This window comes from Chanodichthys erythropterus, chromosome 6, assembly GCF_024489055.1.
Source record: "Chanodichthys erythropterus isolate Z2021 chromosome 6, ASM2448905v1, whole genome shotgun sequence".
Lineage (NCBI taxonomy): Eukaryota > Metazoa > Chordata > Actinopteri > Cypriniformes > Xenocyprididae > Chanodichthys > Chanodichthys erythropterus.
This window is the reverse complement of record NC_090226.1, coordinates 3,476,570-3,620,748: the sequence shown is the minus strand read 5'-3', so window position 1 is coordinate 3,620,748 and position 144,179 is coordinate 3,476,570. Positions and strand designations below refer to the sequence as shown.

Below are 144,179 nucleotides of genomic sequence, written 5' to 3'. Positions count from 1 at the left end.
ATTGTGTTTTCACCTTTACTCATGCACCCCCACACTTCCCGACACTGTCCTCACATTTCAATTCAGACACTAACCTTTGACCACCAACCCTCTTTCTGAGTTATTCTGGTGCTTGTGGTTTGACTTGTGCAAAGACAAATTTAACAACATTGACAACACTTACTGTATCGCTAAAACAAACAAGGACGCCTTCTTTACCTGTCCACACTTTACAGGAAAAAGTGAAAATTTATGAATCAGCAGTTTATGAGGTTGTCAGACATCAATGCAAACCTTGTTTATCTCTGTAGTTTCGGTGTGAAAATCTTGAGGTCCTGTGGTTTACATTCAGTTTGTAATTCAGTTGCAGTGCAATCAGTATCTTCAGTACAACACACTGTGTTCATTATAAAAGCATGCAACAAGATACTATCAAAATTCATTCATACCTTGCACACATTGCATTGGAAAAATGGCATGCTGTTAATGGTTAGATTATCGGTTTGCTTCCCTGCCTCAAGTTGATGTCAGGATTTCCTGTCACAGAGCACAGCGCAAAGTGCAAACAAGCGATTTCCCACAAACTGAATGCTATCTGTTGTTTGCTTACTCATAATCAACGTTTTGTGCTTTTAACACATTGCTGTGGTTTCACAACAGGGATAGATTAGAATGGAGAACACAGCTTATAAAATGACTCACCTCGAGCACCTATTGGGTTTCTGAAAACTATATGCTTTGCTGGATCTGTGAACTTTTAGAAGATAAACTCTTTCTATTTCATTTCCAATATCACATTGCAAATTATCATTCTGTGAGGAAAATGATGCACTAAACCGAGGGATGTAAAAACATACAATGAAAAAATGATGCAAAACGTATTGAAAGTGACATACATTTCCTTACAGCTATAGATTTAAACAGGTTTTATCATGCATTTTATTTAAAAAATAATATTTTATTATGCATTTTCATATTGTAAGACTTAAAGTCTGGGTCTGTGATGAGGGTGAAATAAATGAAATGGAAAACAAATGGATTTTTTTTCATTAATGTTTTATTATATATATATATATATATATATATATATATATATATATATATATATATATATATATATATATATATATATATATATATATATATATATATATATATATATATATAATATAATATAATATATATATATATATAATATAATATAATATATATATATATATATATATATATATATATATATATATAATATATATATATATAAATATATATAATATATATATATATATATATATATATATATATATATAATAAAACATTAATGAAAAAAATTTCATTTTTAAGCTACAGGAATCATAATTAATATATTAATATTAAAATAATTCATATAGATGACCAATAAAAATCCATCAGTCATAAGTGTTCACACCAAAATATTCCCCAACTGGATTTCAGTGGTGTTACTGTGTCCAAAAAAACACCTGTACATTCCTATACATCATCTGTTCTAATTCTGAATAAATCAAGTACTTACTCAATGAACTAGAAATGAAAACCCAGGCTTCCTGAACCAGTCCCACAACAAACAGACTGTGGCTTACAGAAAACTTTGTTCCACGCTCAGAAGCAGCAAGCAGCTCACTCCACATTGCAATATCGACGTGGGAGTACAGCAACCATCAAAACAGTGGTGGAGGGCATGATCAATATTTAATCAGCTCCTAAAGAGATACTTCTCTGTGATTCCTTAAGTCTGTTAACAGCTGCATTGATCCACCACTGGAGGCTGTCCTCCGGCCTCATATTAAACATACTTTAATCTTAAACTGCTTTTCGTGCTGGTGGTCTACCAACAGCATGTATATAATGGATGTTCTGGAAAGCAGAACCACAGTCTTTACTACACTGTGCTTCCACAGCTGTCGGTCTGAGGAAATATATGAATCAAAGCAATGCACTTAATAAAATTTGACATGTGGTAGATTGCTGTGCAAAACTCTCTGACATAATACCAAGGCATTACTAGGTCATTCAAATTATTTTTTAGCCTATAATTGTCCACCAGGTGAGTTAGAGGTTTCGTCCATGTCCGTAGCACAAACGATGCCGGATGAGTTAGTTAGACAACTTATGTTTGTGTAAACGATAGTAATAGCTTGCCTAATAGAAAAAAATGATAAAGACAAACAATTATTAATAGTATTGTGTTTTATACGTATATATACATTTTTTTTTTTTTTTACAGTGACAAAAATTCATTTACAGGTTTAAAACATATAAAAATAACTATATACATATCTATCATCTTTGGTAAAATACTTGGCTTTGCAAAATATACAGTATGCTGACTCCATTATAATCTAACAAATGATTTGGACAACCTGTGTTGTAACAGAAGGCTCTTCTTCTCATTCATCTCATGTAATCCCTAAAACACATTCACGGAGTCTATATATTGTAATGGGGAAAAAAACAATAAGACATTAAAACACCTTGTAGATTTGCAAGGGAGGTAGAGAAAATAACCACTGGGTGGCACTAGCTTCATATATCTAAACAAATCTGTTTACTATTCATCAAAGACATGAAAATGAAAATCCTGTCATTTACTCACCCTCAAGTAGTTGAGTTTGAACACAAAAGAAGACGTTCTGAAGAATGTGGGTATTCAAACAGTTGTTGGTCCCCATTGACTTCCATAGTAAAAAAAAAAAAATACTATGGAAGTCAATGGGGACCAGAAACTGTGTGGTTACCAACATTCTTCGGAACATACCCTTTTAATTTCCACAGAACAAAGAAACTCATAAAACAACTTTCATTTTTGGGTGAATTATCCCTTTAAAGGATTAAAATTTCATCTAAATTAACAGGAAATTCTTCAACCTACCGTGGCACTTTTGCCTACGTCACGCGTGACCTTTCAACGTAATGTCGTTCTACACCCGTAAGACCTTCGTTCATCTTCGGAACACAAATTAAGATATTGTTGATGAAATCCGATGGCTCAGTGAGGCCATTCAAACTCTCAAGATCCAAAAGGTACTAAAACATATTTGAATCAGTTCATGTGAGTACAGTGGCTCTATCTGATTATTATAAAGCGACAAGAATACTTTTTGTGTGGCAAAAAAAACTAAATAACGACTTTTCAACAATATAGTGATGGGTCGATTTCAAAACACTGCTTCATGAAGCTTCTGAGCTTTATGAATCTTTTGTTTTGATTCAGTGATTCAGATCTCCTGATTTGGTGCTCTGAATCACTGATCCAATTCAAAAAGCTCTGAAGCAGTGTCTGAAATCGGCCCATATAGATATTGTTGAAAAGTCTTTTTTTTGTTTTTTTGGCACACAAAAAGTATTCTTGTCACTTTATAATATTAATATTGAACCACTGTACTCACATGAACTGTTTTAAATATGTTTTAAGTACCTTTATGGACCTTGAGAGTTTGAATGGCTGGCCTCACTGAGCCATCGGATTTCATCAACAATATATTAATTTGTCTTCGGAAGATGAACAAAGGTCTTACAGGTGTGGAACGACATGAGGGTGAGTAATTAATGACATTATTTTAATTTTTGGGTGAACTAACCCTTTAAGTATCATCAGGGAGGAGCATTTTATGGGTCAAATGTCAAAGACAACTACTAAATATGTAATCGTAAAGCTTTATAACAAAGAAATGTCACTGATGTAAAGAATTTGCACCGGAGGTCAAACAATATGAGCATCAGATGGTGAAAAACATGTCGGTAACCCCTAATTAGCTCTTAAAGGGACAGTTCACCCAAAAAATGAAAATTCTGTCATCATTTACTCACGTTCAACTTGTTTCAAACCTGAAAGAGTTTCTTTTTTTGGTAATCAAACGATTGATAGACCCCATTGACTTGAATTTCTATGTAAGTCAATGGCTACCGTCAATGGTCTAGTTACCAACATTCTTCAAAATATCTTCTTTTGTGTTCAACAGAAGAAAAAAACTTGAACAGGTTTGGAACAACACGAGGGTGAGTAAATTTTCATTTTTGGGTGAACCGTCAGCCTTACATTTGAAAATGCAATAAATGTCTTTTAAATCCCTGTGTAACATTTAATTGCATTCGTGCATTTGGCAAAAACATTTACCTAAACTTAGGCTATACATTTTATCAGTTCGTCTGATCAGAAGGCACACGGGCTGCTCTCCTGCACTGACCGCAGAGCTTCTTTGCCGTCCTCCTGTTGGCAGGATATACAGACCTCCTCTTGAGAAAGCGGCACCGGAGCTTCAACGTGGGGTGTCAGTGCAGATGGGTTCAGGGGGATGGAACAGGAAGCTGTCGTCGGATTCACCTGGCAGTTGAAGGTGGCCGTGATGCTGAGATTGACTAACGGGCTGGAGACGGATGGCTGCTCCGGTAGGGATTCCTCCTGGCTGGCGCGTTCCAGCCAATCACCGCTGCTGTGACTCTGGCTGGAGTCTGGCTGACTCTGGCTGTCCGATGAAGTCATGGAGGGCTCCTTCTGGCACTTGTCAGCATGTAATAGACACTGATGATCAAGTGGGCCGTTCTCTGAGGAATCCTGCACTATCTGAAGAGAACAAGAGATGGGAAAGTTGAAATGAGGATGTGTGGAATACTGTATCCCTCAAAGCAATGGGTTCGGTTTGAAATTCCATTACCATATTTTTCCACATTATTTGATTGGATTGATGAAAATAATACGTTAAATGACACTGAATTAAATATGCAATGTGGAAATAAGGTCATGTGACATTAGTTTATTGTAGTACTGTTTGAAGAATTTGTTGTATATTGCACACTGTTGTAGAGAAGGTAAACCAAATACACCAATTTTGAAATAGAATAGGACAATTACTACTCTTTCTATGTATGCTATATAAAATTATGCTATTTCTTTATTTGGAAGAAAACGTCTCGGTTACGTATGTAACCCTCGTTCCCTGAAGGAGGGAACGGAGACGTACGTCAGTAGTGACCGACGAATCGGGATATCGCTTAGAGAGCCCTATCATCTTCGTGTAAACTAAAACAAGCCAATGGAATTGGCGTGCGATATTTGCATAATGCGCACCGCCCCCGTCAGGTGTATATAAATAGGAAGCAGATGCAATCGCACTCTGTTTTTCGCTGAGGAGACAACTGGTGTCCGCGCTACAGCGAGGGTACAGAAACTGTGGCGACGGGACGTACGTCTCCGTTCCCTCCTTCAGGGAACGAGGGTTACATACGTAACCGAGACGTTCCCTTTCAGTCGGTCACGTTCGACGTACGTCAGTAGTGACCGACGAATTGGGATCCCAACTAAAGCGCCACAGTTACGAAACCCCTTCCAGTGCCCAGCGCAAGCTCAGCCGCCCATAGCACCGGCTGGCGGTGAAGGGGGCGAGGTTACACCGAGAGAGTCTACTGCTGTCTAACCACTACCCACTAAGTAAACTACACACTGGGGAAGCGAACCCGTAAGGGACGCTGCGGAGACCACTACCTACCCAATGGGGGAGGAGTTTACGTGGGAATACACACATGGACTGGCCCGGGGGGGCAGTACGCATATGGAGTCCCTGGGATGGCTCCACCTGGTTAGGGGGAGACTCATCTGACAGGTGACAGCAGAGCTGGCTCTGCTAAGGGAAAGACACGGACTCGGCCCGTAGGGAGTTTTAAACCGTGGAAAATACACATATGGGACCGCTCACGTAGAGGGGTCACGACATATGGGCCCCAGCCAACAGACAGCGTCAGCGACGGATGTAGGCCTGGCATCAGACACTCCGCAATGTCCGAGCCGAAGGGGGAGGCGGAGGAACTCGACAGTGTTCGCCAAGCGGGGAACACGACTGGAGTGAAAGTATGCACGTATCCGGCCAGTGGCGGGAATGGCATTGCAAGCCGACACTTAGAGCGGGTACAACACGTCTACCGACTAGTGGATGCGAGTACACGCGAGGATACCGGCTCTACACGTAGGCTATAAAACCTAGCGAACGTGTTAGGTGTCGCCCAGCCCGCAGCTCTACAGATATCTGTCAGCGAGGCGCCATGAGCCAGCGCCCAGGAAGAGGCCACCCCTCTGGTGGAGTGGGCTCTCAACCCGAGCGGGCAAGGCACGCCCTGGGATTCGTACGCCAAGGCGATGGCATCCACTATCCAGTGGGCCATCCTCTGCTTGGAGACAGCCTTTCCCTTCTGCTGGCCTCCGTAACAGATGAACAGCTGATCTGAGGTCCTGAAGCTTCGCGTTCTATCCACGTAAACGCGCAGAGCGCGGACGGGACAGAGCAAAGCTAGGACTGGGTCTGCCTCCTCCGAGGGCAGCGCTTGCAGGTTCACTACCTGATCTCTGAAGGGAGTGGTAGGAACCTTGGGCACATATCCAGGCCGGGGTCTCAGGATGACGTGAGAAGCACCGGGCCCGAATTCTAGGCACGTTTCGTCGACCGAAAATGCATGCAGATCCCCTACCCTCTTCAGGGAAGCCAATGCAACCAGAAGAACCGTCTTAAGAGACATTAGTTTCAGGTCGACTGATTGCAAAGGTTCGAAGGGATGACCCCGGAGAGCTGTGAGAACCAGGGTCAAATCCCAAGAGGGTACGGAGGAAGGGCGAGGAGGCTTCAGTCTCCTGGCCCCCCTCAGGAATCTGACGATCAGATCGTGTTTCCCCAGGGACTTACCCTCAACTGCATGGTGATGTGCGGCAATAGCGGCAACATACACCTTGAGGGTGGAGGGAGACAGCCTTCGCTCCAACCCATCTTGCAGAAAGGAAAGCACGGATCCGACCGAACATGATCGGGGGTCCTCTCGGCGAGAGGCGCACCATTCGACGAACAGGTTCCACTTCAACGCGTAGAGATTCCTAGTGGAAGGAGCTCTAGCGGAAGTGATGGTGTCTACGACCGCTTGCGGGAGATCACTCAGAACCTCCGCATCCCGTCCAGGGACCACACGTGGAGGTTCCACAGATCGGGACGCGGGTGCCACAGGGTGCCTTGTCTCTGAGTCAGGGGGTCCTTCCTCAGAGGAATCGGCCAGGGAGGTGCTGTCGCAAGGAGAATGAGGTCTGAGAATCAGGTCCGAGTGGGCCAGTACGGAGCCACTAACAGAACCTGCTCCCCGTCCTCCCTGACCTTGTACATGAGTTGTGCGAGAAGGCTCACTGGGGGAAACGCATGTTTGCGCAGACCCGGGGGCCAGCTGTGTGCCAGGGCATCCGTGCCGAGCATGCCGCCGGTCAGGGAATAAAACCACTGGCGGAGGGCAGTTTCCGGGGAGGCAAACAGGACTACCTGGGCCTCGCCGAAACGCTGCCAAATCAGCTGGACCGCCTGGGGGTGGAGCCGCCACTCGCCCGCAAGTAGATGCTGCCGTGACAGCTCGTCGGCTGCACGGTTGAGCACACCTGAGACACGAGTGGCCCGAAGGGACCTCAGATCCTTCTGACTCCACAACAAGAGATGGCGGGCGAGTTGCAACATGCGACGGAAGCGTAGACCACCTTGACGGTAGGTGTACGCAACGGCCGCGGTGCTTAGTGAGCGGACTAGAACGTGCTTGCCTGACAACAGCTCCTTGAAGCGGGCCAGCGCAAGACGAACCGCTAGCAACTCGAGGCAATTGGTATGCCAATGCAGCTGAGGCCCCGTCCAAAGACCTGTCACTGCATGCCCGTTGTACGTGGCCCCCCATCCCGTGGCAGAGACATCCGTGGAGACCATAGCGTGCCTGGACACTCGTTCAAGGGGTACTCCGGCCCACAGGAACGAAGGGTCCAACCACCGGACAAGGGTGCGACGGCAGCTCGGTGTCACGGGGACACGGAGCGTGCCGCACTGCCACGCCCATCTCGGGACCCGGCCGCGGAGCCAGTGTTGAAGCGGTCTCATATGAAGCAATCCGAGCGGCGTTACCGCGGCTGCAGATGCCATATGCCCCAGGAGCCTCTGAAAATCTTTCAGTGGAGCCGCTGTCCTGCACTTGAGCGAGCTCAGGCAGTTCAACACCGACTGGACGCGCACCTCGGTGAGACGCGCAGTCCGTGCGACCGAGTCTAGCTCGAGACCGAAACAAGAGATCCTCTACCCGGGGGCGAGTTTGCTCTTGTCCCAGTTGACCTGAAGACCCCACCGGCTGGGAGCTACAACCATGTCGGGTAGGACTTTGTGCTGACATGCCCGACCCTCGAACGCAGACCGACCTAGGAAGGGTCTGTGTCGAGGCAGAATCGAGACATGAAAGTACGCGTCCTTCAGGTCTATTGCTGCAAACCAATCCTGGGGACGGTCCAGGATTGGCCGTAGCCCACCGCCCTTTTTCGGTACAATGAAGTAGGGGCTGTAGAACCCTGACTTCATATCGACTGGAGGGACCGGCTTGATTGTATCCTTCGCCAGGAGGACAGCAACCTCCACCCGGAGAACAGGTGCACTGTCCAACGACACCTGAGTGAAGTGGACAGCCCTGAAGACCGGGGGACGCCGGGCGAACTGAATCGCATAGCCGAGACTGATAGTACGAATGAGCCCACTGGACAGGCTGGGGAGCGCTATCCACGCTTCCAGACACTGAGCCAGCGGGACCAAAGGCACCACAGACGCACCGGGGGTGCGCCGCCAGCACACCAAAGGTAACGGCTGGACAGTCCGTAGAGGGCCCAGCGGAAACCAACGGTGGCACGATGGGTTGCGGTGCTGATGAGGCGGCAGGGGCCCGAGGAGCGTTTCCGCTCGGCGGGGAAGCCCTGACCGTAATCCTCCGGTCACCCTTCCTATACAGCGCCCTACCGTCATTCCGGTTCCCGGGGCCGGAAAAAACGGTCGTACGCGGCATAGGAGAGGGGACCCCCGCTTCCTGAGACTTCAGGAAGGAGAGTCTCGACCTCAGCATCGCGATAGTCATGTTCCCGCAATGGGAACATGAACCATCCACAAAAAGCTGCTTCAGCGTGCAGAATGCCCAAACACGAGATGCAACGATTGTGCCCATCAGCAGGGACCAGGGAACGACCGCACCCATTAACGCACAGACGAAATGACATACTGTCAGGGTTCGTCTGTAAAGCTCTTTTAGAAGGGGAAGTCAACTCACTCGTGCTGAAGCACCCAGGGAGCGACGCGATGTGTCAGGTACACCACTCCCTGACACACCGAGGAACCGGCCCAAATCGCTACACACGCACACACTCTTTGTGTTGCTGTGAAAACAGCAGTTTTCGAGCTTATAGCTCAGCTCCTCGGAGACTCGCGACCTCGCTGAACGTGCCCTTTCACCAGCACTGAAAGCTCGCTGTAAATCCTCTTCTGAGGCAATGTTTTAGAATAAAACAAACGAAGAAAGGAGTCTTCTAAAACAGGACACCAGTGAATGGCTCCGAAGCGAAAGACAGAGTGCGATTGCATCTGCTTCCTATTTATATACACCTGACGGGGGCGGTGCGCATTATGCAAATATCGCACGCCAATTCCATTGGCTTGTTTTAGTTTACACGAAGATGATAGGGCTCTCTAAGCGATATCCCGATTCGTCGGTCACTACTAACGTACGTCGAACGTGACCGACTGAAAGGGAACAAGATATATACTCTTATTATATATATATCTCTATTTGGCCGAAATAGTAACACCGTGTCCTAACCGTACGTGACGCGATGCCGACATTAATCAGAGTTTTTTGTCCTAACCAGCCGCGACGGTTCACGCGACAATTCTATTTTAGAAACGGTTTCTATTTTTCTACATCATCACAGCTGGAACAACAACAATGATAATCTCAGGTAATGTTTATGTGCTTTGTTTAACGTTGGTGCTGTTGAATGCTCAAATCTGATTGGTTGATCCGGGAAACGCATGGCTAAAGTAGTTCCAGGCAGGTTTTGACCGCATTGCAGTTCCTTATCACTTCGCCAAATAATTTCAGTTATTTCAAAAGGTCCTTACAGCCTACAACAGCAAAAGAAACAAAACCCACAACGACACCAACCAAGCAAATAAATATAGTAAACGGATGAAAACAACAAATTATTGTCATGGTTTTTGCCACAAAATACATTTTATTGAAAGAGTGCGCATACTCTCCCGTTCTCTCTCTCTTTCAAATGTACACACACTCACACAGAAATTATTTGTCAGCGCTGCTCTGACTAATTAATCAGTAAAATAGTTTAGCAACTTAAAACCTAAATGACATTTTAACTGTGCGGTTCTTGAAATAGATAAAATTATAGTTTCGCTATTAGAGATACTGCTGCCGTGTGAGATGCACAGATTCGGGTAGTTCACATATGCTTATTCTCTCTCAACTGCGTTAATAACTGTATCTTCTGTATTGTTCTGCTATCAAGCCTCAAACCTTCATTACTAAATCTGAAATGTTTTGGTATTAGCAATGAAGGCCTGGGATGAGATACAACATCTGAACAGTGTCTCGAGGTGTGGTAACCGTAGTAAAAGCAGAATAATTGACTCCGGGCCATTGAATTCTTAGAAAATAATTTCGCATCGTAGCCGCATTACCTCCTCGGGTGTGCATTATTTTCTAAGAATTCAATGGCCCGGAGTCAATTATCTTACATAAAAGTGTGTAATGTGAGTTTGAACATCATTATGTGTGTCTTTTATCGCTATACTGAAAGCAACAATGCACAATTCACCTCAGATCTTCAAAATAAACAAAAGTAAACAACAATGTTCAAACTGTCAACTCATTATTGTGAACAGACACGTGTATTCTATAACAAAGATTGTTTAACCCTCTGGCCCCTCTTCGTTTAGGAGTCACACTTGCCTTCTTTATGGTAAAAAGTGACCGAAGCCTTTAAAAGTAACTTTTTTGTTTTTCAGGAAAACCAATGTAATATATTTTTGTTCAATAATATTTTTTTTGATTATTATATAAACTTTTGAGGGTATTTTATGATACTATGCAATATTTATACAGTTTTTATTAGCTATTTTTCCCCATTGAAAATAATACACTTTTTTTCTAATACATTTTAAAATTATTTTTCAATTAAAGCAGTATTTCATGTTAAAATACAGACATACAAGGCATTTAAAATTCATTTTATTGAAGGTAGATTAGTGCCATTTGGTCTATTTTGCACTCTTTACATTTTAGAGTGTCACCCCTTCATTGCTGTGCACTTTTTTCTGCAGTGTGTCTGATTTGTAGTTTGTACCAACAAAAGAATCTCTGAGTTGTCGTATATTTTCGTATTTCCCATTCATTTTCTATGTCTGTCATTTTTGACTACAAAGGAGTCCATTTTTTTACGACCCTTTAACATGTCGGAATCATGTCCTTGATTTTTTTGCGTGTTCATATTGCTAATGCAACAAAAGTCACCAAGTGTCATCTCATTCTGATGAAGCTACGATTTTTAATTTTTCAAACATGACTGAAGAGGGTTAAGTAACTCAGTATGTATTTTAGTAATTCTAAAATGGTGTAATATTCATGAAATTGAATATGTACTACATTTTGTAGTGAGTGCCGGGAGCTTGCAGAGAGAGCCCGCCCACGCGCTCTTCTGATTGGCTGTGATTTTTGTTTTACTTTATCACGTCTCATAGTTGAGTCACGTCTGGTGTGGACAGACAAATTGTTTGCCGCCGGAATCTTATCGCATCGTGTCTGGTTAGAACACGGTGTAATATTCTAGTATGCTATTCTTTTATATAGAGGAAAACAAGATATTTAGACTTACTATATCTTTATATGGCAGAAATAGTATTAGTATACGATAGTATTACGCTAGTATGCTATTCCGAATCTAGGCTTGTTGATTGGAGACCTTAAACTTTAATTTAAATTAACATTGTGCTAGTAGTTTACCTTTTTTACTAGTGGTTTACCTTGTTTGATAGTAAAGCTACACCAATATAATTGCTTTAAACATACTTTTTTAGTAAACACTATATAGTATGCACTTAAAAAAAAACATACCTTCTTGCCCCCTGCGACTGGAACCTTTTTTATACCTGCTGGAGAAAGACGTCACCAAAAGCATAAAAAGGTGATCTTGATAATATTTTTTTTTTTTAAAGAGCCAAATCTGAATCTTAAAAGCTGATAACATTTAACTGATCTAGCAAAATGACTTTTTTGATCTTTGATCTCTTCATAATTTAAATGAAAATAACCACAATACCTTTTCTCTTTTGTAACTTGCAAGCAATCACCATCAATGTCAGCATCAGCGTCAGCAAAACCAGAACACCACAAACTATGACTGCAGAGTACAGACAGAGAGATAAAGTCACAGACAAAACAAGAAGAAACAAAGAAATGTTAAAGGTGACCGAGAGTGTGGAAGGAAACGCATGACTAGGGGAATAAAAATGAAAACAATGTCAAAAGCAATGCATCAAATTGCGTGACTTCCCACTGACAGACACAACAACATGAAGTTAACTTAAAAAAAGTACCAGGTTTTACAATTATCTTTGGATGTGCCTTCATGTAGTGCCACATAAATTTCATGGCACATAACAGGTTCTGGAAGTAATAATTCTATTAATTTTCTCAATATTGGAATTGATTTTAACCTTACACATCTTAAAAACAGCCTTACCGCAGTTGTTAATCAATGATATATGCTTCTGTTAAAGCAATCAGCTCACATTATTCCAACTTATTTTTTAAATAATCTTGTTCAACAGTGCAATTCCTGGTGAAAACGACATTACCCATGATTCCACAGAGAAATCTCCACCAATCTGGGGATTGTGACAAGCGAATCATGTCAAAAGAACTCTGCGCTTTCAAACAATGCATATACATATTTGCATTTTTATATATACAAAATCAATACTTTTGTATTCATCCATCATTCATATCACTCGCAATGCTTCATGGGATTGTAGTTCTTTCCCTCATACTTCCATATAAAGTCTTGTACCTTTGTCCTTTTTGTCTGATTTTCAAATATTTTTTTGCTTCAAATCAAAGTTTGTAATATTTTGATTCATTTGATTCACATAGCTATTTGGTTTAAATCATGGCTTGGTTTATGGCATTCAAGGAAGCTGAAAAACTGGGTGGGACTGTTCTGGAATACTTGTTTCTGATTGGTTGATCAAAGCATTCTGCAGTCACACATTTTGCATAACGATCGCGTAACTGATCTTTGTACTAGGCGACTGATTTCCTGCATAGTATTCTGATACAGTGGTAACAACACTGTACTTTTATAAGGATTATAAACTACATTTTAATGAAATGGCCATATTTACCAGTGAAGTACATTACAGTCGGGGTATCTGTGTCAGAGCTGTTTGTGGTTTTGATTGCTGTCATGCTGCTCGATGGAAGCAGAGATGGTGTGGTGGTCGCGTTCATGGGCTGCACCGTTTGACCCCAGAAACTACTCGGTTTAGTTAAGTGAGGATGAGGATGCTCTGTTGTTTTTGTTAAAGGGGGTGGTGTCACATCACACAGTGTGTCAGCTGTAGAACTGCCTTGTCTTAAAACTGAACCACCTTCACATCTAACAGGGAGAGAGAAAAAAAGAGCATGTATGCATTTGTGTGGAATTTGCAAGTAGTGAGTATTTCTTTCCATTCACATCTTACTGTGTGTGTGGTTGGCAGGACTCAGCATTAATGTGGTTTGAAAACGTTCCAGACGGACACTTTTCACACTTGACATCATAATTAGGTGTTCCTGCATTCACAAACACAAACACAATGATGACGCCACATATAACTGGCCCAATGAAACAAATATTCACATATTGCATTTTTATGTAAGCAATAAGGTACAAAAGGCTGTGCTGAAAAAGCTTCGCGCCGTGCCTAACAACGCCCTTCAGCAGACCTCAGATGACCAACAGCTTTGAAGAAACTCCTGCGAGGACTTCAGATGACGCAACATCATGAGTTCATTGCTTCTACCTTCAATTAAACTGTTAACAGTGATTGTAAATTAATTGCCTAAATTATTACATTATTAGCTAACTGCATTCTCTAAATTATAATGTTGACATGCATTCTCTGTAAAGCTGCTTTTAAACGATATGTATCGTGAAAAGCACTATACAAATAAATGCGAATTTAATTGAATTCAGCCTTGACTTATTCACGATACAGCACTAGCCTTCAGTACATTATTGCTTTTATAAAACGGTTACCACATAATACAAATATTAAAGCCAAAAATATGTATCAATACAACTTTCATTAAGTAAACTTCCAATTAATTGCCTTCCTTCCGCCGGAAAAATGTGTCCCTGACCGAGAACATCTACAGAACTTACATTATTACGCCATTAGATGGCGGCAAGGACTGTCTTAATGAGTGTGTCAGTCAGTAGCACAGACTTTTACATTGAAAGGACTGAATTGTTGTGAACACGGAACAAGACGCAACTGACAAATGCTTTGACTAGTGCTGTCAGTCATGGGAAAGCCCCGAAAAATGTTAAAAGGACAAGATAAAACATCAGACATTTAAACAGATTTGTAAATATGAACATAGGACTGACCTGAAGGAAAATACTAAATCTGAATGCAGGTAATAAACTCGCTCAATCGATCTCTTTCTCACAACGCTCTTCTACATAATACAGTAAGATTCAATGAACAATATCAGTTGAGAAAATACAGTTTACGTTGCTAAGAGTGGTTGTGTAGTGAAACACATAACCGTTGGGTGAAGCGGTCATAGCCGTGTTTTGACTGTATTTTTATCATAACTTTTTTGTATTGTGTATAACTGTATTTTTACAGTTTTCCCAGAAGAGACTGCAAGTTTTAGAAGTGAATGTGTGCTAAAAAATGTATTTCGTCAACAGACATGTTGCTAAATTCTGGCTTCACAGGCTCTTATTAGCGTTTATGTAGTAGCTAGATTATGTTTGCCTCTTACCTTTTCTGGCTGTGTATTCACCAGGTTTGCAAGATTTATATTTTCTACATTCCTCACATTCAGAAAGGAAACCAGTCTTCGAACAGAACATTCCAGGCTTGCAAACGCAAACAGATTTGGTATCAGCGGAGCACTTCGTGCCATAAGCCAGTCCTTTCTCTAACAAGAAGAAGTGTACAGCAAAAATTCAATGTGAAGAAAAGTGAAATAAATATTAATTATACAAGTAAATTCTGTAATACTTATCAATAAGGTTCCATTTGTTAACATTAGTTCAATCATGACAACTTGCTGAATAGTTTTAGCATTATCGTTATTGAATATGGCGATGTTAATGTATTTGGTCTTGGTGGACTAGATCTGCTACGTTGCTGTAGAACAAGAATGGACTTGCTACTTCTTATAGACACACAGATGCGCTACTGTGAGCAAGATACGCTGCTGCTGCATAAATAGACATACAGAAATCCTAAAGCAGATCTAGGCAGGTGGAGCTGGGGAGGTGGAGGGGTTCAGAGGAACTTATCTTATAGCAAACACTGAACCAGACTATTTAAATGTTGAGCAAGCAATCTCATTGGCTGCAGGATCAGAAGAGGCCAATCAGCTTGTGCCATGCGGTAATCATGTGATTGTTAACAGATTGAGCCCTCTAGAGTTTCATGACTGAACTAGATATTTAACCATATTAGTAAAAATTAACTAACAAAGAGCATTTATTAATCTTAGTTAATGGAGTATTTATTCATTATTTATTGTCGTCACTATGAACGCTGGATACTGTGTTTACAATTCATACTTGCAGCCGGAGGGCGCTCTGTGCACTTTTAGTCCACAAATGCCAATGCTAAAGAAGAATAGGCAAATCCAGGAAATAACAGAGGCCAGAGATCGCTAACTATGGCTATTCAAAACACTTTTCAAGACAATAAATACACGATTGAGACGATGAATGCATGTATTGACTGAATTTGCGTCTGAATAGCGCTGGCTCCGTGGGCGTGGCCGCATTAGCGGATAATGAGCTGAATCACGGATTTCTGACATGGCTCTCTTTTCATACAGATTTCATAAACACAGAATGTTTGTTTTCGATTTGACTTACATTATTTAAAACCTGACATTTCAACTTTTTTTCAGACATAAGTATAATTTTTTTGTCATTAGTATTCACTCAGTTACAGTTCATTTTCTGAGAACTATCAGATTGGAGTTCGTTCAGAGGGAGACGAGAGATCACGCATCATGTTAGTTTTCTTTATTTTACAAAAAGCACAACATTTTGTTGTTACTCTGAGTGAACACAAATAAAAGAAGATATTCCACAGATTAAAATGGTGTATAACTCTTAATTGTATGTGCAACATTAACAGAGTATTTTGAGTCTCTTTCACACTGGTAAGAAAAAAAATGCTGGCGATACCCTCAAACCTCAGAGTGTTAAAGGATTATTCACTTTCAAAGGAAAATTTCCCCAAGCTTTACTCACCCTCAAGCCATCCTAGGTGTTTATGACTTTCTTTTTTCTGATGAAAACAATCAGAGAAATATTTATAAATATCCTGACGCATCCAAGCTTTATAATGGCAGTATGAGCTGAAGAAAGTTTTTCCATCCACATCCATCCATCTTAAACATATTCCACGTGGCTCCAGAGGGTTAATAAAGGCCTTCTGAAGTGAAGCGATGCATTTGTGGAAAAAAAAATCTCTATGTAACAAGTAATGAAGTAATATATGTAGCCAGACTGCCTTCTGTATTCAAATTACGGAAAAAACAGAACTAGTTTTGCGTCACTTCCATAAGTTGAATAGGGAAGGCGTAGGACGTACAGCGGTCTGGCAGAACCTACATATTTTACTTCATAACTTTTTAAATATGACATCATATATGACACAAACGCATCGCTTCACTTCAGAAGGCCTTTATTAACCCTCCAGAGCTGCATTGAATATGTTTAAGATGGATGGATGTGGATGGAAACACTTTCTTCAGCTCATACTCATTGATCCCGTTCACTGCCATTATAAAGCTCGGATGCGTCAGGATATTTATTAATATTTCCCCGATTGTGTTCATCAGAAAGAAGAAAAACACCTAGGATGGCTTGAGGGTGAGTAAAGCTTGGGCTAATTTTCATGTGAAAGTGAACTAATCCTTTAATTTCAATATTTATGAACACATTATTCAAATCAAAAGTTGTATCTGTTAATATTATTTAATGGACCTGAGCTAACATGAACTAACAATGAACAGACTCATTTTATTAAGACGTAAACTAAAGTTAACAAGATGAACAAATACTGTAACAAACGTATTGCTCATTGTTACTGTAAATCCATAAGACTGTGATTTTGTGGCAATTTTGTCAGCATTTAGTTTGTGTACATTTTATATTTTAATTTGTAATTTTCTAAAATTTAAAAGGAATAGTTCATCCAAAAATGCAAATTCTCTAAAGTCTTACGGTAGCTTTCTGTGAAGAATAGTTCACTGATAACCTTCACCTCTGTATGCTCATATTCAGATTACATAGATTATAGTAGAAACATAGTCATATGGACTACTTTATGGTGCTTTTTTGTCATTTTTGTTGCTTGACAGCCTCTGGTCACAATTCACTTCCATTGTACAGAAAAGTCAAGTGTGCTTAATATCTCTTTTTGTAGTTTATTAAAGAAAGAAAATCTTCAAGGGTTTGGAAGGGCAAGCGGGTGAGTAAATGATGGCAGAATTATTTTTATGATGAACTATCCCTCTAAGATATATTCCAATTAATACTAAAACAAGCCTTTTTGATTGTGGAGTGTTTTTATTAAAATAGTCGACTCACCATCTTTACACTGTGGACAGGAGAAACAATTTTTAAAATGGTTATAATTTTCTGAGTACTGTCCTTGTCGACAGGCCTCACAGACGGTGTCTGAATTCCTAGTGCACTGCACATGCTGACGCGTCCCTAGAATAAATTATAAATATATCAGAACTATTGTGGTAAAAACACAGAAACATTTGTAATCTTGTTTTACAACCAACCTGGTTTGCATTTACTGCAGCATATTTGCAGATCTTTGAAGTAATATTCAGAGGTCAAGTCGTTACATGTTCCATCTGAGCTATATGGAAGTGGTGCCTATGAAAGCAAAGGGACAAAGCCAAAAATATCAGACAGTGACATTTTCTTTGGACTATCAGGAAGTGATACTTGGACATGTCATGTGACTTGTTTCTTCATAGCCACAATATACATATTTGAGTCTTTTCCCATGGACACTAATGCTGCTGTAGGACAGATGTTGTTTTCTCACAACATTAACTGACATGATGAAAAACAGAGTAACTTCAAATGGACGGATGTTGAAAATGCTGATGTGATAGTTTCAAATCTGCACTCGTCAGCTACAAAAACTCAGAGACTCAGTCTAGTGACAGACTGAATTAACTAACTCATATTGACAAATCCATTGATGAATGGAAAAACAGTTTTATTTCAGCAAAAAAAATTATTTAATAAGTGTTCATTTAATTACTGAAATTTTCAGGAATCACTATCGAACACTGAAAAGCTCACATGGTCAACCACTTATTTGGCAAACACAAATGTACTTTCTAGAGTTTTGACAGATGTGGTTTTTCACTGCGGTTGCAGATTTGTAAATATAGATACGATCAATACGATTCAATTTATTGAAAGGAAATGGGATATGTATAAATCCACAAACACAACTCTCCTTTAACCTACGCAGTGAAGAGGTGAACCACACGCACAGTGGAAACTGACATGAGCCGATATGAATAGCCAAAATTGGCCAATGGCAATAGAGAGTGGCAAAGATAATATTCTGACCAATAGATAGGATATAGATATCTTGAGAGCTTTGCATGCATACAGAATCTCCAGCGGTTTGCTGTCTGAGTGCATGTATGAAGGTGTCCATATATGAACGTACACATGATAAACACTGACAGAGAGGATGGAGGTGGAGCAGAAGAGGACAAAAGCAGAAGTGAAATCAGAGGGATATGACTAGCTAAATAATAATATACAAATTAGTGAGGGAGAAACAATAATGACCGGGAAACACAGATCGGGAAACCTGACAAACTGTTTAGAGGAAAAGCAAGGGACTTTTGCAAATCATCGGGAACTTTTTGACTGCTTTAATAGTCAAGCTTGAATTCGTTTGTGTGTTTCCAAAACATGCCACACATAAAATATATCAAGAGCAGATTTATATTTAATGATGTGTAGAATCTTGCTACATTGATATCCACAAGAATTTTACAGAGCATATTAATGAGGTCACATCTATGGAAGCTTGTTTCCACTGAATAAAAAAGTATATATATATATATATATATATATATATATATATATATATATATATATATATATATATATATTTTTTTTTTTTTTTTATATATATATATATAAAAAAAAAAAAAAGTAATTCTGATATCTCCTCTCATTTTGGCTTTTCTTACGAGTTTAAATCACAGAATTGTGTGATATAAACTTGCAATTGTGAGTTATACAGTTAGAATTGCAAGATATAAACTCGCAATTTCTTGATATAATGTCAGAATTGTAAAATAAACTTGCAATTGAGTAATTATAGTCAAAATTGCGAGATATAAACTCACAATTGTGAGTTTTAAAGTCAGAATTGCGAAATATAAAGTCAGAATTGCAAGATATAAAGTTGCAATTGCGAGTTATAAAGTCAGAATTGTGAAATATAAACTCGTAATTGCATGATATAAAGTCAGAATTGCGAGATATAAAGTTGCAATTGCGAGTTATAGTCAGAATTGAGATATAAACTCGTAATTGTGAGTTATGAAGTCAGATTTGTGAGATATAAACTAGTAATTGCCTGATATAAAGTCAGAATTGCAAGATATAAAGTCAGAATTGTGAGTTATAAAGTCGGAATTGCGAGATATAAAGTTGCAATTGCGAGTTATAGTCAGAATTGAGATATAAACTCGTAATTGCATGTTATAAAGTCAGAATTGCAAAATAAACTTGCAATTGAGTTATAAAGTCAGAATTGTGAGATATAAACTTGTAATTGCGAATTATAAAGTCAGAATTGCAAAATAAACGCGCAATTGAGTTATAAAGTCAGAATTGCGAGATATAAACTCGTAATTGCAAGTTATAAAGTCAGAATTGTGAGATATAAACTCGTAATTGCATGATATAAACTCAGAATTGCAAGATATAAAGTTAGAATTGTGAGTTATAAAGTCGAAATTGCGAGATATAAAGTTGCAATTGCTAGTTATAGTCAGAATTGAGATATAAACTCGTAACTGTGAGTTATGAAGTCAGAATTGTGAGATATAAACTCGTAATTGCATGATATAAAGTCAGAATTGTGAGATATAAAGTTGCAATTGCGAGTTATAAAGTCAGAATTGTGAGATATAAAGTTGCAATTGTGAGTTTTAAAGTCAGAATTGCGAGATATAAACTCGTAATTGCAAGTTATAAAGTCAGAATTGCAAGATATAAAGTTGCAATTGTGAGTTATAAAGTCAGAATTGTGAGATATAAACTCGTAATTGCATGTTATAATGTCAGAATTGCAAAATAAACTTGCAATTGAGTTATGAAGTCAGAATTGTGAGATATAAACTTGTAATTGCGAATTATAAAGTCAGAATTGCAAAATAAACGCGCAATTGAGTTATAAAGTCAGAATTGCGAGATATAAACTCGTAATTGCAAGTTATGAAGTCAGAATTGTGAGATATAAACTCGTAATTGCATGATATAAAGTCAGAATTCCAAGATATAAAGTCAGAATTCCAAGATATAAAGTCAGAATTGTGAGTTATAAAGTCAGAATTGTGAGATATAAAGTTGCAATTGCGAGTTATAGTCAGAATTGAGATATAAACTCGTAATTGTGAGTTATGAAGTCAGAATTGTGAGATATAAACTCGTAATTGCATGATATAAAGTCAGAATTGTGAGATATAAAGTTGCAATTGTGAGTTTTAAAGTCAGAATTGCGAGATATAAAGTTGCAATTGCGAGTTATAGTCAGAATTGAGATATAAACTCGTAATTGTGAGTTATGAAGTCAGAATTGTGAGATATAAACTCGTAATTGCCTGATATAAAGTCAGAATTGTGAGATATAAAGTTGCAATTGTGAGTTTTAAAGTCAGAATTGCGAGATATAAACTCGTAATTGCAAGTTATAAAGTCAGAATTGCAAGATATAAAGTTGCAATTGTGAGTTTTAAAGTCAGAATTGCGAGATATAAACTCGTAATTGCAAGTTATAAAGTCAGAATTGTGAGATATAAACTCGTAATTGCATGATATAAAGTCAGAATTGCAAGATATAAAGTCAGAATTGTGAGTTATAAAGTCAGAATTGCGAGATATAAAGTTGCAATTGCGAGTTATAAAGTCATATTTGTGAGATATAAACTCGCAATTCTGATAAAAAAAAAAAGAAATTTCCTCAGAATTGGACTTTATAACTTATACGTTTACATCTCATATTTTTACATCCCGTTTATATCTCAGTCTTACTAGGCATACTAGAAACTTCCAGGCAAGTTGGAGCTAACCTCTGCAGGCCAGTGGCCCTCCAATCAAATTTAACATAAAATCATTACAAAACACATTTTACATTCAAAGATCCAGGTATTTCCCAGCATGAACACTAAATCTGATGGTTATCTAAAAAAGGAAGTTGCAAAAGGATTGAGCTTTCTGCCAGACCAAAATGCACAGAATGATCTAAGAGTTGTTGCAATCGATTCACGCTCAATTCATGTGGTGCATTCACAAATGACTCATTTATAACTGAAAAAAGACAGAGAGAACAAAAACCTGGCTCAAGAAACTATCAAAGATGAAACGACGACCATAAACGTCAACTTCCAAATAAAATAAAAATCAAGCTTTTCAGCAGGAAACCCACATTCTGAGATAATCCTGCAGATTAGACGTTACGAAAAATGACTGCATCATCTCTAAAACCACTGACGTCCTCTCAGACAAATGACAAGCACTCAAGATGTTGAGAGGAAATTGCTGAGGTGTGTTACTGGGAAACGACCCACATTTACAGGCCAGCAGACTTCCTCCATGCAACAGTGAGCTTCACTGAAGAACAGACCCGGAGCGATTATCTTTATGATATCTGTATCCTTGTAAGTCAGCTAAACGAGTAAAAGCCGGTCTCTTAGCTGATTACAGTGACAAAACATTTACACATTGCATGCAAAATGCACACACATATTTCTAGTTAAAAATCTTTACTCTTGTAATCTTTAATCTTTAATCGTGTAATCTTTAATAAAAATTAATCATTATATCTGTTTACTATTTAAGCATGCTGTTTAATCCGGGCTTCCTGCACATTTTCCCATGACCTACAGATCCTGCAAGTGGAATTACAACAAGTACAGCAAGTGGAACCCGCAATGCAACTTTTTAAAAAGGTTAACTTGTTGAGACTATACAAAACAAGGCTGGTTAACAACACTTCATTAGCATTGACAGTCCTTTGTTACATGGTAAAGTACGCGGATGTGTTCTAGTTAAGATGTGATATACGTGAACTCCCCACCCTCTCAATCTAGACCACAAGAGCTACTTGACATTACACTGGATGACTGTATTGTACAATCTAATGACCTGCCAATCTAGACACTTTCAGTAGTGCTTATCGTCCTGTAATGCCCAAACAGCACACTTGGTTTTGAGATACTTATAATAGATAAAACTGCTGTCTAAGCCAGCACACTTTTATTTTGCCTAGGACACCATATATGCAGCTCATTAGGATTTTCTCATGTATAATGTCTAGATGGGTAGCTGTAGGCCAATGATGGCCAAAATGTTTTAAGATACCTATTATGCTCAAGGATGTAGTTCGGGCATGCAGTTCACTAGTTTGCACAGTTTTTTTTGGCAAAGACTTTTGTTATGTTTTATTATGCTCAAAAATGCCATCTAGGTTGGCAGGTCAACTAAGGAATTTCCCATGTCCATCATTCCCAAAAATACCATTTAGGTTAGCAGCTCGCTGAGTTTTGCATATGCCCACGATGACCAAAAATTTAGACTATAGAATTGTGCTTATACCCAAGATGTCTAACATTTTGTCTAAATAGGCAGCACACTATTTTTTAAGATACCTATGATGCTAAAAATGCAGTTTGGCAAGGCAGTTCACTAGCTTTGCCGATGTCGCATATATTATGTTTTACGATGCCCAAATATGCTATCTGGTAGGCAGTTAGGTTTTTTCCCAAAAATACCATCTAGGTTAACAGCTTGCTGACTTTTGCATATGCCCACGATGACCAAAAATTCAGTCTATAGAGTTGTGCTTATACCCAAGACGCCTAAAATTTTGTCTAAATAAGCAGCACACTATGTTTTAAGATACCTATGATGCTAAAAAAAAATGCAGTTTGGCTAGGCAGTTCACTACGATGTAAAAATTATAAATATATATAATATATAATAAATATATAACTATATATATTATTAAATAAACTTAATGTGGTTCAGAGAACATAATATTTTGGGTTTCTGTTGCTTAAATCAACAGCCTTCATTGTATTAACTCTAATTTTTAATTTCAGTGAACTCAATTTTCTCAAAAGGCAAACAGGAACTTATTTTTTAAAGTTAAACCAACAATTCATTTTTACAGTGTAAATGTTGTGCGCGTAGGCACACTTGTTGTGAGATACTTATGATGTCCAGGACAGGTCATTTTGTTTTGCAAAACACACCCAAAAATGCTGTCTATCTAGGTAGTACATTATGCTTTATGATGCCCAAATATGCTATCTAGGTAGGCAGGTCACTAGTTTTTCTTTCTCATGTCCATCTTTCACAAAATACCATCTAGGTAAGCAGCTTGCTGGGCTTTAGTGATGACCAAAAATACATTCTAAGTAGAGTGGTGCCCTAAGATTCCCAAAAATATGGCTTAAATAGGCAGCACACCAGGTTTAGGATGCCTATGAAGCCCAAATTAAAAATCAAGGCATGTAGCTCATCAGGTCACTATGACACCCACATTGTTGTCTACGTAGGCAGCACACTACGTCCAAACATGCAGCCTAGGTAGACATCTATGTTGCCTATGCACGTGATGCCCAAAACAGTAGGCAGCTCACTATTTGAAACATAACCAAGCACGCAACCTCGGCTGGAAATTCCAACAGCAAAAGACCAAAGCATAACTGAAAATAAATATATTTTTCATTTACGAATCACATTTAGAATCCGAGAATAACATTTGTTTTTTCGTTTAGTGTTTTTCAGAAGTATATTTTCACGTCTATCAAATACACTTGTGAAAGTCTTAAGTATAAGAATGAATCATTACATTGTGTTTGTCAGCAACGCATATAAACTTGCTCGTTACCTTCCCCTCCGCCACACGCCACACCGCCGTCATCAATATTAACCGTGAGATGAGAATCAACATGATCCTTCGGCGACCCGCGACACTGACTGCGAACTGACCATCACTCGAGCTCTCGGCGTCCCGGAAATGTTGCACGACGCAATCCCCCTGCAAACCAGGAAGCGACGGCGTGTGTATGACACACAAACACAGACCTCTGAAGTCCCCACATGCACATGAGCTCACATGAGCAAAAACTTCATTATGCCTAAAAATAAGGAGTTAGAAAAAATAAAACCAATGACAAAAATACTACTTGAATGGTCACTAAGCAAATTTGTGAGATTTTTTTTCAGCTGAATCACACAAATGTTATATATTAGATAGATAGAATTGAAGTAGGCTAATAGACTTTATTTGCTTTTATTAGTTTGCATCATTAACAAAACCTCAATGTACACTGCCAAAGACAAATATCAATGAAGAAAAAGAAACCAAAATAAATAAAGCTGAGACTGAAAACAAGACAAACACACATGCTAAAGTGAATGGAGGATGTGAGATGTATGAAGGCACTCTATCACAATATAGAAATGTCCTTTTTAAGATGTGCTGTGAAGGTTGCAGGGTAAACGCAGCCTGCCCTGAACTCCTACAGAAGTCAAATCAGACGCCTTCTTTCCAGAGGTGAGGTTGGGTATTTTTAGACATGCATATTAAACACCCACATGCTAGAACAAAAGCCTGTGTTTAAACATACAGATGAAGTCTGTGACTTCTTGACCACTCACTTAAACGATAAAACAATTCAAGTGCATCACCTGCATTTTAGTTTTATTGCCTGTCTTAGAGGATACATGTTATGAAAACCTCATAGTCATAACACCTTCGTGGGTGTTTTCTCACCCTTTAGTCTGTACCTCCTGTGCAAACATTTTTCATACAGTGTTTCTAAGAGGAAAACACATTGTCTGATATCAAATGTTTTTGCTTCAGCAGCAGTTCTGATGTGCATTTCTTGTAAAATTGACAAACGTAAATTAAGCGTAAATCATCTTGATGTGCAAAAAAACAAAACTCATTACTCGACGCTCTCCATCAAGAACATTTGTGCATTCGGTATTCGACTCGACAGTTCATTCAAGGTAGCCTAACCTATACATTATGTCAGCATGCGTGTTCCTCAGGAAGTGAAACCATAACCATGGCATTAAATATCATGCCTCGATCGACCAGGGATCTTACATCTGGCCACTTGTGATTTTCAGCCTTGTGATTCAACCTGGAACCTTTTTGAAGGCAATTCTGAAGTTGATGCAAGAAACCACATGTTCAAGTTCTCACTTTCCAGTTGCTGGCACAGGAAAACTCAAGCTCAGTTCCTCCTTGGCCTCTTCCTGTGCACTCATTCTTATTCTGACCTCCTGTGAGGGTGGATTTGACTCTTGCTGTGGTGAGCCGATGAGGGGACGGGCTTCTTCGCAAACTCCTGCCTCTTCCTTTTTATCGCCCGAGTTGGAGCCTAAAATCACTGTTCCGGGAGAGTAGATGTAGATGGACCCTAAAATAGACAAATGATGATAAAGTCAACACACTTGTTCTTAAAATCCAAACAGGCCTTATTTATGCCCTCTTAATGCAAAAATGTATGCAGCAAACTTATACTGGCTTCTAAGGTACCTTTTTTAGCCCAAATCTATGGTAGCATCATATATATATTTTGTCCAAAGCAAAGAATCTTGCTGTGTGCAACTTTTAAGTCTTAAAGGGGTCATGGACTTGGTTGTTTATTGTTTTATAATGTTTCCTGGGGTGCACTTATAATGTTAGCTTGCTTTTTACATTAAAAATGGTCATAATTTAGAAATAAAAGGCATTTTTCCTACCCTGATTTTAGCCCTCAGATTTGAACACTCTGTTTTAAGGGGTGTGTCTGCTGTGAGACTTCAGTGTAAACGCCCACTGCCGTGATTGGCTGACATCTTTGCATATGAAATAGCTTAGTATTACTCTCTCGAAAACTTTTAGCACATTTACTATTACAGCTCTCAAGGTTTACTAATTGAAAAAAGTGTTGATTATAGCATTATATTTAGATTGTGGCATGAAAGGTTGCAGTGATGAACATTGTAGCTGATCACATTCTGCACACTAACGAATGCTTTCATCATAACTAACAGTGCAAACGCAATGTAAATAAGAGATTCGTTGAATAATTGGGAGTTTTGGCGCAAGTCCAGAACTCAGTCACCGATAAACTTGCGCTGTTTGATTGACAGCTCCAGCGCTTATAAAGGGAGCGTTCTTTGAACGTTTTCTATATATAATTTAATCACTGTTAAATAACAGATTATTTTCATTCTACTAAGAGAAACAAGGTGAAGTTGACAGTTTAGTCACTGGTAGTCCTGTATCGTTCTTCTCTCCTCCTCATCTCACTAACACGCCAGTGGGGGGGGGGGCTAACATTGCAACTATGAAGTAGGCGTTGATTTCTTCTGCAGAGGTGGGGTTTTCCCCCGTCTATGACATGGCACACTCCAGGACGAGTCTTTCACTAGGTCTGGTGTCATTAAAAGCTTTTATTGGACTAACAAGGTTCGGAAATTTATTTTATTCTTATAGTACGATGACCTCAAAACTCAAGGAAAAGTGGATTTCTAAATTCATGACTCCTTTAAAAAGGTCTTATTCTTTTTTCTAAGTTCATCTTGAGTGTGTAATGTTGCTGTTTGAGCATGAAAAAGGTCTGCAAAGTTACAAAGCACAAAGTCCCTCCAGCGGGCATTATTCTCTATATCAGTGTCACTGTTTCTGAACTCCATGAAATGCATCCAGTGTAGTCTTGAGGTTTTTTTCTGGGAACAAACACGTCACAATATTCCTCATTTAAATAATTCTCACACAAGGCTTTTGCAAAATAAAGGGGCAGGGCCTGGTTGAGTTAGTTATTAACACAGCACACTGCTCCAGCTGACCAATCAGAGCACTTTTCGGAAGGAGGGGCTCCAGAGAGACAGGAACTAAACAAGGGTGTGTTTCCCAAAAGCATTCTTATCCAACTACAGTCACAAGTTACTGACTAGGAAGGGAAGTGCTGTGACAATGTCAAATGTGTTTTTTGAATATTCAAGCTGTAGACCCTAAAAGCAAAATCAAGATTTTGTAAAAGGGCATAATTTGGCCTCTTTAAAATACTGTCTAGGTGGTAGACAGCAGTGCCGATCCTACACTTCTGGGGGCCCTAAGCAAAACTTTGTGAAGGTGCCCCTGTCAGTGCATTCTTAAAACCCCCAAAATGTCCTTAATCTTTATTATTGCATAAACCAATAATTACAATGGTTTGTGCAAGGTGCACTGCTGGTTTTATAGTTAATGGAATTAAAACATTAAGGAAACAAACTGCAAGTTATGAAAAATGCATATAAATATGTAAAGGGAATATGTTCTTCTTTAGGAGGCATTTGTGGACTAAAGGTGTATGAATTATGAATCGAAAACACAGTATCCTTCGCTCATAGTGATGACAATAAATACCGAATAAATATTACTCCTCTGTATAGAAAATTGACATATATGACATGAGAATCCATCAATATTTCTCCAAATGTGCATGCTTTTAAGCTAAAAGCCTATATGAAATGCCATAGAGGTAACATGAATGTTCAGATGCTTTACATCACAGAAATGCATTATATTTTAAAGTATAAAATATAATAGCATTATACACCATGATGAGCTTGAGACATAATCACAGGGTTTTTTTTCACAGCCTACCTGACTGAAAGAGCTCATTATTATGCAAGTCATTTCAGGTCATTAATATGCGAATCTTTTGCCTTCTCAGGTGTGAATCACAGCATTATTCATGATGATTCACGCCTCCACGCATACTGTGTTTCTTGACAAAAAGTGTCTTACAAAAACTAAATCAATATATTGTTTTATTTGAACGAGTAGGCAGGGTAATTTTTACATAATTTTGAAGCAAAAACTCTAGTCTACAATCTCAATTACCCAGAAGTCTTGTGAACACAGATTTAATATAATTTTTTGGTCTTATTTCAGTGACTTAAGTTTTTTGTTTTTTCAATAACCACTCATAAATGTTATTCCTTCAAAAACACAAACATGTACATACATGTTCCTCACATATTATGGTAACCTAGTTTGTGCTGAATACAGTGTAATGACACTTTTGTCTTTAGTATGTTCATGAACAACTGAAAAAAGCACAAATGTCAGGGCATATCAAAACTTCTCCAGGGCCCAAAAATCCTCAGACCCCAGAGGGTTAAAACACGTTAAATTGGCAAGTAAAATTAAAATCAAATTTTCGATGACAGCAAAATAAATTGTATTGTTTTGCTATATGTTTTATCTTTTATATTTTACTTTTATACACTCCTCTGCCTGTGAAGCACTTTGGGCAGCAAAATAGTTTTTAAATGTGTTATATAAATTAATAAAAGTTGAAGTTGAAATTTTGGGTCGAATACGGACAAACCCAATCATTGGGTTACATATTTTAATTAAATACCCAGCGGTTGTGTTTGTCCATTTTGACCCAAATCAACAACCCAGCATTTTTTAGAGTGAAGAAGGCTTAGGTAAACATACGGAAATATATCAATAATTCTCTATATGAGCTAATTTTATACTAATGGATATTGTTTTAGTCACACAACAGCGTGTAATACTGAACACGAATGTTTATTTCTTATGAAACACACATAAGAAGGTTTTGATTATTCACCAACCGAAAGTTACAGTATTGCTTTACGACTTGCTTGAATTTATTGCTTTGTCAAGAAGACTAAATAAGAAATTAATTTTTTGAAAAATACACACTTTCTTCATTCTTGGCACTTTTTATCTGTTCCAGAAGTTTCATTTTGCGGCCATAGCCATGTCAAGACGGCCGATCTCCCGCACTCGCGCACTGCATGTCCGAGTTATTGAATAAATATAAATCATTATTCAAATATTTCCACATGACTCCGCCAATGTTTAGTAGACAGCACACATATATTTGCATGTTATAAATTGTCATCATGTTTATACTGATGAGCAAGGGGGGCCCCCTGGTGGTTTGGGGGCCCTACGCAAATTGCGTAGCTTTTGTATAGAGAGAATCAGCTCTGGTAGACAGAGAGGAACCCTACCATTTTGTATCAACTTCAACAGGAAAAGAGAAAAGCTAACTTGCATTGCTTGTTTACCAAGGTCTCTTGGATTTTACCCTCCCCATTTTTCCTGGTTCAGTATCTTACATCCATTTTTGGACGTTTTTGTTATTATAGACTATTGAGTCTTGAAAAATTAATGTTAGAAGGAAATCCAAAACAAACAAAAAAGTGCCTATGTTGTAAAAGAAAAAAAACCCCACATACAGTAACAGGAAGTGAAAATCAGAATTTAGACAATAGTGGATGTCAAGATAAAGTGCAAGGAAATGTGTGTTTGCTCTAAAGGTTAAGTGACAGAACACAAGTTAATCACACGTTACCATCACAAAAGCAGAAACATTCAAGTTCCAACCTGCTTAAGTGAGCTGGTTCTAACAAAAAAGAAATATTCTATGGAAAGTATTGCAGCTGTTTCTTCCTTGTGAGTAGTTTCCCAAAAATGAATGTCATCATTTACTCAGCAGGGTGCGAACTACAGGCTCCCGTTAATAAAACATGTGCTCCCCTGAAAATATGATTTGTGAATTTTTTTTTTTTTTTTTGGGGGGGGGGGGGTCTCAAAAAATATTGACAATGTGTTATTTTGACGTGCAGTTTCAATTTTGTGTAATGTGATCATCGTGGATTATTATGTGTAAAATTGCAAAAATATCATTCATTCATGCATGACGGTGATTTAAACCTAATTCACTTCAATAAAGATAACTATTCATGCTATTCTTGTAATGAGCATCAAGGTGTGGGGGCGCTGTGGTGCAAATTCCACTCATGTTTACACTGCGTTCCAAATTATTATGCAAGTGACATATCAGTAAGATTTCAGTACAATAAACATTTTAACATTTTAGTTTTTCTAAGAAAATGTATGTTTGTTTATTTATCCATGTCTTTTTAGATAACTGGTATCAATTTCAGACAAAATTATTTGCCAGGTCAATGGAAACCCTACTTAGAGGTTGTTCCACATTATTAAGCAAGTCACAGTTCTAATGCAATATGAGGAGGAAGAAAGATCTTTCTGAAGATGAAAAGCATGAAATGGTGCAATGTTGTGCAAAAGGCATGAAAACAACTAATATTGTGTGAAACTGAATGGAGATTATCGAATTATCATAAGATTTGTGAGTGATTTAGAGCACAGCAGAACTCGGTCAGATAAAGGCTTATTAAGGAACGTTCCTGTCAAAAAAATTAATTGCATTAAAAGGGCAGCTATAAGCACGCTTATAATAAACAGAACAATACCGCTAATATATTTATCTTTATAGTTATTGTTCTTGGTGTGAACAGTCCTTTATACTGTCAACCTCTGAAAAAGACGGCAAGAAGTGAAGTCCTATTCCACTGCGCTCCTTTTCCATTGTTTTTCTATAAATGGCAGCTCACAGAAAGCTTCCAGTTATTGTGCTTCTTCCTAAGCTCTGACAGCATTTTTATTCCTTTAAATCTTTGACAATGATCCAGTTCAAATGCAAATTCAAATATGAAGTTCAACATAATGTTTGTGACTCTAATGCTAAAGAAGGCTTCCAGGACTCACCTACAGTATTGTTGACGTTCTCACCCCTCCCGTTGTGCTCGACTGTGACCTGACGCACAACCCCAGATTGGGGCGTCATCTCCATATTCTGATTTTTGACCTCTCTGACATTATTGCCGAGCGGTATCTTAGTCTCCATGTCTGTTGAGATGCCGGATTGGGAATTGGACAAAATTTGGTGTTCACCTGCGATCGAGTGCAGCTGCTCTTCCTACAGTGACCATAAAACAGAATTAAAGGGGAAGTTTCACTTTAAAAAGAGGACCTTTTATGCTTTTTTTTTTCTTCAACTTTCTGTCTGCAAAGTTCTAAAGCACAAAGTCCCTCCAGCGGGAGTTATTCTCTGTATCAGTGTGCACTGTTTCTGAACTCCCTGAAACGCCTCTTTAAAAAATGCTGGGTTAAAAACAACTGAAGTTGAGTTGAAAATGGACAAACCAAGCGATTAGGTTGTTTTAACCCAGCAGTTGGGTTAAAGGATTAGTTCACTTTCAATTTAAAATTTCATGATAATTTACTCACCCTCATGTCATCCAAGATGTTCATGTCTTTATTTCTTCAGTCGAAAAGAAATTGAAATTGATGAAAACATTCCAGGATTATTCTCCTTATAGTGGACTTCAATGGAGCCCAAAGAGTTGAAGGTCAAAATTACAGTTTCAGTGCAGCTTCAAAGGCTTTAATCAATACCAGACGAGAAATAAGGGTCTTATCTAGTGAAACGATCAGTCATTTTCTACAAAAAAATTTTTTTTTTATACATTTTAACCATAAATGCTCATCTTGAAACAGCTCTCTTCTTCTTCTTCTCTATTATAATTCCAGCAGTGTAGATGCTGCTAAGTGTATTACTGCCCTCCACAGGTCAAAGTTTGAACTAAATTGTCATATACAATATGCTAGTTCAAGTATACAACAATTAGTTCAAACTTTGACCTGTGGAGGGCAGTAATACATTTAGCAGCGTCTACACTGCTGGAATTCTAATAGGCCCCGTACACACTGTAAGTTTCAGGGGTGACAACCGCATTTAAAAACGGGAGTGAATTCCCTGAATTATCATTACATGTGTGTACGGAACACGACTCACTCTTGAAAATGCGATGATTGACAGCTTGGAAACCATAACGACGTTCTATGGTCTCTAGTGTTTGATATCCGTTAGTGTGCCCAAAGTAATATTACAGTGACAAAACACTCGTTATTTTCAGCAGTTTAACTAAATACACAAACACATTCAACGGAGGCGTCGTGTTTTGTTTATGCTTGTACAGCCTGTTTCACACAGAGCGCGCTCTATCTGTGTTGCCATGATCACTCATTATAGGCTTGTTGTTTAAGCTCGTCTCATAAAGCAGTTTATGGAGTTATTAAAGTGAGCAGACATGAACCGCGATATTTTGGTCTTATTTTCAGCATGAAGCATTTGGATTTATTTAGGTTTATCATGGGCTTATTCTTGTTCGCTGATTTTTCTAGCAAGATCTGGCAACTTGAATGAGATATATGTGAATTGACAGCACATACAGAAGAGAGACACATCTCCAATGAAGGTTAAAAAACGTCATTAACAACTAGTTGTTCAGTTCGTTTCTGTACACACTGCATTGAATTACTGTAAATGGGGATGTCACTATCTGTGTATATATATATATATATATATATAGAAAATGGCCGATTGTTTCTCTAGATAAGACTTTTATTTCTCATCTGGGATCGTGTAGAACGCTTTGAAGCTGCAGTGAAACTGTAATTTTGACCTTCAACCGTTTGGAGGCCATTGAAGTCCACTATAAGGAGAAAAATACAGGAATGTTTTCATCAAAAACCTTAACTTGTTTTCGACTGAAGAAAGAAAGACATGAACATCTTGGATGACATGAGGGTGAGTAAATTATCATGAAATTTTAATTTGAAAGTGAACTAATTCTTTAAATATTTACCCAACATTCTGGGTAGTTTTATTTAACTCAACTATTGTTTAAAAATGACTGTATGTCTGGTTTGAAATGAACACAAAATAGGTCGGGAATTAAAAATCAGACACATAATTACTAGAGGCAACAATGATAATCAAAAGGTGAACATTTATTAATAAGCAATTTAATTAATGTTTATTGTTTAATTATTATTCATTTAACTTATTAATAAATGTTCATGTACTAAACATGTTAATAAATATTTTGGGTTAATTTTAAGCAAGCAATAGAGTAATTTTTAAACAATAGTTGAGTTAAATAAAACTGGGTTTGTCCATTTTCAACCCAACTTGGGTTGTTTTTAACCCAGCATTTTTTAGCGTGAAGACTTGAGTTTTCTTCCAGGAATGAACACATCACAATATTCCTCATGTAAATAATTCCCACCCAATGCGTACGCAAAATAAAGGGGCGGGGCCTGGTTGAGTTAAAGTGTGATGAAACTGGCGGTTATGGTAAGGGGCGGGGCATTTTCCAAACATGCTTTAAGCACTTAACCAATCACAACACACTGGTCCAGCCAACCAATCAGAGTACATTGTGCTTTTCAGAAGGAGGGGCTTCACAGAGACAGGAACTAAACAGAGCGTTACTGACAGACTGGGCAGAGAGGAGCTGCAACAATGGAGAATATGAGGAAAATAATGAACATTTCAAGCATGAAAACCTGTTCTAGTAGAGCCCAAAAACAAAATCAAGACTTTAAAAAAGAGCATAATAGGTCCTCTTTAACACTTTGGCTATATGAACAAAATCAAGTTAATTTCATTTATTGTGATATGCGATCTCAAAAAGTACTTACATGTTCTCCTTTTATTAAACCTAAAATGAAAACAAGAAATAAGTTAATATGCTGCATGTCAGAGCAGCTCATGTAGGAAATGTATGTTTTGTGCTAATGGGCGTTCTGTGGTTTCTCAGGCTGAACAGATGTGTTAATTGCATGTCATTCTGAAACGCTGTGAATGTTTATGTTGAGTGCGACCTTATGGGAATTAAAGCACGTGAGACACAATGCAATTCATTTTACTGTAAGAAGTGACTTGGGTGGATTCCAGGCCGCTTATAGCCAGTACCTGCACTTTAGACGTGACAAAAGAATGCTGTGGTTCAAAAGGAGTTTCTTGGGTTTAGATTTCATTTTTTGAAAACTCCACAAAAAAAACACAGTATCATTGCAGGGTTGTGTTATTTGTATTGATTTGTAGCCTATTGCATGCTGAAGTATTCAAAAGATCCAATGCATTATAGTCTTCATATCATACCGAAGCATTTTGAAAGGGTTTTCAGAGCCTTGCCTTTCATCAGCATACAAAACCCAGCCATGAACAAAAGCATCAGAAGTAAGATTAGTAGCAGCAGCCAATGGAACTGGCTTTTCTCTTTGTCCTGGTCTATGGGTTGAGCTGTGCCCTCTGGTGATGACAAAGAGAAACACAATGTCATTACTGTATATTCAACAGTATTATTGATTTGACTGCACTGACATTGGATGAGAACTGAAATGAGCTGGACGATAACATCACTGTTTTTCTGCAGAACTGCTTTATAGATTAAATAAACTAATTTAATAACTAACGATCTTTCTAACAGAACTGGATTAATCAGTGCTGAACTGATTCAGCTGCCATTTTCTTTTAAAGCTGCTGTAGAGCCAAAATGAGCCAAAAATACTACCATATTATAAAAATACTTTAATTTGGATTTGAAAAATGTGCATAATTTTCATGAAACTAATGCTACAAAAAAAAAAAAAAAGTAATGGTCCTAAAGTAGGCTTGATTTTCTTTGATGATTCATTTCAAATTTTAGGTAATATATTTTTTATTTTTCATTAAATAAATCTGGTTATTTCTGCCCATAAAAAAAGAAAAAATAATAAACAAAAAAGTTAATTTTGACTTTTTATTTCACAATTCCACAGGCTATTTTTTTTTTCTTCACTTTAAGAATCAAATATTTGCTACATTACATTCCAAAAAGACATATCCAAACACATCCCAACAGTACCTCTTAGGATGGAAGCTGCATTGCTATAGATGGTATTAATGGTACTGGAGGGGGTTGATGACGCTGCCATCTTTGTTGTGGAATACACATTCTCTCCATTCTGTGTCGTTGAGCTCTCTTTGACCAAGCTCCCTATGTTTTTCACATTAAGATTCAAATATTAGATTCCAAAAAGACATGATTGTATATCCAAACAACATATATGGACAGTACCTGTCATCAGGGTGGAAGTTGTATTGGTATAGGTGGTATTAATGGGACTGGAGGGAATGGATGATGATTCCATCTTTGTTGTGGAATACACATTCTCTCCATCTTGTTTCGCTGTGTCCTCTTTGACCAAGCCACCCCTGGTTACTATTTTTTTTTATTAAAGATATATTTATAATAATAAAAGATATAACAATATTTTAAACATTAGATTTCAAAAAAAGACATAATTTCATATCCAAACAACTCATCCCAAAAGTACCTCTCCTCAGGGTGGAAGCTGTATTGGTAGAGATGTTACTGGAGGGGGTTGATGACGCTGCCATCTTTGTTGTGGAATACACATTCTCTCCATCCTGTGTCGTTGAGCTCTCTTCGACCAAGCTCCCTATGTTTTTCACATTAAGATTCAAATATTTTATACATTAGATTTCAAAAAGACATGATTGTATATCCAAACAACATATATCAACAGTACCTGTCATCAGGGTGGAAGCTGTATTGGTGATATTAATGATGCTGGAGGGGGTGTACAATAATTCCATCTTTGCTGTTGCATATCCACACTCACTGTCATGTGTCTTATTGCCCACATTCAGTGTCCTCATTCCCAACCGAGCACAACTGCGGAAAAGGCCACAGAGAGAATGCATGAGACAAGAACAGCTCAGCCTTGTGTGTTTGTAAGGCAGCACTGGTTCAGAGTTTGCTCTAATCCTTCTAGTAAATAATATCAAAGTCCCTTTAAGACAAGTCACTTCACTCGGCGGCCATCTTTGAAACGCCTCTCTGGCATGCAAGTGCATCTCCTATCTCTTTGAATGGGGAGACATCAAATTCTCCAAAGCTGTTCGCCAAGCTTTAGATTAAATGTCATATTTGAAATCACCAAATGAAATCTGACAAAAATGCTCTCATAAATGTTGTTTCCAAACGCTCGAAACATGACAAAAAAACGGCTGGATCAAGCTAATATCAAGTGCGCATCTCTATAGGAAGACTGTTTCTATAGGAACCAGAGCTTCTGATGGCCTCTTCAGTGACACTTTCTCCCATTTATAATAATGCGAGTGCACCGTCTTTCTATGTATAAAGTCGTTGAAAATATGCAAATAAGTCACTCTTATGTATGCTTTTGTTAACCTCAACCTTCCCAGATAGAATGTTCAGAATTCTAAAAGTAACCATCAGAGCTGTTCTCACTGTAATTTGCATACTGAATTAGTCTCATCTTCCTCGCACATATTTAACCATTTATATCTGTCTGTACACTTCACAGGGACTGTGTGTTTATTCTCCGAATGTGAATAGCAAAGGGGCTCTGATGCAGTATTTACAGTTATGATGAACCATTTACTGTAGTACTAACAAACCGAATGTTAAAGTTGCACTGTAAACAGAAGTGACAAGCAGAAACCTCAAAGATATAAAATGTGTGAGAGCGAGATTGAGAAAGTGAGTGAGAAAAAAAAATAGATAGGAGAGAGAGTGAAACTAGGTGACACTGCCTTGACATTTTTTCTAATATGTAAAGCTGCTTTGAAACAATTACCAATTGTAAAAGCGCTATATAAATAAATTTGACTTGACTTGACATTACTCTTCATCTTACTTTCAAATTAATTTCTGCTGTGTTCATTCTTTTCAAATTTTCCCTGCTGAATTGTTACAGTACACAAAAGACTAACTGTTTATTGGCAATTTAAAATTAAATCACACATTTGCCTATTAAAAAATCCCCTAAAACACTTGTTGCCACAGTGCTAGTTTCATGAAGGTCAAAAAAGAGCCCATCAGCAAGATATTCTGGCCCCAATAATGCATATCTGTGGAAGTTGCATGCATTACTTCTAACATATTCAAAGGTATTATGGAAAAACTAATGCAGACCATAGATGAATGTTCTAATATGTATGAACATTACTCACTCTTTATGAGGCGTGCAGTAGGGGCTTAGAGAAGGTTTGCTGGAGAATTTGCCCGTCGCACAGGCAACACATGGATATTTGCAGTATGTTTCATAATTGTATCTTTCCTCACAGTAAAATCCAGGTTTGCAGAAGCACACCCGATTGCTTTCCTGAGTGCATGGAGTTACTTCCATCTGATTTTTATCCTCTGTTTCCACCCAAATAAGCAAAGACACAGAGCATCAATGACAATAATTCTCAAAACCATACATTTTACAGTTTTTTTATTAGTATGAAAAACCTTCCATTTGAAGTGTGCTTTTCACAGTACGCTTGACCCAGGTTAGGGACAATTCACACAGTGCTTTTGGATTCCACTGTACTGCTTCTATCATTTTTCCATGTAAAGATGAGTCATAGACGGACACCTTTGGTCGCTGACACACAGCCTTCTAAAAACATGGTGCTCAGTTTAAAATAAGTTCAACTTTTAACACGTCTCAAGACCTTGCATTTGTTTCCATTCCACTGGTCCGCATCTTGCGTTTCTGCATTCCATAATGCAACTTGCGTCATAGAAAGACGTGTTTGAGAGCTGCGCTCACGTCTTCTGCAGCGTTTTTCACACTTGACACGGCGTTCTTAAAGCAAAATTAAAGTTTTTTAGCTTTTAGTATGAATATGTTAGCCTTAAGGTTATGAATAAGCTGGTGTGTTCCAAAACAATGACTAAATTCGCATTTAGGAGATATAAGCATTCAAAACTTACAGTCTCTCACTTCCGCTAAAATAGATCACGGATTTTCATGACATCACAGCAGACTTCTCATTAGATCTTCTGTCCAATCAAATGCTCTCTAGAATCTGAAGTCCCGCCCCCTCCTACACTATAAACAGACTGTGGCTGAAATCAGTCATTTAAAATTTACTAGTTTCTATATATGGTGAATGGCACATAGTGCACTATATAGAGGATAGGGAACGATTCAGACAGTAAATATGCTTTCCGTTGACGCGAACAAAGTCCGTTTTCATGTTAGTGTCACGTGAACTGCAACAGCACGAGCACAGTCTGCTCCGGTTCAGAGACTCGCGAAAACACACAAAACATTCAGGCACATTTGAATTCTACAAGCAATGCTATATTTTAAAGCAATATGGAGAAGAAACGGTTAGAGATTATGAGGAAAATTGGGTTTTACGAGCTCAATCGGCACTTGAAAAGGGGGAGGAGCTTCTAGATATATCCCGCCCTGTCTTTCCAAGGCACTTCAGAGGGCCTTTAAAACGCAGTGCTCAAATATGAAATGCCAGGCAGTTTTAAAATGCAAAAACATGTCTTTAACATTGGAGGTTTTTTACATTGAAAAACGTGAATGGAGTGGAAGCAGTGGAATGGATAAGAACGCAAAGTCTCGAGATGCGTTTTTGAACTTACATTAAATTAATTTCACGTTTTTAGAACACTTGTCACGTGCAAGACGATGCAAAAATTTTACCACGAGGTAAAGTCAACATTAAATTGACTGTTTACCTTCTTATATCACATGCCCAGTCAGTTTTTACATCTGTAAAAGGCAACACTTTCCTGAGTGAAATGGGATATTCACTTTATCCAGTGACAAAATGGGGTGTCATTTGATTTTATCCAGTGTGAATGAATTGGATGACGAAATGTGGGCATTCCAGATTATTACCCTGCCAGAAACTTCTTTAACGTCCTTAGCAACATCATCGGAAATATAATGTTTCAGAGGAAGTTAAAACATATTGTTGAAAGACAATCTATCCATTATTACGGTACATAGAAAAAAGAACTGTAAAGAAATGTAATAATTCACACTGGTGAGTCACACACAGTAAGATCAGGTTTATGTATGAAGAAAGTAAATAAAGGATTACATTAATCTATGGCCCTTTATTAATCATCTCAAATGCTGGGAAATGTAATGCAATCACTAACCAGAACACATTTTGGTGCAGCGTTGACATGTTTGGATTCCTTGTCTGGTTTCCCGGTAGCAATTACTTTCACACTTACAATCCTGTACGTTATAACCTACATGAGAAACAGAACACAAACAACACCGACATCAAAAGTAATCTTTATGTGATACTCTGCTGGATGTGCAAGAGTAAAAGCACATTATGCAGCATGATTACAAGAGTTTTGAAGTGACTGGTGGTTTCTATAAGCACACACTCATACACAAACACACAGACATTCTGAAACCTGAGGGAAAGGCATTCAGTTAAAGGCTGAGTAAACTCCCTATAGTGAGTTTGCTCAAGTCAATGCTTTATTTTGACAGATGGTGCAAGCTTTTGGTCAAATTTAAAAAACACGGGAGATGATCTGCTCATGTTTGTAAATGCAAGTTAGGGACAGATTGACTGTTTTAAACAACCCATCTGTCACTTCAACCTATGTTGACTGGCAGCATGACACTAGACTTTTCAATTTCACAAGGAAACACGAGAGTTGCAAAAACCTTATGACTGTTCCAAAAGGTTTCTGTGTGGTTTCTAAGGTGTTCAGAATAGTTTCTTGGTGTTTTTTACTGCCCAAGTTGAAAGAGCCCATCTCCAAGAGTTGGTTATATAATATTCTAGTCTTTAGATAGCTATATAGGAGTCTGACTGCTATAAAGTAAGAGCACACTTCTCCTCAAGCTGCACGATTTAAAGGGTCAGTTCAGCCAAAAATGTCATCATTTATTCACGTTATTAATAAGGGTGAATTGAGATGAGTTGCCATTGAGACGACTGGGAAAAAGTGTCCCAATCAACCAGAATTCACCCTACTATGGGAGTCAATGAGGTCCATCAACTGTTTGGTTTCCGGCATCATTCAAAATATCTTCTTTTGAGTTGAGCAGAAGAAAGAAACTCATACATTTTTGGAAGAACTTGAGGGTGAGTAAATGATGACAGAATTTTCATTTTTGGGTGAACTACCCTTATCATTTCTCGCATTTGTCTAGGGATGCTCGACTCAAAATACACCACTAATTGTAGCGCAAGGCCTGTGTAATACAAAATTGCATGAGACTAAGTGGAAAGGTTGAGCAAGTAACCACTGTTTTTACTATGAAAGGACATTAGGTCATGCTGCTTACGCTATAAGGTCATTTAATGTCTAGAGTATAGTTTTATTTAGACCATTTCACATTCAAGTTAATGCTTACAAAGTGGTGTGGTCATAATGGTGAGGTGAAACAGCCCAGAAAGTTCAACCACAGAGTTTGCATAAGATCTAGCTGTTTAAATGTCATTGACATCAATCAGCCTTTAAAGGAAGTGTACTTTTGTTTCCCACTATCATTATCATGGCTTTTTTTTTCTTCCAGATATTTCAAGATAATAGCCTAAAGATATATCATGAGTAATGGACTGAGATCAGTCATTGGGTCATAATGGTCATACCCAAAGTACTATAGGCGGATCTAATTCAACTCAGGAAGTGGTTAACTTACCATTGGCGCATTTTTTAGGACAGCTGGCTTGTATAAATGGAAAAAGCTGAAAAAGAAGAACAACAGTGGAAATACAAATGTGTACATGGATCCTAATAATACATATTGTTACTTATGTCAGATGTCCCAAATCTCTTTGGCCTTTCTTTGTTTTTCTGTATTCTGTCGATCATTAAACCGGACGTAGTAAACTAGGTTTGTTTACTCTAAGGTTTAAACTTGAGTGAAAATACACAGCTGCAGCCAAGGTGACGACAGCAAGCAAGCCTCTATGATCGCATCTGCCAAAAAACGTTTGGGTATGCACGTGCACCTCAGATATAGCGAACGATATCTATAGAGCAATCAAGTTCCTTTTAATTGAACCCGAACCTGCCAAGTGTGAACACACCCTGAATCTAAGTGCCTTTAGGAAAAGAAGTAAAGGTTAAAAAAAACCACCTCCAATACATTTGCTGTAACCAAGAGATTTGTTTTGACCAGTTTTAGGATTGCATAATCATTTCAAAAACAGGTAGGTAAGTTTGACCCCAAATGAACTCCAAAGTAGTAACATGAGCTTGTGACATTAAATAGAGGATATAGCGAAAAGTTCATAAACTTTGCATTATTCAATTTACTAGGAAGGGTGTGCAGCTTTAAGGAGTCATTTGATGATGAACTGTGTTTGTTTTGAAGGTCTGCCAACTTGTTGACAGCCTTTATTGTGACATATGCTTTTAACTAGAGTATCTTAAAGTAAAAAGCCATCCAATGAAAACAAATGAGCTGGCAAGAGGAGCCTGAAATTGACATATGGTTTAATCAATTTGAAAACAAACAGAACGTGTTGCCCTATCGCAGAGGTGCCTGTCGACTAACTTCTAGGAAAAATGCCACTGAAGGTCAATCGATCTGACTGCCAAATTCACATAAACATGCAATCATTTTTTGTCAAACTGCCTGGGAACAAACAGATAAGGGACAGGTCACAAAATGGAAATTTCTCAACCCGAGAAACACCCACAGAAAAATTCTTATCAGGTTTGCTCTTCTGACCTGGTCACTAAAACCACACGAAATGTACAGGGAAACAACTTATGAAAAGCAAGTCAAGAAACGCGGTTTCATTCCCGTTGTGAATGTGGGCTGGTTCTGCATTGGGGATCCCTGTGTAATATCAAACCAGCTAAACTGAATGTCCATTCTAACCTGGGTTCATCACACTGATCTGTTTTGAAAGATCCTTTTATAGATCGGTTATTTTATCTTGGTCATATTGTGGTAGAGCTATCACAACTCAAAGCTCTCTTTTGTATCTGAGGGAAGAAATGAGTAGGTACAGATAAAGATTACCAGTAATTGACATGCTTTGCTGTCCTCTTACTAAAATGACTGGAAATTCTTTTGTGACTAAATTGTGAAGTGCATTTGGTTAAAGCCTTTCAGAGGGTCAGTGTGCTGAACTGAGAAGCAGTGTTTTGCATTCAATGCCTCTTGGTTTAAACTCTTTTACTTAGTGTGAATATTTAATACCAGTCACCAGATTTCACATGCAAAACGTTTGAAAAATCTCATTAAAGATTTTTTTTAAACAATAAAACAATAAAGGTTATTTCTAACACTCATGCCTCTTAGCAAGAACCATTTAGAACGTATATGGTTGTTTGGAATTCTAAAAAGTTGTTTGATGTTAAATTATATTTGTTTTCTTAAGAACTAGAGAATGTTAAACTCTGTGGAACTTGAATAACAACTTCTGTGGCATCAAATTTTACTGGCGCTAATTGGAACCTTTATTTTGAAGCTAAATTCTACAGCGACAATAATAATAAGAATAATAATAAAAGTCCCTTTGTAAAACACCCGTGATAAACTAATATTATTGAAAACAGAAAGGAAGAAAATAGAAAGAAAAGCCAAACTCACCAGATAAAAGAGCAGAATAAAAGTGTTGCTTCTTGAGGTAGATGGTGTCATGATGAACAGATGCTGATTCTGAGAGCTGCAGTAAATGTGTGTCATTCAGTTTGATGCCTTTATATATGAGAGCAATGGGGGCGTCAACTGATGCACTAGGCTACAATTAACTTTCTACGTGTAAAAAACAAAACGTCCATATCAATAAGTCATTAATAACACATTGATATCATTTTACAAGCTTTTTTATTTTGTGTATATCTTACCTTTACATTTTAAAAGATTAACTCAAAAACGTGTTCAAGTTCAGTGCATGCAGTCCAATTCTGCATATCAGCAACATTTAGAAAATTATGTAAATAAATATTGTAATGTGCAATTAAAGGCATAGTTCACATTAAAAATGAAAATTATCATTCGCTCACCCTCAAGTTGTTCCAAACCTGTTCGAGTTTCTTTCTTCTGCTGAACACAAAAGAGGATATTTTGAAGAATAAACAGATGATGGACTCCATTGACTTCCACAGTATGAAGAAAAAGAAAATACAATGGAAGTCAGCAGGGTCCATCAACTGTTTAATGACTTTGTTTGCCCATATAATCCCTAGGGCAAGGTACCTGAGATGAAGGTGGAGTTTGGGGAGGTGGAGGGATGCTGGAACAGCCGAGACTGACGAGAGGTAAGCAGCTGCTTGTATACTCTGGCTGTTGATTGGAAGATTAGATGGGTTTTCCTCCCTAAATTACATTTAGGAACTTCACTTATTCTTCAAAATATCTTCTTTTGTGTTCAGCAGAAGAAAGACATTCATAAAGATTTGAAATTACTTGATGAATTTTTGGGTGAACTATCCCTTTTTAGCTTTGCCAAATGTGCAGTTTATTTAGTGAATTAATGTAACACAGTAATGTGCATTTAAATATGTGCATAACTGACCATAACACACTTGTGAGTATTTACAAACTGGATGTGTATAGCATTTGCATTAAAGTTTTACTGTTCAGTGAAAATTAAAAGACTCGCGAGATGATGCTTTGAGAACAGAAATGACTGTTACACTTTATGTTCCATTTCATTTATTTATATGAAAAAAAAAAAAAAAAAACATCACCACCATGAAATAGAAGTGATTCATACAAATGATTTATGTTTGTTCATTATTACACATACAAAAAAAAACAAGCACTCATTTGAGAAAATCCATTGGACGGTGACACGTTTATGTTGCTTCATTTTGAATGCAACTTCTTCAGTGACATCAGTAAAGCGTGTAAGAAAGGCTGTGGGGTTCTGGCCTCTTTGGGTCTAAATGCTGAAAGGCATACCGTGGCAAACGAGACACGTTTTGAAGCTGGTCAGAATGCCGTTGTCTTGATGCATTGGGCAGGGATGAATCCTAAAAATATGATTAAAAGTCATTCAAAGTTGTTAAAAATGTTGAGCTGACTCAAATCATCCAAGATAAACAGTCACGAAGCCATGTTATTCTTAATCTACAAATAACTCGCTTCCAGGCTAAGATTTTCCTACACTAGCACGTGTATGCAAACGTGATATTAGAAGACTGCATGGAAACAAACATTACTGATTTGACACACAAAATTTCCAATGCATTTGCAAAACAAACATGACTACGTGTTTCACCGCAAAATTTTGAGTCCTCGGCCATTCAAATGAAGACAGTCAGATTTCTAAATAAGATCAGATATTTTTTTTCTTTCAGAGTTTCCCAAGAAAACTACATTTTGTTTCCTATCCGTTGACTGACTGTAAACTTGATATAGATTATCTGATTTACATGATGCCTGAAACATGATAGCAGAAAAAGCCATTAAAGCAGGTACATTATGAAACAGAGAGTAAGATAGTAAGATAAAATATATATTATCAACAACACTACTGTTTTCATATAAAGCGATACTGAAATGTCATTAATTATCAAAGTGACAACTATAAATATGCAGTAGTCGCAATGGTTGCTTAACAGTTAAACACCTGGACTGTGCTCTTCTATAATGTCTCACCAGTTTATTGTCAAACCAGGATGAGAATGAGCCTCTCGTGGCCGCTGGTTTTGTCACGGAGCCCCGCAGATCCAGACTGCTCATCTGAGAGCCAGAGTTCAGTGTGGGATTGGACCACCCCGACAAACAGTGCTGTAAAATACATATGTGCATGTTTTTAGCTTTTGAGAATAAAATGGTTAGCAGATGTTCACAATCATCATAATGATGTATAGTCATTATAATACAAAATAATCATATATATATATAGATAGATATATAAATATATGCGAAATTGGTTGCATATGCTCCTGAAGTTTGATCTGTGCGACCTCAAAATATATTTGGGAGCATTTGTGCGAGTGCAAATTATTGTTGAGGTGCGACGTTTTCATTTCTAAACAAAATGTTGGCCAATTACTGCACAGTATGTGCCTGCTGTCAGCTGATACAGTGACTGGTCCACCGTTCTATCACATAACCAATTAAACTTCATCTTTACGTTCTTAACTTAAAAGCAGATTTTAGGTTGGTTAATATTAGCCATCAATCACTCCCTTTCACTGCGCTCCGTTGTCAAGTGAAGGGAAGCTAACTAGCACGCAAAATGTAAAGAACTAAAGAGAGAGGATGAAAAGAACCAGCACTTGACTAGTCCTGGTTAATTACTTCACTAAAACACTCCCACATGGTACTTTACTTTCCTTTCTTTTGTTTTGTTTTTTATTCTCCTTTTTGAAATATATCTTGGATCTGTTTTGCCTCCATTGCTGCTTAAAGGATTAGTTCAGTTCAGAATTCAAATTTCCTGATAATTTACTCACCCCCATGTCATCCAAGATGTTTGTGTTTCTTAATTCAGTTCAAAAGAAATTAATGATGAAAACATTCCAGGATTTTTCTCCTTGTAGTGGACTTCAATTGGCCCCAGACGATTGAAGGTCAAAATGTCAGTTTCAGTGAAGCTTCAAAGGGCTTTAAACGATACCAGATCAGTCATTGTCTAAAAATTTTTTTTTTAAGTGTATATGCATTATAAACAAATGAGTGCTTCCGCCAGACCGCCTTCCATATTCTTCAAAAAGCTTATGCTGTATGTCCTACATCTTCCCTGTTAAACTTACGGATTGCTTAGTTACAACTGAACAAAGACAGACATAAACATCTTGGATGACACAGGGATGAGTAAATTATCAGGAAATTTGAATTCTGAAGTGAACTAATCCTTTAAACATGTGGACCCCGCAACTGTATAGTTTAAGGACATTGAGCAATTTATTGTAGGTTTTTTCCTTTGTGTTTTAAAAATAATAAATAATGTTCACTAGGAGACGCTCAAGGCATGTGACCCTTGATTGGTTTTCCCTTAAAGGATTAGCTCATTTTCAAATGAAAATTAGCCCAAGCTTTCCTCACCCTCAAGCCATCCTTTCTTCTTTCTGATGAACACAATCTGAGAAATATTAATATCCTGACGCATCTGAGCTTTATAATTGCCGTGAACGGGACCAACGAGTAGAGCTGAAGAAAGTGCTTCCATCCACATCCATCCATCATAAATATGTGCTCCACACAGCTCCAGAGGGTTAATAAAGGCCTTCTGAAGCAAAGCGATGTTTTTTTGTAAAAAAAATAAATAAATCCATATTTAACAAGTTAGGATGTAAAATATCTAGCTCAGGCCAGACCGCCTTCCGTATTCAAGTTATGAAGAAAGTGTAAACTGGCTTCGCATCAGTTACACTTTTTCCATAAGTTGTTGTGTAGGAAGGATTAGGAAGTAGCCGCTATTATAAAGCGTCAGAATATTTATTAGTATTTCTCCAATTATGTTCATCAGAAGGAAGAAAGTCACATACACCTAGGATGTCTTGAGGGTGAGTAAAGCTTGGGTTAATTTTCATTTGAAAGTGAACTAATCCTTTAAGAGATATACATTGTTGTTAAAACCGAAATTAAAAATATTCATTGTGTTTTATCACAAAATGACAGTTCTGTGTCTTTATTAAAATCATATTTTATATATACACATATACATATATATATATATATATATATATATATATACACATATAAAATATGCTGATTTCCCATAATGAAACTCACTGAGGGCAAACTCAGACTGTCAGAGGAATCAAAACTGCATCGACGATGGGCTTTGTATCGGTGTGCTGGCAGCAGAGTTGAGCGAGGAATACTGACCCTGAAACAAATGCAGAGAGATGGTCAGACACAGTCACTCATTCACAGGGTAATATGAATCAAGTCTTGGAAACGGCAGTAATGTCTGAGCTGTAATGTCTACAGATCCACTGAACTGTTTTATATTCAACTGACACATTCAATTCTGTCGAACATGGTTTTTTTGAGTGTCTTTGTCTGGAATTCGGATCCAATAATTTAATCCAAAAATAAATAAATAAATAATAAACATTTTAGTTTGTTTGTTTCTTTCTTTATGATTTAACGCCATGCCATTTCAAGTTTAATCATTAAAATAAACATTTTGTTTGAAATGGTATAAACAACATTACTTACAAACAAGGAAATGCCATATGCATTTTTCTCTTTCATCATCTTCAAACATCTTAATTTGTCATTGACCCTTTAAAGCAATTCAACTAAACCACTATTGACTATTCTAAACTATTTTAGATTTTTACCATTCAAAAGTTTGGGGGTAGAAGGATTTTTTAATGTTTTTGAAAAAAGTCTCTTCTGCTCACCAAGGCTGCATTTATTTGATACAATAAAAACAGTAATATTGTGAAATATTATTACAATTTTAAATAACTGATTTCTATTTGAATAACTTTTAAAATATAATTTATTTCTGTGATGCAAAGCTGAATTTTCATCATCATTACTCCAATCTTCAGTGTCACATGATCCATTCTGATATGCTGATTTGCTGCTCGAAAAACATTTCTGATTATCATCAGTGTTAAAGACAGTCATATTTCTGTGGAAACCAACATTTTTTCTGGATTCTTTGATGTATAGAACGTTTATTTGATAAACACATTTATTTGATATTGAAATCTTTTGTAACATTATAAATGTCTTTACTGTCACTTTTGATCAGATTAATGCATCCTTGCTGAATAACAATATCAATTTTTAACTGCAGCGTATTAATAAGTGGGCACACACAAAACCGTTTATGCATTTTTGCTGTATTCACCTGATTAAAGCAGGCTGTGTTTCAGTATGAGGGTGTTCAGATTTAGGCATCTTACACACTGGACAGGCGGCCCGTGCGTCCAGCAGAACCGCAAACAGTCGACTGTTTATTCTGTAGCAGAACGTGCCTGTGGACCGAAGGCCAAATGGAGACTTCAGTTTTCTGGTACCTTCACAGCATGACAAAGCAATGTTATGCAAACACAAATCAGCAGATCTCTTACACTGATGTGTGTCTGCAGGTGGCTGCGGCTCTTCGCCATCAAGTGTGGAAGATGCAAGATCAGCAACAGATGGAAGTCTGTGAAGAAAAAAAACAGCATTTGCATGATCAAAACATCTTTTGACATGGGGGCCTTGTGATGCATCTCAAAATTAAGCACAAGATTTCTTGATAGAAGAGTCATGATAGAATTATGCAAGAAAAAAGCCACGTTCAACGGGGTTTTAGACATCTAAAGGAATGGTGAAGGTAACCAGCATATTGATGCATACAGATGACACAATCTGAAGTTTTACAGAGAGAGACCGACCCATATAACAAATTGTGGACGCACTCGTCTCGGTTGACCTGACGGAAGCTGCGGAGCTCGCTGAAGAACTGCTCCGAACGATCAGCAAGAGAGCTCTCAGCGTCCAGCAGGCCTACAAACAAATCAAAACGTTCCCTTCACTGGTTTCCAAACAGCACCTGCACTGAAAACTGTTTTGAAACTTGAAACTAAATATTTATACATTATCCAAATAACTTACCTGCTATCCAATCATAGCCCAGTAAAGGCTGTATGTGTCTCTCTGATACAGTATCCTCCAGCCCAGCAGTCGTTGCGCTCTCAGTCTCTCTCTGCAGTCCCAAGAAAGGGAGAAAAATCAGAAAACCATATACTTCTGCTACTCTTGAAATGAAAACACACTGGCTGAACTGTAACAGGTGGGGATTTCTTTCTTCGTAGGTGCTTTTCACATTTTCACTTCTTTGGAAATCAATATAAACCACCAGATCTCCATTAGATTAACTATTTTTTTTCCCTCTCTGCTGTAGCCTGGTTACGTGGCGCCATCTGGCTTCATCAGCTGACCAGCCCAGCAGTCTTAAAGGATTAGTTCACTTTTAAATTAAAATTCCCTGATAATTTACTCACCCTCATGTCATCCAAGATGTTTGTGTCTCTTTCTTCAGTTGAAAAGAAGTTAAGGTTTTTGATGAAAACATTCCAGGATTTTTCTCCTTATAGTGGACTTCAATGGCCTCCAAATGGTCAAAATTACAGTTTCAGTGCAGCTTCAAAGCATTCTACGTGATCCCAGATGAGGAATAAGAGTCTTATCTAGAAAAACAGTCACTCATTTTCTAAAAAAAAATTACAATTTTATACATTTTAACCACAAATGCTCATCTTGAACTAGCTCTCTTCTTCTTAGAATTCCAGCAGTGTAGACACCGCTAAGTGTATTACTGCCCTCCACAGGTCAAAGTTTGAACTAATTGTTATATACTTGCACTAGCATATTTTATATGACAATTAGTTCAAACTTTGACCTGTGGAGGGCAGTAATACACTTAGCAGTGTTTACACTGCTGGAATTCTAATAGAGAAGAAGAAGAAGAAGAGAGCTACCCTGCGTCCTAGTGTCCATACCATCCATCCTAAATAGTATGTGAGATTAAAATAAGTGTGTCCCAAAGCATAGTATGTTGAAAAGAGTATGCCAAAAGTCCCCGGATGGTCTACTATTTCTGGTAGATTTTCAAAGTGTGGATCCGTGCACACTATAGAGGATAATATTGCCCACAACCCATTGCGCGTTGGACGAGGATTCAGTTCAGTTCTACAAACACGAGTAAAAAGTGTTAAAAAAACTACAAAACATGGCGGATATGCACGATCAACGCTGAGAGGTTTGAGTGACTAATAATCAGTTCAACCTGATAGAAAATATTTATTTAATGTTATATGTGTTATTTTTCATCTGCAAATACCAATGTGGACTTTTATAAAGATCCGATTGGCCATTAACTTTTAAATGCAGCATTATGCATTAATATGAGGAGAGTTGATGAAAGACCTGCGACTGCAGATCAACGTGCTGCATTTCTCTCCGACACGGTAGGAAATTAGCTAAATTAAATGTGGAGGATGTAAGATGATTGACAGGCCAGTTTACGGTGACAGGATGCGACAGAGAGAAAAGACGTATGACGTGATAGTATGTCCCAAAAGCTTGTCTGCTCTTTTGCTACACACTCAAAAGTTAATACTTTTTGTTCACAAAAAGAGTACATACTTTTAGGGAGTAGTACAAGTAGGCGAATTGGGAAGCAGCACTAGTTCAAGATGAACATTTATGGTTAAAACGTATAAAATTAAAAAAAGATTTTTTAGAAAATGAGCGATGGTTTCTCTAGATAAGACCCTTATTTCTCATATGGGATCGTGTAAAGCTTTGAAGCTGCACTGAAACTGTAATTTTGACCTTCAACCGTTTGGGCTCCATTGAAGTCCACTATATGGAGAAAAATACAGGAATGTTTTCATCAAAAACCTTAAAGGTGCCCTAGAACTTTTTTTAAAAAGATGTAATATAAGTCTAAGGTGTCCCCTGAATGTGTCTGTGAAGTTCCAGCTCAAAATACCCCATAGATTTTTTTTAATTAATTTTTTTAATTGCCTATTTTGGGGCATCACTATAAATGAGCCGATTCAGGGCTACTGGCCCTTTAATTCTCGTGCTCCACACCCCCGGAGCTCGCACTTGCCTTTAACAGTGCATAAACAACGTTCACACAGCTAATATAACCCTCAAATGGATCTTTACAAAGTGTTCGTCATGCACGCGGCATGCATGCGTCGGATTATGTGAGTATTGTATACTGTTATATTGTTTACATTGATTCCGTGGCTAACAGCTAATGCTACACTGATGGAGAGATTTATAAAGAATGAAGTTGTGTTTATGAATTATACAGACTGCAAGTGTTTAAAAAAGAAAGTAGCGACGGCTCTTGTCTCCGTGAATACAGTAAGAAACAATGGTAACTTTAACCATATTTAACAATACATTAGCAACATGCTAACGAAACATTTAGAAAGACAGTTTACAAATATCACTAAAAATATCATGATATCATGGATCATGTCAGTTATTATTGCTCCATCTGCCATTTTTCGCTATTGTTCTTGCTTGCTTACCTAGTCTGATGATTCAGCTGTGCAGATCCAGACGTTAATACCGGCTGCCTTTGTGTAATGCCTTTTCATAATGTTGGGAACATGGGCTGGCATATGCAAATATTGGGGGCGTACACCCCGACTGTTACGTAACAGTCGGTGTTATGTTGAGATTCGCCTGTTCTTCGGAGGTCTTTTAAACAAATGAGATTTACATAAGAAGGAGGAAACAATGGAGTTTGAGACTCACTGTATGTCCTTTCCATGTACTGAACTCTTGTTATTTGACTATGCCAAGATAAATTAAATTTTTCATTCGAGGGCACATTTAAAATTTCTTTTTGACTGAAGAAAGAAAGACATGAACATCTTGGATGACATGAGGGTGAGTAAATTATCAGGAAATTTTAATTTTAAAGTGAACTAATCCTTTAAAATGTGAATGTCTCAATGTTGAAGTAGGCTACACACACCTGGTCACTATCCGCTGTGAGAGGAGCAGATTTGGGTAGCATCAGCCTCACAGATCTGCTCCGTCCCTTCCAGCGACTGTTGTCCGAGTCTTGCAGGAGTGTGCTGTATTTGGTCACTTCTGAACTTGGCTTGTGTTTGGGTTTATGTTGGTCTGGTGTGGGGTCTTCACAATGTTCAGAAACTTGTTCATCTAAAGATACAAAGACAGCTAATTTTAACAAACACACATATTAATATGTGACAGGAATGAAAAGACATACTGAAAGACAGATAAGAAGATAAACACTAGACATAAACAAGTAACATATTTAAATTTATTATTTACTGCTTCCATACACACTTTAAACTGAGCCCATATTAAGTTGTAAACAACACCTCGTCGTGTATTGAACATATCTTAAAAGACATCATGCTTCAAAGGGATACGAAGTTTATTATTCTGACCGGATATTGTGATGGTTTTCAGTGCTGTTGGCGAAGAAGGTAACGGCTCTGCTCCGTTTCTCTCCGTTAAAAAGACACTCCCGGCGGTAAACGCTTCGTATTCAGAGCGGTGACTTTTATCTTTCTCCTCCGGCCACGAGAGAGTCAGTTGATGCAGTTTTTCGCTTTGTTTCTTGAGGTTCTTCAGTAAATCTTTGTTCTGCTTTCGCAAAGCGTCAATCTGCTCGAGCGCGGCCATTCCGTCGCCATAGCAACGGGTTAAAAACCCCAGCGCGTGAATCAGGCGTGGAACAAATTAAATACACAACATCGGGCACGTTTACATCGTCTAAATATTAGTTTATTTAAGCATGTTGTGTAAAATATGATTAAAATAAAATAAAAGAATAAGAGATTCTAAACGTCCCCCACAAGTGTAAAACGGTCAAACTCAAACAGTACACGGAGAACAGTGATTGGCTCCGGACATTTCCCACAATGCAACTGTGTGACCACTGGGCTTATTTAAAGAGACAAGCACATCTATCTATCTATCTATCTATCTATCTATCTATCTATCTATCTATCTATCTATCTATCTATCTATCTATCTATCTATCTATCTATCTATCTATCTATCTATCTATCTAGTCTGTCTATTGCTCTGTCTATCTATCTATCTAGTCTGTCTGTCTATCTATCTATCTATCTAGTCTGTATATCTATCTATCTATCTATCTATCTAGTTTGTCTGTCTATCTATCTATCTAGTCTGTCTATTGCTCTATCTATCTATCTATCTATCTATCTATCTATCTATCTATCTATCTATCTATCTATCTATCTATCTATCTATCTATCTATCTATCTATCTAGTCTGTCTATCTATCTATCTATCTAATCTATCTAGTCTGTCAATTGCTCTATCTATCTATCTATCTATCTATCTATCTATCTATCTATCTATCTATCTATCTATCTATCTATCTATCTATCTATCTATCTATCTATCTATCTATCTATCTATCTATCTATCTATCCAGTTTGTCTATTGCTCTATCTATCTATCTATCTATCTATCTATCTATCTATCTATCTATCTATCTATCTATCTATCTATCTATCTATCTATCTAGTCTGTCAATTGCTCTATCTATCTATCTATCTAGTCTGTCTATCTATCTATCTATCTATCTATCTATCTATCTATCTATCTATCTATCTATCTATCTATCTATCTATCTATCTATCTATCTATCTATCTATCTATCTATCTATCTATCTATCTATCTATCCAGTTTGTCTATTGCTCTATCTATCTATCTAGTCTGTCTGTCTGTCTGTCTGTCTATCTATCTTGTTTGTCTCTCTATCTTGTCTCTTTATCTTGTCTTTCTATCTATCTATCTAAAATTTTTATTAGATTTTTATATGTTTTTCTCATCTGTTTGAAAAATGCTGGTCATTTTATTTTTGCAAGTGCCACAAAGAAAGAAGAAGTATATACATTCAATGATTTTATTATTTTTATTAAGTTTCTATTATCTTTTTTTAAATGCATTTTGGGGGTAAAAGGTCAGCATCAGTATGATTTTATAAAACTTTTTTATTGAGATTCATTTAAATAAATCCTCTTTTTTTACACCACAGTCAAGAGAAAATTTGAGCCTACATTTGACCTACTATACTCATTTTTGTATAGCACCCCAGTTCGCGTAAAATCTTTCATATATTACTTCATATTTATTTGTACATTAGTTTAATCACCTTATATTTTGATTCTTAAGTGCTCAGCTTCAGTCTCAGTGCTGTCCAGACATAATGGCAGTAATCAAAGCACAGCATGTGACTGTGAGTGAGGACAGTAATGATATGGACATGGCCCTGCAGCGCAGTGCAGACTAGTGTAGGCGCATTAGCTCTCCATATTCAGGGCACGTATCTAATGTGTTCAGAGCTGTCCAGGCAAGTGCAATGTCATTAGACTGACCACTGCACTGTTGTGTTGCATCCCATTAACGTTAAACGGTGCTGGTCATGGAGTCAGGTCACCTCTAACCATCCCTATAATTTCTCGCTTCACAGTTTGTGCTGTGGACAATTAATGCATGCTGCTTGAATACTTCATAGCTCATTAATGAGGGATCATTTATCACGCTACAGGAAGAAAAACAAACATGTGGACAAGATGTAAATAGTGGAATAGATCAAAATAGGTTGCAGTAACAAACAGAGCATTTTGGGCCTAAGAAAACATATCAGTTTAACTAATCAAATACACAACCTAATGTGAAATAAAGTCTGTTATTTGCATGTGTATTTGAGATATTCCAACAGAGGGCAGCATTTGGCAAATTAGACAAGTAAGTAAACATCATGGTGAATGCCTGGATTTCTGTAGGCCTATATTGTGTATAAATGACAGGCTGAAATCTTAACTGTTAACGGCATGCTCAAATGTTTAATATGAATTTAAATGCATAACATTTAAACAGAATAAGAATATTTAGCATGAAAATGTGAACTTGTAAGTGAAAAAGTCGAGTCAAATGGATAAGATCAGCAGAGGCGGTTGCTTTCTAGAACAGGTATCCTGATATTGAACAGGCTGTGAATGCACTGATAAAAGAGCACTTTTGGGTCGATTGTTTCTGCAATGTGCCAGATAGAGGGTGGATGTTATTAAGATAAGACGGATTAGTCGGGTAGATGGAAAAGTCTTGAGCCAAGTGCTGTTGAATATAACAAGAACACACTGGATGACAAGCTCAGGGCAACAAGGTCTAACGGTTCACTTTATGAACTGCTGTTTTGGCATTATCAAAATAATTTCAATGCAGTATAACACAACAGTAAAGTGGCTGTAATGATGCTAAAGAAAAATCCACAACATGCATTTTCTGGAGAGGGGTCAACCTCTACACAAGGGAATTCATGCACTTCCTCGCATTGCCTTGGAAACATGGGCAGTAATAACAGGTTAGCGGGCGCCTAAAGTACAGCATAATTATTTTGTTGTGCATGTGATTAAAAGTGCTACTGCAAGGCACTTTTGGGAAGTGCGGCTTAGTGGTTAAAGATCCTGGCTAATAACCCGAATGTTGTGGGTTTAGACCCTGAAACCTTGAGCAAAGCACTTTGTTGTACTAGGAGATTTGGAATCACTTTGGATCAGAAAGAGTCTGTTAAATGGCAAAACCCTTCTGAGAGAAATTTTCTGTGGTATATTACTACACTGGGTTCCTGTATAGAACCTTATGGTTCTTGACTCAGTTTTAAAGAACGCTTTATGCCACAAAAGTCCTATATAAGGAGAAATGTCAAAAATGATTGCGTAATACTTTCATGTTTAATGGGTTATTTCATTTTTTTCTAGTGATAAAGTATGCTGTTTAATTAAAAAATGTAATCACAATTAAAACAAAATTAATTAAATACAAAGTTCTGTCATGAAACTCTAGATGGCACAGGCTGATATGTCCTTAACTCAGTCTGCTTGCAATCATATCATTCTCAATAGGGCACAGCTGATTGGTTCCAGCTGTTACAGTAGCTAATGAACTCGCTGCTCAAACTTTAAAGACTTGGTCAGCATTTGCTGTTGCAGTGCAACATGCTTTCAGAAACCCTCCACCTTCCCCAGCTCCACCTGTACAGATCTCATACAGGTGATTCATGTACGCTATATTGTTGAGCAGCAGAATGTCTTACTTGCTCACAGCAGTGTGTTGTGTATGTATTGTCAGTAGCAAGTCCTGTACTTGCTCTGCAGCAGCTGCAATAACCAGCAGCAGCAATAAGGAACAGCATCAGCAATAACAGCAGCAGCAGCAATAAGCAACAGCAGCAGCAATAACATCAGCAGCAGCAATAACAGCAGCAGCAGCAAAAGCAGCAATAAGCAACAGCAGCAGCAATAACAGCAGCAATAAGCAACAGCAGCAGCAATAACAGCAGCAGCAATAAGCAGCAGCAGCAACAATAACATCAGCAGCAATAAGCAACAGCAGAAGCAATAACAGCAGCAGCAGCAATAACAGCAGCAGCAGCAGCAATAACATCAGCAGCAGCAATAACAGCAGCAGCAACAATAAGCAGCAGCAGCAATAAGCAACAGCAGCAGCAATAAGCAGCAGCAGCAACAATAACATCAGCAGCAATAAGCAACAGCAGCAGCAATAACAGCAGCAGCAGCAATAACAGCAACAATAAGGAACAGCGGCAGCAATAACATCAACAGCAGCAATAAACAACAGCAGCAATAAGCAACAGCAGCAGCAATAACATCAGCAGCAGCAATAACAGCAGCAGCAATAACAGCAGCAGCAATAACAGCAGCAATAAGCAACAGCAGCAGCAGGTGATTCATGTACGCTATATTGTTGAGCAGCAGAATGTCTTACTTGCTCACAGCAGTGTGTCGTGTATGTATTGTCAGTAGCAAGTCCTGTACTTGCTCTGCAGCAGCAGCAATAACCAACAGCAGCAGCAATAAGGAACAGCATCAGCAATAACAGCAGCAGCAGCAATAACAGCAGCAGCAGCAATAACATCAGCAGCAGCAATAACAACAGCAGCAGCAATAACAGCAGCAGCAATAGCAGCAGCAGCAATAACATCAGCAGCAGCAATAACATCAGCAGCAGCAATAACAGCAGCAATAACAGCAGCAGCAATAACATCAGCAGCAGCAATAAGCAACAGCAGCAATAACAGCAGCAGCAGCAATAACAGCAGCAGCAATAACATCAGCAGCAGCAATAACAGCAGCAGCAGCAATAACAGCAGCAGCAGCAGCAGCAATAACAGCAGCAGCAGCAGCAATAACATCATCAGCAGCAATAAGGAACAGCAGCAATAACAGCAGCAGCAGCAATAACAGCAGCAGCAATAACAGCAGCAGCAGCAATAACAGCAGCAGCAGCAGCAATAACATCAGCAGCAGCAATAACAGCAGCAGCAGCAATAACATCAGCAGCAGCAATAACAGCAGCAGCAATAACATCAGCAGTAGCAATAACATCAGCAGCAGCAATAACAGCAGCAGCAGCAGCAATAACATCAGCAGTAGCAATAATATCAGCAGCAGCAATAACAGCAGCAGCAGCAATAACCAACAGCAGCAGCAATAAGGAACAGCATAAGCAATAACAGCAGCAATAACAGCAGCAGCAGCAATAAGCAGCAGCAGCATCAATGAGCAGCAGCAGCAATAAGCAACAGCAGCAGCAATAACAGCAGCAGCAGCAATAACAGCAGCAGTAGCAGCAGCAATAACAGCAGCAATAACAGCAGCAGCAATAACAGCAGCAGCAGCAGCAGCAGCAATGAGCAGCAGCAGCAGCAATAACAGCAGCAGCAGCAATAACAGCAGCAGCAGCAATAACAGCAGCAATAACAGCAGCAATAACAGCAGCAGCAATAACATCAGCAGCAGCAATAAGCAACAGCAGCAATAACAGCAGCAGCAGCAATAACAGCAGCAGCAATAACATCAGCAGCAGCAATAACAGCAGCAGCAGCAATAACAGCAGCAGCAGCAGCAGCAATAACATCAGCAGCAGCAATAACAGCAGCAGCAGCAGCAATAACATCATCAGCAGCAATAAGGAACAGCAGCAATAACAGCAGCAGCAATAACAGCAGCAGCAGCAATAACAGCAGCAGCAGCAGCAATAACATCAGCAGCAGCAATAACATCAGCAGCAGCAATAACAGCAGCAGCAATAACATCAGCAGTAGCAATAACATCAGCAGCAGCAATAACAGCAGCAGCAATAACATCAGCAGCAGCAATAACAGCAGCAGCAGCAATAACATCAGCAGCAGCAATAACAGCAGCAGCAGCAATAACATCAGCAGCAGCAATAACAGCAGCAGCAATAACATCAGCAGTAGCAATAACATCAGCAGCAGCAATAACAGCAGCAGCAGCAGCAATAACATCAGCAGTAGCAATAATATCAGCAGCAGCAATAACAGCAGCAGCAGCAATAACCAACAGCAGCAGCAATAAGGAACAGCATAAGCAATAACAGCAGCAATAACAGCAGCAGCAGCAATAAGCAGCAGCAGCATCAATGAGCAGCAGCAGCAATAAGCAACAGCAGCAGCACAGTAACAGCAGCAGCAGCAATAACAGCAGCAGTAGCAGCAGCAATAACAGCAGCAGCAATAACAGCAGCAGCAGCAGCAGCAGCAGCAGCAATGAGCAGCAGCAGCAGCAATAACAGCAGCAGCAGCAATAACAGCAGCAGCAGCAATAACAGCAGCAGCAGCAGCAGCAATAACAGCAGCAATAACAGCAGCAGCAATAACAGCAGCAATAAGCAGCAGCAATGAGCAGCAGCAGCAATAACAGCAGCAATAACAGCAGCTGCAGCAATGAGCAGCAGCAGGAGCAATAAGCAACAGCAGCAGCAATAACAGCAGCAGCAGCAGCAATAACAGCAGCAGTAGCAACAGCAATAAGCAGCAGCAGCAGCAGCAATAACAGCAGCAATAACAGCAGCAGCAGCAATAAGCAGCAGCAGCAGCAATGAGCAGCAGCAATAACAGCAGCAGCAGCAATAACAGCAGCAGTAGCAGAAGCAATAACATCAGCAGCAGCAATAACAGCAGCAGCAGCAATAACAGCAGCAGCAGCAGCAATTACATCAGCAGCAGCAATAAGCAACAGCAGCAGCAATAACATCAGCAGCAGCAATAACAGCAGCAGCAGCAATAACAGCAGCAGCAGCAATAAGCAGCAGCAGCAATAACAGCAGCAGTAGCAGAAGCAATAACATCAGCAGCAGCAATAACAGCAGCAGCAGCAATAACAGCAGCAGCAGCAGCAATTACATCAGCAGCAGCAATAACAGCAGCAGCAGCAATAACATCAGCAGCAGCAATAACAGCAGCAGCAGCAATAACAGCAGCAGCAGCAATAACATCAGCAGCAGCAATAACAGCAGCAGCAGCAATAACAGCAGCGGCAATAACAGCAGCAGCAATAACATCAGCAGCAGCAATAAGGAAAAGCAGCAGCAACAATAACCAACAACAGCAGGAATAAGGAACAGCAGAAGCAATAACAACAGCAACAATTACCAACACTTGTTGTATGTAAATAAGAGGATTTGATGATGGCAGACAAAAAAGTTAATTAATTCTGATGAAACATTACAAAGTCAAACTTTTTTCATTGAAATAATGTACACCAATAAAAACATCTACAATCTGATCAAGAATATGAATTAATAAAGTAAGAAAGGTCCATTTTATTTGATTTTTGTTCTTCACAGTATTTTGAACACTTAGCTTACAGAGCTTAACCAATAGGATTAGATTTAAGACCAAGGCTAGTTTAATTCTCGGTTATTCATGAGCTAATTGGCCGAACAAAAAGTTACATTCTGATTACGGGTATACTGTGACTGATGGGCTCTTGCCGTCTCCTTGTTTTGCACCTTCTGTTCCTTGTCTGATGAATTAAATTCAAGCAGTAAATCTCCTGAAGGGAACATAGCAGTCAGTCAGGAATGGAATGAGAGTGTGATGGAGGGCAGGTCACCGCACCATGACCAAGGCACATGAATCTGCCAAGAGCTGCTTGCACAAAAGATGGACATCTTCAGCATTCGTGTCGCTCAACACCAGCGTGTAATTCCTTATCTTAACTCAAGTCATCATAGTAAATCGTATTGAAAAATCAAGCATGTTTTTTGTCTAAATCCAGTTTAGTTTATGGTGTCTTTCTATTTTATTGTGAAGTTGTTTTCCAATGTCTATTTATGAATACATGCATTAGTTTTCATTTTTTACATTTAATACATAATTGAATGCAGTTACTAAAACAGGCAAAAAGTGATACAAATATGTATACATCTAAAATTAACACTCGCCAAGTGCCAAATGCAAGTAAAAATCACAAGTTGGCTGGTAACATTTTTATGAATTCTTCTAACAATGCAATTGTAACACAGTTCGTAGATATGGGAAGAAGAAGGCAGGAACCGGTGAATGTTCAACAAAACTTTAATTCAAAATAAACAAATACAAAACAAAAGTAATGCCGGCAGACCCTCGCGGACGTCTGCTGGCCACACAAACCTAATAAAACATAAAATAAAGTCCAGGCCTGGTCCTCTCTCCTCCTTTTATGCTTCCGGAGCTCCTCCGTGAGAGACTCAAGGCCGGTGCGCCTCACAGGTGGAGCTCATTATCTCTTGCGTTACTGGCCTCGCTCAGTTCCCTCACGGCTCTCGCCCGCCCTGCTCATCACAGCAATATTCTGAGAACATGAACATGTTCAGCGCAGGAAGATGCGAAAGGGAACTCAATTCATTATTCGCACTCTGTGTGGGAAGTTTTTTGTGAGTAAACACCTGAAGCGAGCACCAAGAAATCCATGTCTCAGACAGCGTGTGAATACTGAATTGAGTTCTCTTTCATGTGTTTTTGCTCTTGAACAGATATATTCAAACACAATTATGTCAAAATGCTGTCTTGGCAAGTATCTTCATAAACATAGTCAGTTATGTCTTAAGTATACGTAAACAGTTGAGAAAGAAAACACATTATGTATTATGTCTTAAAGTGACAGCAGCCTAATATTCCTGATGCTGTCTGTGTTTTTAATGTTAATTAAACAACAAAAGACAAAGAATCACTCTGTTCTAGATGGAATAACTTTTGGAACTTTAATAAGGATTAATCTATGTTTCATGGCTGGTAAAAATTATTTATGGCCAGTAAATTTTCTTTAAGGGATAGTTCACCCAAAAATGTTGTCATCACTTACCCTCAAGTTGTTACAAACCTGCACAAGTTTTTTGTTCTGTTGAACACAAAAGAAGATATTTTAAAGAATATTGGTAATCAAACAGTTGACGTAGCCATTGACGTCAATATGAGGAAAAAAATACAATGGAAGTCAATGGGGCATGTCTACTGTCTGGTTACCAACATTCTTCAAAATATCTTCTTTTGTGTTCAGAAGAAAGAAACTCACACAGGTTTATAACAACTTGAGGGTGAGTAAGTGATAAAATTTTAATTGTTTGGGGTGAACTATCCCTTTAAGTCACCGGCCATTGGCAGGTGTCGAAAAAAGTTAGTTTTAGGTCCTATATACACACACAAACTCAAGGTTTGTTGACTTAAAAAAGCATAATGTGCAAAATTTCAGGCAAACTGTTTGATATAACATTCATTCAGACAAGTTATGTGCTAGTTTAATACTTAATGTTAGGGGTTAGCTACATGAATGATATCTCAAATCATGAGAAGAGCTGTACATTTACTTTTCTAAGCAATCAGATATTTTATTTTTCACCTGGTGGATGATAAAATGCATGAAAACTCCTTAAAGTTATATTGAAACCATATTACATAATCACCTCGCAACCATCCACAACACCCTAGCAACCCAACAGCAATGCCCCAGTAACCCCCCATAACATCCTAGATGCTCATGAGTTTTCCAATCACGCCCCACTCACATTTTCTCTGGAAAATGTCAAAATCCAGTTTGATTGTCGCCATTTAAAGAGCATTTGCCTGAGTGTTGACATTAATACATGCTGCTGCGCAGCCCTGATTTCCTGGAACCAAGATGCATGCTTATTAAACGTAAATTCAGCAGATTTTCCAAGCTGTATCATTCGATGTTGCACTTTAATCTTATGTAGCACACTGAACTCTCTTATTAAAATAAAACCTCTCCTGCATAGAGGCTTTAATGTGAAGTCGTGCTTCTACCTCTGAGTTCTAGCTGATTCGTGAACCTGCGGCCTCTAATGTGACACGAAGCAAAGATGAATGCTCTTGGTCTCAGATGTCTGCTTGCACTTATTACTGGCTTCATGGCTTGTCATTTGAATGCTCAGGCACCTGGAGGCAGACTGAGGACTCGGCTCTTCTTGGCAAAACGTGTCTAATTGTGTACCAGTGCAGGGAGAACAAATTCAGTCATTAGAGATTTATTTGCCATGCTGTGTAGGACCGGGGATTGAGTTCGCTCAGGTAAATACTTCACTGTCTCAATGATTAGGAACAAAGAAAAAAACAAGCTTTGAAAGCTTTTTAATTAAGCTGTTAAGGCAGAACTCGTATCTTAAAAGAGCAGCTTAGCTGATATTTGCTAAAAGCCCATTATTTAAATGAGGTTTCTGCTGATGAACTAATATTTATTGCAATGATATTTGGTTCTCTGAGTAATACTTGTTCTTTTATGAGTTCTGTTGTTAAATATTACAATAATGCATATGAAATATTTGTAATTACTGTGACCTATTATATAAGTTTTTATTGCTTTTTATTAATATTATTTAAGGAGTTGTTGTAGCAAACTCATGTTCAGATTTGCACCATTCTGGTGTGTAATGGCCACTTTTCACAATCTAATCAATCAATGCATTAATTCAAGTCCCGTCCTACTTTTTTTCCAACTGAATGTGTCGTTTCATTTAAAAAATGCATCATATTGTGGATGGTAATTCACATTGATTTTAAAGGTAAATTGTTTAAATTCTATACCATATTTCTGTCCATATTTTTAGAGGGTCAAGCACGTAGTGCACCATTTACATCATCACCAAGGCTCACCTCGTTACAACGGTGAAAAGTACAAAATCGCTCATAACTGCTAAAATTTTGCCGAAATTTTCGTGTGTTTTGGATTTTTTGAAAAACCTACTTTTGCGAACAAGTCCTTGGTTTTTGGCCCGATCTGAACCAAACCAGTGCAGCAAGATTCTTTGGAGTCTGATTGTCAATAACTATCAAAAAAAGGTTGAATTTTCGAATCACAAGCCCTAAGGGCCACCAAAAAGTTCAAAGTGGGAGGAGCCACTTTTACTAAAACTCGTGAACGGAATGAGATTTTTTCACCAAACTCAGCGCACATATGTAACAGCTCATTCTGTGGTCATGTGAAAAAGGACATGACGACTGGCCACTTGGTGGCGCTATAACAGAAAAAACATGAACATGGCTAAAACTACTTCACCGTTAAGTCTGAATGACTTGACAATTGGCATGCAGTGTCTTTGTCCAACGTGCCATGATTGTCTATGAGGACATTGATGTATCTCAAAAAACATGTCTGCCATTGGCCAATGAACTTTGAGTAGCTATCAGACAAGCTTAACGGAGGCCGATCGGAATGAAACTCTCTGGGGCTGTTTGACTGTGAGAAATTCGAAAGAAATCACGTTTTTCACGTGTGTAAAGGATTGTGTGTCGCATGATTTTTTGCACAAACTCACGACATTCCTACCACATGGTAGAACTCCTCATTCTGAGCAACTTTGCCTCTAGGACTGCTGCTGTCAATCTAATCATTTGTTATATATTGGAGATTATTTCAAAAACCAACTTTGGCGAACTAGTCCTAGGTTTCTGGCTCAACCTCGATAACTGTTAAAAACTTTAACCATAAATTTCCTAGGGTATATTGCCTGTATTGGCTGTAAATGGTCTTTTCCATCTATGATCGAGATGGCTTGCTAATTAAAAAATTATACCTTTTTTACGCATGTGCTTAAAGGCCTTAAAGCATTGAACCCCGTTAACTGCTGCTCGCAGCTATATTTTTTTATTGCAATTATTAGGGTGAGGATTTTGTTCAGATCACCAACCTTAAGTAATATGCTTACTTTAGCAGGCAGCACTAAGCTGAATACATTTGGAAATAATAATAGTAATTTTGCAGAACTGAGCACAGACATACTCATCTTGTTTCTATGTCTAAAACTGAGTAGAGATCACCCTACAGAAGTTCATCATCTTTAATGGACGGCGGTAATTAGCAGCCATTCACCCATGTTCCCTATTGTGAGCTAAAGGTTGTTCTCCTTCTATTCTGGTCTCTAGCATTTATCCCTCGACTTGTGTTATGATGGGCTAACTGATATGGACAGCTGGGCAGTTCTGCACCAGTGCTGATCGCCGCCACCGGTGGCTCTCGCTTTCTCTAATATCAGCTAATTACAGTGGTTAATCAGGCTGGTAATGAGTATGGGCACCATGCCATTTCAATCTGACACTGGTGGGAGTGAAGCTCACTTCCCCGCCAAGCTGATGTCAGTTCCTGCCAGCTCCCCGACTGCGCTGCGATCTTCAGTCCACCTGGCCTATGAATAATGAGAGGCCAGCGGACATTAACCTGCGTGCTGCTCTTCCAGATTTGGACTACCTCTGTTTAACAGCCGCTGTGAGGTGAAATAAAGATGGCTAATAAATAAGAGCTTTGGGATTTTTTAAATCTGCTTTACTGTAATACTATTAAAAAAACAACTAATTCTAAGTGTTATACTTTGGGTCATAACTCGGAGTAACAATATACAGTATATATTGATATTACAAAAATAAAACAATGGAAATATTACAAAATGTGGCATTAAAAAGTGTAAAAGTCACTCGTTTTAAATAATGTAACTGTCCAACAGCGACTTCTCCCCTGGAGAAGGCTTGCCACCCCTGAGCCCATTGACTTATCAGACCGCCTAATGCATGCAGTGGGTTTATTGGGGGGTAATTGAGAATGAATGGGGGAAAGTCACGTGAGAGGAGGCAATGCCTCCATCGTGCTATGATTGGATATGATTGGTTCTGATTAAATATGATTGGCTTGTGCGATAAATCCCGCCTCTTGTTTTCGTGCACATTCTCGAATCGCCCTGAATGAAGGAAATGTGCAAAGGTGCAATGTGTTTTTCCAATTTTAGGAGGATCTATTGACAGAAATGCAATATAATATACATAACTATGTTTTCAGTGGTGTATAAAGACCTTACATAATGAACCGTTATTTTTTTTATTACAAACCCGATTCCAAAAAAGTTGGGACACTCTACAAATTGTGAATAAAAAAGGAATGCAATAATTTACAAATCTCATAAACTTATTTTTTATTCACAATAGAATATAGATAACATATCAAATGTTGAAAGTGAGACATTTTGAAATGTCATGCCAAATATTTCATGAGAGCTACACATTCCAAAAAAGTTGAGACAGGTAGCAATAAGAGGCCGGAAAAGTTAAATGTACATATAAGGAACAGCTGGAGGACCCATTTGCAACTTATTAGGTCAATTGGCAACATGATTGGGTATAAAAAGAGCCTCTCAGAGTGGCAGTGTCTCTCAGAAGTCAAGATGGGCAGAGGATCACCAATTCCCCCAATGCAAAATTTCCCACAATCCTACTTGCCATTCGCCAGCTAAAACTCTACAGGTCAAAAAAGAAGCCATATCTAAACATGATCCAGAAGCGCAGGCATTTCCTCTGGGCCAAGGCCCATTTAAAATTGACTGTAGCAAAGTGGAAAACTGTTCTGTGGTCAGAAGAATCAAAATTTGAAGTTCTTTTTGGAAAACTGGGACGCCATGTCATCCGGACTAAAGAGGACAGGGACAACCCAAGTTGTTATCAGCGCTCAGTTCAGAAGCCTGCATCTCTGATGGTATGGGGTTGCATGAGTGCGTGTGGCATGGGCAGCTTACACATCTGGAAAGGCACCATCAATGCTGAAAGGTATATCCAAGTTCTAGAACAACATATGCTCCCATCCAGACGTCGTCTCTTTCAGGGAAGACCTTGCATTTTCCAACATGTCAATCCCAGAGCACATATTGCATCAATTACAACATCATGGCTGCGTAGAAGAAGGATCCGGGTACTGAAATGGTCAGCCTGCAGTCCAGATCTTTCACCCATAGAAAACATTTGCCGCATCATAAAGAGGAAGATGCGACAAAGAAGACCTAAGACAGTTGAGCAACATTCCTATTTCAGATTTGTATTAGACAAGAATGGGACAACATTCCTATTCCTAAACTTGAGCAACTTGCCTCCTCAGTACCCAGAAGTTTGCAGACTGTTATAAAAAGAAGAGGGGATGCCACACAGTGGTAAACATGACCTTTTCCCAACTTTTTTGAGATGTGTTGATGCCATGAAATTAAAATGATACATTTTCTGAGTTTAAACATTTGATATGTCATCTATGTTGTATTCTGAATAAAATATTGAAATTTGAAACTTCCACATCATTGCATTCTGTTTTTATTCACAATTTGTACAGTGTCCCAACTTTTTCCGAATCGGGTTTGTACCTTAGAATGAGCCATTTCTATTTACTGCTGTACAGAGTGTGTTTGCTTGGCCGCTACTCTCTGCTGTGTCAGATGACGACATCTTTGTCCTGTGTCTGCCACCGTGGCTTCTCTATATTGCAATTCGCAACCTCACAGATAGATGCTACTAAAATTTACACACTGCATCTGCATATTTACACACTGTATCTTCATGTCTGATCAGTGTTTACAGAACTTGATGACTGATGAAAATAAGTTGACTGTTAAAAAGAACAGCTGAACATCAGTTAAAAATAAAATATATCGTTTGAATTGCTACTGCCTTTAGTTATTATTTTAAAATAAATGTAAAAATGTGTAAAAACACTAACTTGATGAGATTTATACTTGGTTTTAATAGTGTAAAAATACAATAGAATTGTATTTGATTTCTCTTTTTTTTATGGAATGTTTATTTATCCAGAAAAAATGTGGCATTAAGTGTAACAGGACATGAATTTACATTTAATACATACCTGTGAAGACTTTGCCTCCTTATTTTAAAACCACACAGCATATGATATATATTAAAATGGCCAAAATTTGTCACCAAAAAAGCAATTTGGTTTAACCAAAATTTCGGTTTTACCGAATGACACATTTGTTATACTGAATGACAATATTTTTAAACAATGTTAACAGGCTGATATCAAATATTTTATATCTAGTACACATTTTTAAAATATTACAACATTTTCCATGTTTTATAGCAGTTGCACCAAATGACCTGATGTTTCGGGACATGCGTATGATCAAGTGAAAACATGAATTTTTCAAATAACTGCTTCATGACCATGTGGTCCTTTGCAGGTGTCTGAATGATGTCACATCCTGTCACATGATATTGACCGCATGACTTGATCCAAAATGGTCCTTTTATATTGGTTACTCCAAATGACATCAATTAAATTAATTTTTCCGGGCATTCTTTCTCATAACAAAGCAACGACTTCTACACATAATTTTAAAACCATTTTGCACTATGTTGATATATGATGTTATAAAATCATTCCAGAATAAAAAATATATACATTTATTTAATTTTAAGTTATTTTAATAACAAATTAAATGACTGTATTGGCCTTTGGACAGTTAAACCAAATGACCTTTTGACTTCAAAATCTTTAACATACCTTTATATGTGCAAAATATAATTAAAACCTTTTGGATTTAATAAAAGAGATCTAGTTGTACTACCTTACATACTTTGGATGTCATATCTTTGTTTTTTATTATTATTAAGGCCTTTGGACAAAAAAAAAAAAAAAAAAAATGGATAAATATATATATATATACATATATATTCCCACCACTGACCCTCCTCTGAAGCCCTTCTTGATTTCTCCTCAAAACCACCATCATCAGGCACAAACAGCGTCCCTCGATCGCCCCTCCTCCTTTACATCCCTCCCTCTCTCTTCCTCTGTTCTGCATTTTCCTCACTCACTCAGTCACTCAGTCAGAGGAACATCAGAACAGACAGCTTCTCCGACACCCAGCTGTCGGACGCTGCTTCATTTCACCACACACCAGCTCTGGGTGCAAACTCAGAAGGGGTGTTTGGGAAATTGAAAGGCGTCCTAGCAGGGCCAACAAGGACTCCATCATCAGAGAGGTACGGAAGCTTCACATTCTACAGTATGAGGGTGTTTTGTGTCGGAACTGAATGGAATAGTTTTTCTGTAGTTTACAGGTGGAGTTTTGTGCTGAGGTGATGCAAACGGCTGTTTGTAAAAGGACTTTAATTAACGCTTTGCTGATTTTGCACATCAATTATTGAGTCATTGTTTAGAGTAATGCAGATTCTTTTCTGTGCTGCTTTCTGTTTTTTCTTCACTAGATTGTTTGATCAATGGCATTGCTGAATGTGACTCTTTCGCCATAATCCATCATTTACTCTGTAAGAAAAAGAAACAGCTAATTTTCTTAATGCATACATGCAGATGAACTGTACTTATAAGTGCTTCCCATGATAAATGCAAATTGCACACATGACAGTTAAAATGAAATAAGTATGACATGCTATACTTTATTTAAAACTATTTTGAACAGTATATCACTACTAAATGTGCAGTTTTCATGTAATTTTGGAATGGAATATTTACACTTTAAAAAATGCGATTGACCTTTGACCTGCAGAAAAACTAAACTTTTGTTTGGTGTATGTGGGCAATCCAATTTATTGATAAGGGCAGATATTTAGGTCAGACAAAATACACAATATATATATTCAAAACACATATGTGCATTTCATAGCATCAAATATATGCATAAAGAAGAAGAAGAAGAAGAAACATTCTGGATTCTAATGATTTTCCGCATGTAGTTTAATGCCAAATAGTCTCTACAATGATTAAGTCCGAATTTATCAATATGAACACACATTTTTTGACTTGTGCATACTAGCTGAGAGCTTTAAAACAAAAACATAATAGAAAAGAAACTAATTTCTATGAGCCTGTTTTCTATGATTATTGTTTTGCCTTCAGACATCAAATGAGTCAGGAAATTAAAAATTTTGCAGGAAATTTATCAGCACTTTCCAGCTTACAAGACACACAAAAAAAAGTGCTGAGGCTGACATGAAGCAAAAAGTCAATTTCTAAAACCACAGATTACAAACATTTTATGACGGGGATGAAGACACCTCAAGAATGGTTCATACTCATACCCTTGCTTGGATCTAGCCATCATTAAAAATTAAACAAGAACAAAGCGGTTTCTCATTCTGAGAGCATTATGGCAATCATATAACGATTAATAGATCAACTACATTAACTTTTTATCAGCTACATTAACTGCCTCATGTTTTGCTTGCCTAATGTCTTCAAGTCAATTTTCTTTCTTAATATGCATTCTGGGTCCTACTGTTAACGATTCATCATTGCAGGTTATTCCAAAGAAGAGAAACAAATCAAAACATGCTCCACCATTTGAGCTGATGTCACTTAGTGCGCGCAGACTATTGAATAGCTAAAAATCTGGTGCTGTAGTAGTGAACGCGCATTCTGGTGTGTAACGCCCACTTTTCACAATCCAATCAATCGATGCATCAAATCATGTTATAAATCAACCGCCCCGCATCTTTTCTACTGTATGCGTCATTTCATTTAAGAATTATATCATACTATCAAAGTATATATATATATATATATATATATATATATATATATATATATATATATATATATATATATATATATATATATATATAATTTAATCTCTAAATATATATTTATCTAAGTGAATGTAGTCGTCATAAAGTTAATTAAAACGTCAAGAAGGACTGGAAATTCGTGGGGTCATTGTTTGAAATGTGTAAATATATCACGTGTAGTCCTAATTCTCAGTGAAATCTCTTAATGAGTCTCTTGTTCAGTAGCTACACAGCTTCCGCATTAGAAATCGTTGGTTCTTTGGAGGAAAAAGTCGAAAACAGGATGCACTGATGCTCCACCTGTGGCTCTCTGCGCTCACACGCGCGTTCATGCGCAATTACGCGCGCTCTCGGCCCTCTCCACAAACACTTTAATACTCTATTCCACAGCTCCAAGAATGGGAAAATCAGAGAGCCAAATGGATATCATGGAGAAAAGCACTAAACCGAGGAAGCATCGCTGGACTGTGGTGGAGATCGGACTGTCTGTCATTGTTCTTCTGATGAGCTGCGCTCTGGCTGGACTCATAGTGCTCTACACTTCAGCTCTGAGAGGTGGGAAACACGTCCGATTTCTGCTGCAAATCACGAGTATTTCGAATGCTATTCAAAACCCTTAAAAAAGACATCAAACATTCATTTATTTATAGCTCACGTGGAGCAGCTCTGTGCGACCTTCCTTTGAAGAACTTTATAGAAAACGAGAATGAAAAAAAGCTTAAAATTAATATTAATGAAATATATAAAAAATGTAATATTATTAAATTTATTATATATATATATATATATACACATATACACACATATATATATATATATATATATATATATATATATATATATATATATATATATATATATATAAAAAATAAATATTAGAACTTATACATATATAAAGTATATATATATATATATATATATATATATATATATATATATATATATAAAATAAGTAAGTACTGTCAAATCGATTAATCGCGATTAATCACATCTAACATAAGTTTGTAAATATATGTATAAATATGTGTATACACACACACAAACACATATATTTAAATGTATATTTACAAACTTTTGTCAGATGCCATTAATCACGATTAATCGATTAATCATATATATATATATATAAATTAAGTTTATAGAGTTATCATATAATATCTCATAAATTTGCACATAAATTAAAATATAAAGCATCTATCGAATGGTTTGCATCTGATTATATTCTTTAAGATCTTGCATTTTCTTTTTATATTTCAGAGCGTTTTAACATAAATGATTCTTCAAAAGGTAAAGTATGCTGTTAAGTTGATCATAAAGTTTGGCAGATTTTATCATTTAAATCTGAGGTTTTTTATTTTATTTTGAGTTTTGCTTTGCCATAAATTTTGTATAATCACTCCATGTACTGTACAATATTATTGCACATTATATACAGTGGATATGCACTACTATTAGCAACTGAAACCAACCACAATGTCAGGTTTACAAAATGTATTTCTCATGCCTAACTTTTGGTTTGTGAGCAAACGGTAGATTTATTTCAATAAATTGCATTAAATTATTCCAGTTTTCCAGTTACATACTACCCGCAATGTTAAGCTGAAGCAATAAGCTCTCACTATAGAGCTGGACTTTTGAGTGGATTATGTCACATGATCTCAGCCGCGTTTCAGTCAGACATTAACCTCAATTGTGTTGTTCATCTCACCACATCACAACAGGGCTGAAATATCGATCAAAAGCTGACAGCAATGTCTGTACGACCCCACAGTGTGTCACTGCCGGTAATGTCTGAAAGCTTTCCTTTTATATACCATCTCGAAACTAGTATTCAAGATCTGAAATGATTTCTTGGCTCATGTCTGGGTTCTTGTCAATGATATAGCGGCCCGACTGCTCCAGAACATGGACCCCAGCGTGGAGCCGTGCCAGAACTTCTATCAGTACGCATGCGGAGGCTGGATCGAGCGGCACGTCATTCCAGAAACCAGCTCGCTCCACAGCGTTTTCAATATCCTGAGAGACGAGCTGGAAATTGTGCTCAAGGGTCGGTTACGTCAACAATCACGATGAGTGTTATGGGTTTGTGTAGATTTCTTTTAAACAGTTTCTTCTTGTTGGTGTTGATTGATTATCTCACAGGAGTTCTGGAGATGGAAAGTAAGGATGACAGAGAGGCCTTCAAGAAAGCCAAAACGCTCTACAGCTCATGCATGAACGAGAGTGAGTACACAACATTAAAACACATACTGTGATCTGCTTATACTATGCAATATATTGACTCTGTTATTATTTACCACTACACATAAAAATAGGATTTACTTTGAAACAGTTTTCACTTAGAAATGACTGATTTCACAGATAATTACAGAGAAATGGAGTATAAAACACTGAATTAAACACAATATTTTGCAGTAGAAAGATTGAAATTATATTTTAATTGTATTAAACATGCTCCAATAATCATTGTTTTACACGTTTTACATAGTAGTGTGCAATCCCATAAAGCATCGCATGACATGATTCAGTTTCATGACGATGTGCATGTATATTTCCAATAAACTTAAAGGCACAATATGTAATTTTTCACCACTAGAGGTCACTTATTCAAAACTAAAGCGTAGCTTGATGAGGCCCTGATTTTGCAGAATCATGGGAGGTGTCTTTTTCACAACTCTGTCCATTCGCTGTCCATATGAGACACATGAGACACTGCAGTAAGCTAGATCGATATTAGCCGTGGTAAAACATGGTAATCGCGGTAAATCAAGAAAACGAGATTTAAACAATAAGACTCACTGTGTTGAGCTATATAACATGATTAGTTGAAACAGTTGCTCACTTGTCTAATAAAACACATAATATATTAAAGCGTCTTTGGTGGTTCCATGGTTTCTACAAAACCATGTGTCCCTGGTTAAAATTGCTTATTTCTCTGGATTTAAACATTATTGGAAACATCCGGGATAATGTAAGTACACAAGTCAACAAAATATATAACACTGTTCTAGTGGTTTTTCAATATTTTAATCTAAAAATCTTACATGTTGTGCCTTTAATGAATATATTGCATTTTATACTTTAAATCGAGGTGTTTTATATTGTCATTTTTGATTCTGTTACATTATTAGCGATGCTTTATGGGATGAGTTTTTAAACATTGTAATGTTCTAATTGATCTGATTAGTTGCAGGGTTATTATAGTTAACTAAAACTATTAAAATGATCCTGATTGAAATAAAGCTGAAATAAAATATAAATCTTAAAGTTGTTAAAGAACTGAAATGAGTTGAAGCACTATGCATGTAACTCTACACCCTTGCCTCATTTACAATACGCGGTTTTATGAATATGCAAATTAGCCCCGCCTCCACTCACTCACACTAGCTCAGAGATCCACACATTGATGATCACATGTTGACGTGATTGGTTACAAGGTAGTTTGTGATGTCAGAAACACCAGCAATTTTAAACCGCGTTTTTGAATTTGCACATGGTTTGTCCTAAATCATATTAAATTAGAAATATAAACAACATTAAAAACTTAGCAATATTTAAAACAAACAATAAAAATGACAAAAGCAAAAAAAAAATTTTTTTTGATTATTATTGTTAATAAAAACTATAAGAGTATATAAATAATACTAAAATAACACTGGTTTTAATTCTTCACTGAAAATTCAGGCCACCTACTAAGTTTCTGTTCCGCTCGATTTGTGGACAAAACCAACTTTGTCTCGTCTCTCTGCTTCCCCCTGCAGTTCTGATAGAGCAGCGCGACTCGCAGCCTCTTCTCAGGCTCATTGACAGTATCGGCGACTGGCCCGTGGCATCTGAGGTCTGGAACGGCACATCAGGTACTGGAGATAGCGCAGGCCGTCTCTAATTCACTCTCGCTGAGAATGGCAGCATCTTGGCCTTATCTAAATGGGATAAATGCAATCGCTTCAGCCGTGCTGTCGCTGGGTGTTGATAAGGCGCTAGACTGATGGAAAAGTCCAGTGGTTTCACCCAGCAGTGGCCGTCCTGCTCATCTGTCATGTGAGATAGAGCCGTGTCGAGGAGGGTGAGAGGATGAGACAGTGACTCGCCGTGATGATTGGCACTGTGGCTCGTTATAGACCTTGAGAGAGGGAAGAATAATTAAACGTAATAGAATAAGATCGCTGGCGTAGAATCTACATATGCAGACATCAACACAAACACACACTCCAGCCTTTGCTGACAGATTTATTATGTGTCTTTAAAGCAGTGGACAGGTCAGTAATGCTGTTGGAGACGTTTAACCATAACTGGCCTTTGGAAAACCAGGCTGTAATTATGATACTAAGTATCCATCTAATTTTTGTACACTGGGTTTTAGGGGTAATTTTTAAGATAGTTTCTTCCCAGAATTTGTAATAATACAGAAATTGACCAGTGATGATGTGCAATGCACTCATTTAACATCATCTGTGGTTATTGGAACAGTCTTCGCAACATATTTTTACTTATAATGTGATGCATTTGTAGGTGAAGCAAGAAAAATGTAGGACTTGATTGTATCCATTGGGAATTAACTGGATTGCGAAATGGAGAGTGAAACCACAAATGAGAAAGCTGGATGAAAAGTAAAATATATTTTTGGTTAGGGTCCAGTTCTTACTATTATCCAACTATATGACTTTTGCCTCAATGAACTCCTAATTACTGATTATTCAAGTAGTTAAGTTTAGGTATTGGGTGGGATTATGGGATGTAGAATATGTTCATGCAGAATAAGGCATTAATATCTGCTTTATATGTACTAATAAACAGCCAATACCCTAGTAATATGCATGCTAATAAGCAAGTTCACAACTGTTCACAAGTTCTGTGTGAACCAGCTCTAATTACTATATTGAAGTAACGATGCATTGACATGGAATTTGCAGTTCAGTAAGTGAGTAATTTCTTGATTCAGCTGCAATTCTGATGGATTCTTTCAGTGAAGTATTCTTCAGGCTGATCCAAAAAACTCTTTTCAACTGATTCATAAGAATCGACTCATTTGTGCACGAATCGGAATACACAGATCATGCTGTATGTTTGCCAGTCCCAGCCATAGCAGTCCGAACAAATGAGTCGATTCTTATGAATCAATTGAAAAGAGTTATTTGGATCAGCCTGAAGAATCATTCACTGAATGAATCCATCGGCCCCAATTGTCATGCCGAATTCCCCATTATGGTCTTGGGTTCTGGAGGGGGTGTGGCCTTAAATAATGCAACCAATCAGATAGCAGCTGCAAGGAGGGGCGGGGAATGCTGCATCACTTTGAAAACAAAACTGTGCATGAAATACTGCTGTGATCTGAAATGCGCTTGTGAAAAAGTTATGCACACCAATGACTGCATTTGACAACATTTATTTTTCCATGTTTCTGAAATGTCATGAACACAGCACCATTCTCACAGGTGATAATAGAGTAAGAACTAAACATAATAAACACACATCTGTGCAAAATTTATTTGGGGAGCACGCTTATGTAATTATGTAGACAAAGCGAACAGATATGGACTAAAAGCCTCAAAACGTTGATCTTGCAGAGCAAGCGTGGAGCCTGGAGGACACACTGGCTGTTCTGAACGCGCGTTACAATAAGAAGGCCGTGCTTGAGATGTTTGTGTGGCCAGATGATCGCGACTCCAGCCGCCACATTATCCATGTAAGTTGTTGAACAGAATTTACATTTATGTAATATTATGGTACTATGTTTTTGGACATGAATGATGGAACTTACATATTTTCTAGACATGTATGATGGTAGTACCATTGTATTCTGTAAAGTAATACAAATTTTATACATGTATATGGTAGTACCCTAGCCTTTTGGACATGTATGATGGTGCAAAGTATGGCATGCAAAACCATGTTTTTGGACATTTTTTGGTAGTCTATAAATATGGTAATCATTCAGCATCAAAGTGTATATCAAAGTATGTCAGTTTGATTGGTTGTTTTAGTGGTGCTTCACCTTTGAAAACACACAGTGGCTAATTGCAATCTATTTTGCATAATAATACACCCTGATTAAAATGCCATTTGGAGCATGAGATAATAAAACAGAGTGTGTGATTTTATGTTGGTTTAATTATGAACGGATGATCTTATGCATGCTGCACCCAACAAAAGTGATGTAGATATGTTTTTGGTAACACTTTATTTTAGGGTCTTTTAACTAGTTGCTTATTAGTATGCATATTACTAGAATATTGGCTGTTTATTAGTACTTATAAAGCACATATTAATGCCTTATTCTGCATGACCTTATTCTACTTTCTTAATCCTACCAATACCTAAACTTAACAACTACCTTACTAACTATTAATAAGTAGTAAATTAAGAGTTTATTGAGGGAAAGTTATATGCATTCACTATACTAAAGTGTTACCATGCTTTTTCATAGCAAACGATTTTGTCATTTAACAACATCTTTCTGATTGCACAGGTTGACCAACCAGCACTAGGAATGCCTTCAAGAGATTATTACCTCAGTGATGGGAATTATAAGAAGGTACGGTTGTGTCATTTTGGGAGAGGCATTCTCTCCCTCAATGCTTTTGTTATAATTACATGAATCAGAAGCTCCCCCATCCTGTATCTTTGTGGGCAGGTGCGCGAGGCCTACCTGGAGTTCATGGTTTCCATGGCGAGGATCGCACGAGAAGACAGGAACTTGACCCAGGATGAAGAGCGCGTGTGGGAGGACATGACTCAAGTGTTGGAGCTGGAGACAGACATCGCTAACGTGAGTTTAACTGGAGACGGTAAAAAACAACAACCAAAAAAATGACATGTATTAAGTTACCGAAAAGCGTTCTGATGCTGTAAATGTCATGCATGAATCATGTGAGCGATTGCATCTGTTTTCTGCCCTGTGCTTCAACAGGCTACCTCACCTGCAGAAGAACGCAACGACATCACCGTGCTTTACAACAAAATGACACTGGGAGAAGTGCAACAAGCTTTCAACCTCAATGTAAAGTGCAGAAAAGTTTTCTATTTAAATATATTTTAAAATGTAATTTATTTCTGTGATGCAAAGCTGAATTTTCAGCATCATCACATGATCCTTCAGAAATCATTCTAATATGATTTCATGTGCAAATCATTAACATTATAAATCTGTTTACTGTCACTTTTTATCAATTTGGTGCATCCTTGTCGAATAAAAAAACCCAAACTTTTGAAAGGTAGTGTATAAACCTGAAGAGAAACTATGGGTGTTAATAGAACAAAATAATTTTGAATAACGTCATGATTTCCCACTAGTCTTTAGCAGCCAGAATATAAATGTAATAATGTCAAATTTGGTCAATAGTTATAGTTATTTATTATTATTTTAATGCTTCTCCAAATGATGCTCAATACGGAAGAGGATTAGGACCAAGCAATAATAAAAAAATAAAACCACCTTGAGATTAAAGTTGTTAAATTTCGAGAAAAAAGTGGAGATAAAATGTTGAGATAAAGTCATTAAATTACGAAAAAAAAGTTGTTAAATTTCGAGAAAAAAGTTTAGATAAAACGTTGAGAATAACTCATTAAATTATGAGAATAAAGTCATTAAATTACGAGAAAAAAGTCTAAATAAAATGTTGAGAATAAACTCATTAAATTATGAGAATAAACTAATTAAATTATGAGAATAAAGTCATTAAATTACGAGAAAAAAGTCGTTAAATTATGAGAACAAAGTCGTAATTTAACTAATTTGTTCTCATAATTTAAAGAGTTTATTCTCAACATTTTATCTAAACTTTTTTCTCGAAATTTCACGACATTTTTCGCATAATTTAATGAATTTGTTCTCGTAATTTAACAACTTTTTTCTCGTAATTTAATGACTTTATCTCAACATTTTATCTCGACTTTTTTCTCGAAATTTAACAAGTTTTTTCTCATAATTTAATGACTTTATCTCAACATTTTATTTCGACCATTTTCTCGAAATTTGACGATTTTTTTCTCATAATTTAAAGACTTTATTCTCAACATTTTATCTCGACCATTTTCTCGAAATTTAACAAGATTTTTCTCATAATTTAATGACTTTATTCTCAACATTTTATCTCAACCTTTTTCTCGAAATTTAACGAATTTGTTCTTGTAATTTAACAACTTTTTTCTCGTAATTTAATGACTTTATTCTCAACATTTTATCTCGACCATTTTCTCGAAATTTAACGATTTTTTTCTCATAATATAATGACTTTATTCTCAACATTTTATCTCGACCTTTTTCTCGAAATTTAGCGATTTTTTTCTCGTAATTTAATAAGTTTATTCTCAACATTTTATTTCGACTTTTTTCTCGAAATTTAACGAGGTTTTTCTCGAAATTTAACAACTTTAATGTCAAGATGGTTTTATTTTTTTATTATTGCTTGGCCCTAATCCTCTTCCGTAGCTCAGTGACCGTTGATATAATATTGTGTTTTTCTCAACAGAGCACACATGCTTCTTTTGTTTCTCTTTATGAAATGTCAGGGCTTTAATTGGACACGCTACATCCAGGGTATCATGTCTAGCGTGTCAGTTGCGGTGCAACCCGAAGAACCCATTGTTGTGTACTGCTCACCTTACCTGGAGAAGCTCCGTGATGTTCTTTCCAAGCACAGTCACAGGTGATGTTCTTAGCTGTTTGACACATGAAAAATTGTCATGTCAATTATGGTCATTCAGAAGACATAAATATTGCTCAGAGGTTCAGTGGTTTCAGAGATGAGAAACTTAAAAGGTGAAAGTTGTGTTCAAACTTACTTTGTCACCTGTGCTTACTTATTTCAATTAATGAAAATGTTTTAAAAGTTTTTTGGTTAACAGTAACACTGCTTCAGTATTCCACAACAAAAACTTTAGTTAAATGTAAATGAAATGTCAAAATGCATAGTGTTGTGCTGTATGGCATTAAATGATCTGCACATTTGTGATCTCCGCAGGACTCTGCAGAACTATCTGGTATGGATGCTCATCATGGAGAGGGTCAGCAGTATGAGCCGTCGCTTCAAAGACGTGAGAGCGCACTACAGAAAGGTCAGTCGTACTCTGAACAAACACATAGGAGAGCTCTCATGGCATTCAACTGCTGTTTCAGTCCAAAAGAGAAAGGGAAATAGGGAATAATCTCTAGGGAAACTGATTTATAAACCTTTAAAGACAGACCTACTGTGAGCTACGAGGTTGTTAATTGACGGTATTTGCTTATGCTGAAGCCGCCAGCCTGTATTATTTCAATTTATTCTTAAAATAATCCTGTTTAACAAGAATTCCTGATGAAAAACTACATTACCCATGATGCTGTACAGACAATTCCTCCAATCAGAGTCACTACAATCGAAACATGCCAAAATAACTCTTTAGCTCCACTCACTCCCATGAAGCACTGCAAATGACGTAATCAGGTCTGTCTCCCTATGCTCTCAAAATACCTAAATATTTGGATATGTGCTTCATGGATTGTAGCTCTTTTCCTCAGTAAACCATTAAAGGTGCCCTAGAATGCTTTTTCACAAGATGTAATAATAAGTCTAAGGTGCCATTGTATGTGAATGTGCCACACTGAATGTGTCTGTGAAGTTTCAGCTCAAAATACCCCATAGATTTTTTTTACTTTTTGTAATTTTTGTAACTGCCCATTTTGGGGCATCATTAAATATGCTTCAGATCATGTGAGTATAGTATTTATTTGGATGTTTACATTTGATTCTGAATGAGTTTTGAGGCTGTGCTCCGTGGCTAACGGCTCATGCTACACTGTTGGAGAGATTTATAAAGAATGAAGATGTGTTTATGAATTATACAGACTGCAAAAGTTTTAAAAATGAAAGTAGCGACGGCTCTTGTCTCCGTGAATACAGTAATAAACGATGGTAACTTTAACCACATTTAACAGTACATTAGCAAAATGCTAACGAAACATTTAGAAAGACAATTTACAAATATCACTAAAAATATCATGTTATCATGGATCATGTCAGTTATTATTGCTCCATCTACCATTTTTCGCTATTGTTCTTGCTTGCTTACCTAGTCTGATGATTCAGCTGTGCAGATCCAGACATTAATACTGGCTGCCCTTGTCTTATGCTTGAACATGGGCTGGCATATGCAAATATTGGGGGCGTACATATTAATGATCCCGCCTGTTACGTAACAGTCGGTGTTATGTTGAGATTCGCCTGTTTTTCAGAGGTCTTTTAAACAAATGAGATTTATATAAGAAGGAGGAAACAATGGAGTTTGAGACTCACTGTATGTCATTTCCATGTACTGAACTCTTGTTATTTAACTATGCCAAGGTAAATTCAATTTTCAATTCTATGGCACCTTTAAGTATGTCATAGTTTTTGTCCAATTTTCAAATACGTTTTTGCTTCAAATCAAAGTTTGTAGTGTTGTGATTCACCTCTTTGCTGATTGGCTTGGTTCATGACCTATAACATTTTAACAAAGACTTTCTGAAAGGCTCTCTGAAACTTGTTCAGTCGTCTTGGCTTAAAGCCAGCTGTTAGCTACTGTTTTCTTGACAGAAGCTTTGTGTTTATGAGCTAATTAAATATTTAAACAAAAATCTATAATTTGCAACGGTCACTTTGTCGTGTCCAGTGTAGACAGCCTCAAGCTCAACCATCGCATCCGGTGTAGACAGGTGTTATTTGGGAAGTAGCCATGTTATAAGTGGGATAATGTACATCCAGCCGGTTGTTATCATAAAATAAACCCCTTCGGGGTGATGCAAGACCCCTCCACTTCATGCCAGGGTCCTGATGACCTTGTTTGGTTTTATTCTGCGATAACAACCAACTGGATGTACATTATAGGCGTACAGGGTGCTCTCAACCTTATTTTGGTCCATTTATTTTATTGCATATTGTGTGTGTTCACTCAGGCTTTGCATGGCACTACAGTGGAGGAGGCGAGGTGGAGAGACTGTGTCCGTTACGTTCAGGGCAACATGGAAAACGCCGTTGGGGCCCTGTATGTCCGGGAAACCTTCTCTGGAAACAGCAAACGCATGGTAAGACAAAAAGACCAACTTGGCCCTAAAAACACACCGTTAGACATAACAGGAACATCCTCCTTCAATTCTTTACACAATCAGCTATTATCAGATTGACATGGATTGTTTAGACTGGATTCAGTGATTTGACTGTAAGTCATCTCAGTTTTTTTAAGTTTCTTTTTAATCTGGGATGATTTTATGTAACTCTGCATTGAATATAGATGTATGTGGCTTTATATAGTATTTCTAGGACAGTCAAATAGTTTTATTCATTTTAAAGTCAACATAAATTATCATCATCTTTCATGAAAATGATGAAAAATGACTTTTCCTTTTCGGCTGACATGACATAGGCCTCGTGAAAAACATAATTTATAATTCACTTATAAAGTAAATAATTAGTGCTATTAATCAATTAAGATTTTAAGCTGATTTATTATTTATTTTTATTTATTTATAATATTTATTTTTAATTTTATAATTTTTAATAATAATAATAATAATAATTGTATAATTATTTTTATTGAATGTATTTATGAAATAATGTTTTTTTTATATAAATAATTTATTATAACATTTTAATCAGATTAATTGCATGATATGCCAACTATTTAACCAATAGGCAAATAGCTATTTTGGCTGTTTGAAAAAGGGCAATTTCATTCGTTCACTTGAAATGTGTCTCTCCGCTGCTGTTCAGGTGGGTGAACTGATCAAAAAGATTCAGGAAGCTTATGTAGAAACATTGGAAGAATTGAGCTGGATGGATGAACAATCCAAGGAGAAGGCCAGAGAGAAGGTGAGATGGCATTAATGGTCTTCCAGAAGAGTTTTTATTTCTTTCCTTAATCCCAGGGATTCCCAAACTTTTTGTTCAGCCGAACCCCTTTGAGATAAAATATTTACTTGAGGTACTCTTTGAGATTTTAAGTTAATATTTCAATAATTTAACAACATATTCGCATGTTTACTGTTCTATGATATCGGTTAATGGTGACATGACATGCAGGTAAATAAAATAAAATGTATCTTTATTAGTAAGTGCTTTAATTTGATTATTAAATGATTTATTAAAATTGTTATATTTTTATGATTTCATTAATTATTAGCTTTTCATCAACTCACAAACCCGTTCGGACACATTTTTAAGCACAATTTTAATAGCATATTTAACATAATAGCAATTTAATAGCATATATCTTTAATTTACATTTTTGCTATGCATTTATATTACTTTTATCTTGTTATTATCATTATTAAGTGGGTTTGATCTTTAATCTTATGTTATTAATTATGGTATTTTTATTTACTTTTATGTTAAGTACTTAGTGTTTACTATAATGCTTTTTTATTGTAAAACACTTTGAGCTGCATTTCTTGCATGAAATGTACTGCAAGTAATGTTTATTATCATTATTATAATATTTGCTCTTACTATCCTGCAGTCTGAGCTATTCTCGCTTTCAAACCTCCTGTTTTGCAGGCAATGGCAATATCAGAACAAATCGGTTATCCCGACCACATCCTTGAGGAGGAAAATAAGAAACTGGACGAGGAATACACACACGTATGGGAACTATTGAGCTCTGAATAACTTACCATTCAAACCTACTTGTATCTCATTCACATCAATACAAGAATGATGACAACTTAGACAGAAATACATCAATGTGATGTATTATGTTTCTGCTCACAGCTTAATTTCAGTGAGGAGAACTACTTTGAGAACATTCTGGAAAACCTGGCAGCATCAGCCCAGAAAGGTCATAAAAAGCTGAGGGAGCCTGTGGATCCTGACATGTAGGAAACACATGAATATATGCTTTTTTTCCCCTTCTTGACCTGTCACTGAGTCATTGCTTTTTCTCTGTCTCTGTGAATGTTTTAGGTGGATTATTGGTGCAGCTGTGGTCAATGCGTTCTACTCGCACAACAGAAACCAGATTGGTAAGTTCATATACTATAAATATAGCCATATAGAATATTACATACAGGGCTTGACATTAACACTCGCCAAATGCGGGTGGATTTCAGCAGTGGCGTGTAACGCAGTCACTCCTACTAGACTCTTTGGTGGGTTGATTTTTATATATAATATATACATTTTTTTAATTGTAGTCTTTTAAAAAGGCATCTGAAATAATAAACTAAGTAAAATAGCATTGTCAAAAATCTGAAACGCTTCCAATACTCATTTTCAGCAGAAAAGATACATGATATCAGCTGTGCTTTCTCGCTCTCTCATCTCTAAGAGCGAGTTGACACACAAACCCACCTCATTTTATTTGCTACGGATGAATATTGTTGGTATTACAGGGCTTGAATTTCGGCATCATATTGCGCATATTGGATCTCATTCATGAAACACGAGCAGAACGAATTTGTGTGTAAATCGTGTGTAAAGTGGTTCTGGCGTAAATTTTCGGATTCATTAAAATGTTTGTATTTTCCAAATGTTAGTTGGTACGAAAGAAATCTACACCTGCTCCCAGCCACGCGTAAATAGTTTAACGTCCGAACGTTTTGCTCATTAATAAGGCTGCATTTTAATTCAGCTTAATAAGGTACATTACACAGCATTTTGAAAAAATATTATATATAGTAATTACATACGTTTTTTGTTTTTACTTTTATTGTGAGAGCCAGTAATAGCATCTGCAAACGGAGCACTTCGTAACCAAATAATTACTTGATTTCAATAGGGCTGGGCAAACTAATGGCCCCTTAATTGTTATGGAAATTGTTTCCTATAAAATGGCCAAAATCCTTCGTTTGGTGTCATAATATGATGCCCATATATAGTTGTCAGTAGGATTTAATGGGCGGGATTTATGTTAATTGAGAATGAGCGTGCACGCGCGTCCCATTTACGACTGATTGGAATTCATTAACACACACACACATTTCACTATCACTTCTGACGTTTACGAAGTATTTGTGAATCAGGAGAAGAGTTTTTGGGAAGGTAAAAATCGCTCACATATTTACTCATACATTCACGAATGTTTCATTGCACATAATTTTACTCATTCCTGCTGTTTATTGCACTTAAACAGTCAAATACACACAAAATAATGTCAAAATGCTGTTCTAGGCGAGTATTCATGTAAACACAGTCAGTTATGTTTTTAGTGAACGTAAACAGAGAAAGAAATGCATGTGTAACAGTATATTGGATCCGTGCGTCAGGTCTTAAAGTGACAGCAGACTAATAAACCTGCTGCCAAATTATGAAATATCTATTAAAAATATCTATATTTTTCCACATGGTATCAATGTCAAAATTGTGGCCAATGAAAATGAAAGTGTATAGTAACTTTGGAAAACCACTAGCCGCAGTGGCTGATGTGCAAAAAAGTTCATGTCAAGCCCTGATTATATAATATATCATATTCTATTCTGTATTCTATATTATAAATAATTTGGTAATGCTTTACAATAAGCTTTCTATTATATTAACATGAACTAACAAGGAACAATACCTCTACAGCATTTAATATGCTGCCTTCACGTGCTGTCTAAATGATCGAGTTTCCTAGTTAAAAATTGGACATGAATGCCCCTCGAGTCGTATTTACCACTGGGAAGTTTGTGATACAAAATGAAACAACAAAATGCCTGAATGCACATCTTTACTGTACAATCCTTCCAGTCTATCGACAGCAAAGAGCCTTTCCAAGTCCACCAGCTAGACCAGCACAAACCAGTCTAGTCCAGCACTGAGATTCACGATGGACTAAACAGATCTTTCCACTAGAGAAGGCAAACTAAAAAAAGCAGTATTGTCCAAACGCAGGTCTTTTGTGAAGTATTTGTTCTGGTCAGATTTCTCCTAAGCTGTTGAGGGCTCTCAATATAAATGCTTTCTCAGCCCATTGTCATAATGGCTCTAGTGCCTGTAGTGCTTTTCTCTTGTAGATTAAACAAAGCTAGTTTCAGGCTCCAGTGCCCACAAAGCTTGTGCCTTCTAGAGATGGGCTGTGGACGCCAAGCACTGGCTATTCAGGCTGGGTTAATACAGAGATTACAAAAGCCAAGTGATTATGCAGATTTTCAGCGGGAGAAATTTCCACATAATTACTCTTAGATTGCACATTTTAATGTTCCTGGACAATCTGGGAAACACTTCAAGTTGAATTGCCATTTTAGAAACAAGAGCGGCAGCTGTAACTGCCGGCACGATGGCATTTTGAGCCCTATATTCTATAGCTGGAGGACAGTAAACAGTAGAGATCTTACCGTCCTTCCAATCTTGCTTCTGCTATCCAGTGTATACCATTACCATCACATTATTTCAACTATAAGCACTTTTAGAGTCTCTTAAAAAGCACTTTCCACACTCTCATTTATCTAATTTGTTCACTAACATGATGTCCACCAACTTTTGACATTTCTTCTGAACCACCAAATGTCATTCCACCAAATCTCAAATCAACATGCATGCTGTGATGGAAATGACATTTTAAACATTTGTGGAATAATGTGTTGTTAAGGCTAATTTCAGTATCCTAATGGCATACAATTATATATTACAACACACTTTGCATAATTTGCCTAGTCATTTGCACCGCTTGATTGGAAATGACACACAGTTGTCACGTGTACAGTGTGTTTTGGTTCTGTTTTCCCTGTTCCTGTCTACCTGAGTTTGCCTGTGTTCCCTAGTTAGTTTCCTTGGTTGTTAATTAGTCCTACACACCTGTTCAGTTTTATGTTTATTACTCTCCCCATGTATTTAAGCCCAGATTAAGCCCTGGTATCGTCAATGTTAACGTGGTTGTGTTTCAATGAATATTGTTTCTTTTATCTCCTGCGTGTTCCTGGTTTGATTTATAATTAAAGACTTTATTAGTGATATTCTCCTGCGTCGTGTGCATCACTACAGCCACAGTGTGACAACAATACAAATATTTAATTTACCTAGATTTTTTTCAAACATTACATGTCTCATATTTTACAGACACTGTTTTCTCATGGGGAAACATGAACGCTAACATAAAAAAAAACATTATTATTAGGAGAAATGTTGATTAGGAAAATTGTTGATGTCACAACTAAGCACTGTGGCATCATAAATAATTTGTACACATATATACATACCATACATACCATACATACCATACAATACATACATATATATGTTATTATAAATATGCCAAACTTTAAATATAATACATAATTTAAATTATATTAAATGATCATACTTTAGAAGATTTTTTACATTAAATAAGATACTATATTAAATGCATTTTCTCAAAATAAGTCTACTTTATGGATATTTTGCTTCTTTTAAGACATTTAAATATTTTACTGACTCTCAGAATGTACTCAAACTGTCCCCAAATATCATATTTTTTATATAATAGATAATATTAATAATAATATCATGCTAAATTATCATACTATAGAACATGAAATGTATATATTTTTATAATATTCTGAGTCTGAGTCTGGGACAATGGTAAAACTAGTGTTAATTTGACCTTCAAAAAAAAAAAAAAACTGAATCTGTTAGTTTTAATGAAACAAATCTACTTCTGGGACATAAAAGTGTCCAAAGTTAACACTCTACAACTATTAAAATTAAAAAAAAATTTCTCATGTGACTCAATTAGTATCTCAAAAACGCATTTCCTGATCAATTATCCATGCATTATGCTGAATTCTATCTCTTTCTATGCATTCATCTTTCTTTCCTTCAGTGTTTCCTGCTGGCATCCTCCAGCCTCCGTTCTTCAGTGAAAAACAGCTGCAAGCTCTAAACTTTGGTGGAATTGGGATGGTTATAGGACATGAAATCACTCATGGATTTGATGATCACGGTAAAATGGGTCTCATCTGATGGATTGTACTAATTATCAGTTAGCTGTGGATGAATAAACAATGTGATTTTGTTGATTATCTTGTTTATTGGTGATGTATTAAACTCTGTGCTAAAGGAGGGGTTTTAAATATCACTGATAAATTGTTCTCCATTGGACCAAAGCAGCATGCAAAAGAGCAACCACAACTCTTGTCTGTTTAAAATATGGCTGTGTTCCACAAAATTAAATATTTATTTTCATAGGCCGGAATTTTGACAAGGATGGGAACATGAACAATTGGTGGAGCAACTACTCTGCGGAGCAGTTTGAGGATCAATCTAAATGCATGGTGGAACAGTACGGCAAATTCAGCTGGAAACTTGCAGGAGGCCAAAATGTAAGTTGAACCTCGGATCAGTACAATGGAAAGAATCTGCATATGAACTTCAGAAAACAAACAAATAAAACTGATATGAATTTTGTACTTGTAGAATGTTCATGCTCTGGGTCTGATCTAAGCGTTTCCACTGCCCTAAAAAAAGATATAAGGCAGCAATGAAATTAAGTTCAGAGCAAATTAAAACTTTTGCAGACATACAAATTTTCAACACACTTAAATATAGAATGAATGTGTTACGGTTGTGCTGGTGTAGAGATGAGGCAGATACGGATTTCCACATTAACAGATGCTTTAATCCAAAAGGGCAAGAAGAACCAAGCATACAATATCAACATAACATTTAAGACGGACAAGGAGTGCAGGGAGTGAGTGCATTATAAAGGGAGTGCAGATGATAGAGTCCAGGTGCAGGTGATCCGTGATGATGAGGAGCTGACGAGGGAAGTGAGTGCAGGTGTGGAGAACAGGAGGATCTTGGGAAATGGAGTCCAGGGGAAACAAGGGATCCGTGACAGTACCTCCCCCTCCCGGTAGGCGCGTCCTCGTGCCGTAGATGTAACAACCGGGGTGGGCGCCCTGGAGACCTCAAGCCGGAGCAGGGGGAAGAGCAGACTGGAGTGGAGGTCTCCAGGGCGGGCACAAAAGCCATGGCGGGTCAGGTGCAGCGGGCAGCCATGGCGGGTCAGGTGCAGCGGGCAGACATGGCGGGTCAGGTGCAGCGGGCAGACATGGCGGGTCAGGGGCCGAAGCCTGCCGAAAAGGCCTGGAGTCCAGGCGATGCCGAAGGTCCGTAGCGCCATGGTGACACCGACGGCTTCGCCGACTGAGGTGTAGGCAGGGTTCTAGAAGGCCGCAGCGTAACCAAGACGACAGACGACACAGGGAAAGCAGGAGGGAGTGAAGAAGCCAAGTGAACAGAGGGACGAAGGGACGGAGTGAAAACGGAGGAGTGCAGTCCTGAGGTGAGGGTGGGCTGATGAGGGACCAAAGCTTGACCGAAGGATGGAGGCTGGTGAAGCTGGTGGACTGATGGGCCATGGTGGAGTTGAGGGAGGTTGGAGCCAAGGTGGAGGTAATGGGGCAGAGGGTCGAGGTGGAGTGCTGGATGAAGGGGCTTGAGATGGAGAAGCAATGTAGACACCCATGGAAGGAGGCGGGAGAGGGAGGCAGGGGGGGAAAACAGTCTTTGGGCTGAATGGTTCAAAAATAGTTCATAGTAGGAGCGGGCTCGGTGGCGGCTGCAGCGGATTGCTCGGCGGCGGCGGCTGGAGCTGAGGGCTCGGCGGCAGCGGCGGCTGGAGCTGAGGGCTCGGCGGCAGCGGCGGCTGGAGCTGAGGGCTCGGACCAAAAGTCAATTAACCAGACCGCATCATCTGGCGTTTTGCATAGGGTTGGAGCGGCAGGCTCGGAAAGGGCTGGAGCGGGCTCTGGAGACACTGGAGCTGAGGGCTCGGACCAAAAGTCAATTAACCAGACCGCATCATCTGGCGTTTTGCATAGGGTTGGAGCGGCAGGCTCGGAAAGGGCTGGAGCGGGCTCTGGAGACACTGGAGCGGGCTCTGGAGAGACTGGAGCCGCTTGCTTCCTCCTCCTCCGCTTACGGGACCCAGTGGAGGAGTGTGGGTTCCGTGTGGGGCAGACAGGGAGTTCACTGGAGGGGTATGAGGAGGAGGACGGAGCTTGGCAGACTGGCCAGGCTGCCCGTGTTTTTGGAAGGACTGGACGAGAGGAACACATCATCCTGAACCTCTTGGATAAAGAATTTGGAGCAATTTAAATACAAAACTAAATTTATAGCATCAGCTAAGGAAATGTAATCGTCAGGTTCAGAGAAGCGGATGGTGTCCTCGTCCAGTCCATCCAAAAACAGGGCGATCAAATGAGCATCTGACCAATCTGTCAAATAAGCCAACTCAACAAACTCCTCCACATACCTCTCCAGTGAACGTCCCACCTGGAAGAGGCTGACGAGCTGGTCAGCCGCTGATGTCGGTGTGAGAGGCTGTGGGGGAGCTGGAGCCACAGGAATCAGGAACAATCCCATCTTTTTAATTGTGGAAATCCTGCGGTTTGGGTCCGTCTTTCTGTTACGGTTGTGCTGGTGTAGAGATGAGGCAGATACGGATTTCCACATTAACAGATGCTTTAATCCAAAAGGGCAAGAAGAACCAAGCATACAACATCAACATAACATTTAAGATGGACAAGGAGTGCAGGGAGTGAGTGCATTATAAAGGGAGTGCAGATGATAGAGTCCAGGTGCAGGTGATCCGTGATGATGAGGAGCTGACGAGGGAAGTGAGTGCAGGTGTGGAGAACAGGAGGATCTTGGGAAATGGAGTCCAGGGGAAACAAGGGATCAGTGACAGAATGATTCAATGACTCACTCATAAAGACTTCACTTGTTTAATTACTGGATGAATCAGTGTTTTTGAACAAATCTCTTGAATGAATGATTCAATGACAAATCTTTTTTTTTTTGTTGCCACCTACTGGTGTAATGATGTAAATGATACAATCATTATTTGAAGCATCAAGCTACTTTCAAAAGGTGATTTGCTCTATTTTGATTTTCACTACCGTAGACATCAGTGTTTATATCTGAACTATAAACTTTTATCCCAAAACTTCTATGATATTATGAATTATTGTAATAATGATACACAATAATGATATTGTGTATTTGAAAAGATCGTACCTGTCAAAAGCCGAATTGTTGTCCTGTGTTTGAATTGAGATCGCGATTTATTTATTTATTACGATTAATCGTGCAGCTCTACTAACAATGTACTCAAACTGTCCTCAGATTTGCCATGACATCAAAGTCTGTAATTAAAAGATTTTAATAAAAAACTCAAACTTTCCAAACTTGATACACTAGTTAAACTTTGGATGTAATTTGTATGTTACACAGTGTTGTTTTTGTCAACTAAAACTTGTGAAATTAAGCTATTCAAATAGTTTTTTATTAATCGAAATAAAGCTGAAATAAAAGAAAACTTTGAAAAATAGTAATGTTGCCAAATGAAAATAAGTTGAAGTGCTATAATTAAAAGCTAAAAAAAAATTACTAAAATTAAAATGAACACTGAAAATGTAAAAGTAAAAGCTAAATCAAAATATTCTTAATTACTATAATAGCACATAAAATACTTAAATAACACTGAACAATTTTACATTCATGTTTCTGCAGGTCAGTGGCATCACAACACTAGGAGAGAATATTGCTGATAACGGTGGAGTTCGCCAAGCATATAAGGTTTGTATCATTAATTCTCGTTAAACAACCAATTAGTAACCTGATAAAAACTACTCAACACCTTAGCAAATACATAGTTGTGTTCCTCATTTGTAAGTGGCTTTGGATAAAAGTGTCTGCTAAGTGAATAAATGTAAACACCCTATAGCTTCATGACTTCAAGCACTATTTTCTTCAGAAAAATCTGTTTTTGTGTGTGTGATATTAGGCGTATATAAAGTGGGTGGAGAGGGAGGGCGAGGAGCCCCATCTTCCCGGACTGGATATGGATCACAAACAGCTCTTCTTTTTGAACTTTGCCCAGGTATGTGACCATGAATTACATGCACTTTAAGACGCCAGCATTTGTTCACCTTGATGCCCATGCAAGGTCAGTTTCACAAAGACCGCATCAAATTAAACTGACATTAATTTAAAAGATACAGGTGCTGCTTAATCTCAGGAAAATAAATGACTACAGGCTGTCTAATATGTGCTTAAGGCATGAAATCAATGGCTGAATCACGTCATCCAATGGGATGAGTACTGCTTTAAAGGACTGGGATTAGAAATGTCATTGTTTGGATAGGCAGATGTCAAAATATGTGTTAAAATACACAACTGATCTGTTTTGCATAATCCTACAAATGACATTTAGGCATAAAGTGCATGCTAGGTCAGAAATAATATGTTTAAAATCCATATGTTCAGCTGACTATAATATGACTGGGTTCATTTTATTGAATATAAAAATATCTCATGCTTTCTGTAGGTCTGGTGTGGTGCCTGTCGCCCTGAGTATGCCATTCAGTCGATCAAAACAGACCCACACAGCCCTCTGGAATACAGGCAAGATCTTTCTACAAGATTTGTCAATTAAAAATGAAAAAATGTCACACTTAAAAATGTAATTCGATTAGGTTACAGTTAGAACATGCTATTAAACACAAGCAAAAAGAATAAGCAAAAATGAGTTGGCAAGAATTCTTGAAACTAACATAAACTAACAAAATTTTAATGCATCTTAAAACTCAAAGTTTTTACAAACATTATACATTACCGTGCAAAAGTTTGTGGTCGGTAAGATTTTAAAAAATTCTTATGCTTTATTTTAAAAGTAATATTTTGAATTGTGCTGTCAAATCGATTAATCACGATTAATTGCATAAAAGTTTGTAAATATATATGTGTGTAATATATATATGTACGTTACAAACTTTTATGTAATCACGATTAATCAATTTGATAGCACTAACTGTGAAATTTTTACAATTTAAAATAACTGTTTTCTGTTTGAATATGTATATAAAGTGTCAGCATCATTACTTCAGTGTCACATGATCCTTCAGAAATCATTCTCATATGCTGATTTGCTGCTCAATAAACTTTTCTGGTTATTATCAATGTTGAAAACAGTTGTGCTGTTTATTTTTGTGGAAGCCATGATAACGTTTTTCAGGATTCTTTGATGAATAGAAAATTTATAAGAACTGCATTTATTTGAAATAGAAATGTCAAATTCTTCTTCTTATAAATATAATGTCTTTGCTGATTTCTTTTATAAAAATCTTAATGACCTAAACCTTTTGAACAGTAATGTGTATGTGTATATATATATATATATATATATATATATATATATATATATATATATATATATATATATATATATATATATATATATATATATATAAGGAACTTTATTTTTCCTTACCCCAGTTGCTACATACAGTATTTTAATAGATGTGCAAATAATACAACAGTTCTAACATGTGGTTAAACTTGTGTGAACTTGAGGATAACTGACTTCATACATCCACTAAAAATCACCAAAACAAAAAGTCATGTTTTGAAAAGTGATGTTGGTGAAGAAAAAAGATCTTGCAGTGATTTTGTTGTTTAATGCAACATTTTACGTGTGAATTAACCATGTTTTATGACACTGATGTTGTTTTGTTTTGAACAGGGTTCTAGGTTCCCTTCAGAACTTTGAGGCTTTTTCCGAAGCATTTCATTGTGCACGAGGAACTCCCATGAACCCCGAGGAGAAATGTCGAGTTTGGTAACCACTTCGGAGTTGCGGGAGTCTGTGTATATTTTACAAACAAGGCAGCGGTTAGGAGAGCTTGGAGAATATTATGTTGTGCTGTTATTCTGCAGTGGCAGCTGCCTGTCTGTTAGTCTGATGTGACAGACATGACCAAGGTGATAGACACCTACATGTGTGACTGCATAGATGTCTACTGTGAACTTTCAAAAGCGCACATATAACCAACAAGTGCAGACGTCGTGAACGTGCACAGTGAGGGTGTTGTTTTTCTGAAAAAGAGGCATGCTTTTTCATCGTCTGTTTATGAGACTTTTTAAGCAAGATTTTGTCCTGTTTGCCTGTTTTTGTTGACACATTATTAGTTTTGGCACCGAAAAATACATGTAAACGTAATAGTTTCATTGTAACGAGGGGGCTTATTGACATCAGATTATTTTTCCAGATTATGTAAACGGATAAATCCCTCGGTTGGCTTTTGATTCTGTCGGCTCTCCAAGAAGATATCCGTTGTGCTTGAGCGAGCCCAAAATTAGCCAACAACTGGAGGCTTGGAAGCCGAACGAGATTGTGGTTTGAATAGAACCCAGTCAAAGGCATCATGTTTCGTTTCATAATAAGCAGCCTTGAAATATTTTGATTATTGTATAAGATTTTTTTCTAAAGCATGCAGTGGTAAGAGGCAAAAGCGAGAGTCCTATTGAGCACTGTTTTCCCAAAAATAATCCTAATATATATTCTAGCAACACTACGTTTCAAAGAAGAGCCTGTATTTCTTTGAAAGCGAGGGCTTAACGTTACGTAAACGGGCCCGTGTTGACAATTACCTGACAACCTTAAGACTGTTAAAACCATATCGCTTTAAGCTTTATGTGTTTTTGTCCATAAATAGATTCTATTCATGTCTGCCTTGCAATTACACTACAGACTTCTGTTAAAGCCAGCAGATAATGGCAGGAAGCCGCTGCAATACTGGAACAAAATAGTTACAACAGGTCAACGAGAACTCAAGACTGTATATTTGTTTCATACAAGCTGTTCGTTCTGCCAGGGAGCGCTTTGGTACGTTGCTATTGTTAACACTTACCTATGGATGTTTTGGCATGTTTAGGGGCAAGAATCAGATCCAGAGAAACCTTCTTCAACAGTTCAGTCCTCCTGGTTTGGGTTTCTTTCGGCTTTCTTTTTGCAACATTAACTTCTGCAAATAAACATAGAGAAATTGTGTTTTTAACTGTACAACCATTTGATAATTGGTGGAAATGTTCATGTTGCATAACTCTGCTGGAAAAAACAAACAAAAAACTAATTAAAGTGATCAAGTTGGAAATTCCCAGTAAATTTCACAATTTACTGCTGTGATCAAAGCTGAATTTTCAGCTTCATTACTCCAGTCTTCAGTCACATGATCCTTCAGAAATCATTCTAATTTCCTGCTCAAGAAACATTTCTGAGTATCCATGATGAAAACAGTTTCACGTTTTTGTGGAAACCGTGATATGTTTCAAGAAACAGCAAGTAACACATTAAATTAAACATAACATTTTTGAAATAGTATTTTCTTGTAAAGCGTGCACTCTAAAAAAAATACTTCAATGATTTATCACAAATTATTTTCTTTGTCAAATCAACTTCAATAATTAATGTGGTTCAGATAACAAAATACTTCAAGTTTCTGTTGATGAAACCAATCACCTTCATTGTATTAACTCAAATTTTTAATTTCAATGAACACAAATTTTTAATGGAACTTACTTTTTTAAGTTAAACCAACAATTCTTTTTTACAGCATGGTCTATACCAGGGGCCGGTTGCATAAACGGCTAAGGCTAATCTTAAAAATTAGTCATCAAATGTTTTTCCTTAAGATTGTTCATATCTTTTTTAAGTCAATTACATAAAAACATAGATTAGTCTAACTTGATACCAAAAAAGTAAGATTGATTACCCCTAACTAACTGCTAGTTGTTCATACTAGTTCTTATGACACAGTCTTAATGTAATGGTTATGGTTTATGTAACTGGCCCCAGGTCAAATTCTAGCTAACGGACCATCTAAACTAGCCTGGACCAACTCTAAAATCTCATAAACCTTGATTTTCCAGCAGGGAATATGTAATTTTATACATAAAAGGTGCCATGTAGCACCTTTACCCTTAACAGACAGGAGAAATCATTAAGAGGTCTCACTTAAGGATCTGTAAACCAGTGGGTTTGTGATTTTAGGGAAGTAAGCAAAGTTATATTGATCTGAGACACAGGCTAATGGGGCAGCAGGGGTTCATGTGTTGAAGCGGACGAGGCCACAGCAAGCAGTTGTCTCTCAAATGGACACTTTTGGGAGGCAGCCTCCTCATTAGAGATCCGGTCAAGGCCGGTGACTGTTATTTTCCGTCTTGATTAAGCCGTAATGACAGCAGAACTAAAGAGCCGAGCAGGACGCGTGAAAAATGATAGAATGGAAAAGATCAAACGGACGTCAAGGCGGCCACTGCAGGAAAAATGGTCGAGTTCTTGGAAAGCTTAGCGGAGTCGATATTGGGTTGCCTTGGATTATTGATTATGACTGTTATCTCTCACAACAGAGACTTTGATCATTTGAATGTTCATATCTGCCTTCATTGCTAGCCAATCTAAACCTCGACACCACTGTAATGGCACGTACTGTTTGATGCACAGGAGACGAGCGATATATTGAACGCAAGCAACTTCAGAACAAATGAAATATAAAAACTTTGGATTCTGTTAGCGAGAGAACGGGATTTACGGTGATGAAATGCCAAATAAAACATAATCCCTGAATTATTAGTGCATGCATTTTCCAATGCAAGACCTGCCAGACAAGAAATGCATTTTAATAAAACATTGAAATTGGATTTCGAAGGATTTGAGCTTTTAAAAGTGCTGGACAGAATCCGATCTTGTTTAGAAACAATAGTAGACCCAATAATGCACACTATATAGCTATATAAAGAGAAATGTGCAGTACTATAATGGTCAGGGAAGAGAATGTGCATATTGGTTTTATGTACAGTATTTAACAACGTTTGGGTTGATTTACTTGCCAATCACGCCAATGCTATTAAGGTGCATTATGGCAAAAATATGTTATATATGCATACACAACATTATCAATTCTGTGACTGCACGCATTCATCACCCAGACACCCATTTGTGCAGATTTTTCTGGCCTTGAGGCTTTTAATATTATGACTATTGAGAACAAATCAAATGAGGTGTGATGTGAACTACCTGTTCTTTATACCGCATTAAAGAGCGACATCTCTGTGCCAAGGATTGCTGATGTGCTTTTGAGAAGATCGCATTTTAAAACAGCTATTTTGTATCTCTTGGAATACAAAATCACCCTCTGTGATTGTTTATATGACTGCCTTGAAGAAACCTGAAGTGAAGGAAAAATAACTACATATTATCTATAAACTACTTTGCCAAGTGTGAATTGTAAAATATCATTTGTGTGCATTTTAGTGTCTGTGGTTCTGAAGGTGTTTAATTAGAAATAAGCTTATGATGACTAAATATGAAGTCAGGAATTATGTTCTTTTTTTCAATGCATTGTATACAGAAAATGCCAAGAACTTGTCAGACACAAGAATGATTCACAATTCAGTTTTACAGATTCTGTTTTTCTTTTCAGATCACGGATGAATCTCATGAAAACATGTCCAGGTTTCATTATGCCACAACATTAAAAACTATGGTTAATTGGCATACACACACACACACACACACTATATATATATATATATATATATATATATATATATATATATATATATATATATATATATATATATATATATATATATATATATATATATATAATGGTTGAAATATGATCTGGACATGTTCTTTAAGGTTTTATGAGATTCACCCTCATGTTAAGATGTGACCACAGATGCTGCTATATGAATAATTCATCTATGGGGTTGGTCTTGTTCTGTACATAAACTCGTTGACTGTTGAAAGATCTCAGTTAATATTTACTGACAGAAATGCTCTTGATATTATATGGGGTCCATGTTTGATTGAGACCATATATGTTTTAATGACTTTCCAAGTGAATGCTTTGTAATTATATTGTTCTGCCTATATTGATTGTTCAAGCAAAAATATATGGCTTAAAAATGTTATTTAGCTACCTTAAACTTATTTAAATATTGTTATGATATATAAGAGAAAATATGTAAGCATCAAAAAATAAACTTATATAAAGCAACATATATGCATCTGTATTTTTTTTTTTTCACATTCATACATAAAAACCCACAAATATACTTTGGTAAGAGTTTAATAAATGTCATTAAATAAATGTCAGTCACATTCTTAAATTAACAAGTCACATTTGGTCAGATGCGTTTAGAAAAAAAAATCAGTAAATGCAGATTTATAAAATAATCTCATTAAAAGGAGTACATTTTAGCTCTAGTGCAAAACTTATGACAACACACTTGTGATTATTTATTTTAACAGTTAAAAAAATTGAGGATCAAAGCAGCATTAGTGTTTATTCACATGACTACTGTGAGAGTTTAATTACTCATCAATAAAAAAATTGCTTATTATAATTGTATGATCAGTGCATTATAGTTTACCATCTAAACCAAAGTATCACATAAATGTAAAAGATGATTTGCGTCAGATTAGGGGGGAATATAACACTGGATAACCAGGAATCACACAGTCCATTCATCCCTGAAGAACACTGAGTCCTCTATCTTGTGCAAACATCTTCATTGCACTGTAAAGGACACAAAAATAATAAAATCATTTGGTTGATCATGTGAAAATGAATAATTAAAACTTGAATATCCTTGAGTACGTAACATTGGACCTCATTTACAGTATGGAAACACTGACACATTTATAAAATATCTTTGATATAGTTTGACACAGGTTTGGAACGGTGAATAAATGATGACAGAATTGACGTTTACGGTGAACCATAACTTTAATAACAGGGAAGTCAATCTTTTAAGCTATAATCAAAGGAGAACTGGGATGCACAGGTCAGTCTGACATTGCATTTTACGGCCGTGTGAAAGTAACCATCACACAACCACACTCCCACAGAGGAAATGGCATCGTTGGCTCAAAAATGACAAAACAGACGCCGGTAGTCTTTAATGGGTAAACAAGACCTGCGACACGTCCTGTTATTGAACTTCAAAGCAACATAACCGTTTTTAATATAGAGCAGATGTGGTGCTTAGTGACTGTTAAATATTTCTATTAATATAACTGTCTGCCAAACCAATATTAATGTTCATTCTGAGCATCATCTAATGGTTGAAGACAAGAAACTGGATTGTGAGAAAATAAATGTAAGAAAGTTATCTGGAGGCTTTTTCAAACCATAATGCCCTTGACGGATCAGTTATTGAGTGCATACAATTTAAATCATCCAATTGATTTCCCTTGGGACTCTCCCATGTCATTCAGTGACGACACTTGGGTTTGGGCTCTTGACTGTCTGTTGGGCCCTTTCCTTCCTCACAAGACCCATGGGAGCGATCTGCTCTGAGATATGCTGCTGAATGACACCATGTTTATTCTTCAGATGAACTAAAGGTCTTTTGGTAGATCTAAGGGCGTGGTACGACACAATGTATGTTTCTTGTGTAGACAGACTTTTGACTTCGGCATGAAGTAAAACAAATGAGACCACAATAATAGCGCAGAATAAAACATTCTAAAAAATATGGAGAGCGACTTCACAAAATGTGAAACTGATGAAATTCATAGTAATTTCTATTTTGTCCTTTGCAATCAGAATTGCTGATTTGAGTTGATAAGAATTATTACTATTAAAATGATTTCTGAAGGATCATGTGACAGTGAAGACGAATAATGATGCTGAAAATTCAGCTTTGCATCACAGGACATTAAAATAAAAAGTTATTTTAAATTGCAATAATATTTCACAATATTACAGTTTTTACTGTACTTTTGATCAAATAAATACAGCCCATTTTTTAAAAGTCTTAATTATTCCAAATGTTCGACCGGTAGTGTTGTATGCAAACTAAACTCATTTAATAGTTTTCAATGATCACAAGCTACAAGTTTGTTGCATTTTGGTTCATAATATCAATGTGATATCTTCTAAACATGATGTTTTGTGTCACTAGCATTGAATAATAAGATTTATTTTTACAAATTACAAGAACTACTAACCATTCCATGAAAGAATGGCACATATTTGTTATTTTGGCATTAAATGTTAAGTTCAAATGAGAACAAACATGTTTTTAGAACATCTGTGTTTTTGCTGGTTCATATGCCTTTACCATTCACCTTATTAAAATCACAAGAAAAAAAAAAAAAAAAAAAAAAAAAAGTGTTGTACTCTCTGAATTGTCGCAAGACATTTAATTAACAAACCACGCCATTGGAGCCTCGTGCATCCAGGCCAGAAATCTAGGACAATACATATTTTGTCATCTAATGTGAAGACTTTTATACTATTTTAAGTGTCAACATACTTCTTGGGGTGAATGTACTTGGAAAAAAAAGGTAACAGAAGGAAAATCTCAGTTGGGACAGAATTTAGATTCAGTTCCAACATTATTTACTCATGCATGTGTTTCTTTCTTACATGCAATCAGTATGATGAAAGTGAATGAATACTGGGACAGTTGAGCTCCAAAAATGACAACAAAGCACCATAAAAGCATCATAAAAGTTGTCCATTTGACTTGTGCACTATATTCAAAGTCCTCTGAAGTCATATAATAGCTTTGTACATCTACACACGCAGAGTTTACTATACTATATAACTCTACAAAGCCTACTATTTCATATTTGTTACTAGTTAAATACTTGATAGCAACTAGTATTAACTAGTTGCTTATTAGCATGAATATTACTTGGATATTGGCTGTTTATTAGTACTTATAAAGCACATAATAATGCCCATATTCTACATCGCTTAATCCTAAACTTAACAACTACCTTACTGACTATTAATAAGCAGTAATTAGGAGTTTATAGAGGCAAAAGTCATGGTTAATACATGTTATATATGTTAATGTATATAATGTATATATGTTATGTAATACATGGTTAGTTAATAGTGAGAATTGGACCCTAAACTGTGTGACCAAAATATTTCACATGTCAGGCTTTCTAGCAATCAATTACTCTATTTCTTCTGTTTCACCTCATCTTGAGCTCGACAAGGAAAAGAGAGGCCAAAAGTGCCATTTCCTGCAGGATACCATGGTTAAGTCCTTACCTCAGACCACACATGACGTTAGGGGTTGCACGTCTGCGTAAAACCCCCTGTAATAACCAGCGGCGAAAATAGCATCCGCTGGTTTTAGTGGGTTTTGTTGTGAGATGAGCTCCACTGAAATCTCACGCCCAGGTGCATCATGGGGCCTCGGGGCGGTTAAGATCACGCTAAACCAGGAGATCAGTCTCACAACAAGACTCTGTTCTACCCCACAATCACTTCACTTGTTCAAACATCCACTTACATAAGCCAAAGCATCTGTGCTCCAACATTAGACAGATTCATGCCTTTCTTTCTAGAGCAGCTACTGGTGAAGCTGCTCGTTGACATGAATTAGGTCACGCTGCGGCAGAACACAGATTCTTTAGCATGTCTTGTGGAGGCCTGTAAGGGTTTAATTGCGCTTTTCCTCATATTCTGGTCTATTTAAGCTACTGAGGAAAAGTAAGATATTATTCCAGTGGAATTCCGCAAAACAAGGTAAGGTTGTCTCTGGTGTCCTGGTTTCACCATGTTCTTGTGTGGTTGCATGGACCAATGCACCCAAAATACTTCACTGCAGTAAAAACCACAATGAAATTGTCCTTGTAAAGTAACCCTAAACAATACACAATTAGAATATTTAGACTGGCTTTAAAAATGCATTAATATAATAGCGTGGTCACATTTTTTGAGTCAATTAAAGTAAAAACTTGGGTAAATACTGGGTAATTTTAGAGAAATTTGTGGAGATGAAACTCTTGTTCTTTGACCATAAGTAATAATATATCAAGCATCAACATGGGAATAATACTAAAAACCTCTTCAGAGTTATTTTAAAAGCCAAACCTCAATGTGAGCCATTTAATATCACTTCAGATAGTAGAGGTGGGCAGTACAACTAAAATCCTATGCATATGACTAATATCATGAGTAATTTTATTTCATAATACTGTTATCTTGCTAAGAAAATCAATTATAAAATGGCTTATGTATTAAATACCTGTGGTAGTACCTGTTCTCATATTGGTTCTTCATCTCATGTGTTTTATTTGGGACATGATGAACGCAAATTGAATAAATTATAAGTCTGTGCAAAAACAGCTTCACGTTATATACGAACAGTAACGCATATTCTAAAATGGATAGTTCAGATTTTTCTGTATTAGCTGCATTTAAAGTCGTTTTAAGATTATTTATGCAAACATTAGAGCTGCACGATACATTCCTGATCACAATTTATTTTAGAGATCATGATTCTCTCAAAAAAGGACAACTAAACAAAATAGCATGTAATAAAGTTCTGATAAAATGTCTATTTAATTTTTTTTTTTTTTTAATTCTTGTTTTTTTTTCTTTTTGGTTTGAATGACTGATTTACTGACTTGCTGCTTTTATAATAGATTTTTAAATAAATTTAAGTCATTTATCGCCACATACTGGTGTAACCTATACATGACAACTGCTCTCTCTTGAATGTTTGCTGTGATCATACTTGTCAAAGTATTAGTAGACATAGCCCAATCGTTGTAATTTAGGAATAAGGTCGTAAATGGAGATTGTGACCTTTTAACTATTAATCGTGCAGCTCTAATTCTATATTATTAATGCATCAAGGAATGCACTTCAGTGGTTCTCAACCTTTTTGACTTTTGAGCACATTGAAGACCCGACCTTCCTAGATTCTGTAAATTAAATTGCAAGATTCCAGAAATTTTAAGAGCTGAATGCTCTGAATGTTCCCGCTCACGTTAACAAATGAATTTGCCAGTTTGTTCATCATTTACTGGCTAAGGATTAAGTACTTTACTTACTAATTTCTACCAGATAAAATGTTTTAGAGCATGGCATAAGTTTAAAAAAATTCCCATGAAGTTTTTATGCATTTACGTGAATTTTCCAGGTCTAGAAAAGACACTTTCAAAATTAGTCCATTTCATTAATCCAAGTTTTTCAAGACTGTGTGAACCTTGGTTCATCAAAGGGGAAAAACAGTTGATGAGGGGGTGAAATAAAATAAGAAATAACTTGATTTTTGGTTGTCTAATGCTTGTTTTGTGTTGTTTTAGATAGTTTTAAATTATCTTGAGGCCCTCTTGAAAGTTTGCTGAAACCTTTATTAAGAACCTCTGATGCACTTGATGCATTTCTATCTAGTCCTAATGGATTTCCTCATGTATTGCAATGTTGTTCCTATTACCATTAAATACCCAGAAACAACTCAGAGGAAGTACTCCTGACTGGTTTACCCACCGATAATCACAACCACTAACTTTGAGACATTAACTATACTCCAGTATCAAAGATGTTTGACACTTCCTGTGTTTTACCTGTGGCTTTTCTCCAGCCTGAACGCTGGCAGAGATCCCGAGAGCTTTGGTGATGTCCTCAAGAGATGCGTTGTCTGCAGGCGTTTTCTGGACAAAATGCAGCAAAACCTTTTCTCCACCTAAACAGAGTGACACATTCATGCACTGTGATATTATTTTATAAAATAATTGTACTGGACAAATATTACTCTGTCTGTTACAGTAATAAGAATCTAATGAGAATCATCATGAGATTAATGAGAACCTCAACATCCAGATGAATTCAAGTAATGAGATTTGTGGGAAAACATGTTTAGTTGTATTGCTGAATTAGTGCTCTTAAGCTACCTATACTGTTGACACTAAGACCCAGAAACAGTTCAGAGACTCATCAAATCCACAAACATCAAGATTTACTCTAAAATGTTCATCTCTGCTACAAGCAGATTTCTTCACATTATTTCTCATTGTTGAGCACAGAACAGATTTGCATGTGCTAAATATGAAGTCATGCTGCCCTCTAGTGACAATAATGCAGACTGTTTACATTACAAGCTTCGGTTCTCTTCTATGACACACTTGTCAGTACACAAGAGGAACTAAAAAGATAAAAATTAACTCTAGGCGAATACATTTTCCTTGCAAAAATGATGAAAATGCATGAAAATATTATGTCTTACTCAGTAACTTTTTTTTACCTTTTGCGACGATGAGCATGCCTCCACTCTGCAGAAGATCTCCACTAAAGTTTCCTTGAATTCCTTCTGCACTTGCCTTCAAGACAGGGTGAAAAAATATGAATCAAAAGCTTTATCTAAAAGTTCTCAGCACATCTTGAAATAAGGTATTTATTTAACACCTCAAATATGGTCATGTTTACAAATAAGGCATCTAATTAAAGTTAATTAATCACTAATTATCAGTGGACCAGAATTATAATTTTCATTCAGAAATGAGTATTTAAGGCAATGTATGATGCGTTGTAAATACCTTAGAGGCAATTTCTCGTACTTTCTTTCCCATGGCAGCTGGAACCACATTCATGGCATTGTACCTGAGTTTGGAAACCAGAAAGATTTTTGACATGCTTGTGTCATGGATAAACATCATGCACTCGTTCACCTAAAAATAAAAGTTCTGTCATCATTTACTCACACTCAAGTTCTTCCAAACCTGTAAGAATTTCTTTCTTCTGCTGAACACAAAAGAAGATATATTAAAGAAATATATAAAAAAAAAATACAGTGAAAGTCAATGGGGTCCATCAACTACGGAAGAGGATTAGGGCCAAGCAATACTAAAAAAATAAAACCATCTCGAGATTAAAGTTGTTCAATTTTGAGAAAAAAGTTGAAATAAAATGTTGAGAATAAATTCATTAAATTACGAGAAAAAACTCGTTAAATTTCAAGAAAAAAGTCAAGATAAAATGTTGAGAATAAACTTGTTAAATTATGAATTTGTTCTCATAATTTAATGTAATTTTTCTCGTAAATTAATGACTTTATTCTCTACATTTTATCTCGACTTTTTTTCTCATAATTTAACGAATTTGTTCTCATAATCTAACGACTTTCTCGTAATTTAACGACTTTTTCCTCATAATTTAACGAATTTGTTCTCATAATCTAACGACTTTTTTCTCGTAATTTAATGAGTTTATTCTCAACATTTTATCTCGACTTTTTTTCTCGAAATTTAACGACTTTTTTTCTCATAATTTAACGAATTTGTTCTCATAATCTAACGACTTTTTTTCTCATAATTTAATGAGTTTATTCTCAACATTTTATCAACTTTTTTCTCAAAATTTAACGAATTTTTTTCTCATAATTTAACGAATTTGTTCTCATAATCTAACGACTTTTTTTCTCATAATTTAATGAGTTTATTCTCAACATTTTATGAACTTTTTTCTCGAAATTTAACGACTTTTTTTCTCATAATCTAACGAATTTGTTCTCATAATTAACAACTTTTTTCTTGTAATTTAACGAGTTTCTCGTAATTTAACGAGTTTATTCTCAACATTTTATTTAGTCTTTTTTCTCGTAATTTAACGAGTTTTTTCTCGAAGTTTAACAACTTTAATCTCGAGATGGTTTTATTTTTTTATTATTGCTTGGCCCTAATCCTCTTCCGTAATCAACTGTTTGGTTACCGACACTCTTCAAATTATCTTCTTTTATGTTCAGAAAAAGAAAGAAATTCATACAGGTTTGGAACAACTTGAGGGTGAGTAAATGATGACAGAATTTACAGTTTTGGGTGAACTATCATAGTAAAGTAAAAAATAATCATGAATAAGTTGAACCTCATACCTTTTAAAGCCTAAATCTCTGTAACACTGTTTCTTCTCGTCAATGTAGATGTCTAAAACAAAGAAAAAGTTAAAAATACACAGGATCAGACACCTTTTATCAGTGGCAAACCCAAGGCAAACACAGGCATGGTAAGCATAGTAACAGGCAAAAAGGACAGTAAAAGACAGGAATTCGATCAGTAATAAATTCAAAACAAAACCCACACATTGAGCTTAACCTGAGGTTATCGCTTATTTCAGAAGAAAGAATGCAGTATTGAAATCCTTTTTTAACTCAATGGTGTCCAAGAGCGCACTTGTGAAAACTGCTTATTTCCTGCTTTCAAAATTCTCGGATAAATCCTGAATCCAGCACAAGCTGAATTTGAGAATATTGTGCTTCAATGGAAGGATCAATATCACTCAGTTACATGCACTTAATCAGACACTTTGTGTTTTATGTTATGTAATGCATTATTTTACAGACCCAGATGCATTATAAGTTAAGGCCCGTTCACACCAAGAAAGATAACTATAAAGATAAAGACGATGATAACTATATTAGCTTTCACACCAGCGGACAATATGGTTCTGTTTATTCTAAAGGCCCGTTCACACCAAGGTCGATAACTCTAATGATAAAGATATAGTTCTAAAAATTGTTTTAAGTATGAAAGAATAGTAAAGTCCACACCACAACTATAACGATAACGGCACAGAGAAATAATTCACTGATTTTTCAGTGATTTTTTCCATCTTATGAACGATAAAAACACTGATAGCCAATCAGAATCCATCCTCCTTTAAAGAGCTCGAGCGCCTAAAGCGGCAGGTATGGAAGCTTGTTTCTGCCATAATATAAAAAATAAAGGTAATTGTGACTTTTTATCAGGATTGCGAGATTTTAACTCACAACTTTGAGTTATGAAGTCAGAATTGCCTGAAATAAAGTTATAGTTGCTTGATATAATGTTCAATTTTGAGGGAAAAAAGACTGACGTTTTTTCTCAGAACTGCAAGTTTATATCACAATTTTAAAAATTTGCATGATAGAAACAGTCAATTGCCAAGAAAAAAAAGTCAGAATTACGACTTTATAATTCAATTAATGCAATTGTGAGTTTATATCATGCAATTTTGACTTTATAACTATCTCACAATTGTGAGAAATAAAGTCAGAATTGTGAGATGCAAACTTGCAATTTTGAGAAAAAAAGTCTCAATTACCTTTTTTTATTTTTTTTTTATTTTGCAAAGTTGCAATGTGCACTTTTAAGCTCAAACCAAAAAAGATAACTGTTATATAAAGATAACTATAACTGCATCAGTGTCCACACCAGCGGACGATATCGTTCTGTTTATTATAAGCACGCACTGCAGTTCTAGTATAGTCTGTCGCGAAATGCTCAAGCTCGTTACAGCAGGATGGATTCTGATTGGCTGTCAATGATTTTATCATTCATCAGCTGGGAAAAATCATTCTAAAAGTGATTCCAATAATATCGTTTCTCTGTGACGTCATCGTAATAATCGTGGTCTGCTATTCTTTTATATGTAGAATGATACAGAACATCATTAGTGTAAAACTAAGAAATTAGGAACAATATTAAACAATAAAGTCAAGCTATCAGTGTCAAATCCTCACCGCCCTTGAAGAATCCCCCATCTTTGAACTCCTTCACCCCCGTCTCTTCAGGTCCGATGCCAATCAGAGCGATGCCATTTGCTTTCAGGTCTTTCTCCAGTTTACTGACCTCTGCTGCCATCCACCGGCACACCTGACAACCAAACCTCCGCAAGAAGAAGAGAATGACTGTCTGCTCCCGCCACAGAGATCCAACCTCCACCATCTAATGACAAACAGATGAAAGTTTCATTCATTAGTTACAGCTCATAAACAGTCATTCATAAGATGAAACAAACTTTATTTACATTTTTGGGTAGTTGACATTACATATGAAGCCTTGACATGCTACAGTTAATTTAAAATTGTTACACACGGCATTTTTATGAGCTCATAATTGAGACTACATATTTACAATTTTCATATGTAACAATAACCTGAATTCCTGATTCTGAAAAGAATTAATGCTCATGGACATAATTTGTTCATGATAATTTATGTGACTTCAACTGAGCGAGAAGAATTTATTTCAATAAACGTATTAAATTTAAGTATTTAAAAGTCACATGCATATAAAATATGCCTTCAAAGATGTAAAACTAAAGAAAAAAATAATTTAAATATTATTTAGAAGTAGAGATGCACCAATACCGATTATTCAGAGTGATATCTGCCGATGCCGATAACAATACTGATAGTTCGGGGGTTCTCCCTTTTATACCTTCTTTTAAATTAATGAAAATTTCATTATAATTCATCATATTTTTAATTATTATATTTTGAAAGAAATGCAAATAAAAAAAACTACTTTTTTTCAGAGTAACTGGTATCAGCTGTAAACAAATTACTCAAAATAATATTAACACACATTAACTAAATTCTTAAGATTAAATTAATATTTCTTAACTTTCTGAATGTTATTAATTCATAAATTACTATTAATATTGAACAACAAACTGATTTCTTAGCATTTTCTTTACACAAAGCACAAATTCAGTGCATTTTCCTGCCCTCTTTTGATTGACAGGATAAATCGGTCCTGACTATCAGCGGTTTTTAATCGTGTGAAAATTTGCTTTTATCAGCTGATACCGATTATTGGCCGATATATCGGTGCATCTCTACTTAGAAGAAAAATAACATTACATATATTAATCATATTAAATATGTTTTAAATTGTATTTTATTTTGACATGGCAGTACAGGTATCTAAAAATATACTCAATTAGAACAAGAAACCCATAACTGCATTATTTTGTTGCATTACATTATAAAGACTTATAATGAGTTTTCATTGCATTTGACACCTGCAAGCAGTTAATGAGTTGTTATTTACACCTGGAGTGTCAAAGTTTTCATATCACATCAGGAATAAGAACAAACTGATCCTCCTAGGGATCATCACTTCACAAACATCAACTAAATCTTAACAGCTGCAGTGTGAGAAGAGCTTTACATTTGTTTACAGTCATGTGAACATCAGAACAGGAAGTGTTTTTCATGAAAACACTTTGAAATGGTCATTTAAATGGTTTAAATATAAAGTAATATTTCTTGTTTTCAAAAACCTGGTTTCTTTAGAACTAGTACTATTATTTAAGTTTTGTAAATGATTCAGTCAGTGACCGTTTGCATCTTAACATCACTATAGTCTGCTAGTAATAAGCTAACATATAGAAACAGAATTATTACCTCTCCAGACGTGGTGTTTTTTAGTTGGTTGGCTCCTAGGCTGGTCAAGTTTACAGATGACATTTTCTTAGTGTTTATTTTTTTGCCTTTAGGTGTGAAATTCGCTCTTACTCCTTCAGCAGTTTTTTACACTTTACACAACCACACAAACTCGCCGCTGTTATATACACACGCCCACTTGTGTAAGACATGACGTGAGTGACACGCGTATCAACCAATCACAGCTTCGGGAATTCAAATCATGCGCTCGAGGGGCGGGGAATATTACATAAATATGACAATGGCAACTCTGTCATTATCTGTTAGTTACTTAATCAACGCCCCGACATTATTTTATTATATTTGTAAATGTAAATGTATGCTATGAATCACTCCAGTCTACAATATATACATATTTGAGCCCAAGATCAAGGTTAACATAAGATCATTTAGGGTGTGGTTGAGCCTATTTGTACATCAAAGGTCAATAATTTCAGTCGGTCTTCCTCCATTTGAAAGTTGTAATGATTTACATTCAATAATCAGTATAGACCTACAGAGAAAAAAACTGTTTACTCAATATTTGTATAGTAAATTATTAACTTCAGAATGGGTTAGTTTCCCCAAAAATGAAAATAATGTAATTTATTACTCACTCTCATGCCGTTTCACACCCGTAAGACCTTCGTTAAGATATTTTTGTTGAAATCCGATGGCTCTGCAATGAAATGTCCTCTCTCAAGATCCATAAATGTACTAAAAACATATTTAAATCAGTTCATGTGAGTACAGTGGTTCAATATTAATATTATAGAGTGAAGAGAATATTTTCGGTGCGCCAAAAAAAACAAAATAACTACTTATAAAGTGATGGCCGATTTCAAAACACTGCTTTAGGAAGCTTTGGAGCGTTATGAACAAAGACCAACAAAAAAGGGTCTTAAAGGGACTTTGGTTATGAATTTTTTGTGTCGAATTTTTTGTGTCGAAAGTCACGTGATTTCAGCATTTTGGCGGTTTGACACGCGATCCGAATCATGATTCGACACAAAAGATTCATAACGCTCCGAAGCTTCCTTAAGCAGTGTTTTGAAATCGGCCATCACCATATAAATCGTTATTTTGTTTTTTTTGCCGCACCAAAAATATTCTCGTCGCTTTATAATATTAATATTGAACCACTGTACTCACATGAACTGATTTAAATATGTAAAAATGACATTATTTTCATTTTGGGGTGAACTAACCCTTTAATATCGTTCCTAACAGGGCTTTCCACATAAAATAAATAGATTAAAAGTAAATAAATTAATAAAATAATAAAAAAAACGTTATAATTTAACATTTCCAAAGAAATACTGATTGTTTTTATTTGTAAACGCAAAGTATACACACAACGAACAGGTTCATAACCTATTTCCAATATTAAAATCGTCGATTTAAATAAATAAATTAATAAATGACATCTTGAAGGTCCAAATGTGTTTTTGACAGGTGTCAGTTTTCAGTTGATGCTGATGCTGCAGATTTGCGCGGGAGGGGCGATGCCGTGACGTCACAGGGGGAGAGCCGAGGAGAGATGAGAGAACAGGGGAAGACCGGAGGAGCACGATAAAAGCTGAGAAATGACTGCGCCAGAAAGGACGAAAAAGGACGAAACGTTAAACAGCAGCGTTAACATGATGTGCCGTTCCGTCTGCTGTTTGCAAACCAGTAATGCATGAAGATCATCCCGGATAAAGGTAATATTTCCATCCGCACGCCTCTCTCACAAAGAACAAACGAGTGGAGTCGATTCAATTGTATAATCTTTACCTTGAAAGCAAATGATTGGGGTGATTATTTCACCGCTGAATTGCAGCTGGTTTGGTCCAACTGAAAATAAAGAGATGTTTTGCTCTCCAAGCATCCTCCTTGTCATCCATTATTAAACATTTCTATGACACAAAGGATCATGTGCGCTTTTTATGCACGCATGAATTTAAAAAAAAAATAGAGATAATCAGAAACCTGAAGTGTGAAGGAACGAGTCTGCAGTTATGCGTTTTGCTTCCTCAGCTATAGAGGAGCCACATGTGCACTGCGCATCTTGACAGTGGAGCTGCGCATTGGTTGCAGTGCGTCGTGTGCACGAGGGAAGTGTCATATCAATGACCTCCTTGAAGCAATGGCGCTTCTTCACGATACTTTTCTGCTAATTTGATGTACAAAACCCCTGTTGTGGTGCTTTGCACCATTGCTTTATGCAGTTGTGTTGTTTATCTTGTCCTCAATGTCATCATGACCTGAGAGTGCTCAGTACAGAATGCGCTTTTCCATTTCTTTTGTAATTTGCACACTTTTTTCCCCTTGCAGTGTGATCAGAATGTTATCTCCTGGAATGGGCACCTCGAGCGACCCCCTGTTATCCAGTCCTGTAGGGGGGAAGTTCGGGACTGCCCAGGATGGCACTTGGAGACCCACTCTGTCCAAGACGTCCAGTTTCCCATCGTCCACCACACGGCACCTCAGTCACAGAGCCAACAACTTCCAGAGGCACCCAAAGAGACGGAAACTGATCAGACCGTCTCCGCCACCGCCGCCAAATACTCCATGCCCCTTGGAACAGCTCGACCTGAGCGAGCTTCCTCCGAGACGCACTTTCCCCGAGCTTCTCTTCAACGGCTGCATTTTGTTTGGTATCGAGTTCAGCTACGCGATGGAGACGGCGTATGTTACTCCTGTGTTACTTCAGATGGGGCTGCCCGACCAGTTCTACAGTCTTGTGTGGTTCATCAGTCCAATTTTAGGTAAGTAGGTATTAAAAGAAATGAACGTTCCTTTTTTATTCTGCTACGGAATATAAAAGGAGACATTATCCTGGCTGCTCTTTTCAATATTAAAATTAAAAAGTGAACAAGGATTGTAAATTATTATTATCAAACAGTAGATCATGGTGCTAAAAACATTGATTCGATTCCCACAAATTTATGCTTTTAAATACATAATAGTGAGTGGTCTGTAACACTATATTCAAATTCCTCTGAAGCCATGTATCTTTGTATAAAAAACAGACCTATAGAGGACCTATAATGCCCCTTTTACGTGATGTAATATAAGTCTCTGGTGTCCCCAGAATGTGTCTGTGAAGTTTCAGCTCAAAATCCCCCACAGATCATTTATTATAGCTTGTCAAATTTGTCCCTATTTGGGTGCGAATGTTTTTGTGTGTGTCCCTTTAAATGCAAATGAGCTGCTGCTCCCGGCCCCCTTTTCAGAAGAGGGCGGAGCTTTAACAGCTCAACAACAACAAAGCTGGAGAATCTCACGCAGCCAAAATGAGGATTGTCAGTAACGGTGTTCAGCCTTACATTGTTCAAACCGGAGTCGACACTGATGGAGAGACTCAGGAAGAAGTTACAACTTTTAGACGTTTCTGAATGGTTAGTGGATAAATGTATGTAGTTGCTGTGGAGTTGATTCAACTCATCCACTAGCATGTGTCGTCATGTTAATCTTTTGTGCAAATCCAGTGTTGAATTGACCCTCGTTTGTGAAGCAGTCCGGCGTAAAATGATGACAATAACACTACAACAACTCTTCCTCTTCTCTAAAGCAGCTCAACATGGCCTCACCCCCTTTGTTGCATGTTCTCAGGGGCGGGGTTTATGTAAATTTGAGGGTTTGTGATGTCACCAACCCAGGAAGAAGCTCGTTGTAGTCCCTACCAGCCATTTGTTGTAGTCCTTAAACAAAGAATTCGTTAAAATCTCCATTTGCATTGAACTTTGAGCGTCGTAACTTTGCAGATGTTGTTTATGCTCAAACAGCAACATTACACACTAACTAAAGTTAATGTAATAGTGAAATCATAATCAAGGACCCCTTTAAGCTGCCTGCTAACTGTTGTAACCAGAGTCCAGTTGCATAAACATAGGCACTGTCTCACCAACTAGCAGTTATTCAAGGTTTATTCAGTCTTACTTTTCAGATTCAAATTAGATCTACTTTTAGTTATGAGCAAGAAATAATTAGACGACTCTCTAACTTTTAATACTAATCTAAGCAGCTTATGAAAGCGGGCGGCTTTCATTGAGAATCTTTCAAATACTGGATCCGTCAGATTTGTGAATGAATCAAGCGAGCAATTCATTCACAAATCAGACTCAAAAATATATACTTTTCTCCTGAACATAAGCTAGAGCAGAAGTTTTTGGGTCTATTTCATGCACAAAGCAATTGTATGCCTTTGTAAAAGCATTCGCTTTCATTATATTGAAAAGAATAAGCTGGATATCCTAAAAAGTTCCACTGAAGAAATAAAGGTTTAATCTGCTATTATATTAGGTATGTTTTTTGCTTCCAATATCTGTTTCCAGATTGTTTTATTATGCAATACATCCATCAGCATTCATATATTTGAAGCATGTTGTTTGTGCACTTACTGTAATAAACATCATACTAGTGAAATAGGCCAATTAGACAAGACATCACAATAATAACTTTTGATCAGGCATTACTGCCTGGGTCCTAAAGGAGACCTGATTCCTGGGGGGACACGATTACTCATGACACCGGCATAGGAGTCGGGCAAGGACGCTGAAGAACGCATCAATTGCTAGTGCGCCTCTTGAGGCCAGGGTAGTGAGGTTTACCTGGGTCACGGCACCAATGCGACCCCTCCGGCTCTACTCGCCCCATTCCGAGCAGTTTCCGGCATGCCCTCTATCCAGTTGCGTTTTGTACACTCTCTTCTTTTTTCTGGTTGTCAGGATTCCTACTGCAACCAATTCTTGGGGCATGGAGTGACCGATGTACGTCTCGCTTTGGTCGCAGGAGACCTTTTATTTTTGCCCTGGCGATTGGTAAGCAGTACTGAATTTAGTTATTGCAAACTTCACTAATTGCTCAATCAAGCATCTATTTCTCTGTTTAGAACTCTTCTGTTTATAGTTTACTGTGTTTTACAGTTTTTTAAGACTCATTTTTATTTTGCAATTGATTTAATCAATTGCAATCACTTGTTTAACTTGCATTCTTATTTAAAGAAATGCATGTAAACGTTGTTCTTTTGCTGTGTTTGTAGGGGCTCTGATGGGTCTAACACTGGTGCTGAATGGAAGGGACATTGGATCAGCTCTGGCAGACACAACCCTCGATCACAAGTGGGGCATCGTGCTGACGGTGTGCGGCGTGGTTCTGATGGACTTCAGTGCGGACTCAGCTGACAACCCCAGTCATGCGTACATGATGGACGTGTGTAGCCCAGAGGACCAAGACCGAGGTCTAAATATACATGCTCTTCTGGCAGGTTAGAGCACAACTTTAAGATTAATTATGGCTAATTATTCATTTAAAGCATATGTTTGTTAGGGAACTAACTGTCAGCATATGTTGCAAGATGTTATGGTTCTCATATAGACTTTTTTTCATAATCCAATATATGTCTAATAACATTAGTTCTATTTTAGTCATATCTATATATATATACTACTATAGTATTTATTAATATTTTGAATTAGCTTTTATTTTTAGTTAAAATGTCTTAGTAATTGTATTATGTGCTTTTGTCACTTTTAACAAAGTTGTATATTTTGACTAATTTGACCTTTAAACGTATTGTACTCCTAGGTCCATTTAACACATTTTCCATATTTAAATAATTTGCTTGAAAATCTGTGTTATTTTAATATTATTTATATATTAATATAATATTTATTATTATATTTAATTAGCTTTTTAATTTTAGTTTCATTGTTAGTAATTTTGTTTTGTGCTTTTGTCATTTTATTACTTTTTTAATATTTCTATTTAGCTTTAATTTATTTTTATTACAGTTTTAGTCATTTTAGTACTTCAGCTGTAACTTATTTGCGAAGGAAACATTTCTAATTATTTTGGCTAATTTTACCAACTATTCAGTTACTTATAAAAGTATAGACCCATTTAACTCATTTTAATTTAACATATTTAAATTAATTAATTGAAAATCAGTGTTAAATCAGTTTAGTATTATTTACAATATATACAATTATAGTATTTATTAATATTGTGAATTAGCTTTTATTTTTATATTTTAGTTTAAGTTGTCATTGTGTTATGTGCTTTTGTAATTGTAAAAGTTTTATTTAGTTTAGTTTCAGTTAGTTGTGAAGGCAACGTTCTAAGTTTTTTAAGTTTATGTTTTTCATCTAATATTTATATTTATTTTATTTCAGCTTTATTTCAATGACACAAAATGATTTTAATAGCTTTAGTTTTATTTAACAATAACACTACTGTATCACAGTACTATTGCATCATTCATTTCACTTCTAACCTTTCATCTATCTGTTGCATCTTTCATTTAACTCAGGCCTTGGAGGTGGGTTTGGTTACATTGTGGGTGGCATTAACTGGGACAAAACTGAGTTTGGAAGGTCAATGGGTGGCCAGCTCCGGGTCATATACCTGTTCACCAGTATCACCCTCGCCGCCACCACGGCCATGACCCTCACGAGTATTCCTGAGCGACCTCTACCCCAATCCCAGCCTCAAACGAGAAGTGGCCAGAACCTCAAGAGCCCCAATCTCCCTCTGCCGCCCTCCCCACCACCGCCTCCTGGAGCTGCTGCAGACCAGGATGATGAGGACGAGGAGGAAGCCCTATATAACAGCCAGTTCTCCAACTGCCGCTACCAGGATCCACTGGGTCGCTCGAGCAGCGCCAACGCACGTCTCTACGCAGGCCTCACCAGCCCCATCTCCCCTATCAGTCCTTTGACACCCAAATACGGCAGCTTCATCAGTCGGGATAACTCGCTCACAGGCATTAATGAGTTTGCTTCCTCTTTAGGCACCTCCTACATAGACAGAGTATTGATTGAATGCTACACCGGGCAGCAGACTCCTCAGCCATTAGAACCGGAGGCGGTGGCTCCGCCTCTGCCACCAGGAGACACGCCCCCTCCTCAAGGGCAAAGTGAAACGCCTGGTGAAAATGAAGTTGCACAGCAAAACAAACTCTCACAGCCTAACGGAGAGTTGCTGGCGACTGAGGCGTTGCAAGCTAATGAGCAAAAACAAGCCATTGAACCTGCCGACCAGCCTAATGAGGCCGCGGCGGGGTCACAGCGAGGCAGTACCTCAGGGATACTGAAGCGCCCCCAGAGTCTGGCCTTAATGGAGGACCCGATAATTACTCCAAGTGGTGGCTTGGACAACGGTCGTAGACGCACTGTCACTTTCAGTCAACAGGTCAGTGTGCACTGTAGGTTTGACTATGTACATTGTATGTATACAACTTTGCATTGACCTTTAGCATTTTTTTGCTAAAGGTGGCAAATATATTGCTGAATGGAATGCGCTATGACAGTGACCTCAGTGGCAGCCATGAAGGAGCAGACTCTCAGATGTCAATCAAGCTGCTCTGTACTGCCATCTGCAGGATGCCTCCATGTTTACGAAGCCTGTGTACCAACCATTTCCTGGGTAATATAGGTTTTGAATTTCATTAGCCATGTACAAAATGTCTGAGGCTGATATTTTATATGCATTTGTTGTTGTTTTGAAGAGCACTGATATTAAGATTTTGATAACAAATTAAGGTATTAGCAAAGACCTACAGCTGATTAAAATCCTTAACTGCAAAATAATAAAATATGGAAGTGTTAGCTAACCTTTTTTTTTTTTTTGCTTTTTTTTCTCTGATTTGGAGGGAAATCTGATAAATGTTGCATTGTTATTGTTAATTAAAAATGTTTAAAATAATTTTTGACAGTACAATTAAAGTAAATTTAAATAAAGCTGAAATATACTAAAATAAAATTTTCTTATTAGATTCAGTTAGATTAAAAAATTAGCAATGTTTCCTTGCAACTAACTGAAAAAACTTAAAGTAATACAAATTAAACTAAAAAATGTAAAAAATAAATAAATAAAAAGTAAATAATACAATGTCTAATAATAAATTAATAAATTAAATACATTTGAAAATAAATAAATATATATTCATATTAATAAATTTTACAGCAATAGAGGATAAATAATACTAAAATAAAATAACACTGATTTTAGGGAATGGATTTAAATATGGTAAGATCAGATGTGTTAAATGGATCTGGGAGTGCTATATAATGTTAATTAAAAACTATTAAAATATTTTTTGACAGTACAATAAAAGTTTGTTGAAATAAAACTGAAAAAAGCTAAAATAACATTTAAATATTAGATGAAAAATTTTGCAGTTAGGTTCAAAAATTTGCAATGTTTCCTTGCAACTAACTGAAAAGTTTAAGTTAAAGTACTAAAACTACTAAAACTAAAACTGAAATAAAATTAATTAAAATTAAATATAATTATTTTTTTTAAAAATGACAATAAATGAATAAATTAAATAAATGTGAAAATAAATACAAATATAAATACTAAAATGCAAAATTATTAATAAATTCTTAAAATAAAATAACTGATTGGAATTGATTTAAATATGGTAAGATCATATGTATTAGATCTGTTTATAGGTAAAAATATAATAAAAAATATATAAAAAAATAATCTTGGGGTTTCTTGCTAATCTAAAATTATTTCAAGTGTTTTGAGAGTGTTTTTAAAAGTCCAACTATGTCATCTTCTATCATAAATTTGGACACGATCCACAGGTTGGTTATCGTTTGAGGGGATGCTGCTCTTCTACACCGACTTCATGGGGGAGGTTGTGTTTGGTGGAGACCCAAAGGCTCACCACGATTCAGAGGAGTACAAGCGCTATAATTCGGGCGTCACCATGGGCTGCTGGGGGATGTGCATCTATGCATTTAGTGCTGCTTTTTATTCAGGTTGGTGAAAGTGTGACCGATACTGTACAACTTGACCATGCATAAAGACTATTGTGTAATAGCATTTCTTTCTTTTGTCATCAGCCATTCTTGAGAAGCTGGAGGAGCGCTTCTCATTGCGTTCACTGTATTTTTTTGCCTATCTGGCCTTTGGTTTGGGCACAGGGCTGGCCACTCTCTCCACCAACCTGTATGTGCTGCTGTCTCTCTGCGTCACCTACGGAGTTCTCTTCTCTTCTCTCTGTACGCTGCCTTACTCTCTGCTCTGTGAATACTACCAGAGCCCACAGGTGAGAGGAAGATCATCTGCAGCGCAGAAACACACAATAATTACATGTAAAAAACACAAAGGCCAGGTTTCAGAGACAGGTCTTATTTAAATTAGGACATGTAAAGGAGTAGTTCACTTCAGAATTAAAATTTCCTGATAATTTACTCACCCCCATGTCTTCATTAAAAAAGAAATTAAGGTTTTTGAGGAAAACATTCCAGGATTTTTCTCCATACAGTGGACTTCACTGGGGTTCAACGAGTTGAAGGTCCAAATGTCAGTTTAAGTGCAGCTTCAAAGAACTCTTATCTAACGAAATGATTGGTTATTTAAAAAAAAAAAAAAAAAAATATATATATATATATATATATATATATATATATATATACTTTTTAACGTCTTGCACTGCTCTGAGATGCGCCACGCATTACGTAATCACGTTAGAAAGGTCACGAGTGGCGTAGGCAGAAGTACAGATCCAGTGTCTACAAAGCGAACATGCAAAGACTAAGTCAAACGGCCTTTACAAAAAAAGGTAAAACAACGATGTCAGTGTTTTTCGTGTGACCTTTCCAACATGATTACGTAATGCGTGGCGCATCTCAGAGCAGTGCAAGATGAGCATTTGTGGTTAAAAAGTATATAAGTTTTATTTTTTTTAGAAAATTACAAATCGTTTCGCTAGATAAGACTCTTATTCCTCGTCTGGGATCATGTAGAGCTCTTTGAAGCTGCACTGAAACTGACATTTGGACCTTCAACCTGTTGTTCCCTGTTGAAGTCCACTATATGGAGAAAAATCCTGGAATGTTTTCCTCAAAAACCTTCATTCCTGTTTGACTGAAGAAAGAAAGACAAACATCTTGGATGACATGGGGGTGAGTAAATTATCAGGAAATTTTAATTCTGAAGTGAAATAATCCTTTAAGTAGCTTTAATAAGCGTGCCTTGGAAAATAACGCATTACTGATGTGCATCTTGATACAAAACATTGCCATATTTTAAGATATGTCAGTGCAAGTTGCTTTCAGTTAAGACGACTCAAACATGCATTTTAGAAGTCCATGGGGCACGATATCAGTATAAACACATTATTTTGAAAGCATATCATCAAGATGAATCATTATTTGTGTTCACATACTAACCTTGTTGGTGCAAAATTATATAGAATCTTTAAATTCCTTTCACAACTATAGTGAACATAGTAGTTTTTAGACAATACGCACAAGGATACCAAATAGGGGTATAAATAATAGGGAAAATTGGAATATAACATAACTATTTGCATGTTGGCAACACAAAAAAATGATGATTTTATACATCTTTAAAGCTCATGAAAGAAAGTTTTTAACAACAATATAAGTGGCACATTTCTGCTTTTAACACTAGAAGTCCCAGAGATTTGTAACCCTCCTTTAGCCAAGTGGATGCTAACTGGCTAGTCTTGTGGCTATCATTAGCATCAATTCATGTGTAAATATGGTCATTACCTGAGCAATCTGCAGGGGGGTTGGGGGTGTGTGTGTGAATGGTTGCTGGTGGCTTGTTTGTATGTGTGGGGGAGGGAGGGCTGCTAAAAGCAGAGAACTTGATTGACCATGGGCCGGTTTCAGAAAGGAGGTTAAGTGAAAACTCTGAGTATGTTAACCCTGAAATGAGGGAGTGCAAGTGATGTTTAAAAAGTTAACTCACTCATTCACACTGCAAAAATGCTTTTCATACTAAGTATTTTTTATCCTATTTCAAGTAAATAAAAAAAAAAAAATCTTAAATCAAGATGGATTTTCTATATGAGAAAATTATATATGATATTTAGTCTTGTTTCCTGGGGGGATCTAAATTAAGTGCATTTTACTTTAGTAAAATTATCAATATCTGCCAGTGTGGTAATAAAAATAATCTTAATGCAAACGGAAAGTGTTGGAGTGTCTACCCAGGTGAAAAAAAAGTGCAGTAAAATACACTTTATTTTAGTACACTTTTACACTTCCATAATGTACAGTGCTCTATTTCCATGCACTTATTTTGTACTTAATATACTAAAAGCTCTTCTTTAGTACTTCTTAAGATAATCTTAAGAACATCTAAGTGTACTCAACTGTGCTATTTTGAGACACCATGAATTTGAACTAAAATGTGCTTTTAACATACTATCTCTGTATAGAAAAATGTATTTAGTTACCACTTGTAGTACACTTGAACCCATCTTTCAAACACTTTTAAAAATGGACTTATGAAGTAATATCAAATATAAGATTAATATATAATGGATATATACAAAATGTATTTATAATATATTGCCAGGCAGTGCCAGGATTGTGAGTGATTGCTGGAATGTACTCACTCACTTTTTAATATTTTTTGTAAATATGTGTACAAATGGTTGGTTTCTTTATTTTATTTTGTACTATTTTTATCAATAGATCTCAGCAACAAAGGAAAAAAAAACATGTGTGTTGATTTCTCCCTAAGATGGCAAAGTGAAACACAAGTTTCCTTAACGTGGCTCAGCATGGCCCCACATTGTTTACATAACAAAAGCAACTGTTCACAGCTGATTAAGGATATTAGCCTAAAGACTTCCAGCCATTCGGCTGTCCTGCGGGTTTTATAGGTAGAAAAGCCAAATGGCTGCTCTCTGGGACTTCTAGTGTTAAACCCTCTGTAATATTTTTCCCCATAGACTTCATTGTAAGTACAATACAGGACATGCATTTTGCATGTTTTCACTCTCAAAATACTCCGACAGCATGATGATGGAGTTTAACTTGAATATAAGTTGCAGTAAATGTTTACTGAATCTATTTGACTGCAATTAGTCCTCACTCACTCAGTGTGACTTCAGATTTCATTGATCTCAGTCATGAATGTCCACATGTTCTTCTGGCAGTTCTGCGGCTCATCAGAGAATGGGACCAGGCGAGGGATGGGGGTGGACATCTCCCTTCTCAGCTGTCAGTACTTCCTGGCACAAATCCTGGTTTCCGTGGCGATGGGCCCACTGACAACGCTGGTGGGTGGGGCCCAGGGCGTGATGTACTTTTCAAGTCTGATGTCATTTGTGGGGTGCCTGTACTCCTCACTGTGTGTGGTGTACCATCTGCCAGCACCCGAGGGTGAGCCTCCCCAGAGTGAGACCCAGCCACTACTGGTGCACATTTAGATCTGTTCTCTCACACCGAACACACACACCGGGTCCAAAATTAACACTCCATCAGCACCACATGAGTTACCAGACAGTTGTTTGGTAGCTGTCTTGATTTGCAACATAACATAAACCATGATGTAAGAACGATAGTCTAAAGCTCTTTGATATCCAAGAATCAAAGCAGAGAAATTCCAACAGTCCTCTAAATAAAAGATCAGTGACTGTTGTGCACTTCAAACAACTTTTACCCTAGTGGAAAACTTGCTGTCAGATGTTTATAGGAAGCCAAATGTTTTCACTTCAGTACACTATAGACAACACTAGAGAAATTTCAACAAAACTAAATCTTGTGGAACAGAACCACGTTTTTGTAACCATTTTCATATATGACACAAATATGTAAGGGATAAAGGGATTTTTTTTTCTTCAAAAGTACAAAAATATACATTCATTAAGGTCCTTAAGTCTGAGACCACATTGAAATTTCTATTTTTTTCTCCCATAAAAATAAAGTTTTAAGATTTAGGACACATACATATAGTATATACAGTAAATATAACTTTGTTTATTTTTACATGAAAAACTGTTTGTTTTTCCCAATGTACAAATAAACAGTAACGTTTTATGATTTAGGGTATATATATATATATATATATATATATATATATATATATATATATATATATATACAGTCAAACCAAAATTTATTCAGACACCTTGAACATTTCATTCATTAATACAGTTTATTTACTATAATTAAAAAAAGGTCATAAAATATGACAAGATCTCAGAGTTAAACTGTCTCAGAAAAAAATAATCTTAATTATGTCAGATAACACTTAAGCAAAACATGGTCAGGTCAAAGTGTCTGAATAATTTTTGGCTCCAAATTTTGATCAATTTTACTGGTAGTCCACTGTATGAAGAATTTTTGGGTATAATATGTCACAGTTTACTTTATTTTGCTATCCTCACTTACATAAATGAACTATAGTGTCCTGCACCCACAAGTAAAAATATACCAAATATATATATATATATATATATATATATATATATATATATATATATATATATATATATATATATATATATATATATATATATATATATATATATATATATATATATATATATACAGTAAATTATGTCATTTTCTAAACATTCTGATGAACATAATCATCTGGTTTTGTTTAAATCATATGGAAGCCCATTTCCGCCATATAAGGGGAAAAAAAGTCATGCTCTGGTAAATCATATTATGTAATCAAATTATGAAAAAAGTCAAAATTATGACATACTACTGAGTCATAATTATGAGATGAAAATTTGAAATTAGGAAAAAAAAGATCAAAATTATGAAATAAAAAGTCAAAATTATGAAATAAAAAGTTGAAATTAGGAAAAAGTCAAACTTATGAAATAAAAAGTCGAAATTGACATAAAAAGTTGAAAATATGACATACCAAGTTGAAATTGACAAAGTCATAACTATGATATAAAAAGTCGAAACTGACATCTTTAGTTGAAATTATTACTTTAAAAAGTCTAAATTATGACATTGTCAAAAACGACATACTAAAAATGACTGACTTAAAAATTTTGAATAATGATATACTAACTCGAAGTTATGACTTAGAAAGGTTGAAATTGACATACTTGGTCAAAAATACGACAAATCGAAATTATGACAAAAATTCAAAATTATTACAAAAAGTTGAAATCATTACATGACATAATTTTGACTTTTTAAGTCATAATTTCACCTTATAATGTCATAATTTTGACTTTTCATGTCATTTTGATTTGCCAAAGCATGATTTTTTTTTTGTTCTTATGTGGTGGAAATGGACTTATAAAATAATCTTCAGTGCTGCTGTCATGCAAATAGACAAACCAAATTCTGAGCTCACTAATTTCAGATAAATCTCACTCAAATTTTGCTAATTGTTTTAAAGTAGAAAAGAATGCAAAAACAATACAGACTTTTGGACCCAATGTTGTATATAAATTGTGCAAAAATATTCAACAGCCGTTGGAAAACATGGTAAAAAGTTAATTTTGGACCCCACACAAACAAACAGCCCAGACTCTTTGAGCTTGCTTCAGATACATCTTCCTCACTTTACGCAGTCCTGGAGATGTGAGAGAGGGTAAAAGAGCTGCGTTTTTTGACTATGCATCTCACTCAGATCTCTTAACGTAAGCATGCTGCAAACAGTGACTGCATGACGGCAAGCTTGTGTAGTGTGTGTATGAGAGAAAGTGTGTTTGTGAACATGTGATGCCTGACTACTTTCATCTGGCGTGTACATATGTCAAATGTTTTTTTTTTACTGTCGATTCCTCGTAACAGAGGAAGCCAAAACTGTTTATAGCTCTCTGAGCTCTCTTTATATTGTTTATGATCAGCTAATTGTTAAAGTTCATTGCTTTTAATAAAAGTAAACCCCTCTCACATGTCCAAAGCAAATGTATCCTGTCAACATGAACTGTTTGAAGATGTCACCTGTCGGTTTGTTTGCATGTAAAGCCGCATTGATGCCTTACTGTAGGCCTCTGTTTCAAACTGTATGACAGTAAAACAGAGAATGTCTGTGTCTCTATTGGTTCTTCGTTTTGCACATAGTATTTTAAAGTGATTAGGCTCATCATTTGAATACTAGCTACCTACTACACAGATTATGAGTGCCAATATTCCTTTCGCATGTTTGCCATACTGTAACATGGCTCGTAGCTTGACACTGGTGGACGCTCCAATGACATATTTGTAAGAAAAACATAAATGACGTATTTATGGTTCCCCTACTGAGCCATGTCATGGAACGCACGCTCTCATGCCTGCTTTCCTGTGGTCTGGCGTGATCGTTGTAATGACCGTCGTTCTTGTCATTATCAGGCAGAGCGGACGTTGAGGCTGGGGCGTGAGTGATCGCAATACGGAAACAGGCCCTGTGCGGAAGAACAAGCCAAATGTATTGTTTGGTGACTACGACAAATCTGGACAACAAATATGGACTCTCCACCAGAGCGCTCAGAATTGTGTGCCTGTATTGCTAAGCATCTTTTTTTGTTTTGTTTGTTTTGCTTTGCAATACATGCAACACTTCATACTTTTAAAAAAAAGGTAGCGAGCAAATCAAGAAGCAACAAATAAAGAACTGAATGAGTTGAAATCATCACATTCTTTGCTTAATCTACACGAGCATGTACAGATATGGTATCTTCCACTAAGGAAAATGATGTAAATAAGTGGCATTGTACAGGTAAATGCTCTGAGAATTAAACAGATGTCACAGGATGAAGGTTTTGTGCTGCAGATGTTGTTCCAATTGACTGGTGAAGCTTCTAGTAGGTCCATGTTTGAAGTCCCCCTGTAGTCAATGATTTTATCCCTTAAAACTCATATTTGATTATATTTTTTTTCCTATGAAAAAATGCGTTCAAATAGCTTGAGTGTAACTCTACACCCTTGCTTCATTTAGTATATGCGGATCTATGATTATGGTAATTAGCCCCGCCTCCACTCACTCGCACGAGCTCAGAGCTCCACTCGGTCAACTTACTGAGGTAAACGCTGCACAATAGACCCTTTTCACATTTCCGGATTTCTCAGAAGCGGAAGTCGTCATAGTTGAGATATGAGAGAATATATTAAATATATTTTTTTGTGTTTCCATTTTCTCAAATAGCAAAAGAAAAACTTCACAATAGTGTTTTCACAACTTTCAAAGAGGAAAAAAACAGCGAGGGCGATTGATAACGGCAGACAGTAGAGAGACAGTTGTCATTTTTACCGTCACTCCCATAGCCGCTGTATTAGAAACACTCTCACAGCGGCGTTAACTATTTTTTTGTAATTTGATGCAAAGGTAATATAATACTAAGTATAGTGTTATAAATGTACATACGTTTTTAAAAAAATGAAATATAGGATTTACGATGACTGTTAAAACGTGTCATTACAGTCTGTGAAAAGGTCTATGGCAGGGTTGCCAGGCCAGACATGAAAAACAACCCGCGGCAACAGTGTTAAAGTAGCCCAATTTCGCGGGAAAACCTCTATGGTCTATGGTATCGCTTTTTACAACGTCGGACACATAACGTAATTAATATAGATAGCCTTTTGCTTGACTACATTATCAAACAGCTAATAATGTGTTGCTATTGCTACATTACTCCATTGCTTCAGAGCGGTTATAGTTAATGATATGCTAAAAACCGCCAGCAGGATGACGTGATTGGTTACAAGGAAGTTTGTGACGTCAGAAACACCAGCGATTTCAAACAGCATCGTAAATCTTGCAAAGTTTTTTATATTTTCTTTTTTATATATATATATATATATATATATATATATTTTTTTTTTTTTTTTTTTTTTTTTTTTATATATGACACTATACTAGAGTCCCTTTAAGACAACTCATTTCACTCGGCGGCCATCTTTGAAGCGCCTCTCGGGCATTCAAGTGCCGTTCCCATCTCTTTGAATGGAGAAACATCAAATTCTCCAAAGCTGTTCACCAAGCTTTCGATTAAATTTTATATTTCATATATTTTTATGTATATTTTGTTTCTAAATGCTCGAATCATGACAAAACACTGTATTTTTCAGGCTGGATCAAGCTATTGCCCATGCGCTGTAGTAAATGCGCGTCTCTTGTCTCATTTCGGAGGCGCGCGTCTGTTTCTATAGGAACCGGAACTTCTAACAGCCGCTGTGTGACACGATGACTTTACCAATCGGTGATTGGTTCTTATTTGAAGGCGGGAGTTATTCCGCCATATTGTGCGTTGCACTTTCTCCCATTAATAATAATACGAGTGACGCGTCTTGTGTTATTTTAGTCTTTGACTGTACTTAGTATATTAACTTTGCATCAAATTACAAAAATAGTTAACGCTGCTGTGAGGGTGTTTCTAGTACAGCGGCTTATTTCTAATACAATTGACATAATTCTCTTCTGACTGCCATTATCAATGCTTATTTTTTCCCCTGTTTTTGTGAAACCACTGTTGTTTTCTGTTGCTATTTGAGCAAACGTGACTTCCACCTGAGAATCTTGGAAATGTGAAAAGGGTCAATGGTGTTGACTTATGAATTTGCACATGGTTTGTCTAAAAGCATTTTAAAAACACCACATAGACATATAAACATTAAAAAACTTGATTTTCACCATAGGGGGACTTTAAGACTTTAACCAGCAGGGGGCGCAGTAGGATCACAAATGGAGTTCAAACCTGGCCTATAAACATAAGAAAACCCTAGTAACTAGTCTTCCTTGTTTGAAAAGCTACTTTTTTGTTTTTACACTTTCAAATACTTGGTGCATGTTCAATCATGTTTCAAACAGCTCTCCAAATGTTTTGCAACCCCCAACATGACGTTTAAAAAAAAGACCCCAGAGGCACTCATTTTAAAAAGACGTTTTTATTTATAATCCTGAACCAAACTATACAAAGCAGTGGTCAAAAAGCAACCAAAACACAATAATAAAAAAAGGTTTTGCTTTGAAGGACTGAAAGAACACCAGTACCAGCATACAGTTCTGTTATAGATTGTTTTCATTCTGCACTTCCCATATAAAACACAATGATAAAACAAAAACCCCCAAAACTGTACATAAGGATAGAAAGATATAATCCTTTTAAATGCATATGGAACAAAAGACCTTCAAGATTTAAAAAGGGGTTAATTAACATGTTAGAGGCTGTTCAGAAAAGGGGGCGGGTGATGCGATGACTAAGAAAACCCTCTCATTCATGTGAGCCATCTGTTATGTTAACTGATCTGCCAAAGCGAGGGATTAACTTCTAGCAGCACAACCAGGTTAAACATTGTCTATTAGCCCCTGCTTAAAACTCATCTTTGGTCTTTAGTGGATCAGATAAATGTCACCCATGAAAAATGACAGAACCTCAGGCTTTCAGTTGCTTGTGTGTGCATCCGCTGGTCAAATAACAGAGTAGAATGTGTGCTTGTTAAACGTGCGCTAAAATAAACTGTCCGTCGTTTCTTTGAACACAGGGTTCTAATGTTGGTCCTACACCAATAAATAAGGTCTTACAAAAAGGGGACAGGGTCATGATGATGTTATGGGCCTCAGTGCAATAAAAAAAGATCTTGTAGCGGCAAAAGAATGTGTGAAATATACAGAAAAGCACAAACTCTACTAGGTCGAACTGACCATACAGACAGAGCTACTGAAGGGCAGCGAGAACTTTAAGCTTTGACTTCAGCCTCTGTGGAGTCGCCGTTCTCCTCTGTCTTCTGTTTCTTTGTTTCCACTGCCTCCTGTAAGCAGACAAGCAAAGATTAGACGTGCTGGAAACGTTAGGGTTTGTGTCCATGTGTGGACTGAAACTCGAACCCACCTCCTCTTCCGCTGGACGTTTCACTGGATGTTCATCTGCCTTTTCCTCAGCACCGTTCTTCTCCTCCTCCTCTGCCTCTCCTGCTGTTGACAACCAAAAGTGTGTCAATAATCAGTTTTTGCATTGGTGGAAAAATGCACAGAGTTTATGAGTCAAAGTCAAACTCACCCTCCTCATCATCCCCACCCTCTTCATCCTCATTGGTTTCCTCTTCTTCATGTGAAGCACCATTAGTAGTCTAGTAGAGAGAAAACACAGTGAGTGAAACCGATACCAAGTTTGTTATGTCACCAGATGATTTGGGGATTTATGACAATTAAGTATCATTATGATAATTTCCAACGTTTGTGGGAAGGTCGGTTATGTGCTGAGAAACCATGTGCACAGCATCAGATGATGCATCTGTGTCAGTTCTCGAACCCTAAACAAAGAGCCGGGTGATGAAAGAGGGGGAGGGGGCCCTCCAACACCTGCGCGGCGAGCGGGTAACTAGGGGACAAAAGCCACAAGGCCTGCTGGGAAATACTCAACGCTTACTGTTCCATTTCCATTGGCAGGTGCGTCTTCGCTGCCGTTTTCCTTCGCGGCCTCCGCTGCCTCTTCAACAACCTCTTTCTTTTCTTTCAGGTCCTGAAATAAAGCAGAAGTTTATCGGTTAATAAACCCCCTCAGAGTGCATAAACAACGCACGTGTGCTTATTTCACATTGATAGCGTACTCGTTTCTCATGGTAGTATAGGGGAAAGTTTGTTTCCGAGAGTTTCTTCCCCACCCACACACACAGATGAGCCACAGACCACACACACCAGCTGGATGACGGCCTGTTAAAATACATTAAATGGCAAACCAACACCAGGGTCGTGAAAACCACCTCAAGTTTTGGCTTTAAAAACACTTTCAGAAACTATGCCATCATTTTTTATATAAATTTAGTATGAACCACGCTTTCTAATGGTTAATCGGAGTGGAAAAAATTAAATCTTTCTTTTTTGTAATGTTGTCAGCCCCACACTAGATCTACTATATAGACAATCGATTTGAGTTCACGGCTTAGTGAATTAAATCTATTGTTCAGACACACATGTCGAGGTCACTTAAGGTTATTTCGCGCCGTCTTGCCCCTTTTATTCCCCGATAGTGGCCGTGCACGCGCGTGCGCGCACACGCGCCGATCTGCAAACAAAAGGAGGCAGAGCGCGCGCCAAGACAACGTGCTCGGGAGACTGGGGGCGGGAGGCGCGAACGATTTACAGCACGCGGCGGCGATATTCCCGCCTATTCGAGCGGCAGAGATCAAGAGCCTTGACTTTGCACACACACAAAAATTTCAAAGAACGAGAGAAAAAAAAAATTGGCAGATGGTTCACCAATTCACTCCCCCCCGAAACCCCATACTTAACGTTAATTGGATATGATTACATATGGGAATATGTGTCGAATTCGGTCCTCAGAGGTTTGCCTTATTTTTAACGACTTTTAGCGGTTCTGCTTTTAACCGTTACATTTAAACACGACACGGCGCGAACCACGAATTAACGGAAAATATGATGCTGGTGTACGGAGAATACTAATTTAACATTTTCACATTAAAAATAACATTTACTGCTGTTAAAAATCCGCTTTTTTCTCTCTATTTAAATTTCCAAATTAGCCTAATTACCTCAAATACATCATTTTCAAACAAACTTACCTTTGCGGTGACCTCGGGAGTGGTGGTTGTGTCAACAGCGGTATCAGCCATGGTGTTTATAGAGATGTTTTAAAGAAAAATGTCCGAAAAAAGCGTTAGAAGTGGTGGGATGAGGTAGGAGACGGTCGGACGTGAGGAGGAAGAGTGAATCAAAACTGCCAGAACCTGAGAACTGAAAGGCGCGTTGAGAGCAGCGTCAACCTCACTGGCATCTGATTGGACAGAAGTGTAGCAACGTAAATCCTTTCTTCGATTTGATTGGAGGAGCCACTGTCAATTGTTTCATAAAGTTCCGCCTCTTCTTGTAAAGCCCAGTCTTGTCTTATTGGTGGAATATTTAATTTTACCCTTTACCCGGTCTTTTAAAAATACTGTTTTGAGTGTCTCGAAAAGGTCATGATCAATTCAAGCCATTTTGGTGACGTAAATCTAAATTTCTTTGTTTTGGTTCCTCATTCTCTATGTAAATTTAAGGCGAGACACCCTAGGGTAAAAAATGAACTAATAGAAATCACAATACTTCCCCAGCTGATTGATTACATTAAAAATTGCAGACATTTTTTGTGTTTTTTAAAATGTTATGTTTAAATATGCAAATGAGGCGTAATTTAATTAAATATGCGCTACTTTGCATACATTTCTAGAACAAAAATCTAAATATTGGATGATGTCAGGTTCAAAATTCTTGTTTATTTATTTATTTATTTATTTATTTATTTATTTTTGGACATATTAAATTCAAATGTTTTACAGAGAGAATCTCTTTTTATCACTCCATAAATCAGAAAATACTATCATCAACCAGAAAAAATAAAAAAATAAAAAAATTCACAATTTCTTTTAGGAATAAAATGTTGCATAAAATCAGGCTAATTATATATCAACAAATCCTTCTGTAAAAACCTTCAAAAAATAGAGAGGAATAAAACTAAAGTTTGTAAGTTCTGCTGAAGATTTCTGAATCAATTTTGAGAAAACGGCCTTTAAAGATATTTACTGTAATTGAAATCTATAGACGCAAATAGATAAAGTGCTATAAAATATACAATTAAAAGTGTATTTTGGATGTTTTATTTCCACCAGTCTGAAAAAAACACTTTATGAAAAACCAAAAAGTGCAAAATCTCAAAAAAGACAGGTGCCTGAAAAAATATGAAAATGAGGCATTATCTAATTAAATATGTGCTAAATTGCACATTTCTAGAACAAAAATCTGAATATTGGATGACGTCAGGTTCAAAATTCTTGTTTATTTTTTTGGACATATTAAATTCAAAGGTTTTTACAGTGAGAATTTCTTTTTATCACTCCATAAATCAGAAAATACTATCAATAGCCAGAAAAAAATAATAACTTTCATTATTTTTTAGGAATATAATGTTGCATAAAATCAGGCTAATTATATATCAACAAATCCCTCTGTGAATAAAACTAAAGTTTGGTGTTTATGAATATTTTGAGTAAACAGCCTTTAAAGATATTTACTGTAATTTAAATCTATAGGCGCAAATAGATAAAGTGCAATAAAATATACACTTAAAAGTGTATTTTGTATATTTTATTTCCACCAGTCTGAAAAAAACACTTTATGAAAAGCCAAAAAGTGCAAAATCTCAAAATTGAAAGGTGCCTGAAAAAACAGTGTTCCCCCTTAAAGAGAGTTGTTGCAGTTATAGTGGCTTAAACTGACAAAGTTTATCAATAATATAGGCCTAAATAATTGGTAAGTTAATTAACTTAAAGTTTTTCGTCTTCTCTTGCTTTTGAGAAAGAAATGTTGTACTTTTATGTCACATACTATTTTGTGTTGGTTGTCATTATTTCCTATCCTCTTTGCAAACCACACAAATCTTTTTCTATTTTCCTTGACCTTTCTTTTGACGTCATCTCTTGATAGTTGTTTTGTGTGGTTGGAACCTGCCTCCAAGCTTGCATAGATGAATTCAAGCTTCTTTGGGGGCTTTGTTTACAGCCACAGTTTCATTAGCATGTTGTATTCAGAGGCCATTGTGTCCCAGATGGAGACGCACCAGGCAGCTGTTTCATTCATAATAAGAAGTCACACTAAGATGCTAACATGGCTATCAACACCATCAAACATCTCAGCACAGATAACCAACAGATTTATTGCTCAAAAGATAAGACTTGAGAGTAGCCTGTTGCACAAGGAACAGATTACAGGTTGTGGTTAATAATGTTCCCCTTTCAAGGGGTCAAATGAGTCAGACCCTGCCTCACATCTGTAATTCCTCAAAAGGAGCAAGTACTCTAATATACTAAACTAGTTTGTCTCAATAAACAACACATCTTATAGTTCTTCAGACAATTCTAGTCACAAATGTCCATAGAGGTGGAACTTTTATCAGGGATTTCTTTCAAACACACAAAGATAAAGACCCCCTCCCCATTTGAATCTCATCAGATCTGCCGTACCGTGGTAACAAAGCCCACTTGGTGGTCACAGATGGTGTGGGACTATGGTGTGCTCTGTGAGGGGTCAGCATGTAGTCTTTGTTTTATCAGATGGAGTATTATGCAGTACTAGAACCTCAGCTTTGGTTCCGATGTAAACGAGAAGCTGAAAACAGTGATTTAATTGCTTCATTCAGACTAGTTTTCCATTAGGAGGTGAGGTACATTTGTGTACTTTGTGATTTTACTTCTATCTGAACTTTGGCAAAAAAAAAATTATTACACAAAGTATACTGTTTTTCTGATGAAGTCTAACCCATGACGTTTTGCTGATATAACATTTGAAAAATATACTTCTCATTTATTTTGACCTTTGTTGAATACTTATTTTCTTGTTGCATGCGGATCTTCTGATTGCATGATTCACTTTCATTATGAATTCAAGCCTTTTTGCTGGGACATTCCAAAACGCTTAATGTGAAAAACGCTTAACGTGGCTTAATGTACAGTGATTTTTACAGACCAAACTCACTAAATATCATGCTAATAAAGTATACTATGTGCAAAAAATCACATCAATCTTAACACATTTAATAACACGTTAAGCCTTTTCCTCCCATAGAACCATTATAAGAAAAGGCTTAACATGGCTTAATGTACTAAGACTGATTTTAACAGACTAAACTTTCTAAATATCATACTAATAAAGTATACTATGTTATATTCTGGGCTCATCTCATTTTTTGCACATAGTATACTTTATCAGCATGATATTTAGTGAGTTTGGTCGGTTAAAATCACTGTCTTAGTACATTAAGCATTTTTCACGTTAAGCGTTTTAGAATGTCCCCTTTTTGCTACTCTAAAAAAACGCTGGGTTCAAAACAACTCAAGTTGGGTTGAAAATGGACAAACCCAGCAACGGTTGGATTAAAGGTGCTAAAGAGGATGTTTTTTTTATACATTTTTGCAGTATTACTTGAAACTGTCTTTACTAACTGATAAAAGACTATTTATTAGGTGCACTGAAAGGAATAATATTATACATCATCTGTGCACAAGGTAGGGCCTTAAAAACATCAGCCAATCGTTTACGCGAATTGTGTCACAATGAATCCACTAACACGACACAGTGAATGCCGGAGGTAAACACTCGTGTTCCAATACTTGTGCACGAGTTTTGGGAGGCGTTCCCTCGAAATGAGCTGTGAAGGAGGGGGTTGCGATGATCGCGTAAACGATTGGCTGATGCTTTTAAGGCCCTACCTCGTGCACAGATGATGTATATTAATATTATTCCTTTCAGTGCACCTAATAAATAGTCTTTTATCAGTTAGTAAAGACAGTTTCAAGTAATATTGCAAAGATGTATAAAACAAAATATCCTCTTTAGCACCTTTAAATGTTTGCCCAACCTGCTGGGTACACTGTAAAAATGATTTAAATACTGATTTAAATACTACAAATAAAACAAATATAATTTTTACATGAAAAAGTTGGTTAAAACTAAGTAAATTCTATATTAGTCCTCAATTCAAGCTTGTAGAAATTAAAGTGTAAATATCAACATTATAAAATTAAGTAAAACTACTGAACTTTTCTGATACTGGTGTTCCCATCATGCACTGGGCCTTGAATAATTAATGAGGTCAATTTTTCACTGTTTTCCAGCTGTTTTACACAGTTTTATCATTGCTTTTGTGGTTATGTTTAGCAACTTGACATTTTGTGACATTTGGAGTTAATTTTCTACTCAAAATGGCACATTCACACTCAAACGATCCATCAAATGTTACCGTCATTGTGGATTGTGTACCAAGTATTGAGGTCTTCTTCTATATAGCCATGTTGTCTACACAATATCTATTGTATTATTAAAGTAAAGCGTACACTTTAAGAGCATGGCTTAATTCAGTGTTACATTGTTTGAGTAAAATTTGTTGCAAAAGAACTAAATAGAAATTACTCAACCTTTTACTGGCTAAGTTAAAATGACTTATTTTCTTTATTTATTTTACTTAACTTAGTTAAGTAGAGTAACTTAATTCCATATTTGAAATTTACTTTAAAAATATGCATGCAAAAACTTGCAAAAGAAAAATTAAGTAAATTTTACTTACTGTTTTTTATAGTGTAGTTTTATTTAACTCAACTATTGTTTAATAATTACTGTATTGCTTGCTTAAAATAAACCCAAAATATGTTAGCCAAAAAATATAAATAATAATTAAACTATTTGTTTAATTTCTTATTAATATATGTCCACCGTTTGATTATTATTGTTGCCTCTAGTAATTATGTATCTGATTTTTCATTTCCAACCTATTTTTGGGTTCATTTTAAGCCAGCCATATAGTCATTTTTAAACAATAGTTGATTTAATAAAACTGCCCAGCACATCGGGCAAACATTTAACCCAACCGCTGGGTTAAAACAACCCAATCTCTGGGTTTGTCCATTTTCAGCCCAACTTGGGTTGTTTTTAACCCAGCATTTTTTATCACTCTTAACTGTTATCCCATTCAAAGTAAAATGAAAACGAAAAAATATCAATCATTTCATTTTAAAAAATGGAAATGGTCAGAAAAACTGATAGTCCTGCCACAAACTCATTGGTTGAGCAAATGTTGGTGCAAGTAAAGCAAAGTTTTCAACTAATCATCTATTTATAAATAAATTATATAAAACATATGTACACATCCATCTGCATCCAAGCACTAATCCCAGATCATAATCCCATCTGCATGCGTACATGAAATGAACATTTTTATAATAACTGCAATCCTGTCAAAACAGTGCTTAAGAAAGAAAACACAACATCCAAAGTCTTCAGATTGAAAGGTGGATGTAATTAGTCCGAGATGAAAGTGCTACATGCATTCTTAATCTGAGGAGGTCTTAAGGGCTTGTGTTTGGATTGATTTGGAGTTTGGCAGTTTGTCAGAGTGGGTGGAGACTCGTAAGACTGACAGAAAATTAATTCAATCACATAAAGCCTTGGATGTAAACTCAGTGGAACACATGCACATAGAGGCTCTTTCATTGGGAAAATGAAGACCATATGTAACACACACCGAAACAGCCGTCTGCTGCTGGAAGCCCACGATGTGTCTGCCGTAGAAATCCAGACAAGAAACAGACGATTTTTTTTTTTTTTTTTTAAAGAAAACACTTCTTGTCCAAGCATTACTCATTCCCTGCAACTGGAAAATGGGAGCAATCGGAGAGGAGAGAGTCTTTGTTAGGTCATTTCCTGTAGTTTTTTTTTTCTCTCCTTCTAGTATACCCACAGCCTGCCCACGAGCTAGATTTGTTTCCATGGATACTGGAACAATTCCAACGATTGCCTGCTGGTTTTTAGTGCACTCTTTGATGAAGGAAAGCCTCGGAATAACCAGAGACGGGAAAAAGAAGAAAAGAACCAACATGCTCCTTTAATCCTCACATTTTCTTTCATGCTGTGTGAATGGTTACTCTTTCTTTCTTTCTTTCTTTCTTTCTTTCTTTCTTTCTTTCTTTCTTTCTTTCTTTCTTGGATATCAAAACGGCTGCAGTATTTTCTTGATTTTCAGTAAAATCCGAGATGAAATCAAAATCCACCCTACATGTTTCTGATCTTATTATGCACATATTATGAGTGCATGTCATTCCAAATAAAAAAATAACTTGCTCCACCTCTGAAACGACTTTGCTTTAGATGACGTTACAAATCTCTGATGAATAAAGTCCTGCCTACATTTCTTCATTTGAATATCCCTGTTCATTATGTCAGATATGAAAATAAGATGGGTTGTGAATGGCATTTTATTAAGTAAATTCTGAGAAACAGTTGAAAGTGGATCAGACTGAGCACCAAAACACACTTGTAGCCAATCAGCAGTAAGGGGTGTGTCCACTCATAAAGGGGGAGGGGCATGTGCTGCAAGATGTGGGTGTGATCCTTTTGGGTAGAGGCATGTTTGATTTGCTGATTTCAAATATCAGTAGCGTTTCTCAGAAATTGCTTACTGCACCTTTAAGTTCTGCTGTGTGATTCACTGACTTGTATAGCAATTATATATTTGAGTCAGAAATGACATAGTCACACATGATCAAACTCCAGGCTCCATAGTAACCTCAGGAAACCCCCATATATCTGTGGTTACTAAAAAGACCTGTTTGGTCCATGAGGGAAGTAATTTGCAGATGCACCTGAATTTTCGAGACAAAAGGCTGCAACCTGACTCTTGGAATTTCATGGCTTTAGGGAAGTTTGAGAAGGGGTTTGTCAAAGATCAGGGGTCAGGATTAGGGGAGAAAAGGTCACCGTAATTGGAAAAATCTGAAGGAGGGCTTGGTGTTCCAACTGTGTGCTTTTGTCTTGAACAGTGGAAACCCTTACAACTCTGAAACGCTTTCTCATGGCTGTGTGTGTACCTGGTGAAAATCAGCTTTTTGGTCAGTTTTGCATCTGCATATGAAATTGGCTATTCTTAAAAAGAGTTCATATGTTTACACTGTAAAAAATTACCGTGATTTTAACAGTAAAAGACTGTAAAAATGCTGCGGTGAAAAACTGTTAATTGGTTTACAGAAAGTTTCCGTACTATATACGGTGAATAACTGTAATAGATCTAACGGTACATTTAATGTAATTTTACGGTAAAATACCGTTAAATTCACAGTTTTTGAAAGTGAAAAATAACAATTCATTGTAAAATTTACAGTGAAAAACCGTAAATTGACATTCCCACAATTCCCTGCGTGACACTTCACATTTGAAATAACTGTTTCTTCTTAGTTTTTCTCATTTTGTTCTAATCAGTTATGTACATTAAGGTTTTATGTTACATCTAATGTTGTTAAATGAATGTTTATTGCATTTTTAAAATTTCATGCATGTTACCATGATGGTGTTTAGTGTGTGTGTGAATGACACTGTGTGCTACTTTTATATATTAGTATTGTCCTCCTCAACTTGTGGAAAAGCTACTTGTGATGAACTTTGATTCATCATGTGACTCTTATCACCACTGTGTTTGGTGACTGTCAGTGTATTATAAAGATACAAAACAGATATTAGTACTTCATTAGGTTGGTAAATTAACATTATATCAGTTAATGAAATATGTTATTTTACCGTAAATTTTACTGGGATTTTTTTTTACAGTGTACTGAAATCCAATGTTAAATATACATATTTAAAATGTAAAATTCACATGTAACTCTGTAAGTATGTTTACGGTTTGATGTCATTTTTACAGTATTGTTCTGGTAACCACAGCTGCCGGTATTTTTCCGTAGAAACAACAGGATTTTTTTACAGTGTATATATATATATATATATATATATATATATATATATATATATATATATATATATATATATATATATATATATATATATATATATAATTGAAAAATGTATTGGAAACAAAATGTTGTGAATAAATCAAATAAAATCCTGCCATATCTGCATGAATCAATTACAATTGGACAGGGTGACATTTAACATGCACTTTTATCCAAGCAAATTTTATTTGCATCTCTCGTTTATCTTCTGTGTGCACACTGTAAAACTCCAGGGTCAATCCTTTGTGTCCTCTATCCAAGCACAGACTTTCTAATAGGGCATGATGCTGTGGAATGTGGCCAATTTGCCCCCCGTCCTGAATAGTGACGCTCAATGAGGCATGCTGGGTGCTGGGTACTCCAGTAAGTGTGTCCACTGGACTGGCAGTTAACATAACAAAGACTACAAGATGTAGATGAATGAATTACAGAGCAAGGGCAGTTAAAGTAATGTTTTTTCTTTTTGTTGCACGTTTTCTTGACTGTTATAGGCTAAAGTCAGTCTGATTATAATAGCAGACCTCTTCACAACAACTTCATTGGAGGAAATCAGTCATGTCCAGTGCACAGGATGAGTTGCAAGTTAAAGTTTAATATTTTGGGTTAGGTGCTGTTCTAATTACTTAACCTACACTACTGGTTAATAGTTTGAAGATTTAAAAAAAAAAAAAAATGTTTTTGAAAGAAGTCTCTTTATGACTGCATTTGATTAAAAATTCAGTAAAAACAGCAATATTGTGAAATATTTTTACAATTTAAAATGACTGTTTTCTATTTAAATATACATTTTCAAATGTAATTTATTCAAAGTTGAATTTTCAGCATCATTACTCCAGTCTTCAGTGTCACATGATCCTTCAGAAATCATTCTAATATGCTGATTTGCTGCTCAAGAAACATTTCTCATTATTATCAATGCTGAAGTTTTTGCTGCTTAATATTTTTGTGGAAACTTGCGATAAACTACAATTCAGAACTGGGGTAAGAAAGATTATTTAACTAGATTAATTTTACTTTTAATTAACAAGGATGCATTACATTGTTTAAAAGTAACAATAAAGACATTTATAATGTTTTAAAAGTTTTCTATTTCATATAAATGCTGTTCTTTTAAACTTTCTATTCATCAAAAAAAAAAATGTATAATGCATGGTTTCCCCAAAAAAATCATGTGACACTGAAGACTGGAGTAACGATGCTGAAAATTCAGCTTTGATCATGGGAATAAATTACACTTTAAAATATATTCAGGTAGAAAATAATTTTTAAATGTAACGTTTCACAATGTTATTGTTTTCACTGTATTTTTGATCAAATAAATGCAGCCTTAGTAAGCCAAAGACACTTCTTTCAAAGATATTAAAAATATTCCAAACTTTTGACCAACAGTGTAAGTATAACGGCTTACAGAACAATAAAGTTCTATCTGAATGAAATATAAAGATGCAGTTTTCCCTTTATAATCTACAGTCTCTAAGAGACTTGATTACTTGCTTGCATTTCCAGTGGAAATTTCCATTCTTTCCCAACAAGGAGGGTCTTCTAAGCAGTTCCCTCCCATCTCCTTACCTGTGATGAGAAGCTTCACCCATATTCAGGAGGATGATCTCATCAGCGAAGCCACTCCTTGCTAGACAGTTTTCCAGCGGTCTGCAGGTCTTAGCAGGTCATAGTCAAAATGACGGTGGTCTCATGTTCTTACATGTGGATGCCTAATGTATGTTAAACGCTTAGTGTGGTACAGTTATCCAGATTCTGCATCCCATTGGATATTTTAACAGTTTGAGAAATAACCAGAGAGGTTTCATCCTTGCAGATCTGTTTCGTTTGCTGAAGATGATCTTGCACAAGGGAATTAAACAAATGCCCAATAATCCAGATGGCAAATTAGCATTTCCTTCTTCAAGCAGCAGCTGACATTTTTCCCATTGGATTTGATTTGGGACGGATGCAAGTTCAAACATATACAAAGAGATATTCATACTTTACCAATTAAATTATCCGCAAACTGCAAGATTTGCTCATTGAAACATGTAGTTTTCCAGAGAAACACTGGCAGATGCAGTGTTGAGCTAATCCTAAATGCAACCCACAAGAGCTGCCATATACACATTGGTTTTTAGAGGACAAAGAAGTCTTTATACACAGCCAGAGCTGCTCAGAAGTTATTGCCCAGTGTGCAACCATCACCTACTATACAATATCAAATCATTTCATCAATCCATGCTGCAAGGTTAACTGTTAAACTAGATGTTTACATTTTCTGAAGAAATGAATGGTGTTTGTCAGTGCTGTGCAAATCTCACTAGTCAGTTGTGCCTAGTTGTTTGCATGGTAAAATGTAAGTAAATCATTGTTGTCACAGTTTTTGAGTTTCCAACACTGTGGTTTTAAGAGAGCGTATATCAAGTTATAAATAGGCCATCTTTAAAAAACCTATTCTGTTCCATTGCAATCTATCAATCTGAGTATGAACGTGAGAAAAAGTTTCAAGTCTTATGTAAACAGTCCCGAATAAATGTTTCTGACTGGGGTCAGATTAATTAGAAACCTTATTAAACATGTCTTTTAAACCTCAAATATGAAATAGTGGTCATAAATATAAGCTTAAAAGTTTGCTTATGTGTTTTTGTTGCTAATCATATTTGATGCATCAGGCTTTTATGAATATGAAGCTCATACTCGAGGAGAAAAACACCAGTTTTATTTTGAGGCCCAAACTGAGCAAAAATATGCAATTTGGTACAGTTTCTGATATTTATATGGCCAAAAGTAAGATAAAATTCTGATAGTTTGTAATGTAAATCAATGAGAACTTTATAACAGTATAGCAGATACTTACATAAAAATCATATAAATATTAATTCCCAAAAATATGTCTTAGTAAGATGATATTTAAATGCAAAGTTTACAATGATGAACAAATAAATGTTCCTTTAAAGCCTGATGGATGATTTTAACATGATTTTTCTAAGAAATTATGTATTTATAAATCTAAGTAGCTTCAGTGCAGTATTGTTCATCTTGAAATATTACTAACAATATAAAAGCTATTCTTATGTTTACTAAAAAGATTTCACAGCAAAAAAAGGACTGAAGGGGGACGTTTTTACAATTATAAGGCCTTTGACTCACTTAAAAAGTCAAAACTATCAATCAGACAACAAAAGGCATGTTATAGATCGTGTACAATAGTTTTCAGCAAATTTTTGATCATTTAGGGGAATTATTATTCGACAAGCCTTTAATGTCAGTCCGAGCATTTTGAAAAGTAATAGCAAACCTCTTCTTAACAAGACAGTGTTTTGAGCACAAACACTGCAGAATGAGTTACACATCGAAGTTAGTTAGGGTTAGTGGTTTGCTTAAACCTTGAGTGATGCTTGCTTTAGCAAACATCAAAAGTATGCAAGCACAGAACCATGGGGCAGCTAAAGTTGATATGATGGGTTTTTACGTCTGTTTTAGGCCATACTGACCTCAGCCCCTTTGTGAGGCTCCAACAAAGAACCATCTGCATGGCAAGCGGAGCCGAGACAAGAGACAGAAACATGGAGGACTGACTGGGGGAGGGACAGCAGACAGAGAAGAACAAAGACAGATGAAAAAGTTGTACAGGATCGGTGAGCATGTTCTGCTGAGGACTTAGATAGGTACTTTCGCTGTGGTTCAACCAACTGATTTCTCAAATGAGGGCGCAGAACGAAAACCTGCACATGCGCGGTCAAGAAGAACTCCTGTAATCTTTCGCAAACATACTTCCTTACAGGACTGGATGAAAGTAATTAGAGCTCTTGGGGGCTGGGTTCTGGTTAACCATTTCATGACCAGTTTACTTTCTTTCTTTCTTTCTAAAGCACTTTCACACAACTACTAGTTGATGCAAAGTGCTGTACAATACATGTAGAATAAAATGAATAAGAGACATCAAAACATAACAATACGATTAACATGGCTAGATAAAAGCTACTGACATAAAATGATTTTTAAGCCGAATTTAAATACAGGCAGAGAAGGTGCAGTTCTAATAGAAGCTGGTAAATTGTTTCATAGACTAGGACCAGCAACAGCGAAGGCACGATCACCTCTGCAATGGAACCTAGATCTAGGAATAGCTAGGAGACCAAGGTTACTGGATCTTAGAGACCTATTTGGTTTATAAATAAAGATAAGGCCTCTGAGAGATAAGGTGGGGCTTGATTGTGCAAGGTAAACAAAAGTTACAATTTTAAAACTAATTCTAAATTTAACTGGTAACGGGCGAGATGTGGTCGAACTTTCTGCCTGAAATCAATCTTGCAGCAGCATTTTGGAGCATATGTAAACGCCTAGTTTAACAGCCTTTCCGTTTAAACTCCTGGTTGTCTAAAATAAGAAGGATCCTCCAAAATCTAAAAATGTTGCAACTGCACCTATAAAACATTTAACAACTGTTCCTGCATGCAAATTTGCAATGCAAAGCAGAAGTGAAGATCGAGAAGAGATGCATGCACTGTTATCTGTTTTAAAGATCAAATGAACAAGAAGTTTGAATTGATGCCATTTTGTGAACAGAAAGAGGTCAGAAAATCAAGCCTATTTTTAGGACATTTTTATGATATTTGCATGATAATTAATTTTCATTCATTGTTTAAATATGCATAAATTAATACTAAGCAATTACACAGTAATAGTGTACAGTTTAAACAGTATATATTAGCAATAAAGTATAATGGTCACAAAAAAAAATCACAATGCTAAAAATCCTAAAATATTCTTAATTTTCTTAAAAAAAACAACAACATTAAATTATTTAAAAAAAAAAATAAATAATTTTCTTGATTTTGAGGTGCAATTATGATTCAGATATCCTTGTACTCAGTTTTACCTCATTCATTGTTAGTAAATCTATTTTCCAAATATGTAGCATACAGGATAAATCACGGATAATAATTAAAAAAATATGCTGCTGTAATATATACTGTACATATTGGAATCATATCACAACTAGACACTTAAACAAGTATAAACTAGCACATAAGCTGAATAAAATTGATAAAAGTCGCCATTTACTAGATTAATGGATACAAGCTTTAGTGATGAACAGCCATGTAACATGACAAACAGGTGCAGATGGATCACCTAGCAACAGCAGCCTTCGTTCTCACCACACTCTTCGCCCATGACTGTTATCACCATCTAGTGGCATGTGCAGTGATTTGATTAATAATAAACTGATAGTAAATTCACAACTAAACAAACATAACCTGTTCCTTGAGAACTTTTTAAACCATTCAGTGCTTGTTTCTCCTTATAGGATGTTGATATCCCACATATGGATGATAAGGGATCAACAGAGCATTCATGTATGGTGACATCTGGAACCCATTAAAATTAGGCTTTGTTCAAACAGGCAACAAAAATTAGATTTGTGTGACTTCGTCTGTTCAATGTTTTCAAACCTGTGCATGCATGTAACACATCATTAGCGCATGTTGGTCAGAGTGGGAAAGATGTGATTACACCGTATCTATGCGTGTAAAATGCGTACTCCACTGTGATTATGTTTACTCTAATTATGAGCATAACCACATTAACATAATCACAGCACTGCCTTAATCACATTGTAAGAGGGTGTGTAATGTTTCATCACAGTCCTAAAGGTTCTAAAAATAGGTGCAAAAGCAAACGCTTTTTATAACTAGAATCAAAAACTCATCTCACATTTAAAAACAAACAAAGCTCCTGATTGGTCAGGTCAGCGCAAGATCTCAGGTTGCCTAACAACACAATCAGAGTCGGGGGAGGGCCTCTGGGAATGCATTTTGTGGATGAAGAGAGGAAAGAAAATACTTGGAATTCTGCCAAGAAAAATAAACAAGGAGAAAGAGAGAGAGGGCAGACCTTATAAAGGTGTGAAGAGAGTATACAAGTACATTATCAGTCATAAGATCTGGCGGCAAAGAACGCAGCCTTCAGGAACATACCACAAGGAAGCAATCTATAATTGCACCCTCATAAAATTTAACTTTAGTGTATGCAATGAATATTGTTTCAGTTTTAGAAAAAATGCTGGGCTGTTTTAAACCAAGTTTTGGTCAAATATGGACAAACCCAACCACTGGGTTTAAAAATGTAATTAAAAAAATTAAATCAAAGGTTGGGTTTTGTCTTGGACCCAACCATGGGTTGAAACAGCCCAGCATTTTTTAGAGTGAGGTATAAATCATTAAAATACCCAATAAAAAACCTGAGGTCTAGAGTTTCATTGTGTTTGTTAATTAATTTTCAGCACGATTCATATCTAGGAGTAGATTTAAAATGTTACTTTATTTATACATATTTTTGTATGTCCATAAAAGTGAACATACTTTGGAAACTTGCAAACTGATTCCAGGCAACCACTCAGACCCCCTAGGAATGGTTAAGCGCTAAAAACCACTCAGAAAAACTTCACATATGCATAGCAAAAAAACTAGTACCCGCTTAGAACCCGATGGCATAGCAACGCAATAAAAACAGCTTGGAAGAGATTAGCACCTACATAGCAACCCCCTAGCAATGACATAGCAACATATTAAAAACAAAGAAGAGCTTAGTACCTGCATAGCAACACTCTAGAAACCACTTAGAACCCACTAGCAATGGAATAGCAATGCAATAAAAACACTCAGAAGAGCTTAACATATGCATAGCAACACCTTAGCAATGCCAGAGTAACAAACTAAAAACACCCAGAAGAGATTAGTGTCTGCATAGCAACACCCTAGCAACCACCCAGAACTCCCTAGCAATGGCATAGCAATGAATGCACTATAAACCACTCAGAAGTGCTTAGCATCTGCATAACAACCCCCCTAGTAATGACATAGCAACGCACTAAAAACAAAGGAAGAGCTTAGTATCTGCATAGCAACACTTTAGAAACCATTTTAACCCACTGGCAACAGATTAGTAATGCAAAAATACCACCAAGAAGAGCTTAGCATATGCATAGCAACACCTTAATAATGGTGGAGTAACAAACTTAAAACACCCAGATGAGATTAGCATCTGCATAGCAACCAATACCCTAGCAACCACCCAGAACCCCCTAGCAATGGGATAGCAATGCACTATAAACTAGGATGCTTAGCATCCTCATAGAAACAGCCTAGCAACAACTCAGACCCCCTAGTAATGGTTAAGAACTAAAAACCACTCGACTCTGCTTAACAATATGCTAGTAACCACTTAGAACTCGATGGCATAGCAATGCAATAAAAACCATTTGGAAGAGATTAGCACGTACATAGCAACCCTCTAGAAATGACAGAGCCACGTACTACAACCCCAGAAGAGCTTAGCATCTCCATAGCAACAGTCTAGAAACCACTTAGAACCCACTAGCAACCACTCAGAAGAGCTTGGCATCTGCATAGCAACACCCTAGCAACGCACTAGTGACCACCATGCAAAAAATTCAAAAAGCTGTTTAGTAGATGTCACTTCAAAATAACACATGAGCAGATATCAAAAACCAGATGTAGCCAGACATGGATGAAAAACGTTTGATAAAAAATGAAGTGTGTGAATGACTATACAGGATGTGTTTTCGAGTGCTGCCAAGATAGAGAAAAATGAACAGGATATGGGCCAGTTTGGGTGGTGAAGATAACGGTGAATGAATGTGTCTGGTGTTTTTGAGTGCAACTTTTTGTGTCCATAAAAGTGCACATAGTTTGAAAGCAATAAGCCAATAAATTTACTGTCAGCAATCACAAATGAACATTCAAAACAAACATATATGTGCAGTTTAAACTACAATTTACATCGCCCACCTCTACTCTGATTACTTAGAAAACCTTTCCTTAAAAAGCCTCACAATGTGAGAATTTATGTCTAAAACAAATGCAGGACCAGTTATGTGCCAAAGTTTAATTGCATTTGCAAACACTACTAATGGATTAAAATGATAATAAATCAAGCCCAACATACTAGTTTTTAAAACAAACAAAAAAACGCTGCAAGATAGACAGGAAGGAACTTAAATGCATCCTGGGAAGAGAAAAAGAGCAGAGGGAGGATGAGATAAGAAGTGATAGTAAATGGCTAAGTTGTAGTAGCTATGTGTAGTAGTCAGTGTTTTCCTTTGTGTCAGTGTGATCTCTGATTGGCTGCTTATTTTGCAGTGTGGGCGGTCCTTATGAGTGGGTGAGAGCAAGCAGTTGTTAGTATGAGGAAATGAGCCTCGGCTGTGATAAAAAAAAAAGGGGGGGGGGGGGGGTGCAGTAGCGTTGCCATGGTAACCCAGTGGGCCGTGTGCACAAAACATTTTGCAGCAAATGGAGGGGGTTAAAAAGGGTCGAATTTCAAAGCATCTAAACCAATCTAAACTTCCATCTTGAGTTGAGTCTGATGCATTATCTGTGCGAGTGTTTCCACAGAATGAAGCAGAGAGCGTTTTCAAAGCCACACTGGCATCAAGAGACACAAATACTTAAAGGGTTAAGATTTCTTTTCATCCCCCCCCTTCGAATTACTATTACAAACATAATATTTAGTAGAGAATGAACACAAAAATATGCTTAATAAAATAAAATAAATGTGTGGCGGCCAATGAAACCTTCAAACCCTGCAGTATTCTGAAGTGTACAGTGTTTCTAAAATGTAAAGTTAGAATTAAAGACTATAAATCAGATATTTCCAGTCTTTGATGCTGATTGGTCAATAGCATTCATTTTAAAGTACTTAGAATGGCACTATACTTATAGTTTAAAGAGTTACAAACTCCACTGATTGTTTTACTATATTCAAAATATAACATGACCTCAAGTGCCTCATTGCTGAAATAATGCCCAATCAGGCAAAATATAGTAACTGAGATAAATAGTCTCCAAAATAGATTTGCTAAAATGATCTAATGTCTGATTAAAGTTGAAAACACAATACCTGGAAATTGTTGTTTTGCCAAACTTTTATTGCATTCACTAAAAATCACTCAGAAGAACATAGAATCTGCGTAGCAACACACTAGCAACCACTTAAAACCCAATAGCATTGTAACGCAATAAAAAACATTTGGAAGAGATTAGCATGTACATAGCAACACTCTAAAAACCACTTCGAACCCACTAGCAACCACTCAGAAGAGCTTGGCATCTGCATAGCAACACCCTATCAATGAAACAGCAACGCACTAGTGACCACCATGCAAAAAAAATGCAAAAATTTTGTAGATGTCACTTCAGAATAACAAATATGCAGATATGCTATATATACTTATACTTACACTATATAGTTTAAAAGGTTAAAATCTACACTGATTGTTTTACTATATTCAAAATATAACATGGCCTCAAGTGCCTCATTGCTGAAATAATGCCCATTCAGTCAAAATATAATAATTAAGATAGTCTCCAAAATAGATTCGCTAAAATGATCTAATGTCTGATAAAAGTTGAAAACACAATACCTGGAAATTGTTGTTTTGCCAAACTTTTATTGCCTCACTCTGAAGCATAACTGTCTTAA

The 144,179-nt window shown here is 36.8% G+C and overlaps 8 protein-coding genes and 1 long non-coding RNA gene across 18 annotated transcripts in view; 2 read left to right on the top strand and 7 right to left on the bottom strand.

The window, feature by feature from the left end:
• Positions 1-3,428: 3,428 nt before the first annotated feature.
• tnfrsf1b (tumor necrosis factor receptor superfamily, member 1B) lies at positions 3,429-24,430 on the bottom strand. 3 transcript variants are annotated; one of them, XM_067387758.1, is made up of 9 exons: positions 24,276-24,430; positions 17,893-17,989; positions 17,690-17,815; positions 14,857-15,015; positions 13,563-13,653; positions 13,224-13,477; positions 12,140-12,220; positions 11,935-11,972; positions 3,429-4,558 (listed from the first exon to the last, which is right to left on the bottom strand). In XM_067387758.1, the coding sequence occupies exons 1-9, from the start codon at positions 24,336-24,338 to the stop codon at positions 4,148-4,150; spliced, it is 1,320 nt and encodes a 439-aa protein (XP_067243859.1). In that variant the 5' UTR covers positions 24,339-24,430; the 3' UTR covers positions 3,429-4,147. The 3 variants fall into 3 exon arrangements, with proteins under 3 accessions (XP_067243859.1, XP_067243858.1, XP_067243857.1); XM_067387757.1 differs by having other exon boundaries at positions 11,935-11,969; positions 24,237-24,359; XM_067387756.1 differs by having other exon boundaries at positions 24,237-24,353.
• A 233-nt stretch (positions 24,431-24,663) lies between these two features.
• On the bottom strand, positions 24,664-42,590 carry si:dkeyp-61b2.1 (tumor necrosis factor receptor superfamily member 8). 3 transcript variants are annotated; one of them, XM_067387753.1, is made up of 12 exons: positions 42,480-42,590; positions 40,572-40,617; positions 39,059-39,154; positions 37,114-37,303; positions 35,664-35,809; positions 35,448-35,573; positions 35,189-35,332; positions 34,976-35,107; positions 34,231-34,380; positions 33,768-33,787; positions 30,987-31,197; positions 24,664-25,818 (listed from the first exon to the last, which is right to left on the bottom strand). In XM_067387753.1, the coding sequence occupies exons 1-12, from the start codon at positions 42,573-42,575 to the stop codon at positions 25,598-25,600; spliced, it is 1,578 nt and encodes a 525-aa protein (XP_067243854.1). In that variant the 5' UTR covers positions 42,576-42,590; the 3' UTR covers positions 24,664-25,597. The 3 variants fall into 3 exon arrangements, with proteins under 3 accessions (XP_067243854.1, XP_067243855.1, XP_067243856.1); XM_067387754.1 differs by having other exon boundaries at positions 34,264-34,380; XM_067387755.1 differs by having other exon boundaries at positions 25,650-25,818; positions 30,991-31,197.
• A 995-nt stretch (positions 42,591-43,585) lies between these two features.
• Positions 43,586-52,175, bottom strand: miip (migration and invasion inhibitory protein). Of its 3 annotated transcripts, none has more exons than XM_067387105.1 (9): positions 51,746-52,175; positions 51,301-51,509; positions 48,411-48,501; positions 48,191-48,302; positions 47,882-47,958; positions 47,659-47,785; positions 46,581-46,677; positions 44,496-44,627; positions 43,586-43,867 (listed from the first exon to the last, which is right to left on the bottom strand). In XM_067387105.1, the coding sequence occupies exons 1-9, from the start codon at positions 51,981-51,983 to the stop codon at positions 43,730-43,732; spliced, it is 1,221 nt and encodes a 406-aa protein (XP_067243206.1). In that variant the 5' UTR covers positions 51,984-52,175; the 3' UTR covers positions 43,586-43,729. The 3 variants fall into 3 exon arrangements, with proteins under 3 accessions (XP_067243206.1, XP_067243208.1, XP_067243207.1); XM_067387107.1 differs by having other exon boundaries at positions 48,215-48,302; XM_067387106.1 differs by having other exon boundaries at positions 51,301-51,491.
• A 17,097-nt stretch (positions 52,176-69,272) lies between these two features.
• mmel1 (membrane metallo-endopeptidase-like 1) lies at positions 69,273-92,619 on the top strand. The gene is made up of 23 exons (XM_067387752.1): positions 69,273-69,562; positions 70,265-70,294; positions 70,729-70,791; positions 70,893-71,054; positions 71,150-71,230; positions 72,769-72,864; positions 74,575-74,693; positions 75,477-75,542; positions 75,642-75,776; positions 75,918-76,007; positions 77,519-77,655; positions 77,971-78,064; positions 79,920-80,048; positions 80,734-80,832; positions 81,517-81,600; positions 81,730-81,833; positions 81,922-81,980; positions 85,736-85,855; positions 86,101-86,234; positions 89,431-89,496; positions 89,705-89,800; positions 90,248-90,324; positions 91,442-92,619. The coding sequence occupies exons 1-23, from the start codon at positions 69,406-69,408 to the stop codon at positions 91,539-91,541; spliced, it is 2,298 nt and encodes a 765-aa protein (XP_067243853.1). The 5' UTR covers positions 69,273-69,405; the 3' UTR covers positions 91,542-92,619.
• Positions 72,919-92,644, bottom strand: LOC137021393 (uncharacterized). The gene is made up of 5 exons (XR_010895311.1): positions 92,610-92,644; positions 77,610-77,668; positions 75,837-75,927; positions 75,657-75,755; positions 72,919-73,130 (listed from the first exon to the last, which is right to left on the bottom strand). It is a non-coding gene; the product is annotated as an uncharacterized lncRNA (long non-coding RNA).
• Positions 92,645-95,824: 3,180 nt separating this feature from the next.
• prxl2b (peroxiredoxin like 2B) lies at positions 95,825-106,844 on the bottom strand. Its single transcript, XM_067387750.1, has 7 exons — positions 106,687-106,844; positions 105,016-105,220; positions 103,390-103,441; positions 102,059-102,122; positions 101,767-101,842; positions 101,090-101,208; positions 95,825-96,284 (listed from the first exon to the last, which is right to left on the bottom strand). Exons 1-7 carry the CDS (start codon positions 106,747-106,749, stop codon positions 96,258-96,260), a joined length of 606 nt encoding a protein of 201 aa, XP_067243851.1. The 5' UTR covers positions 106,750-106,844; the 3' UTR covers positions 95,825-96,257.
• A 1,448-nt stretch (positions 106,845-108,292) lies between these two features.
• Positions 108,293-122,156, top strand: slc45a1 (solute carrier family 45 member 1). 2 transcript variants are annotated; one of them, XM_067387748.1, is made up of 10 exons: positions 108,293-108,407; positions 109,021-109,454; positions 111,417-111,509; positions 111,731-111,955; positions 113,000-113,880; positions 113,961-114,114; positions 115,284-115,460; positions 115,545-115,750; positions 118,622-118,847; positions 121,779-122,156. In XM_067387748.1, the coding sequence occupies exons 2-10, from the start codon at positions 109,031-109,033 to the stop codon at positions 121,805-121,807; spliced, it is 2,415 nt and encodes an 804-aa protein (XP_067243849.1). In that variant the 5' UTR covers positions 108,293-108,407; positions 109,021-109,030; the 3' UTR covers positions 121,808-122,156. The 2 variants fall into 2 exon arrangements, with proteins under 2 accessions (XP_067243849.1, XP_067243850.1); XM_067387749.1 differs by lacking the exons at positions 108,293-108,407; positions 109,021-109,454; positions 111,417-111,509; positions 121,779-122,156 and having other exon boundaries at positions 111,832-111,955; positions 113,000-113,256; positions 113,326-113,695; positions 113,756-113,880; positions 118,622-119,399.
• A 2,561-nt stretch (positions 122,157-124,717) lies between these two features.
• si:ch211-222l21.1 (prothymosin alpha) lies at positions 124,718-127,126 on the bottom strand. 2 transcript variants are annotated; one of them, XM_067387104.1, is made up of 5 exons: positions 126,945-127,126; positions 125,792-125,884; positions 125,423-125,492; positions 125,255-125,334; positions 124,718-125,174 (listed from the first exon to the last, which is right to left on the bottom strand). In XM_067387104.1, the coding sequence occupies exons 1-5, from the start codon at positions 126,993-126,995 to the stop codon at positions 125,103-125,105; spliced, it is 366 nt and encodes a 121-aa protein (XP_067243205.1). In that variant the 5' UTR covers positions 126,996-127,126; the 3' UTR covers positions 124,718-125,102. The 2 variants fall into 2 exon arrangements, with proteins under 2 accessions (XP_067243205.1, XP_067243204.1); XM_067387103.1 differs by having other exon boundaries at positions 125,255-125,337; positions 126,945-127,122.
• A 16,738-nt stretch (positions 127,127-143,864) lies between these two features.
• Positions 143,865-144,179, bottom strand: part of odad1 (outer dynein arm docking complex subunit 1) — a 10,425-nt gene continuing 10,110 nt past the window's right edge. For both annotated transcript variants that reach the window (XM_067387101.1, XM_067387102.1), the window contains exon 15: positions 143,865-144,179. This exon is cut by the window's right edge. The gene's annotated coding sequence lies outside the window, so the exon portion shown is untranslated.

What these genes read in the sequence shown, in the direction of transcription:
- si:ch211-222l21.1 (XM_067387103.1), bottom strand. Translation starts at nt 126,995, where the DNA reads ATGGCTGATACCGCTGTTGACACAACCACCACTCCCGAGGTCACCGCA. An exon ending in GGGTGGGGATGATGAGGAGG is followed by an intron (nt 125,338 to 125,422) that starts GTGAGTTTGACT and finishes GGTTGTCAACAG; the next exon opens with CAGGAGAGGCAGAGGAGGAG. An exon ending in AACGTCCAGCGGAAGAGGAG is followed by an intron (nt 125,175 to 125,254) that starts GTGGGTTCGAGT and finishes GTCTGCTTACAG; the next exon opens with GAGGCAGTGGAAACAAAGAA.
- si:dkeyp-61b2.1 (XM_067387753.1), bottom strand. Translation starts at nt 42,575, where the DNA reads ATGACACACATTTACTGCAGCTCTCAGAATCAGCATCTGTTCATCATG. An exon ending in TACTGCACGCCTCATAAAGA is followed by an intron (nt 35,810 to 37,113) that starts GTGAGTAATGTT and finishes CCTTTTCCGCAG; the next exon opens with TTGTGCTCGGTTGGGAATGA. An exon ending in AGCTTCCACCCTGATGACAG is followed by an intron (nt 35,574 to 35,663) that starts GTACTGTTGATA and finishes TGAAAAACATAG; the next exon opens with GGAGCTTGGTCGAAGAGAGC.
- miip (XM_067387105.1), bottom strand. Translation starts at nt 51,983, where the DNA reads ATGGCCGCGCTCGAGCAGATTGACGCTTTGCGAAAGCAGAACAAAGAT. An exon ending in GAAAACCATCACAATATCCG is followed by an intron (nt 51,510 to 51,745) that starts GTCAGAATAATA and finishes TGTTAAAATTAG; the next exon opens with CTGTCTTTGTATCTTTAGAT. An exon ending in TCACAGCGGATAGTGACCAG is followed by an intron (nt 48,502 to 51,300) that starts GTGTGTGTAGCC and finishes TTGGGACTGCAG; the next exon opens with AGAGAGACTGAGAGCGCAAC.
- tnfrsf1b (XM_067387756.1), bottom strand. Translation starts at nt 24,338, where the DNA reads ATGTTGATTCTCATCTCACGGTTAATATTGATGACGGCGGTGTGGCGT. An exon ending in CTGTCCACAGTGTAAAGATG is followed by an intron (nt 15,016 to 17,689) that starts GTGAGTCGACTA and finishes TCTTCTTGTTAG; the next exon opens with AGAAAGGACTGGCTTATGGC. An exon ending in GACTGTAATGTACTTCACTG is followed by an intron (nt 12,221 to 13,223) that starts GTAAATATGGCC and finishes TGTACTCTGCAG; the next exon opens with TCATAGTTTGTGGTGTTCTG.
- prxl2b (XM_067387750.1), bottom strand. Translation starts at nt 106,749, where the DNA reads ATGTCATCTGTAAACTTGACCAGCCTAGGAGCCAACCAACTAAAAAAC. An exon ending in TACGAGAAATTGCCTCTAAG is followed by an intron (nt 101,843 to 102,058) that starts GTATTTACAACG and finishes CCTGTCTTGAAG; the next exon opens with GCAAGTGCAGAAGGAATTCA. An exon ending in AGGCTGGAGAAAAGCCACAG is followed by an intron (nt 96,285 to 101,089) that starts GTAAAACACAGG and finishes TGTCCTTTACAG; the next exon opens with TGCAATGAAGATGTTTGCAC.
- mmel1 (XM_067387752.1), top strand. Translation starts at nt 69,406, where the DNA reads ATGGGAAAATCAGAGAGCCAAATGGATATCATGGAGAAAAGCACTAAA. An exon ending in GAGCCTGTGGATCCTGACAT is followed by an intron (nt 81,834 to 81,921) that starts GTAGGAAACACA and finishes TGAATGTTTTAG; the next exon opens with GTGGATTATTGGTGCAGCTG. An exon ending in CACAGCCCTCTGGAATACAG is followed by an intron (nt 90,325 to 91,441) that starts GCAAGATCTTTC and finishes TGTTTTGAACAG; the next exon opens with GGTTCTAGGTTCCCTTCAGA.
- slc45a1 (XM_067387748.1), top strand. Translation starts at nt 109,031, where the DNA reads ATGTTATCTCCTGGAATGGGCACCTCGAGCGACCCCCTGTTATCCAGT. An exon ending in GTTCATCAGTCCAATTTTAG is followed by an intron (nt 109,455 to 111,416) that starts GTAAGTAGGTAT and finishes TCTGGTTGTCAG; the next exon opens with GATTCCTACTGCAACCAATT. An exon ending in CCATCTGCCAGCACCCGAGG is followed by an intron (nt 118,848 to 121,778) that starts GTGAGCCTCCCC and finishes TGTCATTATCAG; the next exon opens with GCAGAGCGGACGTTGAGGCT.